The sequence below is a fragment of the Eutrigla gurnardus genome, assembly GCF_963514095.1.
Source record: "Eutrigla gurnardus genome assembly, chromosome: 14".
NCBI lineage: Eukaryota > Metazoa > Chordata > Actinopteri > Perciformes > Triglidae > Eutrigla > Eutrigla gurnardus.
The window spans coordinates 15,007,958-15,152,136 of record NC_139937.1 but is presented as its reverse complement, the minus strand read 5'-3'; the positions used below and the strand labels follow the sequence as shown (position 1 = coordinate 15,152,136).

Here is a 144,179-nt window from a genome sequence, read left to right as displayed (position 1 = left end):
AAGAGATGTTTGGGATCCGACATGCACGACCTATTTGTGGATTTACATTGATTAAAAAAAAAGAAGCAGCCGTGATATGTTTTCTTGTTAGCTCTGCTGTTTGCAGATTAATATTTCAGTTGGCTTCATTGTGCCAAGGCAATGAGCCCCTGGGTACAGATGGATAAAAGCAAATTTGAATGTCTTTTGTCCCATTCAATGAAGTTATCGCCCCAAACAATCAGGAAATAAGATTTTGTGATTTTGCGGTCGTATAAATGTGATTCTTGGTGCTGTTACATTGCCTCTAGACTGTTATTAGCCATAGATAAAATGTTTTTGTGAATTCTGGAAGTGATTAGGTCCAGGTTATGAACACGACTTGGATTGTGATATTACAGATGACATAATAATGGTAAACAAGTCATGATGCTGCGACATTGTTGCACCAAGCACAGACACTACAAAGGAGCCATTGTTTGATAGAGGAGATCCTTTGATCATTTTATTTTTAGATATATTACGATTCCGATCTTCACACTCTTTGATAATTGTTAATTCATGCAATGTTCTCTTATTTCAAAGCTCCGTCAGACAATGAGCCACGCCACTGTCTCCTGGCGATCAGCTAGTAACTACGACGGGAGAAAATGAAAACAGAAGGGATTGCCTCACCCTAACACAAATGGCACCCTGAAGTCGGATGTCCAACTTGAAAAGTCGCACCTCACCCCAACCTCAAAGTCCAAGATGACTGCTCATCAACAGAAGCGAGTTGAAATAGACTGTTCATGCACTTGTTACATCTTACCGTGCCACCACCTGCTCCCTTGACCCGATTCCCTCCTCTCTTCTCCAAGACATCTCACACGACATCTTGCCATTCCTCACCACCCTGATCAACTCCTCCCTCACCTCAGGTGTCATTCCAGCAGATTTTAAGACTGCTACAGTGAAGCCTCTCCTTAAAAAACCCACCCTAGACGCTACTGATATCCAAAGCTACAGACCTGTATCTCTTCTATCATTCCTCTCTAAAACCTTGGAACGTGCCGCCTACAACCAACTGTCATCCTATCTCTCACAGAACAACCTCCTAGACCCTAATCAATCAGGATTCAGGACTGCTCACTCCACTGAGACGGCCCTCCTCACAGTGACCGAGTCCCTGCGAGACGCCAGAGCCTCGTCCCACTCCTCCGTTCTCATTCTCCTCGACCTATCTGCTGCATTCGACACAGTCAACCACCAAATCCTCCTCTCCACTCTGGCTGAACTTGGCATAACTGACTCTACTCTCCCCTGGTTTACATCATACCTGACAAATCACACCTTTCAGGTCGCATGGAATGGCTCTATGTCCAAACCCTGTTCTCTGGACATGGGTGTCCCTCAAGACTCAGTATTAGGACCGCTTCTGTTCTCACTATACACCAGATTACTAGGTTCTGTTATTACATCGCATGGATTCTCCTACCATTGCTACGCAGATGACACCCAGCTGTTCCTCTCTTTTCCCCCAACCTCTGACACTCACATTGCAACTCGCATCTCGGACTGTCTGGCTGACATCTCGGTCTGGACATCTGCACATCACCTCAAGCTTAACCTGAATAAAACCGAACTTACCGAATGAACGCATGGACCTGTCGGTCTCTGTCGAGGGCATCACAGTATTGCCGTCGTCAACTGCGAGGAACCTGGGTGTAATCCTCGATGACCAACTATCCTGCACCCCCAACATCACTGCTGTGGCCCGATCCTGCAGATTTCCCCTCTACAATATCCGCAGGATTCGGACCTTCCTCACAAAGGATGCAACGCAACTCCTGGTCCAAGCACTGGTCATCTCCCGCCTTGACTACTGCAACTCTCTCCTGGCCGGACTCCCGGCCTCTGCGATTAAACCATTGCAGCGTATCCAGAACGCTGCAGCACGCCTTATCTTCAATCTACCCAAATTCTCCCATGTGACCCCCCTCCTCCGTGACTTCCACTGGCTCCCTGTTGCAGCACGCATCCAATTCAAGACGATGGCACTGGCCTTCAGGGCCATCAATGGAACGGCACCCATCTACCTTCAAACACTGGTCAGACCTCATGCCCCGAAGCGAGCACTTCGCTCCTCTACTTCAGCTGGCCGGCTGGTACCACCATCGCTGAAATCAAACAAATGTTGCTCAGCAAAGTCCAGACTCTTCTCTGTTCTGGCGCCTCAGTGGTGGAATGAACTCCCGACTAATGTCAGGACAGCAGTCATTTGCCATTTTCCGAAAAAGGCTCAAGACTCACCTGTTCAGACTTCACCTCGACTCTACATAGCATGACCCACTAACACCCCCAAAAACAAAACAAAAAAACACTCTGATCATAGCACTGTTGCTCTTGAAGTACTACTTTACTCAGATGAGGACCTAACACTTGTTCTATTTTTAGCTCTTACTTTATCGGCAATGATACATTGTGGTTTCTTTGTTTCCTTCTTTTGACAAATGTACTTATTGTAAGTCGCTTTGGACAAAAGCGTCTGCTAAATGACCTAAATGTAAATGTAAATGTCTCATGAGATGTTTAAATTGGGTACAGAGGGCTTTGCACCTGCCCTGCAATGCTGCAGCATTCCTGACCTAAGATTCTTTAAAATTTAAATTCCTGTGCTTAATGCTAAATGAAAAGCTTCTCCTGGGGCTCAGTTGCTCAGTTGGTAGAGTTGGCGCCCCACGCACCGAGGCTAAGTCATTTTTTTTTTTAATCCATTTTTTAATCCATTTCTGCACATCGTCCCCTCGCTCTCCACCCTTTAAAAAAATGATATATTTTCATACAACTGCAGCTCTCTGAAAGTGCTGCGCAGGCACCAGAGCACAGTGCTGCGGCACACGGCTGTTCACTAAGTTTACCTTCATTAAATCCTGAAAACGACATCAGGCAGCTACAGTATCCCCACACAGGCTCATAACTCTATAGGGGACGTCTGGTTACGTGACTCGTCATCGCCTCCTTTCCAAGTTTCTTTTCTGCAAAAGCAGTGTCTCCTGTTTTCTGTCTTGAAACACATTGCAGTCCAAATTACTAAACCATAGGACCATAGAGGAGTGAAACATTCCTAAAATAATGTTGCAAAGGGGTTTCGCCAAATAAATTTCTTTGGTGTATTTTGTATATCTCTATTCTCTATCTATCATACTCCATCTGTCATAGGTTGGCTGGAGGTAAGAGAATATAAACAACACACCACTGATCTATATTCTCCTGCATGCAGCCCTTCTGTGCTGTACATACCTGAACCCAAACAGAATAAATAAACAAAATAAAACACTCCCTCCTTGATGACTATCTCCTTATGCCTGCCATCCATTATTCAAATGTTAAATTAAATGCATGTTTTTTCACCCTCGGGCCTGTTATTGAGCAGGGCCTTACACAAGCTGGCACAGGACCCCCCCCCCCGCAGCAGCTGTGAAAACTTGGTGCACACATGTCCAACGTCTATCTGTTGACATGTTGATATGGTTTTTGTATGCACATAATGCTGCTAACAAAGGCTAACCTGGTATTCCTAACTTTTCCGACTTGTTGTACTGGAACGTGGTCAGTTGGGTCGTGGCGTGATCCCCAGCTCGGATTTGTAACTTCCAAGGTCGAAGCAACACCACAGTCAGCACTCGTCAGCTCATTTTGTAGGCAAGGTGCCACCACACAGTCATTGCTAGAAAGGTGCGAGAGTGAGAAAACTGGAAAGAAAGGAAAATGGAGTGAAAACTAGAAATAATAAGTGTACGATGGTGATTTGGGGGGCTGGGCCCTGAAATCTCACTGGCCAGGCCCTGTGGCCACGCTGGTCTGATAGGTAGTTGGTCAAATTTAAACAACAAGAGAAATGCTTCAATCAATGTTGGCAGCTCACGTGATCCGCTGACTTCGGGCCAGCTTCATTTCCACCTATTATAGCAATGGTTGGAAAGAGGCTGTGTGAGAGCTGATTTCTGGTCAGTGGAGCAGACTGAGTTTTGTTATCTATTATATTTGCACAGTTTGAAGCAAAACGATGCCATATTCACATCTTTTTATCACCTGCCATTCATGTTGCATTAAAGATGTCCGGATGACCAATATCCGGTGGATTGAACAATCTTAAATTTATGAAGGTATCTCCAAGATTCACGTGGAGCCAATGTCGCAAAATAATTATTATGATGTCTACGAAATGAAAGTTTGCTCGACAAGAAATAAATGCACGTCCAAATTATAATCCAAACATTCATTGTCACAGTCCATCGCCTCTGTAATTGTCTCAATATTGACTTTGCAAAGATTTCCAAAATGTTTCAATCCATATTTGTTAGGTTTTAGCTTTCTAAAATGTCAGTGACATAACATTTAATTTACAGTCCTTTTTTATATGCTTTTGTTTTTTATGTTTCAAAAGGTTGAGAAGCCCTGATACGTAGTTATCTATCCCTCCCAGAATAGGCGCAAGCTTTGACATTTTGCAAAGCACAGATATGTGCCGGTCTCACACACGCCATACAAAAACGAAGGCAACTGCAAACAGGTAGCAAATACCATCGAGCAACAAAAGGAAAAAAGACAAACCAAACGTGAAAAGACCGACTAGAAGCAAACAAATCAACATGACGCAGGTGGGCAGATGCGAGGGGAGGCTGGAAGCAGTTGGGTGGTAGAAACAAAGGGAACAGCAGAAGGACGCAATTCAACATGTCATTTAACAAATTCAGACGACAGTGTTGCCTTGGAGCTGTCATTTTAAAGTCAGGTCAATTAAATGGGGAATAAAATTATATTTTCCTCATCATTGATGCATTATTTCATCCACCCACAACCCTCTGCTATTCATTAAACAGATTGTTAAGTTTTATGACCCTCCCCCACAGATTAAACGCAGCTAATCATGTTAAACATGGTAGTTTCAGTTAAGTGTTTTCTTTTTCCGTTACTATGTCGTGTCTCTGTCTTCAATTAAGAGCACCGTAGACCCCGGTGATGTGTGTTTAAATAATGACCTGAAGATCCTGCTGTTATATGAGCAGATGTTATGGGCTGATCCAAGATCTGGTATTTTGTCAGAAAATGATTCTAAAAAAAGCAGCAGGTTATATGTTCTAAAAGCAGAGCTGTCATACTGTTTCTATTCAAATTGCTTTATTTATTTTAGTTTTGTTTCACTCTAAAGCAGCTATATCATGTGTCAGTATGAATAATAAATCCGGATCGAAAAAGAAGTGATCTTTGAATCCTGTGACTCTCCAAACAAGAAATGTTAATACTGGTCCTTTAAGGGTCCCCCCTGTGCCTCAAGTCCATTCAAGCACCTGGCATTTCACATCCAGTGCTGTTCAACAGATTCCTGCTGTGTTATATATTTACTCATATCTCTATCTAAAGCTGACAAGTTCTCTTTGATATGATGTTTTGAGGAAAGTCTTGAAAGATTTTCAAGGATTTTAATCCTAAAAGCAGTTTTCCCCCGAATTCACACGAACAACACTGATCTGACTCTTTCAAAGCGTCTTTTGAACTTGTGCTCGATGTTCACACGGTTTAAATTGCCGTGCGACTCCATCAGAGTGTGAGGGTTTGCCAAACATTAATAAGGTTCTTCCATGCTGTGAATGATCATAAATAGGATATCAGTTATTTCTACCAGTACACATCTGGTCCCATGTTCTGTGAATTTAGGAAGAATATCATATGTTACTGATATGAATTGATAATAAACAGAAACCCAATGTGTAAACCGTTAGTACACTCTGAAAAGACTCACCTATACAGTCAATAAACAGAATATAATTGCTCCAACCGGGCATTAATTCTACATTCATCTTTGAATGCTTTAAGATATCGTCCGTGTCAATTCATACTGAACAAATTCAATTCCAGTTATGTTGATCTAATTCATATAGTCCTGCAATCATTGTGCAGCAGTTAAAATGTCTCAGCCACTCAAACGTAACCGGAAGGCAAACGCTATTTACCAGCAGCTCCCAGTGTGACTCTGTAATGGGATTTGGAGGATGGCAATCTGCTCAAACGAGATGGACTGCAGTCCAAACAGGCATAATAATGGGCATAATGGGCATAATTACGTTTATGTCTTGACTTTGCTTGGATGGTTTTGTTTTGACAGCACTGTGTTTGCGTTCCACTCCTTTTCCATCCAGGGTTTCATTCAGTATCTTAAGCAACTCTTAGCAGCAGCTCTGGTCCTGGAAACAGCTCGATGACGAGAAAAAATGCCTACATGCAAATGCACAAACTCTAATAGTCACCGGACATCCCTGTAGGTCCGCTTGTCCTAGCACTTGCCTGCAGGGGAGACATAAAGGACACTTTAAATACATCCTACATAAAAGACATTTCTATATGGATTACTCGCCCCATGTCACCTTGGGCTCTCGATGAAAGCGCTCTTTTTCTCCATGCATTCAAGGCGAATGAAGAATCTTAAATAGAGAAAGGCCACAGGGGCTGCCTTTAACAACAGCAAAAAAAACCCCCATCAAAACATCCGCTTACAAACTCTCACACAACTCATGCAGTATTACCCCAGCCTCTTCTATCCGGCCGTAATTCTCCTTCCCAAACACTAAGAGAAACTCTTTTCAAGAATTCAAGGTGACACATGGTGAGTAATCGATACACAAATGGTCATTATGTGGGGGAAGCCCTGCAGTCTAATCCCATCAGATCTCATCAGCTGAGGACTTTGAAAAGAGTGTTTTGAAAACAATCTTCAGTGCCTTTTTGTTTTCATTTCAGTCATACTGTGGTTTAAGGGAACATCATTTGAATGCTGTCTTTTGATGATCATCGCCGCTAGGCATAAGCCTGCAAGGGATCATGTGTTCGGTTGTGTGTGTGAATGTGTCAAAGGCCTAGTTTTCATTTGAACATTAGTGGGAACACATCATTTAAACCATCACACACTTAATTTCCTGCATTCTGGTCATTTTCGATTTACAGTATAAATTCAGGCGAATCAAACTTTGAAATGTTTTGTTCTCTTACTTTCAAATATCGATCCTCCTGTAGATCAACATCTATTATGTATTTAATGTAATCTGAGATGAGTCCACTTCTGTGACTTTCAACCAGTCACCCCATCAAATGTGCATGTGGCACCGATTCCATTCAATGATGAATATATCATTTTTTTATGAATTCATAAACCTTTATAATTTCTAAAACTGGACTTTAATAGCTCATCTGTGTTTCAGCACGATGTACATTTGAAACATATCCCCTTTATGTGTGTTCTCTGAGGAGTCTTAATATTTGCTGTTTGTGGAGTTATTGCTCTGCTGATATGGTGGTATTCCCTTCGGACTCTCGTGTGCGCTGCAGTATAGTAGCGGCTGCAGCTGCCGGTCCACTCAGCACTTCAATCAATCAAGCAATCAAACAAACAGCTAGGCTGTTGTGCGTTTATCTGTCTGTCCATCCACGGCTAATCTTGGCTGGCAACCGCAAGATTGCCGGTTCGATCCCCGGCTCCTCCTAGCTGAGTGCCTGGTGTCCCTGAGCAAGACACCTCACCCTAATTGCTCCTGACGAGCTGGCTGTCGCCCTGCGTGGTTGACTCTGCCGTCGGTGTGTGAATGTGTGAATGAATGGGTGAATGTCAGTCATTGTCACCTGAGAGCACCACTGACCCTGGACACTTTTAAAAAAGGCCTAAAAACTATTATTATTATTGTTGTAAAGCGCTTTGGACAAAAGCGCTATATAAATGAGGCCATTTACCATTTTTATTTTACCATTTAATCTCCCATACCACTCGACCCATCAGCCTCATATTTTTTCATATTGCATATCTTTAGAGCTAGAACCAACCAATCATGTATTGATACCCATCCATCAATCACGTATTTGTGTGTGTGTGTGTGTGTGTGTGTGTGTGTGTGTGTAGCTCCCTATTGTACTACCTTCTACGCCCACTTTCTATCAGTCCAATCAGATGCGAAAGATTTAAATATTCTGTTTCAGTGGGGGATCCTTACAGAAGCTAAAGACCAAGCCTTTAAAACCGTGGTCTGCAAACCAATGAGTGACGTCATGATGACTTTGCCCACTTCTTGTCTGCAGTCAGAACTAGAAATATGACACAGTCTCACTTTGACGTCTGTGATCCTTTGCAGCCTTGTTTGAAAGATGGCATCCACAATAGAGCAGCAGTGATCTGGACGGAGACACAGCAGGGATGAATCTGTCCAATGTATCCTCCTACCAAGAGGAGATGCTGCTGGGTAACTCCACCGTGGCTTACTCCTACTACCACCAGAACTACACCCTGCCCCCTGTGCTGCTGCCAGGCAAGAGCAGCACCTCCAAACCTGCAGCATGCGAGCAGGTCCACATCGCTGTAGAGGTATGACGTGTGCTGCTGAACACCCAAATGTTGTTTCGTTTCATTTCTTAAATGCAAAGTGAAGGGAACTCGATAGATATCACCACCGACCTTAGTTGATAACTAACGTTTAAATATGCAAATGAGGTATTATCTTACTTACATTTTTTATTGTGATATGTTTTGTAAATACATTTACATGGATACTAGAGGTGAATAGGGCAAAAATAATGTAATTAATAGAGTTAAGTAAGTTTAACCTGTTGATTCTACATTAAGACAATACATGTTTGTCGTACAAGTTTTCTGAAATGTTAGGTTTAGATATTCAAATGAGCTTTTTAATGCCTGCTAACTTTTTGTGAATTTGGGAGAAATCTTGGAAGAAAGAAAGAAAGAAAGAAAGAAAGAAAGAAAGAAAGAAAGAAAGAAAGAAAGAAAATATCTAAATTGTTTCTCAAAATTGAGCAGTGAATGAAAAAAAAATGATGGTTTCGATATCATTTTGTTTTTAAATTCTCAATTGTGCTACTATAATTATTTTTGTATCTATTCCACTGGCTCTTTTTTGGCATGAATAGATGAGCCCTCTCATATTGATTTTAATAGTAATAAAGTTCTGATGGATGTAAAACAGTGATGAGTTTTTAATCAGGAAAAAAAAACACCCAAACGAAAGCCTGACATTTTCCACAGTCTTATTTTTTTCTTTTTGTTAACAATCTTGTCCCCCTTTGGTGCCGTTACCCTTCTAATCTGTTCATCTTCCATTCTCCTCTGTTCCACTGTGTTCTGCTGTCCTCAGATCTTTCTGATCCTGGGTATCATCTCCCTGCTGGAGAACATCCTGGTCATAACAGCCATAATAAAGAACAAGAACCTCCACTCACCCATGTACTTCTTCGTCTGCAGGTAAATGGTTTGTCTGTTGAACAATAAAATAAAATGTTAGAATGTAATAGACTCAAAGCGATCCTAAAGGAGTGACCTTTCTACACTTGTTCATGTCATCCTATTACATGCAACCTCATAAAATGCTTTAAATGATAACCTACGGTAGGTTTGGATATTTTTCAAGTTTTCCCAGCAACGCAGGCGATCAGTGCGCCTGCCCAAGCACCTGTGGTTTTTAGACAGAAAAGTTTGATTAGATTTAGGAAAAGATTGTGGTTTCAGTTCAAATAAATGACGGAAGTGGCATAATTTCATTATGGAGGTTAAATGACAAATAAGTCTCTATTGTTAAATGGGTGCACAATATGATCGGGCATTTTTCATTGGAGCTCAACTTTAACGCTCTTCTGCATCACCTGTTCTGGCTCAGGAATACATGGATTATGTGAGAATTAATTTCATGGGTTATATAGACGAATTATAGTGCGTTACATTTGTAGATAAAGCTACGAAGAGTGATGAGAACAGAGAGAGAGATGTAAGAACAACATTAAGTCAGGCACATTTGCAAGATAAAGAATATTAGGTAATAATGTAGATGTCTCCTTCAGGCCTTTGATCATTTCAATTTATATTGTGTTTTTGTGGCTTTCCTGCACATTTCTGTGGGAGACTGAATTATAACATCACATATTTAAATGATAATTTAACCATAAAATTCTGTGACGGAAATGTGGGTTTATTTATAAAAGTGGAGATAATTTTATCGGGAGCCTGACAGAACCTCACTGCTCAAACCATCATATCTGTCACCACTTATTCGTCTCACTGATAAAAATATCACAGTATGCAGTGCCGAAAGAAAGAAAAATAATTCCGGAAACTGTTACGAACCACAAATGAAAAAATTGCGTGTGGGGAGGCGGAGTTTCTGAGACTTGTTTTGGCTTTATAATCTCCCTGTCACAGGAATAATATTATGTAGTTAATGGAAAAAAAACAATGATTTACTGTTTTCTCCACTTTGAGATTGCTCTGCAAACATGGATTCGATCGGGTGTCACAAGTCAAACATTTGATGACTAACCCATGAAATGAACTGCACCTCCGTTTTGACATTATGACCAATTATTCTGAGCTTTCATGTAGCTGTTATTCTTTGGCAGCTCTGGCAGAGCTTTTCTGAAAGGTTTATCAACTCCTCAATGGAGAAAATTGAAAAATCAAAAGAACAAAAGCCACTATAGGGACACTTACTTGTGACTTTGCTTGGGTCAGACAGTCATGACTAAAGACCTTCACCAAAGCTAAAGAGTATCAGCTGACATGCCAGCAGCATGTTCAGAGACAGAGCAGACATTCAGGTCCCTTAATTGATAGGATAACAAAGGTGCCGCTTGCTTTCATGAGGTTTATCTACAGTGAATGACAGGAGAGAGAATGTGACATCGCTGTCTGTGTCGGTGTCACCAACACTAAGGAACTGAAACACAAGACCATCCATCAACAGTGAGAGCCAGTTGAGATCAAGAGCTTCAAGTGTCAATAAACTCTTATAGCTTTGATCATCACACATGCCGACATCCTCACGGCGCTTTCCTCCATTCGGAGACTCGGGAAACGTTTCTGATTTTTCATTTTTTAATAACAGAAGAATAAGAAATGTAGATAGATAGATAGATAGATAGATAGATAGATAGATAGATAGATAGATAGATAGATAGATACCCTTTTAACCCTTTAACATCACATCTCTGGTCATGTTGTGCACCTATTTTCCTAAAATAAAATATGACGCATGCTTACATAAGCTAGTACAAATGTCACCCAAAAAAATATCACTACAGCCATCGTGACATTTGTGAGTTCATCTATTGAACGAACAATGCTGTTTCAGATCGGTTCAGATTTTATCTTTATTTTGCTCAAAACATTATACAATTATGTAAAATACAAAAAATAAATAAATCAATAACATTTTTCAACTTCGAGGAGGGACAGGTGGAAGCTATGCTTATCATTACATTATCACTTATAATTTACATGTAATTTAAATTTACATAAAGCTCTGTGTGACATAGTCATTATCCAAGTTTTGAATATGAGCTATATATCCAACACAAAATAATAACAAAACTAAAAGCAAAAACGAAACATACCTCTAGATCACTTTAAATCTCCAACTCCATTCCTTTATATTTGTCCATAAATAACTGTTTATAACTGCGTTTGAATGTTTTTATGTTTACACTGCGTTTCAAAGCCACCTCAAGGCCGTTCCAAAGAGCCACCCCCCCCAACGGAGATGCACGTGGTCTTTTGAGTCGTACGTACTAAAGGTCATTTTAATATCAGCTCCCCTCTCAACCTATAACCCCCCTCTCTACTAGAGGACTTCCAGTTTTAAATCTGACCAAATCCTTGAATTTCAACGTTAGAGAATTTAAAAACAGATTATAGGTAACCAGCATGATGAACTACCCTTATAGCTCGTTTCTGCAAATTGTCTAATTGTTGGTTGCTTTTTTAAAATGTTCCTCCAGACTTCAACACAATATGATAGATATGGTACAATGAGTGTGTAGGACAAGGTGAAAAGTGATTTCTGATTCAGAATGTGCTTCGTTTTACTCGTTTAATATTCCAGTGCTTCTTGCTATAAGACAACACTGATGATATCTGTCTGGTGATGAATGGCATTTAACTACATTCAGTCGACTTAGAAAACAAGTTACCTGAATCTTTGCTGCCACAAAGTATGGTTATGTTTAGCCAGAGAATACCAAAGTGACCAAAGACTTGCAATATAATTGGGCTTCGAGATTTTTCAAGCAATTCATTTAAGCACTTTCTGGATTTCCAGCTCTGCTTGAAAATGTCATCATTCACACTGCTTTTTCTACCGGTAATACATTTTCTCCTTTAATTGTTGGTTGTTGGGGGGGGGGGGGGGGGGGTGGGGGGGGGTTCCTGGATTCATGGGTGGAACAGAAAGAAAAACATACAGATTTGTGAACGTCTACACATACGACCGGAGCTTAACTTCACTTTGGTTTGGTTGTTGCAGTCTGGCGGTAGCGGACATGCTGGTGAGTGTCTCCAACGCCTGGGAGACCATCATCATTTACCTCCTCAACAACAGACAGCTGGTGGTGGAGGATCACTTCATCCGGCAGATGGACAATGTGTTTGACTCCATGATCTGCATCTCGGTCGTAGCGTCAATGTGCAGCCTGCTGGCCATCGCTGTGGACAGGTAATGATGGAGGGAGGCAGTGTTGTAGTTAAGACCACCTAAACAGAGACCGAGGTCGAAATGATTTAAACATTCACTACTCCCTACTCAAAAGTCAGGGAGTTCTAGAGGACTCTGTAGAGGGCTTTGTAGAGGACTCTGTAGAGGGCTTTGTAGAGGACTCTGTAAAGGGCTTTATAGAGAGCTCATCGGCAAAATGAAAGAACACTTTCAGACACTCAGGTAATTTTCCATAGCAAATACTGACATAATTCAATGTGGAAAATACTTTTTCTAAGCTATTTGGTTGAGTTGCCTCTTATCAAAACGTTGTGAGTGAATTTATGTTCCTCATAAACAGTGATACCTAAATGTCTAGGCCTTTTATTGTGAAAGGTAAGAACGTCAGGAGCGGTACACACTGCCGTTGTCATTATGGAGGCACAGATACAAGCATGTTTATCTCTGTCCTGAAATCCAGGTATGAGAAGCAACCCAGTCATATGGGGAGGCATATATTTTAACGTGCCATGAGAACACATATTTGGCTTTTGCTTTTAGTTTGAGGCAACAAAACCACTGACTTCCGTTGAGGAAAAACATCATGGTTGGGCTTAAAATAACTACATCAATTAGGTAAAACATGGTGATAAACAACATAAAATAAGTATGGGAAAAAAAGTCTTGAACACTGGTCTCCTGAGTGTACTTCCTGTGTTTGTTTGACCCATCCACATCATAGTTATGTGGATGCATTTACATTACAGTCAGTATGTACTACAAATGACAAGCGAAAAGCAAGAAAGGCTTCCTAAATTACCAAAAAAGTGTCTGAGAAGATTTGGCTGATTTTCTCAAAATAGTCAGTGTGAATATTGATTTTGCTCTGTTTGTCCTGAAACAAGGCACAGGGTTTTAGTTCAGCTCATTAATACTGGCACCAGAAAACAAGTTTCATAAGGTTTTCAAAGAAGAGAGTCTCTGCAGTATAATCAGCAAACAACCGCAGCATGTATCTCTATCATTCATCAAAATATTCATTGAGTGGAATTTCTCGGAGACTCAACACTTTCTCTTTACTTTCCGCCCAATTAATAACTGTGTAATGCCCTTTTGATTCTGGTGTCTGGAACTTTAGTTTCCTCATCATGGTTAGTACTCAGCCTTTGAATACATTTGTAACAATGTCTTCTATGGCTCTGGAGGAGCTTTGACAAGTCTGGGAAAATAACTCTGGGAATGTCATAGTGATGTCATGAAGGCTAATATTCAGTAAAATAAGTTCATGATAAGTCAGCCAGTGAGGTAGGAGGGGATCTGGTTGTGGAGGGCTTTGTGCATGAGTAGGAGTTTGAAGTGAATGCATAGTGTGACAGGGAGCCAGTGGATGATCTAGAGGACAGGGGTTATGTGGTCATGGTGAGGAGGTAAGAGGCATAGTTCTGAATGTACAGGATGAACGGGAGAGGACCAAGCACTGAACCCTGGGGGACACCTTGGGACAGGGGAGGAGCAGTTTTCTATTATGTTGATGAACTGATGTCTGTTGGTGCGATATGACCTTATGCCATATGCCTTGCCTTGTCTAACCAGGAGAGGGCAGAACCTGTGATGTTGAGGCTGGATTCAAGGCGGAAGCGAAGGAGGTTGTGGTTGTGGAGGATAAGGATTTCGAAATTACCCGAATTTTAGGAGAGGAGGTGGTTGTGGGTGACTAGTTGGAGGGCTGCTTCTGTGCTGTGCTGTTACTGGGAAACAGATTAAAATGTCTCAAACAGGTCGTTGGAGGTGAGGTGGGTTTTAAATTGGGTGGCAACAACTCGTGAGTATTTTGTACAGAAAGGGAAGGTTGGAGATGGGCCTGAAGTTTGTAATTAAGTTCGGATTTCTTGATATTGAGGATGACATCGGCCAGATTGAATTTGTGTAGAGGGATCAGAGCCAGAGCTGAAGGAAGAGTTGATGATTGCAGTAATGAGCAGGGAGATGGCAGGGAGACACTTCTTTATGAGATTAGCCAGGATGGGATCCAGAACACAGGTAGAGGCTTGCATCTCTATTATGAAGTTGGCCAGCTCCACAGGGAGGAAGCATTTAGCAGAAAGTCTCCATCATTATATTTATTGCACTAAGACTTGGCTGTTCACCAGGAATTGGTGGCGTAATGAAAGATCCTATTTCCACGATTCACTGCTTTTGGGGGATAAAAGTCAGATTGTAGAACCTGCCCTCGGTTTCTATAATTCCTTCCTATAATTCCTCGCAGAAATTAATATACAGTATGTATCTACAGGTACGTCACGATCTTCTATGCACTGAGATACCACAACATCATGACAGTGAGGAGAGCCGGCTGCATCATCGGTGGAATCTGGACCTTCTGCACAGGCTGCGGCATCGTCTTCATCATCTATTCAGACACCACCCCAGTCATCATCTGCCTGGTTTCCATGTTCTTTGCCATGCTGCTCATCATGGCCTCCCTCTACAGCCACATGTTCATGCTGGCGCGTTCACACGTCAAGCGCATCGCCGCCCTGCCCGGCTACAACTCCATCCACCAGCGGGCCAGCATGAAGGGGGCCATCACGCTCACCATCCTGCTGGGGATCTTCATCGTCTGCTGGGCCCCCTTCTTCCTCCACCTGATCCTGATGATCTCGTGCCCGCGGAACCTCTACTGCGTGTGCTTCATGTCCCACTTCAACATGTACCTCATCCTCATCATGTGCAACTCTGTGATCGATCCGCTGATCTACGCCTTCAGGAGCCAGGAGATGAGGAAGACGTTTAAGGAGATCATCTGCTGTTACAGCTTGAGAAACGCCTGCAACAACATCTGCGCTCTGACGGGTAAGTACTGAGGGACACTGACGGAGAGGACCGCTGGCAGCATCTGAAGAATGTGACACTGGAGCAAAACCATAAGAGACTCTATCCGAATACACCTTTTCAGAACAGTTTCATTGAACTTTTCAGCCACTACAGTGCACAGGGAAGCACATTTTTTGTCTTCTGTACAGCATGAAGTGGAAAGGGGAGTCTCGCAATATGTAGGAAAGTTAAGCTACTGTATTCGCCATGCGCACAAAGTGGCTAGTTTACTAGGTACGTTATTTGAACCCAGTCAGGAGCATTTTAAAGCCGTCCCTGAACACAGTTTGTGTCCTGCTTCTTCATTTTTACATATTATTATTATTTTATCCCTCCACTTTGACCTTGTATTTTAAAATCAGTGAGCTCATTTTATACGTTGTTTATTGTATATTTTTATTTTCACCTCCAACGTTAGTAAATCATAAATGCTATTGTGTAAAACCTGTACAAACTTGCTTACTACACATGTTGGCTACCCTGCCGACCTGTTCACACTCTCAACTCAACCAAAGTGCTCCTATCTGACACCGATGCACTGAGGCTCTAATGCAAGCCCATGAGAGTCCTATTTAGGTTCGGTCAAAAGAACAAATGGCCGCTGTTTCCTGTGTGAAACCAAGTCAATTTTTAGCTATTTTACCATAGTTTTGTTATGTAAATTCCCTACATAACTAACGGCAGTTGTGTAGCAAACATAGTCCATATAACAAACTCAAACTTTTGTCGCTTGAGTCAACCTGCGTTGAAAGTTTATTTTGAAAAGAAAGCATGTAAATACTTGCCACCACCCATCTGCTCTTGTCTGATGAAGGGGAAGCCTCTGGGTCCGTACTGGGCTCTATTTCTGAGGTTCCAGTGAAGCCAGCGGATATCTGCAATGCAGTTAAAAGAGTGTGACCAGATTGTTTCACACAAGTAGCCAGTTTACAAGCTCATTTTAAGCCAACAAAAACCAAATCGTCACCAGAAGACAGTCTGTGGGTTCCAAGATTGCAGCAGATTTCAGACAATGCGATGTGCTTCTTTAACAACCAAAAACTGTTCAAACATGACCATTACAACTCTGACTACAAATGCAAACCAAAAAGCTTCACATGGCAAAATCATCCTATCGTCACAACAGGGTTTTTCTAACCATTTTTTGTGCCATACGGCACATTGACATTGAAAAAAATCTGCCAAGGACTTACAAAATATTGTTGGTTTGGAAGAAGAAATTGATGCAGATTTTATGGCTGTGACAGACGTAATGGTGTGTGTTGATCAGACACACTCCCAGACAGGAATGAAGTTAGTGCAGTCTACTGATGATTTGATGAGCAATGACAAGTTGAACAGTCTGAAATGATTATGAGTTGATGAAAGAAAGAAATACAATAATATAACGCTGCTCCGCGAAATGCTATTCCAATCAATATCAAATCAAATCTAAATCATAAGCATAAATCCAATACTAGGATACAATGACAAAAAATAAAAAACAATGACACCTGCGATGAGAGCGGTTCTCTGCTACAAAGGATAAAAGGAACAAAGGGGGCATAGTCTTGCCATGTAGGGGCTGTAGTGTGGGTGGAGTTTGATGATGTCACTGAGGTAGCCATCCAAGTCAGGGATTTTTTACACTTATAGTTATACTCACCCAGTGTGAAAGCAGTCGAAAAGTGCAAACACAGCATCGGTATTTGAGGAGTTCGGAGTGAGAATGTATGGCTATATGCGAATGATTGGGGAACTTTTGAGGGTAATCTAGTAGTGAGTTGCCTCAAGTGATGTCACTTGAGTCAGTGTTGACTGGCTGAAAATCTCATCCCCTGATTAATTTTAATTAGTCGGCGCAGAGGGATCTGAAAAAAAAAAAAGCGCAAGTTAATCAGATTAAAAAAACATTCTTACATGTCATTTTTAGAATACAATAAAAAAAATGACTTTCTCATATAATACAGAAGAAGCAGCAGCTTGTTAAACACCATAAACAAACAAGAAGCACACAGACAATCTCATGTTAAAAAAAGAGAGGATGGGGAGCACAGAGGTTTTAAAACCAATATGTACATATATTTTTAGTGATTCACTGTTGAACTGATCATTTTCATCATTATGTGTTCACACCTCTACCAACCGAAGAAGCCACACAGCTGTTTCCATGACCTGTGTGGGTGGGGGAGGGCTGGCTGCTGCTGAACTTGATTGGCATCACTTTGCCAACGTTCTACCACTGCGGCCCTTACTTCCATCACGGGTGTACAGTCACTCTCCTGTCTGTAACCTTAAATCTTAGATGTTTATTATAGCTGCTTTTCTCTCTTCTGTGAATGTGTGACCATCTCTTCATAGTGCATTCATGCCCTGTAATAATGTTAAGATGCCATGCGTTTACACTTGAAATGTAAAAGTGATTGTATGTGTAGCTTCTAAGTGCTCTCTGTAAGTGTGTTAGTGGCACCTACCTCCCACCTGGGAAGCTTGACAGAATCAATCACAAAGCTATTAACTATAAAACCATTTTTTTTCTCTTGTTGTAACCACTTTCATTTCTTGGTGGCAGAAGAAACCATTTGATTCCAAGTGTTGCATTGTAATATTTATTACAAAAAAAAGCAGTAGTTGTAGTATTTGTATCTTAACATAATGACATTTTATGCATATAAATATAGTGAGAAAAGAGCTTTCTTTGGACCGCACATGTAGAAAACCAGTTTGCTGTTGTAATCGCCTTACTGCAGTTCCCATCGATGCTTATTGTGAGCATGTTGCGATCACAAGAAGAGCATATGGATCACACACACTCTCATTCACACATGAAAAAGAGCTTTTGATAACAACCAATGATATACTTGGAAAATGGAAAATCGCTGTTTTCCTCCTATAAATAAAGAGATATGAGAAAAACATACATTTTCCATTTTCATCACTGTACTTTCAACTCCAACATGACATATCTGTGAAATTATGCAAAGTGATTCACTGTTATTGTTAATTATAAATACTCAGTGCTCGTGCCCACAGAAACGGCAAAAGAAACGCTGAATATGATGTGACGCTGGAGAGAGGTGAAGCTCACATTGCATGCATTGCAGTCCAATGTTTATGTACAGCGACATCATGTCAACAGCTGCAGGGACATATTTCATATTAGCTAATGGTAACATTGTAGCAAGCAAAATATAAATGTGAGCTTCAATTGAAACAACAGATGTCCATGTTGGTCATGTTGCTTCAAGTTATTTATTTTATTTATATGCTTCTAAATAAAAGCAAAAGGTAAAGTGAGCTTTTTTTTTCATCATACAGCTGTGGGGATTTGTGGTCCTGTAAATGTCTGTAAATGGTAAGTCTCAAGATTATGAATGATGATCCATGTGAGATAAAAATAAAATTATATTATATGTATATTAAATGTCCTTTGAATAAAATAGATTCTGGGAAATTTTCCCATGTGAATGTGATGCAGACGGTTCATTTTAAACAAGATTTGAAGAGACTGAAGCTTTGTGTGAATTGAGATTGCATCCAGGTCCCGAGAGAAAAGGTCAATCCGGGAGGAATGGATGGTTATAGTCAGCAAGACAGAGAGGAAAATAGTGAGATAACCATTATCCAAAGAAAAACGACTTACAGAGAAAGACTGAGGGGTATAGTTATGGCTAGAAAGGATCCATCTTGGCAGGCAGCCTTGCAGTTGAAAGTCCATCCATCCATCCATTTTCTTCCGCTTATCCAGTACCGGGTCGCGGGGGCAGCTGCCTGAGCAGGGACGCCCAGACTTCCCTCTCCCCGGACACTTCCCCTAGCTCCTCCGGGAGGACCCCAAGGCGTTCCCAGGCCAGCCGGGTGACATAGTCACTCCAGCGTGTCCTGGGTCTTCCTCGGGGTCTCCTCCCGGTGGGGCATGCCTGGAACACCTCCCGAGGGAGGCGTCCAGGGGGCATCTGATGCAGATGCCCGAGCCACCTCAACTGGCTCCTCTCGATGTGGAGGAGCAGCGGCTCTACTCCGAGCTCCCCCCGTGTGACGGAGCTCCTCACCCTATCTCTAAGGGAGCGCCCCGCCACCCTGCGGAGGAAGCTCATTTCGGCCGCTTGTATCCGGGATCTTATTCTTTCGGTCATGACCCAAAGTTCATGACCATAGGTGAGGGTAGGAACGTAGATTGACCGGTAAACCGAGAGCTTCGCCTTTCGGCTTAGCTCTCTCTTTACCACGACGGACCGATACAGCGACCGCATTACTGCAGCCGCTGCACCGATCCGCCTGTCAATCTCGCGTTCCATCCTTCCCTCACTCGTTAACAAGACCCCAAGATACTTAAACTCCTCCACTTGAGGCAGGAACTCCCCCCCGACCTGGAGGGAGCAAGCCACCTTTTTCCGGTCGAGAACCATGGCCTCAGATTTGGAGGTGCTAATCCTCATCCCGGCTGCTTCACACTCGGCTGCAAACCGCCCCAGGACATGCTGGAGGTCCTGGCTCGAAGGAGCCAACAAGACCACATCGTCCGCAAAAAGCAGGGATGAAATCCAGTGGCTCCCGAACCAGATCCCCTCCGGCCCACGGCTGCGCCTAGAAATCCTGTCCATAAAAATAATGAACAGGACCGGCAGTTGAAAGTGTAAACATGTTAATGTGAATGCAGTATGCAATTTGATTTCCATGTAGGTTATAATGAAGTCATGAATCAAGCGTTAAGGTTTACATTTTATTATCTGAATGTTACAATGACCTCATTTCTGTGTTGCCTCGTGTTTGGCATTTTAGCCATCTTGGATGTTTGCAACCAGTGAAAGGAAGAGACTATATTTGGAACAGCAGAGCGGCACCCTGAGCAGCAACCTCACTGCATGTGTTAAAACAGCTTACATTATTCGAGGTAAAATAACAGCTAAATGTTGAAGTAATCTTAGTAGTTAATTGCATTGGTTGGATAGTGATGGTATAGCGTCTGTAGTGGCGACCTATCAATCACAAGGTAGTCCCGCCATAAAGCATACCCTGCTTTATCATCTATTTTACTCAAAATGGGACCATGATTTATTAAATCAACACGTGCTCATTCAAATACAAAGGACACTAAATATAATGGCCTTGATTTGGCCGTCTTCAAATACAACGTGCAGGACCTACGGTGGCCCTTTAGGGCAAACGACAACGACATTAACAAAAACATGCTAAATAGAAAAACACGACATTAACAAAAACACGCTAAATAGAAAAACACGACATGAACAAAAACACAACAACATTAACGTTGTGTTTTTGTTCATTTTGTTGTGTTTTTGTTAATGACGTGTTTTTGTTCATGTGGTTGTGTTTTTGTTCATGTCGTGTTTTTGTTAATTCGTTGCCGTTTGCCCTTCAGGGCCACCATAGGATCCCCTTGACCACCACAGCTGCTCATTGGCAGTACAGGTCTGCGCATTGTTGACTCCCAGATGTAGATGCAACCCCATGAATATAAAGCAGTCTGCAGGTAAAGGGCAACTGGGGACTTTTAGTGGATAAATTGAAGGCTAAAGGTGTAAATAGAGTCTAGCCGGAACAAAGCAGCATCTTCCTGAAGGTGTGTCGGAGCTCAGCGCTACGGAAGGCGTAGATGGCCGGGTCGATGAGGGCGTGGCTCATCAGCAGGATCACATGCAGCTGGAACAGCGATCGGTAACACTCACAGTACGGGTTCATGGGGCACACCATGAGGAGGATGAGGTGGAGGAAGAACGGAGCCCAGCACACCACGAAAACCCCAAACAGGATGGTAAGAGTCAGAGCCCCTTTCATGCTGCTGCCCCACCATCGCCGACGCTGGCGCTTCCCACCCCCGCTGGTGGACAGAGTGGCGATCTTCCTCGCGTGGATACGCGCCAGCATGAACATGTAGACGTAGAGGAAGCAGATGGTTGCCAAGGAGACGACAAAGAAGACAACAAAGCAGATCATGATGAACTTGGACTCGAAGGACCTCACCATGAGCGCGGCCGACACCCCGCATGTGGTCCAGATGACGCCCAGGATGACCTTTGTGCGCCTCATTGTCATGACGTTGTGGTAGCGAAGAGCATGGAAGATGGTGATGTAACTGGAAGTGAAAACAAAAATAATTTCATCATCTGCTCATTTCAGCTACACTCGGATACTTTAACTGAAATCACATTCCCCGTTGATCCCGTTATGCAGACGGCGTGTTGTTAATGGTATTAAAGTTTAAGGATCAGACCCAAGTGACATTTGCAGGTATGTTAACGCTCTGTCTAATGATCTCCAGCTGAGCAGCCAATTAGCTATCTAGCCTGCCGAATAACGACAGCAGCGCAGTTTTCCTCACTGATTGTTTGTTTGTTTGGGTGCTCATTAAGTCAAGATGCAGGATAAGACGCGTGTTCCTGTTCAAGTTAAATAAGAACGGGACGCCACTTATTTGTCCCCAGAAGGGCAATTCATTTGCATCTTACCCCGTCCTCAGTCACACAAACAACAGCAACATTGTGTCAAAAACGCACACAAAGGGAGATTGGTGACATATGCTGCCATATCAAAGGCATAGCCTTCTGCATATGGAAATAAAACTAAAACAAAAAAAGTCATCGTTTAAAATAGCTACTGTAAATTTAGCAGCCTGATGGCTATGTCGATTTGGTGGATCGTATCCCGGTTCAAGTCAAAATACTGGCAAGATACTGGATGCGTGTGAATGTGTGTGAATGAGGGCATGCACATACCATGTATATATAGACACACACACACACTTACCATGTTTAAAGGTGCTATATGCAAGATTGGAAGCATTTTAAAATTGCTCTCAATGGCACATGGTAATTGCTGAGCCGGTGGCTTGCAGCTACCAGTGCTAACAGTGGTCAACAGTGAAAACTTGCTGACAGAGCTAGCAGTTTCTACTTGAGGGGGAAATAGAGGGTGGGCACAACGTCTCTATAACACCATTGGTCGGGACGATATTATCAGCTGTAACCGCCTATCAGTGCAGTGCAGAGTGACAGCTGTGAACTAGTCATGTAAACATGGAACAAGCTCGGATCAAAACAAACACACAGAGGGCAAGCGCCTTCATTCTCTGCTTTGGTAGACATAACTACACTATATCTTTACAAAGCAAACCATTGTATGGTGTTACATTAATTCTGTATATTGCACCTTTAAGAAAAAAATACTGTGATTACTTTATTTACTGGTATTGATGTTATCACAACAGCAAACACATCTAAAATAATTTGTCTTTGTTTTAAAGCCTTTGGTATACCCACCATGGTTCTGGTTTCCTTTAAATTTGTGATGAATTGAAAAATGCCTTTTTTTTTAACTCTTAGATCACATCCTCAGTCATATTGTCCAACTATTTAACAGTGTATGCAAAACCATTTGCAAAAGATACATTTCTTCGCATTTTTTATGTCAAAATCCTTCCATCCATTCTTCCCGTAGAACAAAATGTAATGCGTGATGCATAAACTACAGTAGTAGCAACCAATGTCATCTAATAAGATAAAGACCTCAACCTTTAGTCAAACTGAAACGTTTAGTGACAAGGCAGTGTGGAGCCACTGTAGCTCTGTATCATACTACAATATAAGTCTTTTTTGGCAGTCAAATGCAAAGGATTTCGCTTTAGTCCCTCTTTTAACAGCGGTGTAAGCTCAAATATTCACTTTCAATGGGGACCACTTACTTCCATCTCACTGGGACTTTAAGTCACAAAGGCACTTTTTTCCTTTCATGTAAAATAGAGCTAAATAGCTTTAAAGGGGATTAGGGGGCTGGAGTTGAATACATTTCATGGCATTACAGATTCAAAGTAATCCATCACACTGTCAAACGTAGGGTTTAGAAACACTGTAAACATCTAAACTCTTTCTATGTGCAAATCCAAGCCCTGCAAACGTACCGGTCCGCGGCAATCGCCAGGAAACTGAAAATGGAGCCCACGAACGACATGCACAGCAGGGAGTCCATCAAATCGTCCAGCTTCCTCTCAGAGTAGCCTTTCTTCTGCAGATGTCCCACGTTGGCAAACACAATCATCAGGTTCTCCCAGGTTTTGGTGAGACTGGCAATGGTGTTGAAGGCCGCCAGGCTGCAGATGAAGCAATACATGGGCGAGTGGAGGTTCCTGTTCCATATGACAGCCACCACAACCAACAGGTTCTCCGTCAGGCTCACCACACCGATGGTGAAGAAGAGAGGGAAGGGGACCTTCACGTCAGGGCAGTCCGACAGATTGGCCCTGGTCGTGTTCATGCTTAGCCAAGATGGTGTACTGTCTATGTAAACAAGGTGATTAAAATAAAGCTCTAATGTTGAGTTCTAAAGATGAAGACAACCATATGAGGAAAATCGATCCTGTGGAATCTTTAGTCTTATCTTCAATGTTGGAATAGACTAGACTGCAGCTGTATATTGTGTATAATGTTCACAGTATCTCAATTTTTCAATCTTGCCTTAATCCTCTACGACCGACAGGAGATTCAATCTGACCTGGTGGTGGTGGTGGTGATGGAGGAACTCTCACCTGATACAGTGTGACTACTTCCACTCGTAGTAGACAAGCAAGCAGGAATACATGGCAACAAGCTGCTAACTGCAGCCAATTTGTTCGTCTTCACAAAATGTTCTTTTGTACTGTACGTCTTATTTTCAGCTGGCATAAGGGGGCTAAGGGGGTTTTGAGACAGCTCAGTCATAATCTATAGTCATCTGCCAAATACATCCGCTTCTGTTTGGCTGTTTACATAAGGGCCATGCCTTCGATTTCTTTCTGCGGGTGACTTTTCAGATGGTGGGTTTGTCCACAGCTCGAAGAAAGACAGACAATTATTGCCAAAGAGAGATTGCAGTGTTGATAAATTGCTGGTCTTTTGAGCTGTGTCGATTGTTTCCTGTCTGCTTCCTCTTAGAGCCTGGTATGAATGTTTGCCTGATGCGTCACCTGTGGAAAGAAAAATCAAAAATGATTGAAGTTCATCATACTCCACAGGTACGGCCATCCTGCTTCTATTGACTGCGTTGCATAAACAACCTCCCTACTAGTGTTTCACACGCTGCATTCAGCATGAATCATGGAGCGTTTTGAGTTTGTCATTTGCGTGCCACCTGTTTTTTCTCCCCGAAGAGTAGTGCAACCTTTTTATTTGAGGTTTAACAGCTTATCTGAGTATCCTGCCCTTCAACTTGAACATGTTTTGTTCCACATTTATAATTGAACTGTGTTCCAGTTGTGAAATTCATTTGACAAGGGAACATGTTCTCATTATCATAATCATTACTAAAATGAGTTTAATTTTTTTTATCAAGCTGCTTTTTTCATTATAGTAATTATACCTAGCTTTTTGCCAACCCACCCCTCTTTTCTCATTAATCCCAAAGCAATCTCAATGTCAGCAGAATAATCGACGATGCTGCATTAAGTTCAATTAAAGAACCTGTAGGAGGTCCATTGTTTGCCTCCTTAGCATAAGAACCAAAACGGCTAATCAAAGAGGTAAGACTGAATGTCATCTGCAAGTCTACAGGTTTTTCTGTATTTTACTGAGTTCTCAATCAAAGCGAGACTAAAGAGCAACATGGACTGGACCGAATTGCTTCTTTGGACTAGCGTCACTTGACGACTGCTTTCCATTTAGTTCAGTTTCAGGGTCCTGTTGTTCTGGCTCCCTGTCGTAGATTTCACTCAAGGACAGAACCCAGAACCCGAAGGGGGCCGGCACCCTCCTCTGTGTCCGGACATGACTCAGATTGTTTTTGTTGCTCTTAAAAGGCTACGACACTGTGACACTGTACTCGGACAAATAGTGCTTTTAGCAGCTAATGTTTACCATGGTCACGTTTAGTGTGTAGGAACACAAACATGTGCCTGTTGGCAGTAAATGCAAAGACGAGCAATGGTTGATTGGAATATCTTTAAGTTAACAAGTATAACATTCAGCGCCTAGACTCCATGGGGAGGTTTGTGATCGGCCCTGAGCAGCAGCAGAATGAATCCCCCCTGTGGAGACCAGACACTGGTGGTGGAGGATGTTTCTGCTCAGACTAGGCTGATGAAATGATGAATCTGCCAAGACTCGGCGGAGATGGGAGGTTGACGGGCAACCTGAACATACTAAAGGCAGGGAGAGAATCTCATTTTAAAAAAAGGAGAGAAGCAAGACGATAGGCTAACAAAGTAGGTGTAATGCTGTGCTATGTGGATGGATGTGACCAGCTAACCAGAAAACCTGTTTTGACATTTGACAGCAAGGGAATTATGGGCGAGCATGCGTCAGAGGAGTGAATGGCAGTATATATTTGAAATAAACCACAGGCCTTAGCATGCAAATATAGTCTTCCTAACTGGAGTTACACTAGAGCTTCATTTTGGTCGAAGTTATTATTGTGTATCCTGGGGAAGTATGTCTGCACCAAAGTATATGGCAATCATTAAAATATTATAGAAAGACAGCTTTTGGTTAGTACATTATTGAAAATCACAAATAATAACAACCCAACAACACCAGCCTCAATAGACAGTTGAGAATGGATTTATCTTGTTGGTGTGAACAGTTCAGGGAATAATGTCATTGTGTTTGATGTCTCTCTCTCTCTCTCTCTCTCTCTCTCTCTCTCTCTCTCTCTCTCTCTCTCTCTCTCTCTCAGTTAACACAATAACTACACAACACCTGGTGAATGCAGATTGCATTGATGCTTCGTGATGTCTCGATCTTAGATTTAGTATTCTGGGAAAAGAGTGAAGTCTGCAGAAATACCTCAGTAGTATAGCAATACAAAAGCTGTGTTTGTGTGTGTATTTTAATAGATCTCTCCCTGGCAGAGGGTCAATATGTCTCTGTCAGCATACGGTCAAATTAACCTTTGAAGGAAAATTTGCAGGCCAAGCAGGTTATTGGTTAAGAGACCCCCAGCCGTCATTCAAGTGTTTTCACTGGCAAAACAACATTTTTCACGCACACACACACACACACACACACGGTGTGTAATATTGTATGTGCCGTGGGTTTTTATTGTTATTATGCAGTTCTGTCCCATCTTTAACATGCTGTCCTGTTGACGTGTCTTAACTGTGACCTGCCAAGGGACTGCAGATGAATGCTAGCCTTATGCTTACTCTGATGTGATGCACCAAATGGTAACATTGATGTTTAATATTGTACATGGTCCCTTAGAAATAAAATAAATAAATAGAAATATATATATATCCGGCCTGCTATTGCCTTGGGATCCCCCAGGAGGAGCTGGAAAATGTTGCTGAGGAGAGGGATGGAATACTTTGCTCACCTGCTGCTACTGTTACCTGACCCTGAATTAAAATGGATGAATGGCTGGATGAATATTTAATTTGGTAGCATTAAGATTTCCCTTTCAGAACTAAATCCAGCATGCAACAGCTCACACCAATAATACGTGTGCACAAAGGTGACTACCCAATTGGGTGACCACACAATTTTGGCCAGGTATTGCGTCTCCCATGATTGATAACGTAGGTTTACTTACTATTGATCAGGCATGAAAAAGAAAAGTATAAACCATCAATTTGTCAACTTAAACAAACCTTCATCAGCAGTTGTGTAAACACGTTCTTTCAACACAGGCTCCTCTCTCTCTGCCCGTCCCCTTCACTGTGTCAAAGACTTCACAGATCTTATCTGCACTCCCCTCCCTCGCAAATTAAACCTTTTCTGCATGTCTTCCCTTTTTTAATATGCCGATGATCAAACAGCTGGTTTTACAAGGCCTGACCTGGTTATTCGATTGGATATGCCTCATGATCATATGATCTATCATCGCACGCTGCGTAACGACAGATAAAGCCCTGTGACTTTAGTTTGAACAGCAGTGGTGCCAAACTGACTAATCTTTTGGTCTTTACAGCAGATTTGATCCCTAAATGTCATTATACGGAAAAGGTAAGACTGTAGAGTTCTGTGTTTGTATTTTGTTCCTATTTCCTCAAAATATATTCCAATTCGTATTAGTCCAAATTGTTAGAACCCATGCTTAAGTTGCCCATGACGATGGAAAGAACCATCACAATGAGCTCCCTTTGAAAGACGATCAAAGCGTATGAATCATCCAGAACTGAACAAAGTGGGAGAATGAACGGTAATGCATGAAGCTTTAGTTACATCTACAAAGGTTCAGTCCTGGTCACCTTTTTTTAGACAGTAGTAGATCCTAATGGGAGTTCTTTTCTACTTGTACTTTACTGGTAAAATGTTTCTCACAGATAGACTCCCCTAATGTAATATTGATTGGTTTTTTCTCCTCTTCAAAGACGGTCAGACATACTGATGCACTTACAGTAATTCACTCACTATGTACTCTATCCAACACATAGAGGAGTGTACCGGCTGAATCCTTGACAAGACATTGTAAATGTAAAAGCTGGAATCAAAGGAAACATGCCTTACTTGTTTGTCAGCTGCTGAAATAACCTGGTCCTGATTTAGAAGCCTTTTAAAGATGATTGGTCATTGCCATCATTTCTACAGAACATTTCAACAAAAGGCACTAATAGAGCTGAAGTGAAGGCTCATATGCAGTGGCGGGGGTTTATGTGGGAACGGCAGGCAACACTGTTGTTGTAGCCTTGAAAGTCTGCCTAACCAAGGCTGTGACGCATGTTATTTCGTCCATTTCTTCTTTTTCTCTTTTTTTTGTTACTATGTCCATTTATGATATGATCAAAAGGACTCTGACACTCTCCCCGTGTGTTTTTCTGTCTGCCATACATTCTGTTCAAGGCTGTAGTCTGGATTTTTAAAATACAGAGGTAAACAAATGTCAGACATGGGTATTGGAGTTCTTGCGACCTGTGAGAACACATGTCTGTGCACATGTATGTTTGATTACATGTTTAAAATCCAACCAAGATGTGGTGTCAATGGAAGGATCTTAAGTTTATTCTCAATGAATGAAATGAAATCTGCAGAGAAAAATACAGAGGACAAGACCTCAAAGTCGTCGATGGTAGACACGGCATGCTTCTGTTACATTTGATCTATTAAACACTGGTCGATGGTACAAGTCTTATCTACTTTTAATAGCAGTAAGAAAGGAAAAGCCAGGTATAAGCCTATTTGCTGTGCGAAAGCTCATCATAATCACAGGTTTTCACCTGGCGCTGACATAAAGTTTCATCTTCAAAACATTTTTTTAAATTTTCCAGTGGAAATTTAGCTCCAACATTGAACGCTTTTTGGTGCTGCAGAGCGACTAATTGTAAGTCTGTGATTTGCACGCAGTTTGTCAACAGCAAATCTTGTCAGGCATGTTATTCAACCAAGAAAAGAAGTTTTATATATTTTCTGCTTGTCGTAATAATAACACTATTTTTCTTTTTTTTTAATTAAAACTTTCACACTTGTGACAAAGCAGCAAGTGCTCGCATTTGATAAGAAACTAGCATTAAAAACTTCAATAATGATGAGTCAGAGCCCAGTGATGGAGCGTATCATCTATCACTGAACTCAGAAAGTGTATTTGATTCTATTCTTCTGTTTAGTTAATTTTGCATTATTGATTGAACAGCGAGCCTCCCCCTCTTTTCTCTGGTGTGCTGAGTGAAAAGCGTTACAGAGATTACTGCGACTGGATCACATGAGAGTCTTGTTTGTGAAACACATAGCAAAAAAACTTTAATTAGACATACACCCACATCTTCCCATGCTTCCTTTAACATGGCCAGAATTCACACAGCCTCAATATTCTCTGTGGAGTTCAGCAGATGTATGTTAGTGCATGCAAAGAAACTTTCACATGAATATCTCGACCCCCAGCCAGTCTGAGTGCACTCTATGGGAAATATTATTTGAATATTTACCCCCTGCCTCTACTCTCCACATCTTTTTTAGCTCCTCCTTGGCTTCTCATGTTCCTTCTTCCTGGTGTTGCTGTCTCTTGGGATAGCTACATCTATCACTACGGCTGTCTTCTGTTGTTTGTCCACCACCACCATGTCCGGTTGGTTCCCCACCACCAGTTCATCAGTCTGGATCTGGGAATCCCACAGGATCTTAGCTCGGTCATTCTCATCCCTATTTTTGGGGAGTCTTCCCTTTTTGAAAGACGCCTCTAGAGGCCAACTCAAAGCCAACATCAAGTGTGGCATACCAAGGAAATGCTCTGTCCCCGCTGCACAGGCCTGAACCCCCTCAGCCAGATCATCACCAACAGTGGCTACGGATAACGGTTCTGAAGAGGAGTTACCATCAGCCATGTCATTCAGACCAGATAAGTGTGGTCAGATGGTATCCAAGGGAGACAAGATGATTTATCAGAAGGTAACATGCAGATCCAGGAAAAATACCTTGGAGTCCCACAAGGCAAATAGCAACACAGAGTAAGGCAAGTCCTGAAAAGTCAGCTGAATGGAAAGAACAAGATCAGAGCCATCAACACATACACAGTCTGGCAGTCATCAGATACCCCGCTGGTATAATAACCTGGCCACAGGAAGAGATAGAAGTCACTGATATCAAGACAAGAAGCTCCTCACCATGCATGGAGGGTTTCAACCCAACTCCACTCTGAGATTGTATAAGCGGCAGGAGGGAGCCCGAGGACTAGTGAGCATCAGAGCCACCATCCAGGATGAAACAACCAAGAGTGATTACCTGCTAAGTGAATAAACCAAGACAGCATAAACCCGAGGAAGAGGTGAAAAAGCACAGGTTTTACTGGTAATATTAATAATGGCTCTGTTGTTTTCAAGTGTCCCAGTAAGCCACGACTAGCATGCATAACATCCCAAAACTAAAGCAGCTAAATGGAATTCAGCCTATTTAATTTGATTATTTACACCACATGGTTTTTCCCGGTGTGTGAAAATGTCTTCTGTGGGAAAAAAAGCCTGATAAAACCAATATAACTGATATATAACCAACAGATGAATAAGCAATGATGAGTGGGTTATTATTTGCAGTGTTTTTGACAAAAATCTAATTTGTTGTTGATATCTTTCATTTTCATTGTGTGAAAAAAAGCCATGAAACCTATTTAGCTCACAATGGGACATTAAACTGTTCACTGAAACAAACGGATTGCTTTACCATTGCTGCTCAGCAAGGCCCATGTGAGAGGCTGAGGGAGACGGAAGGAGTATCTTGAAAGAGATGAAACAAATCTGAGGAGAATATTTAGGAATTTCACTCTGTAAGGCATTCCTTTTCGAATTCAATAAATTGGATCACCGTGCAAATATCATAGTTGAACTACCAGGAAGCCACTGCAACATGTAGTAAAACTACTGGTTTAGTTATAGTTTCAGTTCAATTTCAATTCCAGTCAATGAATGTGTGTTCAGTCTGAAATCACAGCAACATAAGAATGAATCAATGTAGGCTGCTGTACAGTATATTTGCCCAAAGCCTATAAGAGCAATGAGTCACACAGTCATACAGAAAGTCTGCATGACACTGCTCTCTAGTGGTGACTGAGGTGTTTGGGTCATAATTATTATTATTTTTTACTTTAATGATGTATTGAATCATTATTTGTAAACAACACATTGCAACTGCTGAAGTATAAATCCTTGGTCTGAGCAGAACAACATGAATGATAAGACATTTAAGAATGGAACAGATATCAAAGGGGAAATAAATAGTAATGCTGTTACAACATTGTTCTAACAGTAAAGACAGTCATGTTCTATTACAGTAATAAGTTCTGACTTAAGGTTAATATTTTACAGGTCTTTTTAGAACAATGCACAGAAGCTTTAGATCAGTGTAATTGTAAATCCATAAAACCGGCCAGGTTTTATGGAAAAGTTCCCTTCCTTATGAAACTCCAACATAAATCATGAAGGACAAAATCCACAGTCTTTGTTTTGTGCAACTCAGCCAAAGCTCATATGAGGATTCGGCTTTTGACTTATCAAACCCAAAGGAGTGTGTGTGTGTTCAGTAGTGTGCAAAGGGATAGAAACATAAAGAGGGAAGATTGTGCTAAGTGGACTAAGGTTTTCCACCATACATGATATGTGAATGAGGTGTAATAGATAGGAGAAATGGCATAGCTCTGCAACACACTGACCTGAAGGATCCAATAAACCCAGAAAATCATTACCACAGAAAATATGCTTCTGAATATGCTTAATTCTCATTAAAATATACTTGGTATGCTGGGATAGTCTGAGCAAATTGATCTGCCATTCAAATTAGTTTTTTGTTTCATTTGCATTTTCTGATTATCGTGGTGCTGCATTTGATTAGTTACCTTTCCCTGTTGGTAATCTGTTGGTAATCTCACCATGGGCCATGATAGAGTTTGCCAAATGCTTTTTAATAAAGGCTGTCATAGGAAGCCTCATAACATCCTAAATTCTATTAGAAATGTTCTACAAATACATTCTGACATTTGATATAACATACTGATATGATACAACGTACGCACCTGGAGTTATCTTTAAAATAGTTTGACGATAAACAGATAAATGTGGAAATAGGTGTGTCTGGACGTGTCCTCTGACGTGAAAAAAAGGCTGGAAACCTTTCCGACGAGCCCATTGGCTCGACTCCCTGCGTCATGACGTCATGTTGGTGAAGGGGCGGGGTCAGGGTGTGCAGTCGAGGCAGGGAGCTACCGAGCAGCAGCATCCGAGAACGCCAGCGAAGGATGCCCGTCTTTCAGGTGAGATTCAGCGGGCCAGAATGCTAATTAATACGAAGTGAAGGCAGACAGACGTTCCCGAGCGTTTACCGTTTACAGCTGAAGGAAAGGACACTGACAGGGTTAGACTAAAACGTTAGTAAACGGTCACTCTGAAACATTAGCTAAGCAGCTAGCGTCGGACGTTAGCTAATGTGAAGTGTGTCGGCAGCTTTTAGATGCAGTCAGGTTTCCGCAACGATACCCTTATAGGCCAATAAACGGTCTGACCTAATAGAAAACCCGCCTTAGCTGGGTTTAACGCAATTTACCGTCACTATGATGTGATAAAAGTACCCTGACTGGTGAAAATGTAACGCTGCTTGTTTACGTACCGGTAGGAAAAAGACTGCATCGCCCACTGGGACAAGGTGAGCTGGAAACCAGTGAGAAGACAGCAATAAATACCCCCTTCTTTAACCTGGCATACGTGGTGATGTCTTTGGACGATATGGTATATCATAGCTAATCATATACACTATGAACATGTGTCTTGTAGGGCTAGTTGTTGTGTTGTGATGAGCCCAGACACCGGGGTCACATCCTTTCAGTGACCTCTCCTATAGACCTCTATATAGTGAGACCAGCAGTGTTTGTTTGGAATGGTATGAACATTTCATGTCAGGTTATCCTGGGGGAAATCATTGCAACTAATAATAATAATAATAATAATAATAATAATAATAATATAACATTATCCCAATAATGGAAATTCATCATGATCAATGTATTGTTTTATCGGGATCCTGTCATCCCATCCCTTCCACTTACTGTCCAGTGTTTTCACTTTACCTTTTTTGTCCTAATTTTGAGAGTTGCAGAGCTGTATGAAAGGTATTTTTTTTATACATATTGCAGTCGATATGAGGCAGTTTCGTTTGCCCATTGACACAGACGTGTTTTACTGTAGAATAGGGAAGTTCAGTTTCATGCAGAATACAGTATCTGGTTTTGTGTTCACACACAAATGTGCTGTGTCATATACTTAATTTCAGGTGTAGCATCACAACACATTTCCAATAGATCATAAGTGATGATTTAGAGGGATTATTTTTGTCAGTCTACACATTGTTTTTTAGACAGATGCATATTGTAACTTCCCTCTGACCTGCGACCCTCCTGCTCTTCTCCTCCAGTATGCGGTGACTGAGACTGAGGCCTGACGGCACAGTGGATCTGGTGGCAGCAGAGGCAAGCGTCCAGCTTAGATGAAGGATGAAGAGCCCGGTGCACAGATGCAGGGATGTGGAGCACGGGCGTGGGCAGGGCAGGACCAACTGCCTACAGGCCGAGCAGCGCATCCCCATCTCCAAGGACGTCATCACTTCCTCCTCGGCCTCCGCTATGTGGTTCATCAGGGACGTCTGTGGCATTGTGTGTGCCGTCATCACGTGGATGCTGGTGCTGTATGCCGAGTTCGTGGTGCTGTTCGTGATGCTGCTTCCCTCCAAGAATCTGACGTACAGCATTGTAAACGGGACCCTGTTCAACATTCTGGCCTTCCTTGCACTCGCATCACACCTCAGGGCCATGTGCACCGACCCTGTAAGTGGCACTTGTTTGGTGTTATTTTTAAACATAAATACAAAATTAGGTGACAGGCTGTCAGGCATTAAGGAGAGACCCAGATACACCCAGACAAAACCATTTTGAGATTTTGGGCTGTTTCGCTTCCATAACATGTCTTCTTTAAGACTAGTGGAGAGAAAACATCCAAAATACACAAATAGGTATTTATTTTATTTGTGTCTGTCACATAATTTCTAAAAACATGCTGAGAATGGATTTTTATCCATTTTTTATGGCTGTTGACGGTATAAATAAATTCCTTTTTAGGTTTTTTTTTACAGCATATATTATACACAATATGACGGGGATGTGATCTAAAAGGGTAAAAATATGAATTTTAAAATTGTAATAATATGCAGAATTGTTGGGATATTTAAACATAAATAATATTTCCGAACTTGTGAGTAATCAACCGGAGAAGTTTCATTGTGGTATTTATTATTTTTACTCTATTCATCTGGGATGTCATGCAGACAAGTTTGGTTCAAGTTTTATATAGACTTGATTAATGGAGCTGAACTTTCATAAATGTATGAAATTACATTTGGCCTCTCCTTACTTACTTCATTAGGATTAATGAGCTACAAATTACACTGAAGTCATCTGCTGTGTGGTCGTGTTTCTTGCTAGGGGGCGGTGCCAAAAGGGAATGCCACTAAGGAATACATAGAAAGCCTTCAGCTGAAACCAGGACAAGTGGTCTACAAATGTCCCAAGTGCTGCAGCATCAAGCCTGACCGAGCACACCACTGCAGGTAGGGCAAAAAGGGCATTCACAATCCCAATCCCATGCTTCTAGCTGCAGTGTTTTGGTGCAGTGAAATCTGACAACATTAATTGTGACTTTTGGCAGTTGTTATAGCGTACGTTTTTTCTCAATCTCTCACAGTGTTTGCAAACGCTGCATACGCAAGATGGACCACCACTGCCCCTGGGTCAATAACTGTGTTGGGGAGAACAACCAAAAGTACTTTGTGCTTTTCACAGTAAGTTCACTGCAGGAAGAAAGTTGCCATCAGTTCCAGCCTTTAATAACAAGACGTTGCTGTTGTAAATGCTGTGTAGATGCAGATTAGAGGGATTTATCAGAACACTTTGTGTGCAGTTCTTGTCTGTGATGAACGATCTTTTATTTTGTCCTTTTTTTGTTTACCTAGATGTACATTGCACTCATCTCTCTCCACTCTCTGCTCATGGTGGTCTTCCATTTCCTCTACTGCTTTGAAGATGATTGGACAAGTGAGTGTTTTCTTTAATCCTATGTGGCTCTCAAATCCCCTCATTCATTAAAAGAAAAGCCTTCGGTCAGAAACTCCAAACTGGAGTTTCTAAACTGACAAAAGTCCTTTGAAATGTTTGCGATTATAAATAGCATTTTATATGCTATTGAAACACAGCTGCATTCATGCATGTGGTCAGCACATTAGCATACTGAACTTTCTACCTGAACTGCACACGAGCTGACTGAATAGTGACGAGGAACGTTTGGATCTTGTATCCTTCGTGCAGGTTCCTCCTCACGGTAAACCCACATTATCCAAACTCCTCAAAGTTCTTCATTTTCTAATGTTTGCTGAAATAGTTGTTAAATATGGAAACAAAACCTACAAATCGTACAGTGGTGCCCCAGACTTGCATTCGCCATCTATTACGCTTTGCAACATGTCCACTAAAAGTGCTTCTTTTTGGCACAGATAGATTGTTGTTGTTAAAAGTGTCTGTTTAAAGGACCAATCAGAGAAATAAGATGTATTTATTTACCTTTTGCTGTTCTTCATTGTGTCCAAGTCTCGTTGTGAAATCAGCACCAGGTCCCACTCTTGACCGCATTCCTCCTCTGTTGGCCTCATAGCACCCAAAGGAACACCACCAGTCTCCTGAGCTTTGTGGCCTTGCAGCAGCTGGTTTGCCCTCTTCTGCCTGTTGGCCCTCCTCTCTCTCTGTCCTCGTCCGCTCTTCAATTTGTCTTCTTCAATATACTCAAATACATATGGGCAGCTATCTAATCCACATTGTGGAAATCATCTTTATATCCAGCCCTAAGTAACCCATTCTGTACTCCGTTTCTGCCGCTCTCTTCCTGCAACATGAGAAAAGATGAGACTCTTTCCATAACAGTTACTCAGACACAAACATGGTAAAATAAGGGCCACCTCTTGACTTTTTCTAGAAGTTTCCCATTGAATATTTACTTAAACTATAGTTACACTTTTCCCTTCCCGTCAATGGTCACACTTAAACCTCCTGATCCCGGATCACTCACTACTTTCCCTTTCACTGAAGCAGCATCAGCAGGTGACAATAGGACAGACCTGTTGATAGAATTGCTTCAATGCTTTACATCCTCACTGTAATGTGCAGTAGTTCCCTTTACTGTAGTGCGTAGCAGTTCCTCACATGGTCCTCTCTTTTTTGCCCCTTCACATCTCCTCCTCCTCCTCCTCCTACTCTATGTCCCTCCTCCATCCCCCAGAGTGCAGTTCCTTCTCTCCACCAGCAACAGTCATCCTCCTCATACTCCTGTGCTTTGAGGGTCTCCTCTTCCTCATCTTCACCTCTGTGATGTTCGGCACCCAAGTCCACTCCATCTGTACCGACGAGACCGTAAGTGATCCATTTAGTGACCCAAAGCCCTCCTTCCTCTTATCTCACGACTTCCTTCTGCTCTTCTCCCTGCTTCAAACTATTAGCAGCCATGTGACACCTCTCATCCTCCAGCCTGATGTAGAATAAGGGGCAGCACATGTCCTGCAAGTCTCATCTTTGACTGAAAAGGAAGTAGCTGCCAAAAAGAAACTTAAATATGAAGTGCTTTAAAGGGAAATGTGTGGTGTCTGTGACCACGCATCTTTTTCTGTCAGACATCAAGGATTAATTGTGCAAATCGACCACTGATGTCGTTGTAAACGTCATACTTTCTTGCACTGACGCGCGTAGTAGCAGCAGTAACCGATAATCCTTTCATACAGGACACTGACCTGTGAACTCTGCTGAACACATTCATACAAGACCGCCTTCAGAGGTTAATCTCTGGCTGTCACTGTTGGCAAACACTTCAGACAGCAGTATAGAAATATCCATAACTCCATACACCAAGCAGAATTACACTGAATCATTACCAAATGTAGTTTAATGTCCGTTGCTATGCAAGCTCTCTGTCTCTCATATGGTTAAATGACGTTTACACATCAGTGTCAGGTAGACATGTCAGGTCTGCAACATTTTAAACTCCTGAACCTGCTGTCACTTGCCAAATTGATGGTCTTAATGCTAAATTGAAACCAAACAATAATAATTTAATCTGAATATTAATGGATTTATCAGTTAACACAAACAGATCTCAGTTGAGAAACAAAGTGCTTACTTTTTTCTTTTCTTTTTTTTTTTAGTCAAACTTTTGGATATTTGAATATAATGTGATTTACAATGTGCAAACATATTGATCGGGCCATTAATATCTACCAAAATTCAGAATTGTGTGTGTGATCTAACATTGTGTCCACGGGCAGGTGGCAGTCGTCTTGAAAGTCAGTATTTCGTGCCAAAATGTAACTTACTTACTTTTAACTTGGCAAAACGGTAACAATCTGCTCATGGAATCAATCTGGGTTTCCACTTTTCGCCTCAGCTGCAGAAGCTGAGTAAAACCACTGAATTATGTACTTGAAAGATGTAAAAGTAATTTGAAAGAAAGGTAAAATTGTCCATGTATCAGTGGAAGAAGGAATCAGTACCCTCTCTATGGTGCCATCCTAAAACCAGTCATCGTATTTGGAGCTCACCAAACCAAACTGCCTTTCCTGCTTTGACCTTCTTTTTGTCTGCAACTCTAGGTCAGATATCATCTGAGAGAAATGTGATCACTTAATCAAAAGGTTTGACATGTAGGGAACACATCGCGGTAAAGGCAACGGGACACAAGCAGCTCCAATATAAACATATATATGGGTTTGTGGCCCGGTTTACTTTAGTCTTTTTTTAATCTATATATATTTAGTGGGCTTAAAACAATCAGTATTTGGAATTTGCTTTGTGAATACTGACTGGGTCACAAAAGCACACCAACTGAAGTTTGGTTGTCTCTCATTTTCAGGGCATAGAGCAGTTGAAAAAGGAAGAGAGAAGATGGGCTAAAAAAACTAAGTGGATGAACATGAGGGCGGTATTTGGACACCCTTTCTCCTTATTGTGGTTTAGTCCCTTCTCCACCCCCGACCACGGGAAGGCTGAGACCTACCAGTATGTGGTCTGAGAGCTCAGCGCGTTGAACGAGGCGGCCCGGGTCTAAACCAAAGTGGGGAACCCTGTTCAGCCCCATAGAGCTCAGCTATGGCAGTCTGTCGCTCCCAATGCTGAACACGATTTACGCCGTGTCTCCCACACTAGCCATGGACGGCTTTCCATCTGCTTTTTTTGTTTTGCCATCTTAAGTGCGCTCTACGTTTTTTATTTTTCTGTTGCCTTGAGTGAGTTGAGTTGCAGAGAAAAAGAAAGCACTTTCAGTTTGCGAGTCTTGTTTGAAAACACTGTGATAAATCTGTATTTCTTTTTTTTTTCCTGAGCCGTTTCTTTTTCTGTTGTATCAGAAGCCTTTTCTTACACTGTTTTTACTCTGGTCACATCAATTCCAAAAAACATCTTCATCCCGTCTGGCCATGCTGTTTTTTTTTTTTTGTTGTTGTTGAAACTGCCACACCAAAACAATGAAAGAGAACTGAATTGTGTAAAGGGCTGCCTCTAATGATTACTATCATTATCACTAAATCTGACATCTATAAATCTGTAAAATCACATGTCGCCCCGTGTGTGTAAAGGCCTTTAGGCCAAAGCACACACAGGAACCGTTTGCTATATTATATTAAATACACCCAGTTGGAGAAAAAAAGTTATTTTTCTCATAAAAATCAAGAAGTTGTTTCACCCATTATCACAAAAAGAGATTAACTTATTCCACATTTTCTCCCGATATCTCAACTCAGGGCAACTGCCAATACCCATTCCCAACGTAATACCAGTGCTTTGTTTGCACCCCTTCGTAGAGCCAGTGTTTATAGTAAATCCCGAGATCTAATCGAGCCCTAATGGTGTTGACAACGCGTTTAAACCGAGGCCATAAAAGTCCTACTGCAGTTTAATTCTCTTTTTTAATTACTTTAATACCCACATGTTGTCCAAGTGTAGAACAGTCTCCCTGATTCCTCTCTGATACATGCCTGACCTGATGCAAAGCCTTTGTTAGAGGGCTGAGCTCCAAAACAAACCAGGAGGTTTTCTTACTGTTCCACCAAAAAGAATCGAGCCAGGATCAAATTACCAGCTTGTGGTTAGCTTGGCTGAAACATTCCTGAAATGCTCAACAAGGAAATTAAATTGTTTCAGTGAGTGCAAATGTCAACCTCATCTCGTCTGTCAGCAGCAAATCATGGTTGTGAGAATGTTGTCGGGAGAGTTAACAGGCTGTCAACAACCACATTCTCCCTTTTTTGAGGAAAAGCCTCCCACCGTAACACTAACGCTGTGTGTGTGTGTGTGTGCTTGTACATCTATCTTTGTCATCTATCCCTCTCAATTTGAGTTTTAAGAGGATGAGGACATTGAGGACATTTTGGTCCGTCCTTCAAAGCTTGTTCAGGTTAGAATTAGAATAGAAAAGCCGCGACGAAGGCCGACTGTAACATCAGAAAGGTTTCTACATGTCATGGAAAGTATGGCCAGTGTTCAAGTACCGCTGCTGAAATTTCACACAATGCGTCGCTCTTCTATGCTCTGTTCTCATGTTTCAATTGAAGTGACGTATTTTTATTTTTAAATAAGTGGTGAATCAAATGCCGATTCCGAAAAGTGACTGCTAATAAATATTCGGAAAATCAATTGATATATATGTAAAGAAACTGTAAAGTGTTAAATTTCAGAACTGAATTTGGTCAGAGATTCAACATGCTCAATCGATTGAAAATACGCTGACAAGGGCCAACTCACTGACTTTCAGGTTACGGGTCGGGGCCTTTAGGGTTCGGTTCGGGGCCTTTAGGGTACGGGTCGGGGCCTTTAGGGTTCGGTTCGGGGCCTTTAGGGTTCGGGACGGGGCCTTTAGGGTACGGGTCGGGGCCTTTAGGGTTCGGTTCGGTGCCTTTAGGTTACGGGTCGGGGCCTTTAGGGTTCGGTTCGGTGCCTTCAGGTTACGGGTCGGGGCCTTTAGGGTTCGGTTCGGTGCCTTCAGGTTACGGGTCGGTGCCTTTAGGGTATGGGTCGGGCCTTTAGGGTACGGGTCGGGGCCTTTAGGTTACGGGTCGGGGCCTTTAGGGTTCGGTTCGGTGCCTTTAGGTTACGGGTCGGGGCCTTTAGGGTTCAGTTCGGTGCCTTTAGGTTACGGGTCGGGGCCTTTAGGGTTCGGTTCGGTGCCTTCAGGTTACGGGTCGGGGCCTTTAGGGTTCGGGTCGGGGTTAGGTTGTGATGGCTAAGGTAAAGGGTATGTGTTTCGTCAGTGTCCTCACAAAGACAGAAGTACAGTGATGTGTGTGGGTGTGTGTGTGTGTGTGGGTGTGCTTGCATGAAGACTTGCCAGTGAAACCCTCCCGTGCACTTTGGTGTGTAGATGTTGTGAGCGTGTGCTAAATTCAATTAAACCCAGATTATTTGGGAATTCCTGGAGTTGAAATTCCTCAAAAAAGGACTCTGGCTTGGCCTAAAAGTGAAAATGAAACCTGTGTGGAATCAAAGGGAAGCACCATCAAATGTATAACTGCATTCATGCAGCAGCAAGATATTTTGTTGTTTCTCTGCACTATTTCAGCCTCGTTCAAAGCATTTAACAAAAGTATTAACTTTCATCTTTCACATTTACACAAGTACTCAAGATGCTAATTCGCACTTTGTATATATCATGTAAGATTTTCTCCTGTGTGAACTGATTATTCTTCTATTCTTTGTTTACATGCTATTTTATGTATCCTTTGTTATCTGAATGCATGGTACAGGTGAAGGTTAGTTTAGTCATGTGTGTGACACACTGCTAGTGAGTGATGACGACGGAGATGATTTGTTTTTTACGGAAATTTAAATTCTTTCTAAATTATCTGAATATATTTCAGCACATGCGCAGAGAATAAATACTTCTCGGTTGCAATGCAATAACCTGTTTGCTTGCCTTTTTTTTAACATTGATTTCTCTGTGGGTGTGGAGGGGCTACTGTGTGTTTCCCCCTCTCAATCTGTTGTGTTTCAGTAAGAAACTGTTTCTGCTCTCCCTGCATACGGTCCTCTCACTCCCCACATTGTTGAGTTTCCACCGTGTCCTCGTCTTCCATCCTATTTCGACCCTCCCGACTGTAACCTGCCTCTCCCCCCGTGCCTTGTTCTATCCACACTCATGCATTTGCTTTGGTTGAGAACTCATTCTGCCGAAGGCTTTCTGAAGCAGACAACTCTTTGTAATCTTGAGAAGAGGTAAGCTCGCAACGGAGGTCACGTTAGCCGTCTCATCAAGCTTAACACATCGCAAGCATGCCGATTTCAATTTGTAGGCAAAAGTGCGTTTTTTTAATTTTTTTTATTTTGCTGTTTCAGATTCAACCAAACATTATGAATGAATGAGTGAGTTCTGTGTGTAACAGGATGCATGCACCATATTTACCGTTTACTTGTTTGCTTCTTCCGCAGGGGGTTTATTCTTTTATTTTTAAAGTGCATGTTAAGTCATTTTGTTCGGTGTTTGTTCATTTTGGGCGTGTTTCTTCGAGAACAAATGAATCAGACTGGATATAAAAGCATTTAGCCGATGGACTCAAATGTATTATATCACATTACATTGAAAAAGTCCTCCTGTCGGTGGCCGTGAAGAGATTAGTTTACACTGTAAAAGATGGAGGACAGAATCCGGAGCTTAGCCGAGGTTAATGTTAGGCTTCAGGTGTCTGACTCAGACAAACCAATCAATCAAATGAGGACTAACTGATCTGTTCAAATTCATTCAGATGCAAACCAAATAGCCTCATCGTTAAATACACTGCAGAATTCACATCGTCGTTGAGTGACAAGCTATGCTAAGCTAATGCTGCAACACATAACTTCTCCTATGGTGTTGGAACTATCTATTTAGGATGCGTTCCACCAAATGCCACATTTGAGGGTAACAGCATGCATTAGATCAGAGTATCGGCCATTTCATTCTGCTTATCGGTGCAAATCGATTCTCTTAATAAGGCTTACACAGATTTTCAGCGTCGGCACAGCTGTTTTATTATCTCTGAACACTGTGGAGAATGTCTGCCTAATAACATTTGAACCGTTTGATGACATTAATACTGTGAAAACCCTTCCTGTAACACAAGGAAAGGATTACTTCATGGCAAATATGTACAGGAGGACTGAATACAGCAACCGATAACTGATAAATGCCCTCATACATACAGAAACTTAGCGTTTAAGTAAATAATCTATGTTCCTGATGTCTATTCCGGATGTCTGATTCATGTCTGAGAAGCAGGACCAAAGAGCTGCATCATTGTGTGTTGTCATCACCTTTGTGTCACAGTTGTGTTCGGTAGTGCATGTAGAAAAAGACAGTCCTTCTTTGGCTCCGGCTCCGTTCACCTCAGAGCCTCACTGTTGTGTCTTCCCCAGGGAATCGAGCGTCTGAAGGGAGAGACGGGGAAGTGGGGGAAGGTGCCGTGTTGGGAGGCCATGCAGACGGCGTTCGGCGGCCCGTTCTCCCTGTCCTGGTGCAGCCCCTTCGCGGGGCTGAGCTGCGAGAAGGGCCCTCCGGACCACGACCCCATCCCACAGGGGAAGATCATCGAGGAGGACGTGATTGAGATACCACTCAACTAGCGCCACCTGCAGTCAGGAAGATAATTTCTCTCAGTCTGGCAGCACATCTCCACAAGCCAATTAAGGGGACTTCATCAGTGCTTCCTAAACAGCGATGGATAGCTGGAACTTTAACATATCTATTTTTTTTTATATCTCCAACTTATATATGTGAAAATATAACATGTCCACTTTCTCTCCCAGTGTAAACGACGGGGGCAGTGAACTTACCAAACTACTTATCTGAGTCCTTTTCTGAATATTCTACCATTGCACTCATGACAGGAAGGAGTCACCTTCACTTCTGGTTCTTGACTTGAGGTGAGAAGATGATGGATTCTACAGGGTCGGTGAACACCACTTATAGTAGCATTCGGATTTCAACCACTTTGCTGTCTCCGATGCCTTTTTGAGGATTTTTATTCCCTTTGTGCCTTATCCGTCTTGACGAGCAGTTAACGTGTGGGGAGAAACTCTGTGTGATATGTTGATAATCAGCTCCTATGTCCAGTTCTAGAGTCTGGAGTTGATATTTTTATCCGTATCGCTCGACGGTCATTGTCTTTGTGTGGAAGAGATGATTGTTTAATTGAGCAGGTTTCGGGTTAAGGGCTTTTAAAAGGGTGCTGAATACCGTGGGACCATAACTTTATTTTTTATCCTGTTCACATTATTTTTAACAATGTTTTGTCATGTCGGTTTTATATTTTAATTCTGAAATAAATGGCAATATTTCATGTATCTGTATATTACAAACAGTATCATTTGTAAGATTTGTTTCGCTGTTTATCATCAAAGAAACAGCATGGAAGGGGTGGAAATTATTTTTTCCCCCCCAAACTTACATGACATACAGAAGTATTTACAATAAAACTGATAGCTTCACTGTTGCTTGTTTAAATCAATACAACAGCAGAAATGGTTTCAGTAGTTAAAATAACATGGTGATCTTATCTTCACCTGTGGCGTCGGCCTTCTGTGCGTTAACTGGGCAGAAACGGGAAAACGACTCACAATTTCACCTCCTCCAGAGGCTGACATTTTTCATTTGTCTTCTTCGTTGTTTGAGGTAAGGCGTGAGGTGTTGGGGAGGCACAGCTGACCGGATGGAGGCGAAGACGTGAGGAGAGGTGGACCTGGAACAACTCAATCACTGTCTGCACACAGCTGGAATCTGCAACAGTCAAATATATATACATACTGTAGACTCCTTCCTTGCATTCAGAGCACAAATGCAAATCTTTTTTCTAACTTTAATTAGAATAATTCCATACATTACAATTTGAAGAGGAATATTGCTTTTGCATTCCTTGAAACGACATACAGATTCAAATTCAAAACGTATAAAAATTCAAAACATACAATTGGTATGCTCTCCTCAAAGCCAACAGACTTCATTGGAAAAACAAAGCAATTTTCTCTCACCGAGTGTAAAACACACTTAATTCAAACTTGACAGAAGCACAATAAAAATCATCTCGGGTCCCTCTTTCCAATATTCCAATGATCACCAACTCGTTTGGTCAAAATTAACTCATTATTCAGCACAGAAAAGAAAAGGCTGCTTTCAGACTCCATTGAAAAACAGCATTTTAATCTTGGGGATTGTGACTTAATTCAAACTGACAGAAACAATAAAAAACTCATCACAGCCTAGTCTGTCTAGTTTCCAACAGCCACCAAGTCTGGTTTGGTCCCAATCCAGTCTCATCTTTTATCATGTTCGATATGAAAAAATGCTATTAATATCTCACCTAACAAGTCTTGTCACTGTGCGATGGAGCAATTTGTTCAAACACACATTTCCAAATCGAGTGTGGAGGATTAGCACGTGTCCTTGAAAATCCTCAGAATCAAAGGACTCGGTAAAACTTGAAGGATCCTGGACATTGGAACCGTCCTTCAGTGGGATTTCATGACGTTCTGACATCCTTGAAATTCTGCCATTCCTTTTCTTTGAGAAACACCCAGAGATCCGAGTCCCAAAGCTGCACACCGAACAGAACAACAGGCATCATCTCATGACGTGTAGCAATGGTCCAGCGTGTTATTGTCCCTGATGGGATGCTGCCTGTATTTATATAGTTCTTCACTGAAGTTTACTCCATTACAGTCCTGGAGAACAATGAGCAGGAGCCTGGATTTGCTTGTTACACAGTATTGATCTGGTCAGCTCAGGCCTGAGGTGGGATGAAATCACTCACCAGAATTAATGAGGAGAAGTCAAGTGATGAATGAGTTTGAACTGCATGTTTTCGTCGACCCTGTGACGTCTGTATGTACATTAATGTACGACTTGGTCTGCTGTTAAATTACACCAACGTCCAGAGTTACTTTCTGTAATAAGTAATTCCGTTCTGCGTCTGAGTGACTCTTTCACAGCTTGTTGTGGCTGAAGAGATGTGGCTGCATCCTTGTGAGGAGTCACAGCTACATTATTGGTCCTTCTTGCCCTCGTCCTGCATGAGTGTCCGAGGTGTGGATCCATGGAGCACCATCAGTCCACACAGAGTGAGAGAGATCCCCACCCACCATAGAGCTGCATGACTCTCTCCAAAGATCAGCCTCCCTAGGACAGCCTGGGCGCACAAACGAGAAAGACTCAACACACAGTACGTGTAAATGCTTTCAGACGTTTTGATGCCAAGTTGCATTTTCAAAGCAAACCGATGAAAGGTGAAGAGCCGACAACGCTTACCGAGGAGATGAAATTGGATGCAGTGGTAGTGACCGTAGCCCTGGCCGAAGAGGAGGAGTGTCGGAGAGCCTTGGAGAAGAAGGTCCACATGACAGCGTTGCAGGCGAACAGCAGGCCTCCACACAGCAACCGCAGGGGGATGTGGAGCTGCAAACACGACAAAGCAGCAGACTTAACATATATGTAAAGTTTAAGTTCACGCTTTAGTTTCTGTTACAGGCAAATATAGTTCTTCAAAAGAGCAGGACCTCCCCTGTGAAGGCCTCGTTCCACAGACTGTATCCAAGAAGTGGACGTAGACATCGTGACGTCACCCGTTGGTTATTGGACTACGGTTTTGAAGCCTCAAAATCGTTATTTTGGCAGTCGTCATCTTGGAATTTTTGCAACCACTGAACAAAAGTGACTATATTTGGACTATGGAGGGGCGACGGGTGGAACTGGCCCTACTGCATCTGGTTTCTGGTGTGAAGCTGTTAGCTGCATAATTCAAGTGGAACTTTACAGCAAAGTCATCTTAGTAGCTAATTGCATTGGTAGCTGTCAATCACAAGGTAGCCCCGCCCTAAAGCATACCCTGCTTTATGGTCTATTTGACTCTAAATAGACATCGCTTATTAAATCATGCTGTATTGAAGAACTTACATTAGACATTGAGAACAAAAACTCATGTTTTCTGAAATAATAAATCAAGAGAGAAGTAGGGTCATTCTCTCAAAGACTTCGATACAATCAGACTTCTTTTTGCAACCAGAGGAGTCGCCCCCTGATGGCCAGTAGAGGAAAGTTTAAGGCACTTCCACGTTGGCTTCACACAGAACCGGAGGTTGCCGTCTGCCTGGTTCACGAAGACCACGGGAGTTTTCTTTATAAAGTCCAGTATGTCGAAAGTGTGTTATGACTGCTGCGTGCGTCCATTTAAATGTAATTACGTGCAGTTCGTCTCACCCAGTCACAGGCGGAAGTTCGTGTTTCGGTCCAGCCGCTGAGCCCCGACTCGCACATCTCTGTCAGGTAGTCCGCACCGAGGGACAGCTTGGCTGACAACGAGGCGGCGGCGCCCAAAAAGCCCGCCAACAACGCGTAAACAGACCCTGAAATCATACTCAACACATCACCCGGACAAGTGTCCGTAGTACCGACAGCAGCGTCAACGTGTAAAGCTGCAAATATGCACCGAGGTAGAGATTTTCAAAATAAAATCCGACTAAAAGCCGTCAGCTTACAAAACATATATATATATATATATATATATATATATACATATAATACTATGAGAACCATATATTTCAGGTAGTAAGGGTCATTTTATGCGCTGTCCTCTGAAAATATCCCCTTCGACGCAGCTGCATCTATCATAACATTGACGTCACCCGAGTGTCCAACTGGTTATTACCGTGTCAAAATACATTTAATCTATATCAGTGCTCCAAATTACTCCCATGTTATAATTCTTCAGGCGTTCCCTGATGGTTGACAAACAATTATCACAGGGATATTTTAATTTGAAGACAACTTCCGATCACATTTTCGCCAGCTTTGCTTCTACTCTTCACACGTCGACCAATTGCAGTCGCGCCTGAGTCACGTGGTCTCCGCAGCGGCACATCTTAATGACGTACGTTTATGTTTTGGTGAAACCGTGTGCTTGTCGAAACATCTCTTTTCGGCCTACGTTTGGTTTGTGTGTCACTTCTTTGTCATGAACAAAAACAAGGCCAGCGGCGTGTCGTGGGTGAAACCGGCGGAGCCGTCCTTCCTGAAGAAGTTTAAAAGTGACGTCGGTTACAAAGAAGGACCGAATGTTGACACTAAGGTACGCGGTGGTTTAGCTAGCCGTGTTAAGGGTTAAGCTAACAGCGCAGATCCCGGATAACGTTACGGTTCGCTCAATTGAGTGAAATCCTATCGGTGGTTATTTGTTTTTACCAGCGTCTCGTTACATGTATTGGGTTTCAGCGACAGTCTGCCGGTTAAATAATTCACTGTCGTCGTAACGAGACATTCATTCAATCTACGTCCATCCTCCCATTCATCCTGTGCGCTCATACGGCCTCTTTGTGATTTCTACCCCCCCTCTCAGCGTCAGTTGATGCCGACCCTGGATGATGACAGCGGGAGCGACCGAGAGGACGAGCTGCCCCAAGTCGTGGTCCTAAAAGGAGGAGACCTGAGCGCGGACGACGCGAAGAAGCTCAAGGGCGAAACGCGTAAAGGCGCCGCAGAGAAAGGTCAGTGAGACTGAATGAACCGCCATTGTTACATGAGGAGGCCCCTTTGTTTTACTAGACGTGCACAATGGTGCGGTCCAGTTAAATGCTTTTGAGCCACTGCTGTTAGGCTCGATCAGATCATATATAAACTTAAATTTAAATTGTGTGGCATCTAAAAAAAAAACCCCACTGCTGTTGCACACACTTTGCAACAAAAAAAAGTGTACCTTAATGAATCAGCTGTCCGTCTTATCCACAGACGACGAGCCTCCTCCTGATGGTAAAATCCTGTTCAAGAAACCAGCCAAGCGCTCCTCCTCAGACAAATTCCAGGGCATCACTGCCAGCTCCAGCAAAAAGAAGAAGAGCGATGGAGGAGGCGAGCAGCAGCAGCAGCAGCCGGAGGAGGAGGAGAAGAAGGAGGTGAAGTCTGGGAAGACGGTAAAAAAAAATAACAGCCTTCTGTCATTTGGAGGGGATGAAGACGAAGAGGAGGACTAAATGCTACTGGTGAAATGTGATACCGTCACAAACCCCTGTGACAGAAAGGAATGGCGGTGACATTTGAATATAAAAGGTAAAATATTTCATAATGTTGACAAATAGCAACAGGGGTAAATTAACAGACACTGTATTCTAAACATGGCGTCTGGGTTTCATCAGTGTGCAGCCTGTCCATTCAGCAGTTCTTTTTCTTCTTCTTTTTTAAGGACAGTGCCTGTATTTTTGCATGTCTGAGCCCACCGTCTACAAGAAGTCTATTACTGACAGCTGTTCTATTCATTTTAGTACACTGTAAAAAAAAAAAAGTTCCATTACTGGTGAACAAGAGCACAGGGATTATTTCCAACTCCACTTGGTACATTCAAAGACAGTCAGACATCCTCACATCGATGTTCTGCGAGGGCTGACTGATTTGCTGAAACTAGCTAATTGGGATTTTTTTCTCCCTCCGACAAATAATTAATAATTGTGACTTAAATTGCAAATCCTTTCTTTAGGTCGGTCTGCATGCCGGTGTTTGTGTTCTACGTAATATATATCAAGTTCCATGTATTCTCACAAATGTATCTAAATTCTACATCGGTATATGGAAAATGCATTTTATATAAAAATTACTTGTACATTTAACATTACTGGAGAAATAAACCTTAAATTTAAACAATGAAGCATTCGGACCAGCAGGATATCCTAAACAAAACATGCAGGGATGTCCGATAAGTGCTCTTGAATGCACCAACGGTGAGTTTTTTTAGAAATATAGCTTCAGTACGAGACAACGCTAATTCCTCTTTGCCAAAAAGGTTGCTTACCTACCTCAAACAAATTTCAAGTCTGCAAATTGTGAGTGATAAAAGCCAATTAGGACGCTTTTTTTAGACATAATAAATTCTACTATTAAAGTTGACATGAAGTAAATAGTACTAAAATGAATAGAACCCATATAAAAACCTTTGGTCAACAGAAGTTAAGGCAATTTGTAGTTAATGGACTAAAAAAATGGAACAAGCACCGGTGTGATTCTATGTGTATGTCCTTTTTCATCAAACATCTGGCAAGAGATCAGCAGCAGCAGTTCATGAAACAGAGTTAAAAAAAACAAGACAGACAGGCGGAAGCTGTGCTTTTGCCTTTTCAAGGTGCTCCTGAGAACAGTCGGTTGGCACTCAGTTCAAACTATGCAATTTAATCTGATAAATGCAAATCAAGCAACACCAGGTACAAAGACTTGGAGCTTGATTATTGGTGATTTGATTATTAGATTTTTTGGGGGGATAAATTCTACACTGACCAGTCGTTAGTCACCCGGGCGACTGCAGCCGTTTGCAATAATCTCCTTTACTGAAAGGGAAATTAAAACAAATTCTTTTTTTAAATAACTTAAATGGATTATTCTTGATATTCTTTCTTACTTTCAGGAACAATAAAGCAATCTTTTCCATAAAAAAAAAAAAATAATCTGTTCCGACCAGTAATGGGGTCATTAGCTCCCGGTGACTCGACTCTGCTACAGACTCCACCTCCTGATATATGGAGTCAGAACACCTGTACAGGTGCTTGTCATGTGAAGGTGAAACGCCTGCCTCATCCACATTAAGATCCTCAACTCCTGTTTATTTGTGTCCCTTTGTGGTGTCATCAGACCTGCAAGTAGAGTGGAAGCGCTCATTGTAGAATTTTTAATACATTCAATGGTGTATTGAATGTATGAATTCTAGCTTCGACAAAGGAGCTCTTAACAGTTAATGTAGAAACCATGCATTCTTGTCAATGCAATTGTATGATTTTGTTTGTTTTTTTTAAATGTGGATTTGTTTTTATTGTGTGCATTTTTAAAGAATGGTCGTGGCTGTAACATTTGAAATATAAAACATTAAATCAGCTGTACAACATGCCGTGTCATTGTTTTCAGTGTGCGGGTCACAGTGGCACAGATGAAGATGACTCAGCACTATTAATATCCTGAGAGCCAAATAGACTGACGGCCCAACGAGTTCAAACCAACTCCACCTATAGCGCGTTAACTCATTTATTCTATTCTCAGGTGAATGGCACCATCATTACTGATTGGTCATCAGTTTAGTACCCTAGATCTAGGCTCGCTGTTTAACCGATTCAATCTTAATGCTATGCTAAGCTAAGCTTCAGATTTACCACAGGGCTGGATATGGCCAAAAGCTATCAGGATATAGCACGTTTTCTGCTAATTCAATGAATAGCCTCTATTAAATAAGCACATGGTTTAGTATGCTCTCGAATTAAGTAATTGACAAAATGAAAAGTAACATGTACTTTAACATTTCATTAAGAACTTTAGTGCAACATAAATCTGATTTCCTGCAGACCTTTCAGGAACATCAACATCCTTAAAGCTGTGTATTGGTATAAAACGAACTGTGTCCGAAAGATGCATTTTAAATATACAGTAAGCTACAAGTAATAAAACCAGCAGTGTTGAACAGTTGTGTTATTTCAACCTCTTTATTCAAAAAGGCATGTTTCATTCTCACACCTGCATCCAGATCATTACAATTGATGGAAGAAACCTCGACTTAGAAAATCAAAACTGGACAACATCCTCACGTTTCCTGATAGGACACTGCCCTCGCTTCAGTCATCGCAGCCTCCATCGTCCATGTAATAAATACACTCGCCCCTGCTGAGCTCTGGAAATCATACAATTTTTTTTTGTTATTTTATTATTTTTTATTTTTTCTGTTAAGGCCAATGCTATCCTCTTCCACCTGGGTTTGCTTAAGTAGGCGTTCTGACAAAACCTCACAACAGAATCAAATCAGCTCAAGCAGAATGGATTCGTTTCTCAGATTAGCTTCAAGAAACAAGAATAACCGAGGGGTTAAATTATAGGGAACGTTTGTCTCACAGAGGGGAACACACTTCACTCTCAAATCAAAACAGAAGTTGTAAGCCATGTCATGCCGCTGGTCGTTTAGCTTAGACATGAAAAAAAATAAAAAAATCAGCCAATTAGAAAGAAGCATTAGAGTGTAATGTTGTTTGAAGCCTCCTGCTGACAGAGCCAATGTTTTTGTAAACTCATGAGGGAATAAGCAGCAGTGGGAGCTGAGCGTGTTCGACGCCGTTAGTCTAGCTGTGCAGGGAGAAGCAGTCTGGGATCTACAGAGAGCAGTGGAAGAGATCAACGGGAATCAACATCCGAGTCCAAGACATTCTGACGGGAGGAAACTCACACTTCTACAATTCAGCTGGAAGAGTGCCTTTTAAATGCTCCTGGCCACCGCCAGCTGAACGGGTTCATAAATCTGAGCAACACTTCAAATGGGTTTTTAATGATCGCACTGGCAGATGTGGTTGAAAGCCCGTTAGCGTACGCTCCTAGCAACAAAAAGAGAGTGCTTTCAGGTGGTGGGTTTGCAGTTACACGGTCGTCACGGCGACACTCGATCTCACTCGGTCGAACTGACCTTCAGGCAAAGCAGGCGGCTTGGCGACCGTGGTGCCAGAGGGATCATTAAAAAGGAAACACCTTTCTAACAGACTGCACACACACACATATGCATTTCGCTGCTTCAACATTTCTCAACATGGAGCTGAAGAAAGAAACGTCCTGGTGGACATGTCCTATTCTCTGCAGCTTTACAGACAGAGGGACTCTGCTGGACTGTATGAGCAACATGTTCATTCATCCACTGAGAAAGCGTAGACCTGGGTTCATGGCCTGGAGTCCCCGAAGCATGTAAGACAAAGATATGTTCCGATGTTGCGCTAACCGGGTTGTAACTCAACACTGATGATCTCTCTACGCCCGGCTCTGTTCAGAGTTCAGTGCGGGTCAACATAATGCAGATTAACACTCGCACAACTTGAATGATTATTCTGTTTTTTTGCACAGCTCGAGTCTTTCTGTCAGTTTAGATAATATTCCATTCGTCTTAGTCGTTGCTGAGATCTGGGAGCGCGGTGACATCATCGCAACAACAAAGTGTGAAGGGCGAGAAACACGAGCGCTGGGCCGATCTGAGAGTCGTGAAACGGCTTTCCGAAGCCTGATTAATGGTTCATTAGCAGTTTGGGTTGGCGAGATTACACATCGTTAAGAGGAAGCCTGTGTTACACGGAGGATCTGTTGAAACAAGCATTATGGGAACTGTAGGATATTAATTGAAAACCGGCTGCTCGTGTTTCTTGGTCAGTCTGTCGCTGCGTTCTTAGTTCTCAGGAATGACCTTGCGGAGCAAAACGTCACTATTATTGATAGAAACTATGAGAAAAGGCCCAAGTTGTAATAAAGGATGGCGTGCAGTCTAAGATAAAATGGCCCGTCAGTGCAGCAGAATGAGGTCGTGTGAAGAGCGATGGCTTTTCCTCGTTGGCACGTGTGTATATGCACACTCCTGTTAATAACGGAGAATTTAAAGGAACTGGAACACGTAAAAAAAACAACAAAAAAACAACACAAGACTAGTGAGGTTACGTTCAAACACCTAGACTTTCCAAAAGCAACCGGGCACAAGCTCTGAAAGGTGCTGGGTGAAACTGGAGGAGCAGGGTGGTACATCTGGTTTCTCTCCTTTTCCATTCCATTTAATATCTATGAAGAACTGAACAAACTGCATCGAGGGGAACCGTTGCCTCAGTTTGAGCAGGTCTTGGGTCTCAGCGCTGGATGGGGGACGTCTGTAGACTCTACAGGGGGTTGTTTCTAGCTGAATGATGCGATGCATAGAGCAGTCCCGAACCGAGTCCCTGCATTAAGGACAGCTAATCTCTTGCTTGCTCCGTCTCCCATCGCATTCAAGTAAAAAAAAAAAGTAAAGAAAAAGCGGGTCAAAGGTCACAGTTCCTCGGGTTAAAAACCAGTGTGGTGTGGATCTCGGACTAGCCAACGTCTCCCATTCTCCGCCTCCTTGACCCCGCTCATCAGGTCAAAAGGTCAGCTGGGGTTCAACACATTCTCTCCGGCGATGGTAACGTTTCCAGCCTGGACCTCCAGGTGAGGGATGATGGGGGGTTCTGGAGAACCTCTGGTGTTCCGTATTCAAATTAGTTGGTGGATTTACTGTTGCTGCTTGTTTTTTGTTGAAAGTTTTGTGTTTAAGATCTCTCTCCTCTCCGGTCCACAGTGTGCCCTCTGTCGGTGGTGGACGCTCTATAAAGACTTCTTGGTCAGTTTCTTGCCCTTCTTGAGGGAAAGCTTGTTCTTGACGTATCCACGCTTCCTCTTGGCTGTCTGCAGAGGGGGAAATTAATAAATAACACATATTTAAAATCACTCTTCAGTTTCAGAATGCAAGTAAATGCTCTACATAACAAACAAACCTTTTCAATTAGATCGAAAGTAAAAGCCAATTTTTATCCAAAATTGTTGCATGTTTAAAAATCACATTTTCACAGAAACATTCATCCTTCATTAAAGATTTTTGGAAAAAGCCTTAGTCAAAAGCCTTTGGAGAGACATTTGACCAATCAGAGGCACCGTACATGTAAACATCATCAACCAAAATGGCCTCTGATGAGTTTCAGGACCAGAAAAACAGAACCACAGTCGTCGGTGCAGAGCTATAACAAAAGCTGTGTATCTCTTTTAAAAAATCCCTAAACTCCAATACAGAAAATACAACAGGAAGTTTTGCCAGGTTGGAAAAAAATCAAGTCCAAATCTCAGTGGGCTCAGTTACAGGATTGGAAACAAACCAACCGAACGGTTGTGTTGTGTTATTAACATTAAAAGCTCTCTTGGCCATGTTGCACTTTAAAGATCTTAACTTCAGTTTGTTCGTTTCTCGTCTTCAATCAAATAACACAGGTCTCGATATCAGATCAGGGGGTTAAAATAACTTGGAAAGCTGCTTCGGGGAGGGCAATCATTCCTGTGAATGATTTAGACGCCGTTTGTGTCTGTTGAGAGCTCGTTATCTTTTTGTTTACCACACGGTGCAAATTGCATGTAGTTATTCTGGCAGTATTTTTCAAATCAACTCTATTTCAGTGTTCTCAACTGTAAAAGGGCAGCTTTGATCATCACAGAGCTGCAGTCAACAATTTCACTTCTCCGTCACCCTTATCATGAATTAAGCTGCTTGACCTGCTTGGATCAGCTCAAACAAACACCGCTGCTGTTAGACCAGACACAGTCCAGTGGCTGAGGACGATCCCGGCTTACCTTTTTGGAGGTGTACTTCTGCTTAGTGGCGTCAGTGCCTCGCATCTTGTGCTCTACACGGTCTCTGTTCTCCAGCTTTTTGACCTTATAAATCCTGACCAACCAGTGCTCGGAGGTGAAGGCCTCCTCCAGGTGCTTCAGCTTTATGTCCTTGTTACCGATCTCAGCGTTGCGTGTCCGGTCAAAGCCTGGCGGCGTCCGGAAGTCCAACTTAACACAGACAAAGACAAGATGAAGGTGTTTGTCTAAATCTTATTTGTGCATTTGAAATGACTTTGTCGAGGTCAGAGTAGCAACACAGTGTAAGGCCCGTTGTGCCGAATGATCATTGACGACGACATACCTGCATTTCTCCGAAGCGGTAGTAGGACATTTTGTACATAAGGCAGTTGAGTAGGGTCGGGGAGCCAGCTTTGTCCACTCTGAACTCTCCCTGCGGGGTAAAGTAGTCACTCTCCTGCGTTGAGAAGCAGATGGAGGGAGAAAGAAGTGAATTCGCACGCTCTTTGAGCCACGATTTTCATTTGAATTTGCAACCAAACAACTTGGCAGATGTGGTTACAGATCCTTGATTTACCCAGCAGTCCCCTCCCTCGGAGAGCACATCAAACATTTATACGGATTCCACTTAGCAGTCATTCACCATCTCGGCGATAAATATTTAACGACTGCAGTACGTTCATCTTCTTTTAGGTTTCTCCTGGTAGAAACCACTAAAGTGACTTGAGAAGCAGCACGTGTGATGCCTCTACTCACCCTGATGTCCCTGGGGTGCTCCCCCTCTGCAATGCGCACCATCCACAGGAACTTGTTGATGTCGTCGCCCGAGTAGCCGATCACCCCTCCGAAGATGATCAGGACATAGTCGACGTCCAGCGACCTCATGATTTCATAGGCTGCGGTCTCATTGGATGACATGGCTTTGCCCACCTGTAGGAACACAAAGACACGGCAGTTTTACAAATCACTTCTGTTCAACAGAACTGGCATGAATGTTGAAAGATCAGTGGTGACTCCTCAGTGTGAACACCGCCGAACCATGGCTTTGGCGTAGCTTTGTCAAGTCTGAGAAAATAAACTTGATGATGTCATGAAATGTAAAATAAATGAATAAATCCATTTTTGTATCCTGTATTTATTTATTTTTTTTAATCTGGCTTTATCATGATGGTCACACATGACGATATTTATCCTGAGAATAGAAATTCACCACGATCAACTTATTATTTAATCTTATATCGTCCCTAAAGTGTACACTATCATGTTTTTGAGATCCCACTTGCACTAGTGTGCAGTGTAGTGTAGCGACACAACATTATCTCCACTTGGTGGTGCAATACACAAACAAAAAAATCACTCAATGAAAAATAAAAAACATGTAACCACGGAAGATGTAAACAAGCTTATAACTACCATCATGGGTTTGCTTGGGGATCTTTGCCAAGTGATATTTAAAATGGGTATAATCAATATTCTTACAGTATCAATCATATAAAATCAATGTGATCTTGTGAAAGATGTCTCTCTTTGTGATGATGAACCTGGAATTATCAGCTGTCTGACCCACAACTTTAAAGTTTGGGTTTATCCTCACTGCAAACCCTCTGTTCACTACCTGCTCAGCATCCGACAGCAGGAAAAGAAAAGCCGGTGAACAAAGAGGATCATTTAGCAGCTAAAGATAAAAGATATTTCCCTCCACAGTCGGGACCAAAAACGAGAGAGAATATTGGACCAACATTCATCAGGTGGACACAAAACCGACTGGGAATGATCGTGTTGCTCCTTAACTGCTGGAACAACTTAAAAAGTGATGGCATGTCAGTTTTGTGTTGCCAACTTTTGTCTGTGTTCCCCGGAGGGCAAAGAACAACAATTTTGAAACCAATATGTTTCAGCATTTGTGTTTTGACTTTAAAAAACGCTTGTAGTCTCCTTCGCCCAAGCTCAACATCCCTCAAGAGCCACAGCAGACCTCATGCAAGTGTTTTCCCGGGCTGTGTAGTTTCCCTTTCATTAAAGGCTGTTTTGTTTAAATTTGTTGCCAGGAAACAGAGATGAAATGCACTTAAAGGTACGGCAGATCTCACCAGCGCTATGTGACTGTTGTTCCACGTGTTGTTGTCGACTAGCGTGGTTCTGTTCGCCATGCCTGCTATCTGGTAGCCGTAGTCCCACCACGACATCACTCTGGCGTGCTCGTCTGTGTTCTGCCTCAGCCAGTAGTAGGCCTCCCTGAAGTCATCCAGGATGTTACGGGACCTGGTGGAGAAGTGTCGATAGCTCAGATGGTGGTTACATTTTGGTCTATTATGCTACAGTACTCTGTGTGACGTTGAGGAGTCAGTCTGGATAAGCTGTGAGGGGAAGGTTTGCAGTATTAACATCTACAGCATGAACAAAATCCTTTAAACCAACAACAACAGAACTTCACGGTGAGCTTTAAACAGTAAAATAACAAGGGAATAAGATGCAGAACTATCTGTTAGGACGGAGGAGAAGCTCATAGTACTGAAATAATTTGTCCAAAAAGTGATGACAGCGATGGGAGCATGGTTTCTGTTAAAGAAACATAACACTGTCATTTTTCATGGCTGTGTGAGAGCTTCAGACAAAACACCAATGTAGTAGAGTGGAGGCAGAGATACAGTTAAAACCTGAATGGCTACAAGTGTGAGAGGGGGAAGGGTTGGGGTTTGGGTGAGCTGAGCTGCTGTCAGTGGTTACCTCACGTAGCCTAAATGTTGCCTCACTGGTTCGTTGTGAAAGACCTGTAAACCAGAATGGAGGGGTGTGGACGTGTCTCACCCGTCATTGTTGTATGATGCCAGTACCACACTGGGGCTGGAGTAGGCGTTGCTGGTGACCCAGGTGCAGTGGACAGCGAACATCATGAGCAGCATCAACATCAACATGGTGACGATGGACTTGATGTTGGGACCCAGGCCCTCCTCGGCCTTCTCCTGCTCCGACACGTGTTTGCGCACCTTTCCGGCCTGCAGGGGGCAGCACAGCACACAGCGCCACCATTTATAAAGGTTAGCGAAACTCTGATAAGACGGGGGCTCTGGAAAAGCAAGCCGAGGATAATCATTTTCCCCCATTGAGAGGATATTTTTTTATGGTGGGCATTCAAACAGCGCCTTTCAGGAGACCTGTGATTATTATCGGGTTGGTAATGCATCATTTTCCATGGTTGACTTGTAAGAAAGCAGCAAACGGATGACTAAAACATTGGAGGGCAGTGGTTTGGTTTCACTGAGGAAGGAGGAGAGAGATGATGCTTTTAATCACAGCCAAACACACATTTTTAAATTCCATTCTTTTGTATATTAAGATCCTTCCAACAAGTGCTGATCAGATTGGATCAGAAAATAATTGAAAATGTATTATTTGTAATCTATTTTTTCTATCTTGTGGCCTGCTGGTTAGATATTGTACATCGATGAGAATAGGGACAAAAAGTCTGACAAGATTTAATCACAGAAGACGTAACTGTAAATAGACCATCGAAGCTAGATATTATAATAAAACGGATAATATACAAGATAAATGGGTGTATATTAAGGTGAGGCCTGAACAGATAATGCATTCGACTCATAGCAGTACTAATTGATTTTTGGCCTCTTGGGGGCAGTTAAATGCAACATTGACATTAGTGCATTTCTATATTAGAGCTTCTGCGCTGACTTCAGCTGCTGCTAGAAACCAGGCCGGTAAGAGAGCTTTGAGAGTGAATCACAACCGTACAGCTGCAGTCAATAAAACCAAAACAATATGCTGAAAGATGCTAAAAACGCTCAATAGAGCTGAAGGGAATTATATGGAAATACTGGTAAGTAAATCTTGGTTATGTTATATATTGTTTATGTAGTTAAATTATTTTTGTATTAATAAATGTGGCAATAGTGCTTTTACATTACAAAGTAAAAGGTTGTACTGGCTTTAGAATAATGACACCAGCAGCATTCACATTGGTTTTCTATAAGCCTCGCGGTTCTATCTGCCTCCGGGTTCGATCTCCTGGGAAAATGATGTTATGATTTACGCCACAAAGGAAGTGCGTCAAACACTGCGCAACAGGAAGAGGGCACTATCCCCAGGTAGGACACGTCGGAAAAGTGGAACAACCAACTGGAAAGAAATTACCCACAAGGCCCTTCAACATCGTGTCTTCCACCTTTACATGGACATCATTTCAGAGAGACAACAACCACGGAGATTTGGTAGTTGCATCTACGTCCAACCACAGGACATTCTGATGAGCACTCACCTTGTCATAGAGGTTTCCAGCGTTCTTCCTGTCGTCCTCGTCGCTGCTGTCCTCTGCGGGCGGGCTCTGCCTCTTCATGTCATCTCCCAGGTAGTGCTCGAAGACGCTGGAGAAGGCCACCGCCGACAGCATGCACACCACCGGAGTCAGCGTCAGCATCAAGCGCACCATCACGCCGGCGAAGTAAACAGCGCTGATGGCGTACAAGGCCACTGCAGTGAGAAGAGCAGAGCGTGATCAGGATTCTTGATTTAATTTGAAATGTAACTTGATTTTCTGTCATTTAAAGCTGTCGAGCCATCTTGCAGGTACACTGCGTCCCTCCTGAGACTCATGCCTTTCCCATGTGCCGATGCTACAGCACTGCTTCGGGTGCTCACCAGCAGGTGGAAACAAGGTCAAAACAGAGAACGTTACCGCTGAGGGAAAAGTCTCAAAACACCAACTCAAATGTGTTTGTGTGCATCAATGGAGTGTTTTCAGCGGAGATGAAAGAGCCACGGTGAAATGATTAGGAGGCAACAGGCAGAGAGCAAGGGAGAGAAAAAGCTGACTGATAAAGTGAAGCACAAAAAAAGTGGGTAAACAAGAAAGCATTACAAAGCAGAGGGGGGGGGGGGGGGGGGGGGGGGGGAGAGCCTCCATTCAGAGAGGAGAGGACTTTATGTTGGCAAGTATTATTATTAGGTGTATTTATTTGCATATTGGCTAATAAGTAACAAGGAAATGCAGAACAGAAATGTCAAAGAAATGTTTTGAAAAGGCATTTTTGGTTGGCATAATGGTTGGGAGAAGCTTTTCTGTAGCTTGCATTGAGAAGACCGAACAAAGAGCAGCGGAAAATGAAGCATACATATAAATCAAGAATTCCAATATGTGATTTCCAAGGCCCAGAAAAGTTCCATTAATATGTGTGAACATGAACAACTACTTCTCAAAACATTTTTCTTTTTAAGGTCACAGTGACTTTGACCTTTAGACACCAACATCTAATCAGTTCTTACTGGAGTCCTGGTGGATGTTTGTGCCAAATTTTAATACATTGACGGCCGGCACAAACAAAGCTTTTACAAGCTGCATCTTTATATGCTATTCTTCTTTTCTCAACTTAAACACTGTCTCAATTTACAAACAAAGCACATTCATGAAAAGGTCAGACAAAACTACTGAGATAGTGTGTGAACAGAAAAGGAAATGGGAGAGAGTGTAAGAACACAAGGGTATGTCTGGGTGACATCTATGGAGATAAAGAAACACAAACAGACAAATGCCCACACACCACTGCTTCAGCTCACTGCTGCGGAGGCAACACATAAATATATCTACGACAGATGCTGCTGACAAATACATTACGAACAAATACGTCCTACATATGTAGCTGCTCCAGCTCTCTAGTCTGTCACTGGAGTAATTTGATTACACTTGTTGTAGAGATGTTTCCATTTAACAGGGAGATGACTTGATTTTACACAGCGCTACAGTTCCAGTCAATTTGCCCGTTCTGACTTCCAAGCAGTACTTTGCAGACCGAGCACTAAATTTGAAAGAAAAAGTATTTATTCCACTCTTCTTCTTACCAAAGACACGCTCATCGTTGATGTTCTTAATGCAGAACCAGAGGCCTGCTGGGAAGGTGCAGACGAGGATGTGGAGGTCGAAGAAGAAGGACACCCAGGTGGTGGGCTGGTGCTCAGACACCGATGCTATAATGGGAATGTGGATCTTGGCATAGCTGTGGGTAATATGACACACAGAACGAACGTCAGACCCCACAGAAACAGCGTAGTAAGGCAAAGGAAGAGATAAACGGTCCTAATAAAGGCAGCTTTAAAGTGTCCCCTTTGTTTAAGATGCAAACATTGGTTCATTGCATTTTAATTTCCACTCCACTCACTCTAAAATGAACAACTCTTTTTTGACCGTGTGAGATCTCTATTCAGATCCGGAGAGAATCAAGGTTGGCTGATGTCAGTAATCTCGGGTCTCATGATGACCTCATTACTTTTACTGCACTGCAGCAAAACTTAACTTCCTTTAAAAACAAACAGTCCGACACACAAACATACATGCACTAAATAAGAGGCTTTTTCTGATGCTGCAGTCTGGCAGTTTGCTGTGAGCCAAGATCTGGGATGGCAGAAAGGGAGGTTTTTTTAGGATGTATTATATTTTTATGATGGGGCTGAGTGACGGGCTGACTGACTCACTCTTTGACCATGAAAACATTTTGGCAGAGTGAACTCCTCTTGGTATACTAATCAAATAGTCATCAGCAGTGCTGTGAGGTACCTCATCCAGTGCAGGAGTCCAACTGTGATGACTTACCCAGTATCCCAGAGGGAGTAGAAGCGCCCGCTCCATGGAGCGATGTACCCTGAAGGTGAAACACAAACCACATGAACTCAGTCACAATAAACATACAAGTCCACCGGAGAAAACACGTGTCTAACCCACGGTTAGTCGTCTGTGTACTACGCCACGCGTCAGCAGAACGCTTAATTGGTTCACCACATTCCACCTGCACGCATCGACCATATGATCATCCTCTAACCTACGCATGCAGACACGAGGAGCTGGAATGAGATCTCTGCCGGCTGTCCACTCAGCTCGGCAGCGATAAATGAGAACACAAACTAATCACCACTAGCAGGGGGTCCTCACATACACACATAATAGATGTGTGATGTCAGCGGAGGGGTGATTCCAACCACGACTAGCACATCGTAGGAGAAAAACCCCTCTGGAATGGATTAATACGGTGATGTTCATACAGACAGCAAATCCCATAAAGGACCAAAAGCAAGAACAAACAGTAACAAGAAGTTTGTGCATCAACATATCGTCTTCCTCCGCGCAAAAGAGCAACAACGTTGTCCACAAACTAATAAAAAACATCACTGTTGCACCGGCTGGAGTGTTTATTACCATGCAAACACACACGGTGGTTTATTTTAATACCACATACATCGTGCATCCTGCAGCCACAAATACTCAGCAGGACACCAAATGTGGATTAATCCCCTGCTGAAAATAGTCCCCGGCACATGTTTTCATTATCCCTTGGACATCGTTTGATAGAAAGTACAGCGCCCAGATGTTTGTGGAAACGGCCGGTGCATTGCTGATTATAGCTCATCTGTATAACAGGCCTATTATCTCTAAATAGGTTACGCTCCATCATGAAAATAGCCATTACCGATTATTGGGAATGTTTTAATGTCTGTTTTAAAAAACCCTCACAGGGCCCCTTCAGGGCACTGTGGACTGACTACAGCATGTCTAAATCCTCTACTCTACTTTTAAACTGTTTGTGGTTTTATTCATATTTGTGGTAATATATGGAAACGAACACTGCCGGACAGAAATGTGGTTTGCTTCATTTTCAAGTTTAAATTAGTCGTTTGCATAGAAACAACCTTATAAAAGACGACGTGAACCAACCTGTGTATGTCAGATAGATGACAGAGAGGAAAACCACTCCAGCAGCCAGAGAGACTCCCAGGAAGAACAGAGTCTGGAACTCCTGCCGGGTCAGTCTGTCCTTCAGGTACTGCAGGAAGGCGTAGACCTGAAGCAGCACAAACACACCTGCACAGAGTATGAATAAGATTTGGGGTTAACATTTGAAATAAACTTGTTCAACGAGTAAATATAGTAGATCATTGTTTATTGAATTTATTGTTCTCATTAAGAAATTAGGACGCTACAATTTAAGGCATGGCATCCTCTTTCCCAACACTTCACTGGAGAGTTTCAGCCCTGTGCATGTCTGAATGATTTAAAGCTTCCCTGCAGGTAATATCCTAGTCTGCACTTTGACTTTATTTCCACTGCACCCTCATTGTCTTCCACACTGGCACTGCCAAGCTGCTGTGGGCCCCGACATAATGAGAATCGTCTCAGGTGAACGGCCCGAGATTAACTCATCATTATGACAAACTCTGCTCCGAGGGCTCAGGCAAGATTGCATTTATGCATCACATTTCCGAGCAGCTATCTATGATCTCAATTTCACATTAAACAAATATATATAAACGTTGATACTTATAAGGACAGGTTCACATTTATATATAGTATATATCTTAATTAATGCACACTGAAAGGGTCATTGGTCACTGTACTTGTTCCTCCGGTCCATACTAATGGCCAGAGAGCTTCCTGAATCAGGTTCTATGTATGAGAGGAGGACTAATATACTTCCATTCTGAAGTTCAACTGAGGCAAAGCTTGGGCAGGCTGAGGGAGTCGAATCAAGTGGGTAAGTTGAGGCAGTGTTTTTGTATGAAAAGACGTCTTTGTGGCTCCAAGAACGCTGTTCTTGACTCATGACTAAACTGCTTTGAGAAGGGATCCTTGTGTAGACAGGAGGGACATTTACACTAAACAATTACGATTCTTTTAATCTGCTGTGCGAGGGTTATACAGGTTGAATGGCGTTATTGTAGTGAATGTTATTGGTTACTGACCTGCTGCAGCCATGTGCTCACTGGTCCTGATTGGCTGAAAGCCCACAAAGGGGATCTGCATGGACAAGACCAGGCCGATGATGTAGAAGGTGCTGTAGGCTGGAGGGAGAAGCAACCAGTTAAGACCAGTTCAAGACAAGAGTCCACGACGACGACACTCACCACGCCGCCGAAGTGCAACAAAACCACCACCGGCAAAAAAGCTATCAAGAGTAATTTATTAATGTAACTGCACTGAACAACAAACACTGGAGGACACTTGGAAGGAAATTCCCTCGAGACCAAAAGATCACAGAGCGTTTGTTAGTTTGCAAAAACAATTTAAATAATAAAAGGAAGAGCTTGGGTGGAGGCATTATTTTGTCATTGCAACACAAAGCCATTCAACTGTCAAGGATATACCGATTGATCAGCTTTGATGAACTTGAGCCTTCACTGTGTGAAAACAGAAGTATCTGATCGGGTTATCAGCAGACACTCAATAAGAAATGACCCAGATCATCCAATCGTAATTACCTACTTACACATGAGCACATTCAAAGGACTCCATTCATTCACCAACCTCCATCAATAACTAACTTTCACTCGTACTTAAACTTACTCTGACAGTAAACGTGCACATTGTAGAAGAGAAAGCCTTCTTAAAGTCTGTGTAGTATTGTGTGCATAAAAGTCTGATATATCGCCTTCCTCTGTGCCATTTAAAACACATCAACGAGCCACGCTGTTCACTGGCTAATATCTTCCTTCACTATATTGAGCATGCAAAGTCTGTTAAGGTCTATATTCCCCAGTCACTACTGTAGCTATTTGTGGAAATGTCATTTTTAAACAACTTGATAATGTCAGCAATTTGATAAATTCTACAAAAGATTCATTAAGGGAGAGATCAATGGTGCATAGAAACCGGCAGTGTAAGTGATTCTAGGACCCCCCCCCTCCACTTACACAACCTCACAAAGTCCTTGATGCGGTACACAAGAAAGAAAATGCCTTTTGAGCCTAAATCATGACTGACAGTCTAAGAGCGATTAAACTTCAGAGTTCAAACGATTTACACACTTGGGAGTCAGCGGCACAACCAGACAACAGGCTCGCTGTGAAACCTGAAAACTCTTTCAAACAAGCCCTCGGGGGTCAAAAACGCTGAAAGACAGCTCCAATAACAAAAGTCTCCAAACCAGCTCTGCTAGCCAAACACTGCTGATGCACGGCCGACTATAGAGCGGCGCTAGTTCTCTTGAACAAGCCTGAGAAATGTAGACATTCAGAATTTGCATATTTCTATATTTTAATTAGCTGGATGACTTGGCTGTCTACATGTGTGGTTATACACTGGATAACTTCCAGCAGTCTGTAGGTCTGCAATGCTTCATTAAAGGGGACATATTATGCACAGTTTTAGGTTCACTCAGGTTGAATTTGGGGTTTTTACCAGAACATGAAGAAACATTATTTTTTCTCCCATCTGTTTCAATATACCTGCATTCACCTTCTGTCTGAAACGCTCTGTTTTAGCGCCTCCATAATAACCTCCCTCCTGAATAAGCCCAGTTCGCTCAGACCGGCTTCTGAGAAAAATATATCTCACCTTTGCCAAGATAAGCCGTGTTCCAAATCGCATACTTTCTTTTAGTGCATATTGCAGCAGCACAGTATGTACTGATGCACGCAGTCGGAATTAAATTGCCACATACTGCCTCCTCATCACATTGCACCTTGAACGCTGACCCTCCTGCTCACGCATCCGCTGCACGGACGTTTGGAATAGTCAGAACAGCATGCTGGCTTTCATACTGCAAACAGGGATGGGATGCAGGAGTACGTCTGGCATACTGGATTTGACATACTATGTATCAGGTCATAATAAATCCTTTACTGGCAAATTTAATAGTTTGGGCGCTCCAGATACCCAAATGTATGAACACAAGCACGGAACAATGAGATGTGAGGGTTTTTTTTATGATACGTCCTCTTTAAATCAACAAGAATAATGACTGAGAGGTTATCACAGCTCGTTCAACTATGGAGACATTCTGGGATAAGACGAAGCAGAAATAAGAAGTGCAAGGTTGCTCTTCGCTCTGAAGGCCCAAACGCATTGACAACGGTAAATTGATGTTCCTGTGGCGCACTGCAGGCTTCAGATTGGAAATGTCAACGATAGAGAACCAGCAGGATTTAATAGACGCTATTTAGGCAACGTTTTTTAATGCAACAGATATCCCTTTAACAGCTACTTTGAAATTATTGATATGAATAAAAGTTTATCAGATAATGTGAAATTGGTGCTAGACGGAACACGGCTCACTCTGTTGGAGTTATTAGGATGACAAAAAAACTCTTGCTTTGTACGATGGTGTGACAGAGTGATGCTTCTCTTGCCTCATAAACCATCTTTGGTTGAGTAGAGATACTGTCATGCAAAGAGCATAAAAGCTGGTCAGAAAGTTATAAAGTAGTGACCTACTGCTGCCATCGAAGGCAACAATTGTATTATTATTATTGATTACATATGTTTTGTTTTTTTCTCCGTTACATATTGATCTCTGGGGAAAATTCTATCCTATGGCAGTTTGTGTCTGGGCATAGAGTCAAACTCCCTCCACCGCTTGATTATTAGTGGTATTACAAAAAAAGATGTACGTTTTGTTGTGAAAAAAGCCGCTTTTCTGGAGCAACACATACTTTCAACTGATTTTGCATCTCATTGCCTTGACAAGTCTGGAGGGAACAAAAGGGGGAAAAATATTTAGCTGAAATATTCTACAATCAAATCATACCTGCGGCCTTTAGACGTGATTTATGAAGCCCCACACGCCAGACTGTTATTTACATTTTAATCAGCCGATCCAAGGTTGTTCTGTTTCTGACTTCATCCCCTTCTCCCTCCACAGACGATGACAACATTATTAGGAATGCCAGAGCGAGGAAAATGGAAAAAGATTACTGCTGACCCGACCCGTGTCACACACTGCTCTGTAAAAACAGGCTCCGGCTTTCCTCGCCAGCCCGGACCTGCCAATTTATATACGCCTGTGCAATCTTATGTGATCACATACAATTAGACCTGCAATAGATCTGAGCTTGGAAACCTGTAATATTCAGCTTTTATTGACATTGTGTCGGATAGATTTTGATTTAACTCTATAATTACTTCTGGTGGTACACTGCATCAACCTGACAAGTGTTTCTCATGACGTCAATGAAAACCGAAGGTAGGATTTTCTGCAGGGCTGTTGTATTGTTATTATATTAGATAATCTAACAACTACCAATGGAACTACAGAACTTTAACTGTAATTAAATGCACATGGGCATTATGCTATTACTAGTGCCGTGCCTGTTGAAATTGAAGACGAGTGTATTATAATACTCTCGTGTTCATGAAAGCAAACAAAAAAACCCACCAGGGACAGACTTCACCAGCAAGTCAGGCGACTTCCTGGGCCCCAAACAGCTATAGATTTATAATCATGTTTATATGAAATATACTGAATTATGTTGCGTGTTTACTCATTGGAACCAGAAAAGGCCCCCAAAGCACTAATATGCAACTCAACAGTATACTACTTACTGTGTACTTCGGATAAACACATCATAGTACTACATTTACCTGACGGAGATTAAAATTTAATTTAAATGTGATGATTATTACTCACTAAGCTCTCCTGCATTATATTAGAATCGAAAGCTCCACTTATAAATAGACGCAAGAGCATTGTGCTGATGATGCCTCTCTTTCGCTCTTAAACATTTGGATGCAGAATTTTCACTTTGTGGTATTCATAGTTTAACTAAAAGTTAGTTTTACCTCAGAAAGAAAGTTTCCAGTACTGTTGATAAAAGCTGCTAATTTGGCACTTCATAAAGTTTTAATATGTTTTTGTGCAAAAAAAAAATAATTCACAATATGTGGTCAGTGTATCCCAAAAACGCCCGTTTGAAAATATGCTTGCGATCCCTTTTTGATGTTGGGATGTGGGAGTCGCGATGGGGTGCCTTGAAACCGTCCTGGCCGTCGCTTTGCATACTTCAGTGCACCCATGGTGTGAACAGTCTGCTCGAAATATTAAGTGTGATTCTACCAGCACAGCCAGCTGGGCCCGGCTTAGAGAGTTGTTTTCCCGGTGGCGACATTATTAGTGTAAAATTAGTATGGCAGAGATGTGCACAACGTAAGCTACAATGAGTGCTCCTATATTTCTCTTCGGCCAAACGCTTTTGCTCATTGACTCCAGGGAAATTAAGAGAGTTTGGTGGTAATGTTTTCCAAAATCCACCTTTAGCGGGCTATATCCTGCTAGATTATCAGTACATTTGGACTAGAAACAAAGTGTTACCTTGTGTGTGGCCACTTTTTCTTCTCACAAAAAAAAGAAGAAGAAAAAGAAGTGAATCTGCCTAAAACCTGGCTTAATATATATCTGGTAATTTCTGCAATTTAAGCAGTTATATCGAGATGTCTGTTGGAACTGCAAACTGAACACTGATATGTTGGTCCTAAACAGACCATCAAGTCTAATCTAATCATTTAGAGCTGCTCCTGGCAACCAGGCAGCTCCATTCTGTAATGGATGAGCTCAACGTCGCCCTGTTAAAGTGTCCCAGCAGGCGGCACGTGGCACCTGCAATCTAGATGCTGAGAGATGTGATGGCCTTGAACTGGTACTGGGAACCAGCAGAGGCATCCATCAGACTCCTTTTTATTTTATTAAATTAAATTTCAGTTTTTTTATTATGGTATTTGTGCTTTATTAAACAGGGAAGATGGAGCGAGAGAGGGCTGGAACGTGACAGATGATCACAGACTGGACTCCGAATCACAGAACCAGGTATGCGTCACAGAACACGGCGAGCTATTCCAACTTTGAGCTAACTCAATTACCTTGCTGCTGTAGGCTGAATGCACTGCACTGGTCATCAGAGAGAGGCAGACACAGGAGGTGAGGGGGGAGGGGGAGAGGATGAAGGAGGACGACGGGGAGAGTGAGCTTGATGCTAAATTATTCATTTTGCCAATAATCCTATTTGAGGACACAGAATGCACCAGTCACTGCATCTCTTCCCCCATCGTCTCTCCTCTTAGTCTTTCTCGTCTGCACTTGTCCTCTTTGACTCAAATTTCACTGCTTCCTTGCCCGGATGTGTGCGTTTTAGTACGTCTTGATGTATCATCATATCCACATGATTATGAGCTGGTACGGTATGTGTGGGTTATTGATTTGGATCTGAAACAATGGTGTGGTGTTGCAGCATCAGTAGAGAGCCGCGAGCCTTGGGTCAGGCCTTAATTCCTGATCAGTGAGGGGTTCAGAGTATGAGACGAGGCGAGCTCTTTGAAGGGAAGGCGGCTTTAATCTTTTTCTTTTTTGTTCCTGCCTGCGTTTCCACTTTCCATCTCCCGTTCTTCAATCACGTATCTTTTCTTTTCTCCTCTGGTGGATTTGTGTAAAACCTGATTATCTCTCTCATTACAGACAAAACAGCAGCTGATAGTAGATGCTATTCATTATCAAGGAATAACAAGCTACTCTGTCACTCCGCCACATCAATGCACATGGCTTTGAGTTGTTTGAAAGTAGAGGAAATATGCGTGCGTGTGTGTGTGTGTGTGTGTGTGTGTGTGTGTGTGTGTGTGTGAGAAGCTGCTGCCCTTTATGTTATCCATTTATCCTGAATGTGCTACACGGGAATGTCAAATGAGCATGATTGTAACCCCCATCAAGTCATCAGATTTAATTCATGTCGACATGAATAGTATTCGTGTGTGTGTGTGTGTGTGTGTGTGTGTGTGTGTGTGTGTGTGTGTGTGCTGCGTCTCACCTATGTAGATTCTCTTACTGAAGCGCTGCATGAGAAGCAGGACGAATACATGAAGAGGAATAAGGTTGATGATGAACACGTAGCCGCCCCACGCTGACACCTGTGAAACAAACACATTTTATTATTCATTTGAATCATTAATAACTGCACACAGATGTATGACACACAAATACCTATTTTTATGTACACGGTTAGTTTACTGCTTCCTGTCATAATGGGATTTTGATCTCTGCTAAATATGTGCGGCGCTCTGAGCTGCATTAGAGAATCAGTATCGTGTCCGGCCCATGAGTCCCCGCAGGCTGGGAACTGAAGGGTGGCTGTGTTTCCTCTCTTATTCACAACACGCACGCACTTCCATAATGAGACGGGGAACAACAAGAGGGAGGGTGCAAAGCTGCACAGCCCACCTGAGAGCTATGAAATCATTATGAGCTGCAGAGTTAAGACTGCTATTGAGATTATGTTACAAACACACACGCGCGCCTGCACATATTCAGAACAACAGACACATGCACCTCTTTCCAAGCTTTGTGCTCATTGTCTCTCAGTGTCACGTAATGCCGGAGCAGCTGCCAGAGGAAAGGCGTCACAGCTTATAACGTGGGACCATCAAGTGATTCAGTCTGAATGACAGGCGACTAGGAAAGATTTTCCCAAAAGATTGTTTTTTTGCCTGATGAAAATGGTTTTGAGTGAAGTGAGGCAAATTGGATGTACATCCACAAAATGCTCGATGTTAACCATCCGCGAGGCGCACGGTGATCTTTTTTTGGATGCTTCTGTGTTTCACATTCAGAGTTTAGGACTTGTTATTATTGACATTAGCATTAAGATTATTCTTAAAGTGTCAGATTAGGACATGATGGTTGTTGTATACATTGCCCCTCAAATAAATACAATCAGCAATATTGTTCTAATTTTAAGAACCCTTTATGCAAGTGATATAATAAGGATAATATAATAGCGTAATAATGTAAATACACCCCTGCTTTTTATTCTGGTTTCATGTTGGCTGAAATGTACATGACATTCTTATGTAAACAAGCACACATGTAAACACAACAATACATTTTTTTTAAAGATCATGTCCATAAATGGTACGATAAGCCCGTTTCGTGTGTTCTCACCATGTAGAAGTAGGACAGACAGCATCCGATGGTCCAAAAGACAGATCCCGTCTTCACCGACTTCACCTAGAGTTTACATAGAAGAGCATTAACTAACACACAGACAAACACACACAAAGTCCAATCTACATCAACTGCTTCCATTAAGCTGAGCTTTTCCATTCCATTTTTCCTTGAGGATTTGCCAATTCCCCGACACGACTGTGTGAATTATTCATCATGTTTCCCTCTTTAATGACCTGCACAAAGCAGGGCACAGTGTCCTACACATCCTTTACCTTCAGCACAGTATACAAGGGCAGCTAACGAGGGCTTAACGAGGCCAACGGGCCCTGACTCAACAAATGCACGGATGGGAGCTGTTGTTATTGGCTGAGTGAAAATGGATAAATGCTGAGCCAATGAGACGTGGTGGATGGAAGGAGGCAAGCGATTTGAGGTCGAGTTAGTGGGAATTAAAGGGGGGAGAGAAAGAAACGGGTGAGGCACTCACTGGAGACTAATATTTAAGTTATTCTGTCCAAGCTGATTTATACACAGGGTGATTTATCACCAAACCAGAGTATAGAAACTCAATGTTAATCTTAATCAGGTTATGTTATTCCCAATCTCTCCACGCCGCCAATATTAACAATACCACTGGGGCTTCATAACTAGATTCCTTCTTTAAATATCGGCCGGCATGCATGAAATGTCGTAATTGATCATGTTCACTAAGAATAACATTAGCTCACAGAGCCACATGTAGAAACCACTAAGGACCAGCAGGCGGACTTAATGTGTAGAAGCCGATAGAAGGTAACATCTGTGGTTAAAGGGAAAGGAAATTCACACACTATGTCTGTGATCACAAACAACATGCAGTGTTCTACGGACTGTAATGTGTTTCACGGATGCTGTTTTGTGACAAATAGAATGTTTATATGTTAAAATAAAATGTATCTGCAAGTTGCATTTCCTGCTCCTAACATTAGGAACCATCTGAAATTACACTAATAGACGACGATAGCTTTACATAGAGGTTTAACTTGTTACTTTTAGGGCTATATATGTTTTAATTGGGAAAAAAGATTAGCTGTACTGTGATCGGGGGATTGGGATCGTCCTCCCCCATATAAAACACTGACTAGTTCAGTGACTTTTTCACGTTATTCCCAAGCTTCTGACAGAGCGGCCATCTGAAGCAGCACAGCGAGCTGTTATAAATAGCTGCGTGCCGGAGGGTCAGGACTAAAGACTAATAAAGTATGTATAGGTGTACCCAGAGGTAGTAGGTGAACTGCAGGGCAAAGATGGCGATGCCTTCGTTGTCGAAGGACCCAGCCACGGAGCGGGAGATGTAGCCGGGGACGATGGCGATGAAGCAGGCCGCCAGCAGCCCCGCCCCCTGGTTCCACAGCTCCTTGGTGAGCAGGAAGGTGGAGATGGACGTCAGTCCACTGAACACCGGAGCCAGGAACACGCACACGTCCCGGATGTGGACGGTGATGTGCAGCAGGTTGAGCACATAGTGGATGAGGCCCGCCGTGACCATCAGGCCTGGGTACACCTGGGGGAAGATGGGAAACAGATCGGAAGGTAAGTGCAAGTGTGGAACCTCTCCCCATAATATGCATTTTCTGCGCTGAGAAGAGAATTAATTTTGATAAAGAGTTCTGTAAAACTGAAAATGCTGCATTCGCATCTTTCCACTGCTGCGACTGCCATCATTAAAAGTTTGAAAGAGCAATTCAACGATTGCATTACGAGCTTATTGCTAGCTTACAGGTGCTGGCATTTAGCAGCCTGTGTCATTACCTCGACAAGAAAAGGCCTGATGATGGCAATTGTTGAATCTCCTGCATCCAAACAATCTGTTAACTGGTTATTTGAGAAAAGCCTATTCGAGTTTTCGTTTTTTTTTTAATATATATTGAGGATGACACCAATGCCGAGCAAAGAGAAAAGGAAACTTCACCTATTGTTTGCCATTGAGTACTTCTTGTTAACATTTTTGCTGACTCCAAAAAATAAATAAATAAACTGAATAAAATACTGTTGGAATTATATTGTATATATAAATGCATACAAATGATTCCTGCTGCTGTTTAAACCTAACTATTATGTGCTGACTCTACCTATCTGCTACAGTATTCACTTCCAGGCTCACTTAAGGTGGACTGAACTTTAAGGTGGACCAATTGTCATTTTCCTCCTAGTTTTGCACACAGTAACATTGTATCGCGATGAAATGTGTGACTTACATCCCTACTTCAAAGTCAGAATAACGTGCTAAAAACTGCAGTTAAAGTGAATTCCCCCACAATAAGTGCACTCTGGGGAACAGATAAGCCCACAATAGCTCTCCCGTCATCAAGCCATATAGAGAGATCACACAGAGGGGTTTTCAGATATGAGTTGTAGTGTAATGACGTGTTAAAAGTGACCCTGGTCTGTCTGTCCTTTGGCTATTATGAAGACAAATCTACTTTATGTCTCCAGACCAACTCTCTGTCTCCCCCCTGGAGCCGTTCAACCGTCCAGCTAAGCTGACTGAGTGTGTAAGACGTGTAGCCGACAGTCGCTTTAAGAAGATGAGTGATGATCCATCACCGTGATGGGCCTCGAGAAATGGGGACGAAGAAAGGATGGGGCTGAGGCAGAAGATGCTACACATGTCCAATACCCCCCCCCCCCCCCACACGCACACACAAACAGTAGAATCACTCACCGTGCCCCCTACTATCCTCCCCAGAGGGTACCAGGCTCTTTCATCAAACCAGTTGAGGAACTCATAGAAGCCATTGGTGGTGAGATGATGAGTCGACCTGTAGTTGAACCTGCAACAGAGGAAGAAGAGAGTGGGGCGTCAGACAGGGCACACCTACCCAACTGGCAACTTTACACCACATTGGTGTCTAATTAAGAGGTCAACATAAATCATTCCACATTCACTTCATGCAAATGTGTACAAATGCCGCACTTATAGGTTGCAAACAGATCTGTGTGTAAATTCAGAACATTTTTCTGCATCATTTTGTGCCATTTCAGCAACATTTCTTGAAATTACATCATCTGCTAAGTAATCCATTGATTCAGCAGACAGGTGGCCTGCAAGATGCAGAGAATACAGCGCAGGGAAATGTTTGACGATATCCATGGAGGATAGATCCTCTCTGGTAATGCATCTCATACTAATTCAAGTAACACAAGGTAACCAGAATGCAGCCTGCAAGTTCACAGCATGCCTTCAGCCCTTAAATAAGAAACTAAAATATATTTTTCCATCAGGGTAAATTGCAGCGCTGTCCTAAACACACATTAGTAAAAAGTACAAACACCGTGCACCAACTGAGCAGGTTGAGGAAACGCCAACATCAAACCAGCTTCGACTTTCTGCATTTAACTGAACGAACAACAAAAGCATCTTTAAAGTCTGAGCTATGAGCGAGGTTGAAAGTTATGACACACCAAAGTCACAGCACGAAAAAATGTCACATAGACTGATGAAATAATATCACCAAGATGAATTGTAGAATAACTTCTACCACAAGCTGAAAAGACTGAGGCTGAATGTCCAGCAGGCATGAAGAGATACAGAGGAGATGTGGTTTTAGGAATGTAAATGGAGAATTCAATCATATTTTCTCATTTAAGTAAAAACTAGTGAAAACAATTTGAGTTAGTATGTTCTCAAATTACCAGCGGCTGGTAAATGACTGCCGAGGAGGACAACAAGGGCCTCCGAGCTGAATTAGTTCAGCTTAAGGCAGAACTCCAGCAGAAGACCCTGGACCAGGAGCTGGAGAAGGAGGCCATGGAAGATCAGGTCTCTGACAGCCAGGAGCTGGTCACTAAACTCCAGACTGCCGAGGAGGACAACCAGGTCATCCCAACTGAGCTCCACCTCGGACAAGTTCAGTCACCAGCAGACGTCCAGGTTGTGAATAGTGGTGCTCTTCAGGGAGCTGAGGAGCTGCACCAGACCTCACCCGACCAGCTAAAAACAATCAAAGCCTCACACCGGAGCTCCTCCCAGTCACAGAGGAGCTCCTGGTCGAAGGTCTGGAGCATAGTCTTCCCCAAGAAGAAGAAATCCCTCTTCAAGAGGTTCAGACACAGCATCGGTCTGCGAAAGAAGCGTTGAACCGGTGATATGTCCCCAGGAGGGGAGAAACAAAAAAAAAAAAAAAAAGGCGGCACAGTGAATTGTACTGTATCGCGTGTGTTTTTCTCCGGGAGCTCCAGACCCCCCCCTATAACAAACCAATTTTGCCCCAAATTATATATAAATATCCAGGTGCTCAGGTTTCCCACAACTACTGTAATAACAAACCAAAAAAACTCTGTGTGAAATATTAACATAAAAACAAATACAATTCTAGGAGAAATACGTAATCTCCTTTGGGTTGGAATTTAAAACATGGCACATCTATCAGCCAACTGCTGCCAGAGGTGTGAAGGGGAGATCATAGAGGGAAGGGGGGCAGATCCCAACAACACACTGCTTCCACCACCAGCATTTGGAGTCTCCAAATGGCCATTTGCAACTCCGTCCGGATATTTCCCTACAAAAAAAATGCTAAACACTAATTTTTGGTGTTTTTTATCTACTTTGTACCAGTATTTGGTCAGGCATGTGTCATAGGGGTTCAAGAACAGTACGTTTTCAACCTTTTCTTCAAAAATAGGACAGCCATGCAACTGGTTATTAAACCTTTCCCAGCCCTTGTCTCCCCCTTGGGATCCAGCCCATTAAAACACAGGGACACTCTTTCAATGTGCAGACCCAGCAGATAGTCTAAGTAGCATTTCTTGAGCCAGACAAGGACGCGGAATTGTCCTTATCCCCAACTGCCAATCCAATACTTTCATAGTTCAGTGGTGGCTGCTGAATGCGTCTGTCCTACCAGTATCCATTATATGAATCATGTTTTGTTACTTTTAGTCACTATTTAACTGGCAAATTTGAGGTTGTTGATGTTTAGATAACGGCGAACCAATGACTCAGCTCATGTTTTTTCTTTCAGCATTCCAGATAAGATCTGATCACAGACTCAATAGATGCAAATAAATAAATGTTCCTCAAAAAATGTTTCCAAGCAGGCATCTGAGGCAGTTTACGCTCCTTCACGGGCCCAGCCTTTGTCTCCAGGCCGTGCCGTTAACCACCACAGGGCTCGTGATGTGTTCACTGACCATATGTTCTGGCCCCTAGTCCTTTTCTAAATGGAAATGAGCTTTCGGGGAATTCTTTTGTGTGCATCACTGATTTATGTACTGGTACTGTAATCCAAAGAATAAGTATCAGAGCTCAAGTTTCAATTTCTTGCTCCGTGGCCCTTGATCAAAGTCTGCAACTTCACAACTAAAAGACTGTTGGACTCCAGATGGGAGCGAGCGGCTGTGTTCTCAAAAGGTCAGATGGCTGTGGTAACTAAAAAATATTCTGTTAAAGAGGCGTTACAATGGCTGTTTGTAGAGTAGAGGGAGGAACCAACAGATCAATAGATGAGCTCTGTTCCAATTATATTAAATCAATGATGAGTATTGGCCCGAAGAAGCTTGATCAAAGCATCCGTATGGGGTAAGTAATTAAGTGAGGTGTTCGGAGCAGCATACTCAGCCAGTGACTACTGCTGAGGAAGATAAACTTGTAAAACAAATATATGATGCCTGTATTCAATGAAGAGTCAATGAAGACGGCCATTTGTTCCAATCCACAGAGAGAAAGTTAGTGTTTCTCTTCCCGAGCCTCAAATCCAGTGCAAAGCTTCCATTAGCGACAGCTTTCTGGGTTAAATATGATTACGTCTCGGGAAGCAAAGCACTGCCGCATTCTTAGTCATCTGTCATTAGATAAATCAAAGTCTGTAATTAAATCAGAGAGAGCCGAAAGCTTTACTGCACAAAGGTAAATCTATTCAACCACAGGGCCCACACTTTCTCACTTTAATGCATTTGCTGCCCCCAGAGGGCGCACACTCAAGCAGTGAATGAAAATAAAAATGCAAGCATCATTTGGACTAATCACCTTGGCATCTACACTTGCAGCAGCCAGTCACCACATATAGAAAATCATTCATAGTGCGCCGAATATACCCGCGCTGAATTTAAATACGTTCATAAATTCCTCTGGTCGAATCTGCCATTTTACCTCAACTGTTATGCCTTTTTTGGCAGTTGCGCTTTGGTGATTTTAAATTGCTGCAGTGCAGTGGTGATGTTCAAGTGAAAAGAAAGTTGGGGGGAAAAAACCCACACATTATTTATGCATATATTTTCAGTACAGGTTAAGAGTCAGTCCACTTTGCAATAAAAGTACTCTTTCTATATGCTCATGTCTTCGGTCTGAAAGTCAGATTTGGGAGTTACCACCCTGCTTTATCTGAAAACAGGCCCGTTGCCAACAGTTTCTCTTCCCTGTGTGCAAACTGACAATTGCTCCGCTGCATCTTTATCACATGGCAGATGGCCAAAGAGCAGCCAAACCGAGGGCTGAGTCACCCTTTAATGACCCGTGCTACTATCTGTTCCAAGGACGGGAAAGGCAGCGGCAGCCTCTGCAGGGTGATCGTGCTCCCTGCTGGTTTCAGATGGTGTTTATGGGAGCACCGGCGCAGGAGGACGGATGAACACACAGCTCTGAGATGATGACAGGAAGTGGCATCAAAGAGACTAAAGCACAGCTGCACACTTCCATCTCACACACAGCTAAGCAACACTATGAACACAGGGGATGATATGCACACACACAAAAGAAATGCATGCAAACAATATTTACTCAAAAATGGCCCAAAAGCATCCTGAACAGGCCTACAATGAATGTATATAGCATACAATCACAATACAATAAATACAACAAAAATATGTTCGCTTCTTTTGATTTCTTATAGTGTCCTCTCACTCATATAATTATCAATAAATGAATTAGCCTGCACCATTATTGGTGAATGCCATTTATTTTATTACATTCTACATATTTATCCATAGTGAGACTAATGACTGTGGTACACACAGCACTTGAATTGTGATTTGAAGAGTTGCAATAAAAATGCAGGGATACATAATTTCTCACAGCTTCTGTGACACCGAGTTAGCTCTGTCTGACATGCTACAGTGCTAGATTGACTGCTAGATAGAGATAGCAAGACAGAGAGAGAGAGACAGATAGCAAGAGAGAGAGAGAGAGAGAGAGAGAGAGAGAGAGAGAGAGGGGGGGGGGGGGGGGGGATGTGTGTAACAATGCGTAAGAAACCAGCAGTTATGTTATAGCAGTTTATCCATCGGTAAATAATTTTTTTTCAATGCCTCAGCATCAAAGCAAAGTTCCCACACCTTGCTCACTTAAGGTGGGCTGAACCTTAAGGTGGTACAGCTCTTAAGTGAAAAGCCGCTCCTCTTAGTTTTCCACTATTTTTTTAAAAGTTGCACATCACAACATTTGTTTGGTCCAAAATCGAGGCAAGCAAAATGACCACCAATGGAATTTTAAAATAGTGTGGGGGAAAAAAAGGGTGATATCTCTCAGCTAGCTACATATATACACACAAACAATAACAACCCGAGATGTATTACACCTACTGCTACAAGCTGCGTCTGAGGAGGACCATTCAGCCAAGTAGCTCAGTGTGAGGTCAAAATGAGAGACGAACAGAGATGGGTGAGGAAGCATCGGTCAAAGTTTGTATTATTGCTGAGAGGAAGATTGAGCTGGCACATGCAGCAATGGTTTCATACCATCACTGGAGGCAGGAGTCAAAAGGGCAGCAGGCCAAAATATCGGGAGCCTCATACTGCCAACTGCATGTATGAGGTTTGTGGACCGGGGTCAGAGGCTCAGGGAAAAATAGACAGAAACTATTTTTTTCTTCACCTATCTGGCTTTTGTTGGCTTGTAAACAGCCACGTCGTGTAACTGGGCAGAGCCCTCTGAATGCTTTATTAGATGGGAGCAGCCGACATGAAAGAAAAGACGCTCTCTTCTCCTGCGTCTACACCCGTCCATAACTCCTAACAACAATCCCCTCAATCACCATCATGTCTCAACTCCACTCGCCCCATTTTAAGTAAAAGCTCAAAGACATCTGTGTTACCTCTTCTGTGTGAACCGTTGCTCTGTTCTTGGCTGAGATGTGAGCGACGGAGAGAGGAAAAAGTGAGCAGATAGGAGATGAGTAAAAAAACAAAACAATGTCCCAAGGAGCAAGTTACTTTTTGACGCAGTTGTATTCCCTGATAGCGATTTCAAGAGAACTTAGTATCAATAATTGTGGAATATTACTGTTATTGGCACCGACTTTTAAACTTCTGGTATTGTGAAATCCCTTAAAAGGAATGGTTCAATATCAAAATCGTTATGGCTTAGTAGAAGTGATTTTGGCCAGAACGGGGGGGGGCTGAGACAGGGCAAAGAAAAGAAGCATAAAAACGCCTCACAGACAACAAATGGAAATGTAATTAAAAAAAAAAAAAAAAAAAAGTGTAATCTGGCTGTGCTGCTTATTAAAAAGTATAACTTACAACAGTGTTCACACCTGTGTTTCATTAAAGGAGCAACAACAGTTAGTAAATGTAACCCAGGAGCAAAACTGGTTCTCATGATCTTAATTAAAGCCATAGAAAATGTTGGCTGGGGGAAGAGAGGAGCGATAGAGAGAGAGAGGGGGTGATCTGAGCAGAACAAGCTCACAAGGAGGTGAGGAAGCAGAGGCTCATCTCATTTTCATGTGATGCCCGAGTCCCTCGCAGACAGTGCCAAGCAAACCCTTGTGTTGTCAGATTTAGGCAATAGACAAAACGTACTACTTACTAGAATACTACAGATACTCGCATGTACTATATGTGTGCAATCACTGAAAAAAAATGTTGTTTTTTTTATGATGTGCCACGTGCCAGATTTAGTTTGGTTTGGTAGAAAATAGATAGTGTGTAGAAATCAGAGCCAGGGAGTGACAACTGAGCCGATTTAGAGCCCAGGGGAGGAGGGATAACTTACACAGAAACAATTATATAAATCTGGTGGCGTCTCATCAAAATCCAACAAATCCTACATTGCGGTAAGCAGGAGCAGGTGAGGAGACATAACCAGTACGACTGCTCTTGAGTCTGACTGGCTGATTAAAGAAAAACAACACCTACGGGTGAGTATAGGCACCAACCAACAATTCCACAACTCCCCTGCAACGTTCCCTCGCTTTCCAAAAGTCAAATAAATCAGATCAAACAATTTCCAAACTAAATTACCCTCAAACCCTTCTGCACAGAGGAGGCTGCGGACCAGATGAGAACATTTGCACAGACAGTGGTAACACTCATTCATTCTCTAAATCACATACAACAGGCGACGGGAGGTAGCAGCAGGGGGCGAAAGGGTTGGAAAAGTGGCCAGAAACAGAAGCAAATTTGGTTTTAGTTTTACTGCAGGGCCTGCTCTGATGAAAACCTGCTTTGGATATGTGGGGAGCCAGAAAAGAGGATCTAGTGTCATGGATTCTTTATATCCACATACGGGAAAACCAACAAAAGATGGAGGAGCGGGGCTTATTGCAGATAGGTTACAATTTCACCTCTAGCACCAACGGAAAAACAGTGAAGCTGGTGCATAATGATTTTTTTCACAAGAGCAACCAGTTCTTTGTTTTCAAATGGTCCTCTCTTTTTTTTCTTAAACCAAGCCCACTTCAAAAATCCTATTCAAAAAGTAATTTGAGTTAGTAGCCTATTTCATGGTCCAATTCTCCGCACTTCAAGTCCATATCAGAAACTGATGAGAAACAGAAGAACACCTTTAAAAAGGAGCTTGCCGGCGCGGCCACCGTTCTCCCCTCATCTCATCATGTTAATCTCATTCCTAATCTTGTCCTCTGTTCCAGTTTTGCTTGGTTTTGTATCAGAGCTGTAATCTCCTTGGAGATGAGCAGAGTCCAGTCCGGTTTTTCATTTTTAAATTAAATTGCAGACATCAACAGAACAGATCGACAGAAAAGTCAACCATTTTAATGATCACTCAAAATCTGCATTTGTCACAAGCTCATTATTCAAATAACTGAGGCAACAGAGAGTTCACCATGTTATCTGAAGGTATAGTGAGAATTAAAATAGCCTATATAATAAACTCACAGCATCCCACAAAAGTGGTGTACAACTGATCACTATCTGAGTGTTATATACCATCATGCATTGAGCTGAAGGAAAATGACGAGAGAAGAGAGAGCAACGTGATTAAGATAAATCTATGAAAATAATATATTTAATGCGAGTAGAGAAGTGCATCCCAACACAGACGGTCACAAAGTACTCTGAATTGATTCATTAATTTGAGGAAATATGCTGATTGCCCCATATTGACAACAGAATCCTATATCGCCTTTCACAATAAAAGTCCTAGACAGATACGTAGCATCACTGCTTACAAGGGGAACTTTAATTGCAACAAAATAGTTGAAAATGTGTGTTTTTTATTGTGAGACAGCAGAAAACTATATACTATATACTACAGTCCCTCTATAGTTTGGAGGAGAGAATGAGTGAGGGATTTCGGACACAACTAATGATGTGGACACAGACTGTGGTGCAGAGCTGATGGAAAAGTATTCAAAAACCCTCCCAAACAGACCTAAATCTTTTATTCCGAGGTGGAGATAGGGCCTGCCAAGTAGCCCAAAGGAGCAGCAGAGCCCCCGTTGTGTTTGGCTGCTCTCCCTCCACAATTCGCACTATATTTGTGCATTCGTCTCTTTCAGATATCTCAGCAGGTGGTGCTGCCTCTGTTTCTCAACAGAGATGCTGTGCTGCTTCACACTCACACACCGGGGAGAATATATTCTCCTTGAAAATCAATATGATGGAGATAAACATATTGGAAAAATCAACACAGTTATACACAGTATATATGTGTGTGTGTGTGTGTGTGTGTGTGTGTGTGTGTGTGTGTGTGTGTGTGTGTGTGTGTGTGTGTCTGTGTGTGTGTGTCTGTGTGTGTGTGTGTGTGTGTGCACCTTAGCATCCCAGAAGGGCTTACTGTACCTTGCTGCCTGGTTACCTTGGAGACCTGGACACGTGTCTAAAAAAGACTACCCCCTGGATAGGAGACACTATCAATTGCACTGCATTAAGGAAATGTGTCTTCTTGGAGCTTCAGTCTGAGGGGAAAAGGTGAAGCGCAGATTTGGAGCAGCTGAAATTTCAGCACTGTATCGATTTCACACTTTTTGACCTTTAAGTTTGAGGGATGTCCAGTTTTGGCGCGGGCGCTAAACTGTTTTTCTTTTCGAGGAATATTAGATGTGCATTTTGTCGTCGCATGGAGAATTGCAAGTCATGGACTACAGCATTTACATAACTGCTATGCCTTAATGAAAGCTGAGTCAACAGGGTTGGTTTGAGCTCTTTTTCAGCGGCGCCGGTTGGTCAGTCAGAAGCACTCACAGCCTAACAACAACACTGTCTCAGCCCATTGCAGTCATGATGATGATTTAATGAGGAGTTGCTCTGCTTCTCCAACCAGCTGCTCAACACTTCTTCGTGCCTTAGGAGAGTATCAAAGGAGACGAGACACACCAGCTCTGCAAACTATCATTTCTCACACACACAGAGAGAGAGAGAGAGAGAGAGAGAGAGAGAGAGAGAGAGAGAGAGAGAGAGAGAGAGAGAGAATCATGGGCTATTCACACAGCCTCTGGGGAAAGGAATAAAAACGTATGTAGCACACCGTGTGCAGGGCACCTTTTGTTTCTGACATTTTGTTCTTGTACCTCATTTTGGTAAATGGCTACATTTCTAAAATGCTTTCATCCAAAGTGCTTTACAAGTTTTTTGCCACTCATTCACCTTCATCATTAGCTGGCAGATTTCAAGTTTCTACCGCCCACCGACTCAAGGACCGTCCCCCTGAGCTGCCGCACACTTTTCCGGCCAAGTAGTCTCCTGGTGGCGGGGAGGGCCAAACAAAAATATCAGGTTGTTGTTTTCTAATTTCTGCCACTTTGGATTTACTTCAATCAGCCATCTATTAAACCATACAAGGACTGTACAGCCCAGTACAAAAAAGCAATGTTTGGGTCACAGTGTGTACCGAAAAGATGTCTCATACCGAACTGAAGGGCCTGTACTGAATGTTTCTGAATGTATATGCACCATCGCCTGCCTATTGCACACACTAGCTTCCTCTTAAAGTTCTCTATTCTGTTGTTGCTTGGGGGCAGAAATCCGCCTTCTGCACACTGTGTCTGGCAGTTCTCAGAGTTCAATGGCTGTTTTTCTCCATTATTAAGAGTCAACACAAAGTCTTGGTGCTGAACAAAATGTCCAGCTTCCACCACGGCTGACAGGAGGAGGAAAAACTAACCAGCCACAGCAGAAAACTGACCTCCATTTAGCTGGTGACTCGGTGCATTTATTCACCTGTATGTCAGAGCAGGTTATTAAATGCTTCGTACATCACTCGGTACAAAAAAAAAAGCCTCCACATAAGGAAACATATTATAAGCTTACATCTTACACAATTCTAATTACTTAAACGTCCTCGCTATGGACATTAATCCGTCACCAGCTCTCCTCATTTCAATATTGTGTGCCTCCTCGCCCCCTCTGGCTTGTGACCTACAAATAGATCTCAGCACTCCATCTTGAAGGACGTCCCGATTCCTAAAATGCATCTCGAGAGGAAGGAAGCTTGCCGGAGGATTTATAAGTCAACACCTGTGACATATAAAAGAAGCGTGGCAGCTGATACAGCCTGTGTGCATGTCACTTAATGCACGAAACTTAAAATTCACAGCTCAGAGGCAAGGATGTCTCACTTAGTTAAATGCCTGTTGCCTGAACTCCTCTCTCCTAGCGTCTCTTCCTAGACGCTGACCCATCTCCCGTGGGCGGGACTAAGAGGCGAGGAAATAAATCAAATGAAGTCCTGGAGTTCACATGTACAGTACAGCAGCACAGTGAAAAATGTAATCACTAAATTAAATCAGCAAAAAAACAACACATTCAGAGGTTACTCTTTATATTCCAATGTGTTCAAAACGCCCTTCTCCTTGCAGCGATTTCCCAAGTCATATGACTTTGATCGATGTTTTCATACAAATGTCAGTAAAAGATTCACATTACAAAATTTCACTTGCTAAACAAAATCATACTGGCAATTTTGTGATCCATAAAAATCGGATACATGCCCAGATTGTGTTTGTCAAATGTTCTGCTCTGGTAGCGGGCCAGCTTTGAGCTGTTTGAAGTGTCTGCTTTGGTCTTTCATATTTTCCACAGAGACGTGATGAGTCTACTTCCTCTCATATCGCTGCAGCCTTGGCCCCGAGGACTGCTGCTTTGTGACTACCGTGTCCTCTGCAATAGCACCATAATGAGGTTTTTCATTTTTTAGGGAAGACAGCAGGTCTGTCTGTGTGTTTGTGTGCTGTGGGCGATTAAATGCAGACAATGAAACTTGGTTGGCTTGTTTACTGTATTACTGATGTGACCAATCATTCCTTTGAGAATAATATGCTTTCTCTTTGACTTTGACTGTGACCATTAACACCTGACAGCACAAGCAAGACCACGCATTCACCCTCTCTTGAGAGCTATAGTGGTGGAAATGGCTGCTGCTGTATCCTCATACTGAAGGCCAGCCGTTGACACACATGCAAGGCTTCTCATCAAATTGCAAATCACAGAGCCGTTGCCAATATGGAGCAATGGAGCACGTAGAAGTGGAGAAATTGCAGTTTGTCATTTAAAGGCTGGGAGCTTTGTTTCTTGAATTAGAGGTCACAAGCCGATCTGTGATCGGAAGCTGCCTGTATGACAGAGGAGGCAATATGTTTCCATGAGTCTGGCTTCTGGGGCAAGCCTGTCCTATTTGTCGCTTGGCTCTCAGGCTGACAGAGAAATTCACAGCCGGCTCTTGACAAAGCTTCTCCATCAACTGGGGCTCAATGAAACACTTTTACATTGCTTCCAAAAAAGCAGGTAAATTTATCCTGGACTGGAATAAAAAAAAAAAAAAGACAGGGATTCTGGACGTTAAGATCTTAACCCCGTCTTAATACGACGTGGTCCAAGCACATGAGAAAATTAGGTGTGTTTATAGTTATCTCAAACCTCAACACTGAGGTAGAGTGAAAAGCTGACTGTCAGAGAGGGGGAGGGGTGTTTGATATGGTAATCACACATGACACATGAAATGTGATGAGAAATGTGATAGAAGCAGCTGTGTCAAAAAAATATATATAAAAGGAGAGCTCAAGAGAGAAGTTCAAACCTGCTTACTTTCTCATGCAGGTAAAGGGCCAATCGCGGTCTGAAGTGGGTGTGAATGTCAATTAGTCCGTTTTGGAAAGTTACTGATATTTTTAGACCAAGGGGGTTTATGAACGCCTTGTACAACAGCTGGATACTCGCGAGAAAATCTTGTCAGGCTTCAAGTTATGCCTTTTTTTCCTGACCAGCAGTGGTAAAGGAGCCTGTAAACGGCTCCTTAAGAGAAGAGCGTAGTTGCTGGAATAGAATCAGCTGTATCAAAACCGGAAGAAGAGCAAAATGGCGCAGAAGGCCTTTCCTGATGGGAAAGATCCTTTCACTCTTTCACAAGTTTCATTGGTCCATCCAAACACCTGCTATGACATTTTTGCAAGTTCCTGCCCTTTTCCACTGATGGCTACAGAGAAGAAGCCATCAATAGAAAACTGTCAAGTTAGGTTTCCGAAGCTATTGTACCATTCGACAAGCACTAATGATGAGGCATACTGGCATAGATTTTTAGAGATATTTCACCACAATACTGTTTTAACTGATTTATGAAGGATTTTAAAGGGCAAGTCCACATTAAGTCTTATTTTTGACAGGTAACACTGGTGGTTGAAATGATATTTAGAGACAGTGGTGAAAAAAAAAACTGCTATCACAAAACAAAAAGTATTTATACCCACTGATATGACTCACTTTTTCTGCTGATCTGATCCATTACTCAAAACTGTAATACAATCCGTGTTTTTATCGCACACATCCATTGTGGGTCATGCTTTCTGGAAAGAGACATTGCTGTTGAGTTTTTCCACATCTATATTTTAGCCGCGTTGAGCACCACAAGCTGACCATATAGTCCCATTATATTGGAGAAAAGGCAGACACATCTCTATGCTCGATATCTCCAACGAACAGTAACTAATGAAGAGTACAGGGAAGAGGGAAACATTTATTTGGGATTTGAACTCTCCCTGAAAGATTTCATGAGGTGACTTTGCTGCAGAATATCTAAGTGGAATACTTCTAGTGGATACAGACAGGCTAAAAGACTTGAGATATTACTGATCTCCTATAGGCGTTCGGGGCACCAGCCAGGATTCAGCAGCATCCAATCACCAAGACAGACTTGTCTCCTCTAATCACTTTATCAGAGAAATAAGACAACCACTGCCATCTCCTTCAAAAACATCCTTATTTCTTCACTTTGCCATTCATGTCACAGCCAAGCTAGCAATGTTAGTGCCTGTCACTCTGCTGGGAGCCAAGTCATGTGGCAGGAAAAACAAGGAAAACCTGAAAGAAAAAAGGAGCAGACGGAAATACAGGCCGAGAGACAGGAAGATGAGAGAGAGTAAACACAAGAGAGTAAAAAAAAGAGTGAAGGGATGGGCTGGGTTACATCAAACAGGAATATTGCGCAAGAGCAACACTCTGGGCTAATCTAACCGGCAGCAACCTACTGGCAGGAAGCAGGAAGGAAGGATATAGAATGAGTGAAGCATGCACATAAGAAGTGGACCTAGTCAACGTGACATTGATTTGTGGACTGCGGATTTGAAAACTAGAAAAAAAAATTTTAGGCAACCCAAACTGTTACAATTAATTTACATACAAAAACACACCGTGAAAAGGGTTAAAGGGTTCAAAAATACACAACTCCCAGACTGGACAACACTGAGTTATTGACAAGGTAGCAACGCCCTAAAGTGTTCCCTGCATTATCATCTATTTGAAGCTAAAAGGGGACTATAATCTACTAACATCATGCTGTATTGAAGAAGACTTAAAAGTAGTGATTGAGACCATATTAACAAAGTTAATCGAGACTTCTCTACAATCCGACTTATTTTTGCTTCTAGAGGAGTCGCCCCCTGATGGCCAGTAGAACAAATACAAGTTTATGGTACTTTAATATCGGCTTAACACTTTTCAGACTTGAATGTTGCTGCCTGGCAAAGCCCAGTGAAGCAGAGAGGTTAAGTCACATTTATCGATTCAATTCTCCCACTTCATTACCGTCTTGTGCAGCGTGTTGCAATGTTAGGTAACAAAAGGCAAACAACCTCCTTTGTCTTTTTTTTCGTCAGTCATCAAACTGGGACAAAGAGTGTTTAATCCTGATAAATATTCAACAGTGACAGCCACAGAGACTCTGTTGTCACATTAAAACAATAATCAGCCTTGAAAAGAAGGCGAGGCCTTTGTTTGTACATTCAATCAGGGTAACAACATTTCTTTGCAAGGGAAGTAAACTGTGTAGTCACTTACTTTAATTGCCCATTTATGTGGCTCTTAAGTGAGAACAGTGGGGAGTAATATCAAGGATACACAGCAGAGGAGTGGGGAAGGAAATCATTGCTGTCCTCTACCGTTTTCTCACCTTTATCTATGTTGCTGTTCTGTTCTGTTTCAGGTTGACTGAACTTGCCCTTTTCCATTGTCACCGTTATTCCATTAACACTCTGGGAAATCCCTCTTAGCCCATGATGAGAAAATTGTCTGTTGTGACCAAACTACAGTGTTCTTTCCACACTTACTACAACGGAAATATAAGGGTGTAAGATATTGTAACATAATCACAGCAGCTGGGAATTCCTCTAACCACAGCACAAAGACCAGCAAAACGCATCTACTGCACTGCAACAGACATGCAGAAAAAGGTTTCAAGTTGTCATGTTTCTAAGTGCTTGGACATTCCTTATTGATAAACCAACTTCCGCACTGAACCATAGAGCAAATCTAAGATTGAGGGGTTACCTCCAATGTAAAAGTACAAAAAGCTTTATTTATAAATCACCCATCTTCCATATCTATATGTAGGAATATATAGGAGCATTGGAACTTCCAACACAGCTTATGAAAGTTCAGCTGTAAGGCTGGTGTCACCATTTCAATTTGTTCCAAATAAAATATAGACAATGACAAACTGTTTGACCAAAATGAGCCCTTGATGGCCAAAATATTGATATTAAAATGAAGACATAGTTAGCCAAAAATGGACTTCCTGCATCTTAATGCATTTTCATATAAATCTTGATATGATTAAATCTGAACTCTTTTTTTTTTTTAGAGAATAGGTAGAGATAGAGGAGGGACTCCTTCCAGACTATGATTAAGCTGCATCCGTTTACTAGTTTCACTACAAAGATTAACATCACTCTTTATCTCTTACAGATAACAAATAGCCAGAAATGCTTGCAGATGACTTTCTTCAATGTCATGGGATGATCTGCAAGTGCAGCACAATTTCTTTAAACTGATTCTGTTGGAATTGGTTGGAGCTAAATCAGACACGCCGTCTGATTTCAGGCCCAGCCCTTGAAAAATTTGGCAGCGAGCTTGTCAGCTTCTCTTCACTGACTGAACAATAGGTGCTGGTGATGATACATGGGCAGATGTGGGAGATGGAGACATGTGATGGTGCCGGGGAAATGGGGAAATGAATACAGATGCGTCAAAAATGTTATCAATTATCTATTTCTGAGCAAATGGACAGTGAAAATAAGCTGTTGAGAGCTGGTAGAAATGATGCTGTCCGTGTAGACGACATAAGTGCAAGCACTTCAGCCAACAAAAGGACCAGCGAAGTGAACCGAAGCTGTCAGACTGAAGAATCACATCAACAGGGTAGCATCTGGAATGAAAGCTCTCATCAAATTCAATGCAAATTATAATAGAAGTCTTTGTTAAACCGTGATCACGGAGCAGCTTCTCTCTGTGCTACTTTTTCCTGCCACCTTTCTCATTAAATCATGATCAATTACACTTATCAAAAAGCCCATGTGACAATGTTGTTGTTGCACAGGCGTTGTGGGGTGGATTTTTCCGGCAGTGGCATTAAGCACTAATGGGTGATAAGAGACAGACTCATCTGTCATGGTACATGTGATTTTAAGTGAAATACACTTTAGAAATGGTTTATGGATAAAATAACCATAAACGGTGTCTGTTTGGGACTAATCCTGCAAATCAGCATAAAAGACAGACATACTGCACATTTTCATAAAACTCAACACATTAACTTCTGATGAATGTGCATCATCTTCACAACACGATAACTACGTCATGGACTTATTAATATTTCTGACCTTATGGACATATACAAAGGCATGACCTCAATCATTGTAACGACTTATCGTACGATTAATTGACATGACCTGAATATAATAATATTTTAGCCAACATAATGCCAAAATACAATGCTGGATCATTAGAGGATCTGGGCATTGTGCAGACATTGCAAACCTTCATTCACAGAGCCCGAGAGGCCATTCAATTTATTGTTGTGATTTTCATTATTAGTGTTATTAATTTAGAATATTTTAATTTTTTTTTTTAAACTTGCAAAGCATTTTCCCCACACATCTAGGGTAGGTTGAGCAAATATTAATATTGAGTGAAGCTAATTAAGTTAATATACAGATAACACTACATGCATTATATGAAAAAATAAATAAATAAATAATCAGGCAATAAAAATCAGGCAAAGGATTTCGCAAAAAATATAAATATAAATATGTCTGAAATGTTTGCATGAAGAGGGAATTTGCAAGGAAAGCAGTGCATCTAGTCAGTGTCTCTATAATGTGATTAAAAAAGACTGCATAAATGAATGCGTTAGTAGTATAGAGGCACGCTGCCAGGAGTAGCAGTCAAAAAGCATGATGAAAATCAAAGCAGAAAAATGCCTTACTCAAAAAGAAGAACTCATTATTTTCACTACCTTTTAAGTTTCACATTCAAATAATCTAAAGAGTAAAGAGTTAAAAAAAAAAAAAAAAAAAAAGCTAAAATCGTTCAAGAGAGTATTTTCTCCATGTCATGTCTGACTGTAGATGCCAAATGGAGCTTCGCTACAAAGCAACTGTTTGTAATAAATTATGTTTTTAGATAGATAGAAAAATCCCACACCTCACAAATCATGAAAAAACTCAAATGACAGCTTGTTAACGTTCAAAAACAGCCTCAGCCATAAGAAAGTAGTACCGATGCGGAGACATTAAAACGTACACTGAAGGCTCCTATTCACTGTGCAATTTTGGGTTGTCCCAGACAAAGGTTGAGCCTGAAATTTTCGGGCATTAATCCAAAATGGTGGTCTTAAATCTCACTGTGGGACTTGTCCACTGACAGACAATTTAGAGCTTTGGTGACCAAAGACAGCCTGCATCGAATAACCTGACTGTTTGACAGGGTAATTTGCACAGCTGCTGCTGCCATCACCCATGTCCACAAACCAACCGAACGGCACACTGAATGAAGGTGAACAGCAGGAACCCACCGATCCTAATATTCCCTCAATATCGACACCAATACCCCAACTCAGGATGTTTGCTGATGCCAATGACTGACACCTCAGGCTGGGTAGCGGTTGAAGATTTAAGATACCAATTCTGATACCTTGCATTCGATATAGCTACCACAACAATACTAGACGCACCCTTTACACTCTGGTGCATCTAGTGCAAGCGATGCGAATAAACACAAAGATCCTGCTGTCAAACCCACACAGGTTTGTTGTTGACACTAATCACTGGGAAACCAAATGATGCCACACTGGTGACTTCGGGAGAGCAGGAGGATTTTCCAGTTCTGTTGTTTCTCTGTCATCCGACTCTGGCAGTGGCCATGGTGTCACAGAGTGCAGCTGCAGGCTATGTTGTATTTCAAGTTTGTTTTTTCACTATTCCTTTGGACATGCTCATGACACCTTTAGTCTATAGTATGCGCCAACCTCCAAAAATGTGAAATCATACACTTCACATAATCCAACTCAATATTCTTCCATTACACCCTCTCTCTCATACATGCCCACGTATTTAATTCCCAACAACTCCAGTTGCAGGCTTCCTATCAGAAACTTGAGAAAGTCCCCTTTAAGCCACAGAAGGCTACGGTTGGCTGAGCAGCACTCTCCGGTGTCCCTTTAAAAACAGAAGAAGAGTCTCCAGTGCTGTGGAAATAAAGTATCCTGGAAGCCATGGAAACCGTTTGCTTGTCCAAGGAAGTCAGTTGGATCCACGCGGCTGATAACCAGAAGAGTTAAAAAAATAATCTGGAGAGGCTCAGATCACAAGACTAGGGTTGATGGACACAGCCAATCAGAATAGGACTATAACTCAGAAATGAAGACTATTTTCCAGCTGCATCTCACAAGTCACATGGCTTTTTCATGTCCTTTGCTTTATTGATGAACAGTATTCTGATTGTGAAAATACAGGACCTTGGTAGCCAAGTTGTTACAGCGCATGCAACATTAGTGCATTCCAGGTTCAATTGCAACTGTGGGACCTTTTTTAGCACGTCATAGCTTTCTCTCTCTCCCCGTTTCCACTCTATCATTATAAATAATGGCAAAAATGCCCCAAATGTATGATGCAACTGTCAAGAGGTATGGCAGCTATTATGTGTGAGCTGAAGAAGATGGCTTGCTCTGACCTTACAAGGTCGTGAAGCTTGCCTCCACACGGAGCAGCTACGGTCATAGGGTCTTTGATGCCGGCATGGTCAGACCAACGCACCGCCACACACTTAGCCAATTCCCGGAGAGACGTAAAGAGAAGCCAATTAGCTGCAGACAGGGGAAAGCACAGCGAAGCAGGAGGGAGCTCCAAGAGGTGAGAGTGGTGGGGTGAATGGTAAACAAGTGAGCTGACATTCAGAGGGGTGTGTGTGCGTGCGTGTGTGCGTGTGTGTGTGTGTGTGTGTGTGTGTGTGTGTGTGTGTGCCAGACCAGCTAAATGTTGGGCGCACTGGTGCGACCAAGGAAAATATTGAGTCACACTTGACTAATTTTTGGTCGCGTGTGCACTCTGGAGCCCTGTCATATATCAGAAAGCAGTGATGGAAGAGGAACTGTCAGGCTAACGTTGTGAGATAAAGCAGAGGCCACGGTGCCAACAACAGCCAGCTCAGTTCAAGTTGTGCAAAGTGCAACTAGTGCAACGTTCACACATACACAGATCTATCACTGTGATAACGGCATCTACTTCCCCTTACTGGACTCTCACGCTCTAACTGGTGGAGAGATATTAACGGAGAAAAACTAAAAAACAAATGACATTTTACCTTAATGACTCAAAGCCATAGAGGTCAGTCCCTGAATGTGACCCAGTTGGACATATGAAGAAGCCTGTCATCTTCCCATTAAACAAATGGACATGAGTAAAATGGTGTGATTAAAGGTTAAACTAGTGCCAAGCTATTTCACCATACCATCTGAATGGTAGCTTACAATGACTCATCTCCATTCAACGAGTGGCATAATGAAACACTAGAATTATGTAAACTGAATAAAGGGGATCTTTTATATGTACGTGGTGGGAAGGATCCGTTCATCCATCGTCTACCGTTTATCTTGTATTCAGGGTCGCGGGGGGGCTGGATCCGATCCCGCCTGACATTGGGCGAAGGCAGGGTACACCCTGGACAGGACGCCAGTCTATCAGGGCCGACATGTAGAGACAGACAACCATTCACACTCACATTCACACCTACAGGCAGAGTCATCAATGAACCTATCCCCATCCTGCATGTCTTTGGACTGTAGGAGGAAGCCGGAGAACCCAGAGAGAACCCACGCTGACACAGGGAGAACATAATCTACCATAAGTAGAGTCAACAAACAGCTGGGACTGAGAGTCTTCTCATAATAGTGTTAGGGCAGTGCAGGCTAGCTGTTCAGATAACCCCACAAACATTTTACATTATCATATCATGTTATTTCCATGCATGAAGTGAGGCAACATCATTCCCATATAATGGAGAGCAAGAATTACTGGATGTAGCAGCAGTGATGACAGTAATGAGCTCAACTCTGTGGTTGGCATCGTATTACTGCAGTAATGCAGCAACAGGCCCAGCCCCTACTGTCAACAATTGACCATTTAAAGCTTCATAAAGAAAGATTTATAATAGGACAGTGAATATGACTGACTTTCATTGGACAGGGGCTACTATTTTTGGGCCAGTGTGTAACAGAGCAAATACAAAAAATCACCATCAACAATTGGAAAAATTACAGTCTGGCAGCAAATAAACTGACCTGCGCAGAGTGTAAGTTCCAAACTACACAAGGTCGCAGCCATGCAGCTGGTCTGTGGAGCGTCAGCCTGCCGGTGTGTTAGCCAGGCAGCCTATCTGTCCCTTCATCTCCGTGCCTGTTGGCCCGGCAGCCAGCAGGACAGAACGTTTGCTCGCCCGCCCAGCGAAAGCCCTGGTGTTTGGCAGAGTCACTGCCACTAAAGGGTCAGGTTTCAGGTGGTCTGTCAACAGAGCCGGCCAGAGGCACAAACTGCTATGACCCCTGTGACCGAGCAGAGTGCAGCACTGGAGGCACCTAACAGGAGGCAGCAGGACTGCACTTGCTCTCATGAATCATCAGATATAGCCTTGCACTGCACTGCTGACCTGGATGCAATTTTTTGTTTTACACAGCGTGTCTAAGGGCACTTTCTAACCGTCAACTACAGCTGGGAATTAAAAAAAAAACTAAAATGATGAGGTCAACAACAGAGGAAGGATTGAGACGATTAAGCAGAAATACATGTGAAAAGGATCAGATCTAAAGAGGCAGTCAGTGTAAATGAAGCCAGCGGGGCTAAATGTGGGAGCTACTTTACTATTCTGTTTCAAGCAGGCACTTTTCTTTTCTCCTCCCAAGTCTGCCTCTCTCCCTTCGTTTTAACCCCTCAGACGCACCTTTTCCCTCTCAAGAAAGGGACGAGGAACAAACACGGCCTCTGCCTATTACAGAACACAAAACCTCATGCTCCCATTCTCTGAGTGCCTTGTAATGTGGAACAACTGATGATGACCCATTCTGCAGCCCGGGCGCAATAACGCCACACACATCATCAACCCCTTCCTTAATAAATAATGGGCCATTTTCTATTATCTTCCATTTGTGCATGTGAGAACAAAGAGAATAGTATCCTCACATTAGACAGGATCCATGGTAATCCCACTTACAATTCACTTTGCTGGCATCAAACATAATATTCACAAAGCCAAACATTGATATCCATATGTCTAAGTATTGATTTTAAAATGTTTTAGTACTATTGTTGTTACCAAGGTTGAGGTTTTGATTAATTGTGTTTGCTTTACTGTCTAAAGAAGAAGAAGTTACACATTTGAGCAGGCAGTCAATGCCAGCTTTTGATGTGACTTTTTCCAACATTGGAATCAATATTAATGTTTGGTCAGTAACAAAAAAATGTATTGAGGTTCAACATGCAGCCCTCGTTATGATCTGAGTGACTTACTTGAGTTGTGAAGCAGATATTAGATGAAGTTGATGACTGCTATTGCTTTAATTGGATCCCCCGATTCTAATGGTGTAACAGTTTCCCGTCTGCTTTAATATATCAACCATGTCATTCTTCATAAAAAATACTGGCCACCAAGTGACACTAATCATATTTAAATTTCCTACAAACCATTATTCATAGAGCTGCAGCCTCGAGGACAGGTGATGAAGATGACAGGTGGATCAGATGCCGTCTCCCTGCCAGACCTCTCTCTGAGGGAGGTCCAGCTCACTAGAAAGTGCCTCAGACAGGGACATAAGTACTAATGAAGATGTTTTTTTCTTCTTCATGATGATGTTCCCTTCATGAATCACACAGCCCGAACTGAAAGCATAACTATCTATGGGCCGGCTGCCTAATACCGGTCCCGATCCGCTTTGCTGTCAGATCTAATGGCTCGATCTATCACTTCTGAAGCAAAAGGATTATTAGCTAGCCACATCAAAAGGACACATCAGAGAGAGTTTGGTTTGTGAGGGAGAGAGAACAGACGGAGTAGTGGAGGAGTGAAACAACTGCGATCGTCTTTTAAAGATAAGCCACAGAATGACAGCAACCTTGCCAGTGAGGTCACGGGGCACAAGTGGGAACTGTCATCAAGCAGTGATCAGAAAAGTAAAATGTGATTCTTTCATCTAGCTGAATGCTCAACAACCTTGAGGTGTCTTTAGCGTGACCTCTGAAACATTAAGAGTCATTCCACGCATTCAAAAGGTGTCTGTTTGACAGAAAAACAGTGTGTTCAAACTGCAGCCTGTTGTAGGCCTACCGTAAAACAGATGGGCGAAGACGAGCTACTTCCCTTTCATGAAGGCAAACAGCAGGTGGTTCCCCTTCCACACATGAGGCGAGGCAGCCTAAAATATTGTGATCACTATTTGGAAACGGATTAAGTTTCATGTAAAAAAAAATATATATATATAAATGAATAAGCAAGAAATGCATGTGCATAATTAGTCAATTTTATGATACAATCAACGTGTTAACGACAAATATTGCCTGACCTTTAACATTGCATCATCAGACACACACACACACACACACACACACACACACACACACACACACACACACACACACACACACACACACACACACACACACACACACACACACACACACACACACACACACACACACACACCCCTAGTTTACATAATGCTGCTAGTCCGATAGCAAAAGGGAGTATGATAGAACAATGAAGCAGTGTATGAATAAATTTCACTCCTTGCCATGCCATGTTAGGCCTTCAGACAGCGACATGCAGAAAGTGCAGGAATCTCTCCAGCCAAAGCTTTCAAGCCTCCTCTTTTATTCAGCAGACAGACATGAAGCTGGCAGTTTAATCCACACTGCTGGTCTCAGAATAATCATTAAATGCTTTCGGTGATGCAATGCAGGCTTGGGCCAGGCAACGGTCCCTTGGACTACAAATAAAAAAAAAAAGATTGGACAATATCTGCCTGAAGTCAGGCTAGCAGAGACTTTGAAATCAAACACAGAAAAAACATGATGGCCGGTGCAATGAACAGCATTGAATGTTCAAAAGCATATGTATAGAGGGAGGGAAGACAACCGTGAATAAGTCTAAAATATGACTGTTTGGCTATGAATCCTAATGCTGCCCTGACCTGCAAGTCGAAAACTGTGGACGAGGTAACGTCAGCTAATCTATTAGCGTTGTTATGGATAGAACGATAAATAGCATCGGCCTGTATCAAATTAAAGTTATAATTAGTTTTAATTATGCATACAAGCAGCAGCTAATAAACTGTCCTCTTCTCATCTGTTGAAAGGATCTCACCCCAACTCAGGAACTCGGGAATCAAAATGATCTCAGTTTCCCAACTCGTGATTACGATTTGAGGGGTCATTCATGTGCCATCTCCAAGTCAGCAACTCGTATTTACCACGATTCCGACACCACGTGAAGGCAGCATTACACCTTATCTTGCAGCAAAGTCCGATGCACTGAATGTCTGAAACACTGTGAGGAAACCCAGCGGCATGTACCACAAGTACTGAAGGTGATCAAAACTTCCATGGCCATATGAACCTGAATATTCAGTATTGTCACAGAGAAGACAAATTATGGTTTCATACGCTTCAGCAGGACACGTGCAAATGTCACAGCAAACCCTAACAATAATGGGAAGGAATAAGGTCACTACTGACTGACACGCAGGACTATATTACACCCTGTAAGCAGTGCTGGTGCAACAAAACAAGAGCAGAGGGGATTTCTGGGTCAACAAAGGAGAAATCTGTGTCAGAAGGACTTCAGCAAGTTACCTCGCAGCCGCTTCTTTCCGGGTTCAACCCGCGTCGGGTTAAGCTGTCACCATTGTCCTCGTTTACTCTACTGTGATACACCCCCACACCCCTCCTTCTCCTCTGGCTGGTACAACGTTGCTCCTTCATAATGAACAACAATAGATAGGCAGGCATCACTTGGCACTAAAGAAGGTGAGCCCTAATGGTATGGTGCGTCTTTAATTACCATACTGGTTAGGAAAGACACATTGACACTCCAAGATACACAACACACAATGAGCAAATACAAGCTTTGTAACCGTTGGTCCAAGTTCCTCTCAGCCAAAGCAAAAAGCAAAGACCTCGTTTTTTAGTCAATTTAGGCGCGAGGCAAGTCTTTCTCTTGATATGCTTTAGAAGAAACGTCCCACAATGCAACCCGGCTTATCTATGGATTTGCAAGCAGCCTTGAGAAGCAATTCAAAAGGGCTCCGTGCGTGCGTGTGTGCGTGTGTGTGTGTGTGTGTGTGTGTGTGTGTGTTGGGGGGGGACTCACCAGGGGTCAAACTCGTGAATGATGCTCTCGAAGCGAATGACAGCGAAGAGTCTGGAGCTGAACCCGGCCAGCCAGGCCAGGAACAGGATGGTAAAAGACAGCAAGGACTGCCACCCAGCCGGCTGCGACAGGCCGCCGGACAGACCTACTCCTCCTGCCCCGGCGTTGCTCTCTCTCTCGGCCGCCGCCGCCGCCGTGGTGCTGCGCCCGTTCCCCGAGTACGACGCTCCGGAGTTCAGAGAGGATTTGTGTTTGTTATCGGAAACCGGGTGATGCTCCGCCATATTCTACGTCAGTCCCGTCGTGGCAAGCGAGCGAAGCGAGCTATCTGGTATCACACGGGAAAGAAAAGCCCCCCTTTTTCTTTTCGCTGCCACGCTCACCTCTTCCGAAACCTCTTGCACCACCTTCCCTACGCGGCCCGCACCCCCCGAAACACCGGCTGTGATCACAAACTTCCTAACCTCGCTTCCCACCGACCGCGAAACCAGCTAAATAATCCCGAGGAGTCACATAGCAGCACGGTTTTGCAGCATACTGGAAGTGTCACATGCGGCTCGAGCAGTTCCTCCTTCCTTCCTTGGAGCTGGATGAGGGGGGGCGGGAGCTGCGCGTGGAGCAGGAAGAGCTGTCAGCCTCTCACAGCGAGACAGGTACGGCCGACAGGGACACGACGCCGGGAGGAGGCCAATCCCGCGGTAGGCCGCGTTTGACAGACAACCGGACTGACCAATGAGAAGAGAGCCGCCTGACCGCTGAAGAACCGCTCCGGTGAAGACGCCTGGTGACGGACAGCGGGGAGAGCGTATGGCACGCGAACAGCACAGGGCCAATGAAACAAATTAATTTAACTGAAAATATTGAATATATTAACACAGCAGCTAGCATGACAGCACTCAGGAGCGGGAATTCATGCAAACTTTAGGCCCCGGTTGAAGCAAGTAGTTGCTTATTCACACCGGAAGTGTTGAGCTACAATTCCTAGTATGAAGATGAAGTCATTTGTGGAAACTTATTTCTGTGAAAAGCCATGTTTGATTCCACTTTCTGATGCCACAATTTAAGTGGCATGTATTGTTAAAGTGTATGTTCAATGTTATATTGCATACTAACAAATAAATCTATCATCATAATTCTATCATCATCAAGTATTTATTCTTAATTTTGACACAACTAAAATACTCTCAGTACAAAATGAGTTGTTACAACATAACAACCTCAAGTTAACTAATCATTAACACACTTGAAGTATACTGATGATTAGTCTGTCTGCAAGTACACTCAACTATTAAGATTTAAGTCACACAGTATATTTATTTTTCCATCAGGGTGATTATAACAAACCATTCACTAACATTTAACTGAACAATTATATTCATTAAATTGCTGTTCTAGTAATTTTGTGTTGCACTCGATTAAAGTTGGGATACTCACAACAGAAACGTAAAAAAAAGAAAGTCGTCAAATGTTTCATTAGAGCTTCTTTGTAGCTCAATATTTAAATCTGATTGAATCCATCAAATTCTTTATTCTGTTCTATCACTGTGCATGCTCTGAAAGAAGCAGGGCATCAGTGGCACAATGAGTCAAAAGATCTACTTTATTGACAGTGCAGGAAACATCTTCACTGGCTCATGAAACAAATCTGGATTCCTCCCGCAGTTTGAAGAATCCGAGACCATTATATTAGGTCTATATGGACACAAGCTGACAGAAAGAGAGGCTCTGCGAAAAAACCCATCCTCACAAAGAGAAAAGAGGAGCGGGATATGGGTTGAAAGAGCTGAGCTACTTTGGGAGGAGTTCCAGAGCTTGATAATTCATCAAGTATCTGCTGCAGCAAACAGGAGGCTGTCTGAACAAAAATGAAATGGGAGTCTGCAACGAGGTTCACCTCCATGCTGAGCACAGTCGGCCCTCTTGAGAGGAAGTTCTCAGAGCAGTGTACTTCAGTGTGCACGGCTAGTCATTGTTTAACTGAGACGGTGGATGTAATATAGTCTTTATCCATTTGAATGTCTTAGCCGTTGTAAATGATTCATCATTCCACTAACCTTTCATGATGTGCTCTTCCAAAATCGTTCATCCAGAACAGTGAGAAGAATGAGTAAATATCAATTTTCACATCTGTTTGGGGTTTCATTCCCCCACTTCTCTTAAAGTTTCACTTAACCTCACAGCTACCTTTGACATGATTGAGCTTGATATTTTAAGACTTGATTGAGTTGGCCTGTCAGGACTGGCTGTTGTCACTGGCTTTCTCACAAAAACCCTGAAAACCTGTTTTCTCAATCAGCTTTTTTACATTGAGTGTTCAGGTTCTCACATGACCACAATATTTCCTGCCAAAGTTTTTGTTGTTTCACGGGAAATATGTTCTTTTGTTTTTTTTTAAAGAGGGACAGTTAAAACAGACCTACATCCTGATGGGGCTGAGTTTTTGAATGTTACATTTTTAGTAAAAATACTAAATATGATTGCTTTACAGGTAATTGATGTTTAGAATTATAGAGAAGTACCTGAAAGAAACTTGTATGTTACAAAAGTAATAGAAAAATATATTCAGGGTTCCACAAGGGTCAATTCTTGGACGACTGCTTCTTAAATTATTTAAATTCCAGATTGGCAACACATTAGGAAGTATAATCAGCTGCACATTTCTCTCTCCTCTGAAAATCCTCTTAAACAGGCTGGTATTGTGTATTGATTTATTCATATTTATTATATTCACATTTGATTTGCATTTTTTTTTTTTTTTTTTTTTTTTTGAAAAGTTGAATAAAGACTTTTGTACTTAGGTTGTAAAAACCACAAAGAGGAAACGCTGAATTAACACTGAGAGTAACTGTCAGGAACCGATGAGTAATATCATGATCTTAACTTTAAAGGTGACGTCAGTAACCATGGCAGCCTTTGACATTATAGGGGCGTAACTGTGGTTTATATCTGTGCATGCAAGCTCTTTGTAAAACATGAGTTTCGTAGTAGTGAAATACATTGTAATTGCCTTGCCTCCATGTGTAAAAACACACGATGCCCACAAGCAAGGCACAGAAAGTGAGTTTTGTTGCTCATAATAACACTCTTGGAGCAGAGTACTACTTTTCTCGCATAAATTACTACACACAAGCATGCACGTGCAAAGAAACTGTGACATACTGCAGGGTTCACCTGCATCTTCCTGTATAACCTCATATACCAAACTTAGCTCTTTATGCAAGGTAACACAGTTAAATACAGTTTTACAGTAATATATAAGGAAGCATAGACTGAGAATGTGACAGTACGTTCACTCAGTTTGCATAATGTGGTATATTTACCTCATTAAAGATGAGTTTCATTCTTCACATCACATGTTTAATAGATCTTCTTGTCTTAAAAAAAATGCAGAGCTGAGCGTTAACCTAAAACAGCTTTATCTCTTGCCCATTAATACCAAAGCTGTTGAAACTAGGATCTGAGATTGAAGTCTCAGTTTCGTTATGAAAATCTGTTTAATGTCCCTGAGGATTTCCACCTACCTCTGCAGACTCTCGAGTATAATATCTTGATGTCCTATGATGTTCACTGTTTTAACAGTGACAGCGATTAGAGTAATTAATGTAGTGGTGGAAAGTGACCTTTGCAGTTAATGAGACAACTTCAGCCATTTCTCATTTCATTCATCTGTATCGTGCTCTCAGGATGCTGCAGAATCGGCAGATGTCTTAAACACATGACGGCGTTTGTGGTGAGCCGTGTTCCTGCTGCTAGTGCAGTGGTAAACCATTAATGTGTACTCCTAAGTGAAGGTGTGATAAAGCTTTCATCGTTTCAGTTGCATGAGATCACTGATCCTTTGGAGATGCTGTTTGAGTCAGATTTTAGCGCCCACACATCCTGTTCTGCTTCTCTGACAGCATCGTTAATATGCTAGTTAAAACAAGATGCATTGTGTTGGCTCGTGGCTTTCTTGGTTTAGTTCTTCTTGGCTGTACCGTGTGGCAGCTACAGAACTGCATCTCAGAGCTGATTGGTGGATCCATTCTCATTCCCTCTTACTCAAAACTATCCTCACTATCAGTTGGAAAAGACCCACTTGATCATGTTCCTTTCACTTTAGACCTTAAAATATACATTTGTCCATGGTTGCAGTTATTATTAAAGGGTCCATATCATTAAAAATGTTTTCTGTAATTATGCAGTATGAGAAAAAGTTAGTATTTTTGTACACGAATGCATGTAAATTTGTTTCAGTCGAAACCCCAAAAACAAGTATGAACCTGAAAATATGCATGATATGTCCCCTTTCAGCAAAAATGCTGACAAGAGTCACCATTTTCCATCATGATCTCCATTATCAAGCATGGTCTGACTGCACATTTCCTTGAGGAAACAAGGAATACATTTAAAAAGTAATTTATATAAAATATCACACATGTATCACGTGCACATGTACCATAACTCTGTAATGCAGTACCATTTTCAGCCACCTGATGGCAACCTGAACACTTTTTTTGTGTGTTCACTATGGCCAGAAGGCTATCTGAAAAGTGAATTGGCAAATAACGCTAAGGTAAACAATTTGTTTGTCGTGACTTCCTATCCTTGTTTTCTGTTTCTGTTTTAATGAGTACTTTTAAAAGATGCCCATGTATTGGGCTCCTGCAGTTTTACTCGATGGAACTATTTGGTTGATTTAGAGTCACACGGGGTGAGGGGGGACACTGTAAGTCATTTTGAAGGGGACAGACACAGACAGTGTAATAAATAAATTTGAATTACATTTATTCAACCATTATTTTGACAAGGGCGAATATAATGAGACCCAAAGTCTCCGTATGCTTTCATACTGAATAACAAAGTTTGAATGACTGTGGGGTTATTTCTGTTACTTTATATCGGGGTCAAAATGACCCTGGTTGGGTACACCATATAAATAAAACACAAATAATGTTGATGTAAATGAATTGTAACTTTCCTTGATTTTTTCCAGATGACATTAATGACACAGTTTTGAAAAGCAATAAGCATTTTGATCGGGACTACAGACAAACCAGAACGCTTCTGATACCAAAATCTGCACACGAATGCTGAATCTGTTGACAGAGATTATCCAGTCGCTAATCCTTGTATGTTAAATTTGTTGGTAGGTTAATCTGTTCATCAGCTGGATTTGTACACATGACGCTTGTGCTTTATTGTTCTTGTGAGTGAACATGTAAGGTCCCACCCACACACAGCAGCTGGCCAAAATGCAAATGTACACTGTGCAGTAAATAGACACTGAAAATAAAGGATTCATGGATGGGCAGCTTTGCTCAAATCCTCTGGTTTTGAGAGAATCATTTACTGTCTGTGTCAAGGTAAAACCATTGAGCAGATCATGCAAAGAGAATTTTATTGAGGCCTGATTCTTTCCTGTAGAGCATATGGGCTAAATTAACCTAGGCATCTGAACCAATCCTATCATCTACCCATCAACCCAATTATGCAAATTGCCTGCACATTTCTAAATGCTAAACTCAAGATAAACTAAATTTGAGGTAACATTATTATATGACTCACAGACTGGGTTTGAGGGCCTTTGCGATGAAGCTTGCCCACCATGGGCTCTGTCTGTGTGGTGAAGATATTAGTTGACAAAAGAAAGAAGCAGAATTGGATCTTTTTCTGCACAAAGTTGAGATAAGTATGAATTACAATTTGCCTCTCTGAGTGAGTGTTGCTTGGCAACAGTACAAAAATCAATCATAATAGTATGAATAATCCTCTATGTTGGTGCTATTGCAGAAATCTACAGTACATCTCCACAGACTTAAGGGAAGTAAATAATTATATCTTTGCCTCTTCTCTGACATCAGCGGCCCATTTCACCACCATCTATCATCGTAAAAATGCTTGAGTGAAATAGTTATATTTAACATTGTCTCAAGACCGTTAATCTGGACATTGGATGAAGCCATGGTTCAAAAATCTTTGAATGTTGGACAGGTCTTTGTATCACTCCATAAATCAGAAAATACTGCCCTAAAAAAAAAAGAAAGAAAAAGAAATCCCCCATGTTTTATGGAATAAATTAGGCCAAAAATGATATATGAACCAGCACCTCTGTACAAACCGTAACAATAAAGATACCCTATCCCCCTTAGGTGCAAAAACACAGTTGTTCAAAAATATCCATCAATTACATTGTCAGAACTATGGATTTAAAAAGTCTGGCTGGCTTCTTAAAGTGCACTATGAGAAACTGCTGGTAAGCCTCACATTCTTCCAGCATGACAACAACAATAAGAATGTTTTCTCTGTAAAGAGCATTTTAGAAGACAGAGTCCTCAAACGAACCTCGGACAATCAAACTTAAATCTGTTTTATTGATGTAGCCCAATATCACTTATGACACATTTTCCCCAAAGAGCTTTACGTCGTAACTCTCAAAGTGGGGTCTGTGGCGCTCTGTCATGAGGTTTGCAAAATAATTTGCTATAAATTATAAAATTGTGCTAAATCATTAAATATCTACAGATGGGGACCATTCAAGGCAAAAAAAACAAAAAAACAAGCATATTGTGTTCATTAATCGCAGCCACGTTAACTTTTGACCGATAGAGACTCTGATATGTTCATAACAGCAAGAAGTTTGTACAATCTTCTTTCCCATCAGAGGAAAATTGGAGGATATCTTGTAATTAAATTAAAAATGGTTGAATGGACAGAGATAATCGAAATAGTTATAAAAAAGGTTATAATTAGGGATGGGACAATACAGAACGTTATCGTGGCTCGCTATAAAGAATGCTCACAATGAGTCACTCGTGGTGTATTTCCATTAACAGGATAATCACGAATATCGTCACATGAATAATTTGAAATTAAAGTCAAACAATGTAATTCATTTTTAAAATATCCTACAATTTTAAATTGTGATATTATAACAATAAACATATTTGTTTTTCAACAAAATGTAATTTTAAGTGATTTCAGTATGTTTTAGCTAAATTTGAAGAGACTTATGATGATTATTGTTATTATCACATCATCCCATGCCTAGTCATAATACCCTATTGTGGTATTCAATAATATGCAGATGATGCATTTTTTGTTTATCACAGATCTTCCCAGATCCATAAATAGCTACAAACTGATTTGATTACAGTACATTTGGACTATTTCCATGAACTGCCCAATTCTTCCGCTGTTGGTATATTTTGTGATTCCTACTTTGTTACATTTGTGTTTGACTTTGGCTCTTTATCCTCTTGATATTAATCTCATTAATCCTTCCCCCCTGTGGATGAGTCAGTCTTCTGGCATTGTCTGTCCGGCTTTTGATGCATTAAAGCTAAAAGCTTCGAGTTTGACAAAGTTAATGGATGATGTTTTAGACCAAACTGGACACAAAAATATCCTGATTGTGTTCAGAATGACCAGGGTCATCCATTAGTCACCCAAACATTGGAGTTAGGAGAGGATGGGAGGAAAGCATGAATGGACAGATGGAGAGTTTTGCTTCTTTTTCACTTCTACTTCAGAATTCTGCTGAAGTAAGACGACACATTTGAGTGCCGTTTACTGCACATCGCATTTTCTGTAAATGAATCGGAGACAATGGGGAGAATTTTCTGTATGTTGATTTGAATGGAGTTTTAACCAACTTAAGGTGAGTTTAACAACTCTACACTACTACAAGTACAGTGCAGTAGTTATTTTGTCATGAATGATGCTGTATGGAGACTTGAGCTAAAATATAATAAATAGTATCTACAAAAAAAAAAGTCTATGATTATGGGGATGGATTTCAGTGATTAAGGAAGGTTTTTAATTGGTGAATGTGAACTCTTACAATAATCAGCTTTTTAGGTGTACAGCAACTTTAAAGGGGACATATCACAATTATTTTCAGGTGCATATAGTACCAAGATATAACTTTGGTTTCCTACTAGAACATGTTTATATGCTTTAATGTTCAAAAAAATATATTAATGCAGAAGAATATTCCTTCTGTTTGAACCACTCTGTTTTAGCGCCTGTCTCTTTAAGGCCCCCTCCCACAAAAGCCTGTGTGTCACACATTCACACTAGGCCCAGTTGATCCATAACGTGCCGAAGCACGATTGACATATAACAATTTTATTAAGTTGTTACTACTATTATATGTTAGCGAGATTTAGCAGATACAGAGCAACATTAGTATTTAGGGTTGTGTTTCTGGCCACCTGATGAATGTGAGTCCAATATTCACTCACCTTGTAGCTCATTAGTTGCTAAATTATCCGCTATTTTCACTAGCTAACCGCTAATGTTGGCTGCCTGCTGTTTGGTGCAAGAAATTAGATAATAAATAGTGTATCGGGTTTATTAGGGCGTGTTAATAAAAATACTTTAATACACAAATATAAGAAAAGTTACATACTAATTACCATTATATTCCATGATTTCAGGGTATTTCTTCAAATCTCCAATCAGACGCAGTACTGTAACTACAGTGGAGTTGTTCTGTTGAATACCAAACTACCACCATGCCGATCCTCGGGGGTGGCTTTGATGACCACTCCTTCAGTACGGAAGACAGTTACAGTCACGTCTTCACTGACACACCGACTGAGAAAGGCTTGTACTTTCAGCGTGTTGAGCTTCTCTGTGGGCCGGCGGCGTCCTGCCGGTACCTCGATCCATCCCAGCAGGCCCTGATCAACGTGGGGGGCATTCGATACGCCTTCCCCTGGAGCACCCTGGAGGATTTCCCCCAGAGCCGCCTAAGTCGCCTTCGCTTCTGCACCACCCTGAGAGAGATAGCAGAGTTTTGCGATGATTATGACGAGATGCGACATGAGTTCTTCTTCGACCGCGACCCTTTGGCCTTTCGGGCGATTGTCAACTTCCTTGCAAAAGGGAAATTGCGTTTGCTGCAAGAGGTCTGCAACGTGGCCTTGCACGGCGAGCTGCTGTACTGGGGCATCGACGTAGGACAGATGGAGCCCTGTTGCCGCCTCCGTGTTACCTGCTCCGTTGAGGGTGTGGCCGAGCACCATCGCAAGGAGGACGAGTGGCGGCAGAGAAGGATCGAGCTGAGGAATCCTGTGGCGGAGGGCAGCCTGTTCCACATGCTGGGTGAAGCGGTGGAGAACCCTCACTCAGGTGTAGCAGGGAAAGTGTTTGCCTTCCTGTCCGTCCTCATGGTGGTGGTCACTGTGTCCACCCTGTGCATGAGCAGCATGTCAGACCAACAACAGGAAGAAGCCATGGTATGTATGAAAATTTGATAACATTTCCTCAAAAGCGATTTTTGTCTTTTTCAATAAGAATTGATGGGCTAAGTGGATTACACTTGTTCTTGACAAATGTAATGGAAACTTGACGTACCATGGCAAGTTGATTGGGAGCTTCATTCATGTGAGTGGTGTTATTCATAAGATTTCCCACACATCGATGGAGTGCTTGTTGTGTGAGATGGGTAATGGTGATAGCAATGGAAAGGCTTAGTGCCAGGGAAAAGTCAAAACCAGGCAGGCAGGGGAGCTGAGGCAATCTTATCTGATAGCGGATCAGCATCGAGAACAGGAGTCCATTAGGCCGGCAGTAGCTCAGAGGGATAGTGGATAGTGGCAGCCTGGAATTTGAACAAAAGAGAACAAGGTTGAATGTTGAATTTTTTCCCACCATCTACCGGTAGTTTAAATTTCAAATGAATCGTGACGGCCCTAGCAGCAACCATGCTGATTGATGTCAACATTAAAGAATGCCCTGAAGAATGCATTCAAGAGCTATGCTGCCACCAAGTAAATTCGACAATCAATTGATTCAACTAGTTTTTCACAACAAGTGTACTGAATATTAAGTGTAAAAATGTATTGCATTTAAAAAGTTTGATTTTAGTCACCCATTTCTACGTTATTATTATTTTTAAATAGTTACTGCTTGAAAATTCATCACTGCACAGGGACATTTCCTCGACTGTGATGAAATAACCTTGATTTTATTTATATTGCCCAATATCACAAATTGCAAATGTGCCTCAAGGGACTCATAGTGTTCCCCACAGTATCTCTTAGTATCTGAAAGTATATTTTTGTGCCTCCTTACTGTCAATTGTACATTTATTATAATAGTATGGCCATAGTGTCGATTTCATTTTTATGGTAATTTTTCAATTTATGTTCTTGACTGCAGAACTTTGCTTTATTGTTTATTCTTTTTAATTATTGTGTTCACTGTACACCAAGGAAAATTGGTACTTGTCAATAAGTCACAAAAATGATTTAATTACTTACTAAAATTAGCAGAAATGAGAGTTATGGGGGTGGAAACATGCAAAACTACTACTTAAGCAATATAATTCTACCTTTCTACTGAAACTTCACCCCATTTGCATGCCTGTCAAACGTCCTCCGTGTCTCTGTCTTTCATTGTCTCCACAGGGTAAATGCTCCCAAAAGTGCCGCAACTTGTTTGTGGTGGAGTCCATTTGTGTAGCCTGGTTCTCCTTTGAGTTCTTGGTGCGATTCTTCCACGCAGAGAGCAAGCTGGAGTTTGCCCATGGACCTCTGAACATAATTGACGCTGCTGCCATCTTGCCCTACTACATGTCACTGTTTGTGGATCTCAGGGATCCGGCCGTTCAGGACATTGTGGCCGACGCAGGAAAGAGCGTTTTGGATAAACTGGGTCTGATCCTGCGTGTGATGAGAGCCCTGCGTATCCTGTATGTGATGAGGCTCGCCCGCCACTCTCTGGGCCTGCAGACCTTGGGGCTGACCATCCAGCGGAGCATGACAGACTTCGGCCTGCTGCTGCTCTTCGTGTGCGTTGCCGTGGCCCTCTTCTCCCCGCTGGCGCACCTGGCCGAGAGCGAGCTGGCTCCGAACGCCGCCAAGTCCCCCCAGCTCAGCTTCAGCAGCATCCCGGCGTCGTACTGGTGGTCCATCATCTCGGTGACCACGGTGGGGTACGGTGACATGGTGCCGCGTAGCATCCCCGGCCAGGTGGTGGCGCTGGTCACCATCTTGTTGGGGATCCTCATCCTGGCATTCCCCTCCACGTCTATCTTCCACACGTTCCACCGCACCTACATAGAGCTCAAGGAGGACCACGACATGCTGTGGAAGGAGGAGAGGGGGGCCGAGCTCGCCACAGTGGCTGAGGAAAGCATGAGGGAAAGAGACACGTTGCCCGATATCTGGCCAGAAAAAGATTTCCTACCAGGTCTCGATGATCCTTATTACCTATTCATGAAAGACATTACAGTGCTGGCTCAGAGCAAGTCTCCAGTGACTTGTTGAGTCCACATGGACTCCCCTGCCTGACCTCACTGACTGCTGAGTGGGAGAAAATTCCTGCAGCGACTTCAGAAAGGCCTCCTCGAAGAGTGGAGGCTGTTATAGCAGCATGCGAGGTTGTAGATAGTGATGATTTAGCTTCTTCAGTAAAATCTTGTAAACTGGATACTTGTATTTTGGGGTTGTACTAGAACATGCTTCAATGTTCAAAGAAGCCATTATTATTCATTATTCACATACTGTCAGTTGTAATATAGCTGTATTTACCCTCTGTCTGAAACGCTCCGTTTTATCACCTGTCTGTTTAAAACCTCTAGTCTGCTCTGATTGGTCAGTGTTTCTGGTCTTCTTCATCTGCTCTGTCACTGTCTTGCTTCACTGAAGCGAGATACTCACTAGCCTCTTTCACAATATTGACGTAAAGAAGATTTTTTTTTTTCACACTGAAACAAATCTACATACTTCTCATCTTCAAACTTCAAATCTTCATACTTCTCTCCCAGTGACATCACAACCGTGCGGACGTCCTGACAGCTTGTTTTAAAGGCACCATTTCTGAATACAGGTGTGCATTTTACCTGTGGATTGAGCTTATTGATACTTTTACAGTATTTATAAAGCATCTCGACATGCTTGATAATCCAAAAAAGACATGGAAATCTCACTTTCTACAATTTGGAACCTTTAAAGGGGACATATTATGTTCATTTTCTGGTTCAAAATTATATTTTGGGTTTCAACTAAAACACAAATACATGCTTTAATGTTCAAAAATCACATTATTATTCTCCTACTGTCTGTCTGAATATACCTGCATTATCCCTCTGTCTGAAACGTTCCGTTTTAGGGCGTGTCGCTTTAAGGCCCCCTCTTGAAAAAGCATTGAACTAGTTCCAGTGGTCATTTGACTAGTTCAAAAGAAAATGGTATTAGTACACATACAAATTGCCACTCTGACCACCCTGCTAAATTGTTTTGAATAGAAATGTAAGAAGTTAAGTTCTTCTTTCACATATATCATGTCACCATTGCAACTGTATTTTTTGATGTCTTACATAATGAATAGCTTAACTAACTACCGGTAACTAACTAACTAACTAACTAACTAACTAACTAACTAACTAACTAACTAACTAACTAACTAACTAACTAACTATAACAGCATATTAACACTGATGTCTTGGATTTAAGCCTCCTTATGAACAGTATTTATTGACTGAGACAAATTATTCAGTAGTTGAATCTGATTGTTGGCTGTGTTTTGTCCACTAGAGGGCAGACATGTTCTTTTTCTCAACAGAGCAGTCATGTGCTATGGGGAAACGATTGGCAGTCACTCAAAGACAGAGAACATATGTCTCCCTACAGACTGCAATACAATAATACCATGGTGATTACACCCTGAAGGGAACACATTGAAATCAAACTTGGATACACCCACAATGCCTTTGACTCCATGTGTTACATTTGCTGAACAAATGGAGCTGTAACGCATTAGACAGACAGGTGCATCACACCTGGATATAACCTGCAAAATAAACGGCAATAGTGGGAGGCTGACTGATCCAGACTGGTGGTAACGGCCTCTCGAAAATATACACAAAACACTCAGCAGCACTACTGAGGCCTATAAAAGAATGGAAGAGATGCCAGGAGTTAATTCTGGACACAGGATGTTTGCCCCTGAGGAGAGTCAGCGATGCCAGGAATACACCAACAAAGACGGCCATGTGGAGAGGCTTTTAGATGGAAAGAACAAGAGAGAGCCAGAGAGAAGGAGGGGGACCAGAGAGAGAGAGAGAGAGAGAGAGAGAGAGAGAGAGAGAGAGAGAGAGAGAGAGAGAGATCATGTGATGTGGTGCCCTCTGTTCCCTGAACCAGAGCTGGTTCTTGTACTCAGTAGGCCTGTCATTATATTTCTCTGGTATAATCTCTGGTCTGCAGAGGAATGTCTGCACCACACACACACACACACACACACACACACACACACACACACACACACACACACACACACACACTTTGTCTCACTACTACTCACTACTCTTGCCACTCCAAACACAATTCAACACACTCAATAAACGGTGTATCTGCTCAATTGATCGTTAGCACTCCACTTTGGAGCGTTGTACGAGCGACTGGAAATCCAATTTGGTGTCTCCAGCCTGGCTCTCCTGTGCGTGTTTAAAGGTCCAGATATTAAATAGGGCAGATGATCATTCACAATTATTATTAAAGCCTGCATGTCTGCTGTGAAAAACTGGACGTCTCTCGATTTCTTGCTCATAAACTCCAATAAAACTGAAATGCTGAACGCTGGTCCTGCACGATTAAACCAATGACCAGTAACTCGACAATATATAGTTGTCGAGAGTATTTTAGGAGTTGGAAGTGAGGCTGGGTTGAAATTAATAACTGCCCTTGGCGGGTTTTCTTTCTTCTTTATGTTAAATAACATTATGTAACGGATGAAACAATGCAGACCACGATAAAAAAAACTCACAAGTTGATAGTGGTTAAAATCCATTAGGATCATCGTTAAAATTGTCTTGAAAAAAAATGAAAATTTGACACCAAAATATTTATATATTCTTAAATGTATTTCTTTTTTTATGCATTTTGATTTTTGATCATCTTAAAGATTATTTGATGTTTCTCACTAAAAATTGTCTTTTTTTGATGCAATAAAAACATTTTTTTCTTCACAAAATGTTAAGTGTTTAGGGGTCATTTTAACAGTTTTACAAGGTCCGAGTGAGGATCCAAATGCAGCACACAGGTACGGTTGGTAATGACCTTTCGTACTTTCTTCAGCAGGTGGGTGAGCAGGCAGGTAAGAGGTCACTCGGATCAGAGGTCACTCGGATCAGATGTAGGCTTATATAGTGGCCTGATTGCTGATGCAGAGCACCTGTGGGCCCAGGTGAGCAGCATTGGCTGATGAGGAGGGGAGTGGCTTTGATGATTATCAGGAAAACATCATGAATCACCATTATTTTTTCCCAGTCAACATGGGACACGAACAGTGGTCTCCTGGGGGACAGTCTATTCTGGTGTTATTACAATAACTGATATTATCTAATGTTATTTTCATGATTTATTTCCCCTTAATTTTTACTTTAATTCTCATCACTTGAGAATTGAGAATTTGCATTGTGAATGAGGTGAGTGTAGATGACATTCAGCGTACAGTGAACAGAACACAGAGTGTTCTTCATAACCGGGCAAAGTTTTATTTCTTACCAGCGAACGATTCTGGCATCGTTTACAGTACGCGGATGACAGGTTGGGGTGGTGCACTTCCTCTGGTATTCCTACTGAGACCAATGAGGAGGACGAGAGGTAGAAAAGGCAGAAAACCAGTTGGAGTGAGATGAAGAGAAAGAGAAAGGAACGTTAAAAAAAAAGGAGGGAGGAGAGGCTGAAACAGGATAAAAATAATGAGGGAGAAGTGAAATGAGCTGAGGAATGAGCAGACTTGGATAAAACTAATGCAAGACAGATGAAGACAGAGCAACTGGACACTGCAGGAAACATAAAAGTAGGACTGGAGGTTCATAGTAGTTACAAGACCAAGACCGAGCCCAGAGACAACTTTAAAAAACGTCTTTGGTGAAAGTGCAGAGCGAAACCCAAGCTTACTTACATCCTCAACGCCGGAGTAACCGCTGCTTTCAAAGCAGTTTTCAGTGTGGTCACATGATTGATTGCATGAATACGCTCAGAGCAGGACTAGCCAATCAGACGCAATTCATATTCTGTTTGAAATGATTGTGCCTAGGAAAAAGGAAAATGTTAAACGGCATCATGTTGTATATTTATGTGCTTAGCTTTTCAGATTTGGATTTGAATGAGGAAGAAAATCCACATTTGTCAGCAGTTTTCATCCCGCTGCAAAAGGTTCGGTCCAATCACAACGCCGAGCAAGAACAGAATCTCAGTATACAGAAATATCTTTAATTCATAAAAGATTTACAATATTTTACAAATGACACATACTGTATTGTAAGGCAGGGTAAGAGAGATCGGCACACCCGTTGATATAGAAAGAAGACATACAAAACCGTTTTTTAAAAAATACATCTCTATGAAGTCTTTTAATCTCTGCATTCAAATATAAGTAGTAGGATTACGTTCCCTTTATTTTGATTTTGGTTTGATTTGTCTCTTATGTACAGTTATTGCCTCTATGTACATTGTGCTTGTTTATCAGGCAAACAAGGTTTAAGTATAGCTTGGTAAACACACCCACACACCCACACACACCCACACACACACATTCACACACGTTTACATTCCTCTGGATTCCTTGCTGGTGAGGATGGAGTCCGCAGCATCCTTAGTGTTAAGGCAACGTCTCTGCTGACACTTTGGCTCAAAGTCGGACACACAAAGACACTTTGGGGGGCACAAACTCCCCCGAACTCCGACACGTGAACAAAAATATACATAATGCACGAGTGCCACATGGTAAAGTGCACATCAAATATCTTTGGTTTGATAGTTATTGCCCTGTTTCATAAAGAGAAGTGACCTTGTTGCTCAGAGAGCAGCATGTTAATAAAAACACCGTCTCCATGCTTTGTTCAGCACATCTTTGGTTCCAGTTAACTTTTTGGCTTTTTTGGCTCCGTAGCTTTTTCAGCTGATTAAGGCGAGTTGTTACATCTGAGAAGTCACAAAGCGTCCCTCTTTTTCCTCGGCTAGAATACGATATGACACGTCCCGGGACGTCGGTAGCTCAACTCCCCGAACGTCACCGCCGACTCTCTGAGATCTCCGTCTTCAGTCTCGTCAAAGCAGAATAAGTGCCCCATCGTTGGAAAAAACCCCCCAAAAATCTCCCCTCTCACTTCTCATCGCTCACGGAGCAGTCCACGGCTATGACGTCCTGTATCTCTGTGATCTTCACCTCCTCGCCCGGGATCTCCACCTCTATGGGGATCTTCAGCTCGGCCGGGATCTTCTCCGCCGAGGAGCTGCGGCTGGACAGCTTGTCCATCTCGTCCTCCAGCTCGGAGATGCGCTCGGCGACACAGTGGGCGGTGAGTCGGGCCTCTGGGTCGTGGTCCCAGCATTCCATGATGGTGGCACAGATCACCGCCACGCCCTGCAGAGAGACAGGAGGGGAGCAGGGAGGTGAGACAGCGTGCTAGATGACACACCTGGAGCTGTTCGGGTGAAGTTATTTTAATGCAGTGTGGCCTTTTACACAGAACCACCTATATGTTCAGCATCTGTTTTCTTTAAAAATACATGATCCTCTATAATGATCCTCTATTTTGAGGTACTACATGCACAATATTTGCTGCGGAGCATGTGGCTGAGTTTGATGGAATTCATTTTGAAACACCACCGCACAGAGTCACCCAAATGTATAGCTACATGTTGCAAAATGAAACCATGAAAACGCAGGTTGTGCAACAAACTGGCAACCCATTGAGGGTGCGTGCGCTTTGAGCAACAGCTGTGTTGTGATGTGAATGCAATGGAAGGGGGGAGTGCTTGTGCAACATCTACTGGCTGGATGTTATCAATGTTGTAGCACCTTTAAAGGGTAACTTTGCTGTGTTTTAACCTACTTTCAGCTTTTTGCTGATTAATGTAGAATAAGGACAGTTAGTGTTCGTGTCTGTCTCACCTGATGCCTGAGCCAGGTGTCTTGGATCTCAGGCCTTCCTCTGTCTCTCAGCACGTTGTCCTTCATGCTCTCCACACAGGGGTGCTCTCGCACTTTGGAGCCGTACGCAGGCTCGTAGTCCTTCACCTCTGCAGACACAAACACAACCCATCAGATCAGGACTCCGCTTCATCAACCTGAGTCTCAGCTGCAGAAAATATCCTTCTCTTCACGTCATGTTCTCTTGTGTTTTGTGTTATTTGCAACGCTTCCTGGCAAGAACGTGAAGATTTGAGATGCCAAGTTCAACACAGATAGACAGTCACTTGGTTTGTGACACAGCGAGCGATTTAAGGTAAAAGGAGGAAGACGGAGTGGAACAGGTGGCCCGTCGAGTTAATGTGATTGGAAAGTGTAAAAGCATCCTGTTATGAGGTCATTCCACCCCAAACCACCAAGCTGTTAGTTTCAGCCAAGCTGCCAGCTTCGAGGGCAGGCACCAATAACGCTGACAGAAATAGCATTTCTTTTATGGTGTCTCCACAGGAGGGGAAAATGCTCCATCTTTTCTAGAAACAACGAATCAGCGTCCACCAACAAGCAATTAGTTGTATCCTCAGACCGTACACAACACCAAAATAACAATCTTTGCTTTGACTATTTCATGTCGAGGATGTAGAAAAAAAAGAGAGGGAGCGTAACGTCTGAAAACCATGAAAAATTAAAAGCAAAGTTCCCGGGATTGGGTCCAGACCTCATGAAACCGAACTCACAACAGCTGCAGTCTGTCTTCAGCCCCGAAGAGACGGCTCTCTGGGATCTCGCAGTTGCTGTGAAATTAGACACTGGTTGCTGCAAAGCCATCTTCGTTTACCCATCGGGGCCAGAGAATGATATGCAAATGTCGAGCAAATAATGTGAACATCGTGTTCTATGTACCCCACTCTTGTTCTTACATTGAAAACAATTCCGCGTCCTGTGTTTCACAACCTGTCAGACATCGAGTATTATTAACTTATGTGTGATGTCTTCACAGCATCTGCTTTTCTCTGGGCATGTTATGTTGAGGCGAAGCACTCAATAAAACACCTTCCATCCCGGGGGGATCTGGTGAGGACAAACTGCAGACCCTTTCTGGGTCTGGATCCAACTGACTTCTGGTGTGAAGCTGTTTACTTGCAATCAGACTTCTATTTGCAATCAGAGGAGTCGCCCCCTGATGGCCTGCAGAGAGTATGCAAGTTGAAGGCACTTCAACTTTGGCTTCAGTTATCGGAACCGGAGATTGTCGCCCGCATATTTTTATCTTTCAAATGTTCCTCCAATCAACTCGAAATTCCACGAGCTTCCTTACATAGTAAGTTAAATCAGGGTATGCTTAAGAGCGTGGCTAGCTTGTGATTGACAAATTGCTACCATGCCTTCGTTCAGCGTTCGGTTCTACTAGAAGACAAGCAGACATTTTTCCCGGTATGTGCATTTTCCCGGTACTTCTCCCGAGCACTTTTCTCGATGGCTGAACTGGCGGCTCGTTGCTTTAAAATCATTTGGATTCTAGATCGCCTCTGCGTCAGTCAGTGCTGAGAGCCTTCTGACTGCCCATAATCTGACTCAGCTTAAATTTAAATACATAGTTGTTTGTGCTAATGAGCAGAAAGGTGTGATGAACTCTAGGAAAAGCTGCAGGAGTTTTATTTAAGTCAAGGCCCTGTGGTCTCTGCCCCTGCGTCCTCAAATACAGGAAGTGGGAAGGTTGGAGTGGAACCCCCGGACAGGAAGTTGGAGGTCTGGGATCGGGGACTGTGTGCAGAGAAGCTGACTCTACAGGCCCACTCTTCCTGTTTTTGACATGTGGAACTTCCCTCTGTTTTTAGTATTTTAAAACGGGACCCAGCCGGGCCCGGCCGATTCCCCTGGAGGTTATTTATGCCAGCGCTGGTATTGTGCTCAGGTCTGCTGTTTAGATCTCCTGCTGCGGAGCTGGTATGAATACCACACATCTTCCTGGACTGGATACAGCTGAAACACGGAGCAAGTGGACGGCGAGTTGGCCTCAAGTAAGAAAGTTGATAACAAAATAAAAAAAATAAATAAAAAAAATTGGAGCGCTTTCTAAACATGTCATGCTCTGATGTTCGATTTGGCTCCCGCAGCCTTCACTTGCCCTCGTGTTTCTGAGCGCTATGTTGGAGACGCAGTCCAAGGTGCCTGCTTCCCTTCAGCAGCTCTGGACATTTGAAAGCTATGAGAAGAATTCCATCTTTGGTTTGAGAACATATTTCACAACCAGAGGCCCAGTCTCACTCTCCCCTCCACTGTCTGGGGCCCACGTTAAAGGCCTAGTATATCCAATCTAAGGGGCGGAAAGCGGTTTACAACAGTTTCCTTTTCAGATTATCTGTCTGAAACCTTTGTGGCCTGGAGGTTAGCAGAAACCTCTGTGGCTGGCAACGCCGTCTGGGATTTGGCTTCTAACGTGAGACCGATCCGACGAACTACGTGATAAAAAGCAGAAATGAACCTGCTTTTAACTAATGAACCACGCCGTCTCTTCAGAATAAAAATCTCTCCTCCATCCAAACCAAGCATCAGGAGATGGTTGTGGGTTGCATTTCTGTGGTAGGCTTTGTGGCCGGCACATATGGGTGCTGTGGGAGCTAAACGTCAGTGGTGCTCGTGGAGTTTCACCAGGCTTTTTGAGGCTAAAAGTAAGAGATGGGAACGGCTTCTCAGCAAACAGGTGACTCTAGTTCCATCTGCGGGCTTGAAAATGACGGTTGACTCCTGTGATTATTTGCTAATGACATGATATGTTGTGATGCTTTCACCGCTTGCTTGTAATGCATATGTTCCACCATACATATTGCTTTTTCTTTTCTTGTTCTTCTTTGGCAAACACATGGCAAAGAAATATTAGCCACTTAGCTAACATCGATATATATATGGTGATTATTGTAGTCTGTTCCTGTAAAAAGAAAAAAAAATGGCATGTTCTCATGGAGAATTTCGACATTTTGGGAAATAAATGTATTTGCTTTTTTGTGGAGCACAATGCTAGCCTAGCTTAGCATAAAGACTGGGAATAGGGAGAAACTGCTAGCTTGGCTCTCAACAAAGTTGAAAAATACTATTTATTTTGTTTTATTTTGTAAGACTACAGGAAGTCACTGTGTCTGGAAATAGATAGAGGATAGAGAGTAGCTGTCCCTTTGCTTTTCTGTTTGTGAACAACAAAGATAAACAACTCTTAAATCTATCAGTAACTTTTATTTTGTGTTGATTTTGGCGCTCCCTGTGGAACTAAACAGTAGTGTTTACACGTGTTTGACTGCAGCACGGTCTGCCGGTCTGTGGTGGTGGGGCCTGCTGGAGAAGAGAGGCTGGAGGAGGAGGAGCGACTGATGGCCAGCTCTCCACCTCCATCCCTAGCAGGTCGAAGGCACCAGCGAACCTGGACCTGGGTCTGTCTGCGGTGGACTCGTCGCTGCTTGAAGCCCCGCTAAAGGAGCTTCTGGTGAACCTGCATGATTTCTTCTCATTTCTCTGGAATCCAACCCGGTGGCACAGATGACCAGCATTAACATTAACTGTACAGCCAATCTCCTCGCTGATGGCCTGGCTTCCTTATGTAGGTCACATAGAGGCGTCGGCGTTTCATAACCGGTTAGGAGCTCCTCGTAGGAACTTCAATAAGCTTTCGAATGGTCGGCAAAGTTACCTTTGACAGAGCTAAGCCAGCTGTTTCCCCCTGCTTCCAGTCTTTACACTAAGCTAAGCTAATTGGCTTCAGCTCCAGACTTTACACACAGACATGAGATCGGTATCAAATGTCTCATCGTTCTCTTGGCAAGAGAGCGAATGAGCGTTTTTCTCCAAACATCAAAACCCTGAAATGTCTCGTGTCCCTCAGCCCCTCTCGCCCCATCAGGGTGTAGCGATCACCCCCTCACCAGCTGTTGCCTAAGGCTGTCTCCCTTCATGCACCACAAGCCTTTTGCTTGGCACGGTTCAAACTCTTCGCCCCGCTCCATTACCCTGCATAACCCTCCGCTCAGACAGAACATGCAGGCCCCGCCGCGCCCTGCAGGCTAATTCAGGATATGTAAATGAAATGCACAGAGACATCACACCGAGCATGTACTATAACTGACCACAACAACAACGCCGCTGCCGGGTAGTATTTCTATCCCCTGTCGTTGGGCTGGAGACAAGAGGACGGACACACCATCCCAGATTGAGACAAACAGGAGATACAGGGCCAGATGAGGCCGACTGTGCCGTGCCGCCCCTCTCTCGTCCTCGGTTTCTGTGTTTCTATGTCTGAAATAAACACGCAGACAAACACATGCATGTTGGAATGTGACTGTCTGGTTCTAAATGTCTCAGACTGTCTAGAAAAGCCCACTAGGCGGAGGGAAGGAGGTGGACCGGAGAGACTCCCTCTCTACTCCCAGGAGAGCAGAGGGAAGGAAACATCAACGAGTGTGTGTGTGTGTGTGTGTGTGTGTGTGTGTGTGTGTGTCCTTCTATCTATGTTTTTCCAAAGTCCGAAGGGTTGTTTAAGGGTTAGGGCCTGCTTTTAGATTTGAAAAGATAGGTTTGGATCTTTTATGGCAGGCTCACACACACCATGAAACAGTTTTGAGTCGCTACAATCATTCGGCCTCTCCACGCGAGGCTTGTGGCGGTAGTCAGGGTTACCGGTGTTTGGGCACACACCAATTACATAACTTTACCACCGTCCCCACTTAAAATAGAAATACAGCCCATTAAACCAACTCTAATTTGTAAAATACTAAGCATGTAATCAATACTTAGCTGGAGGACTAAACGTAACAAGGAACAAGACGACGGCGAATTTGCTGCCAAAGGCGAAAAGCAAAGGTGACGATTATTTTAGCTTTAAGCCCAATGCTATCTGATGAAATCTGCAGGTGGCAGCACCGTCCTTAATTAAGGTCCAGGGACATTTGGGCTCTAAAAGAAATTGTGAATCAATGAAATGTAATGTATGGACGGTATATACAACATCGTTCCAATTACCAAAAGTGTGAGCAATATATTATTTTGGGCAAAATTTTAAATTTGACGAGTAGAATAAAGTGATTTTTAAAAAATGGCTTTCGACACACATGATTAGTTCAAGGACCGTTGCAAATGTGAAAATCCCACAATAACTGTTTTTACCACTTCTGGCTATGATAAAATGTGTTATTCGACAATTAAAAAAAAAGAAAACATGCCTTTTAAACCCACCGGTGGGTATTGTGGTTCAGAGGGTGTTAAGCTTCACAAGCGTGAGCGCACACACACACACACACACACACACACACACACACACACACACACACACACACACACACACACACACACACACACACACACACAGACAGCTGAAACAGGTACAGTATCCATTCCTGCTCTCTCTCGCTCTGATTTCCTGCCCAAAGAAGGGCAACAGCAGAGTTCAGATTGTCTCCTTCACATATCAGACATTCCTAAGATTCCTGCTGCAGACCTGAAGCTGAGGTCGAGGTGCGGTCCGACAGACATGACCATCAGACTCTCCGTTGACACACAACCCCCCCCAGTCACTGCATAACAGGAAACAGTAGCCTGAACCTCCTGTCTGCGCTATGTAGGTCACACAGACGTGCAGTAGGCAGTCGGTGGATATGGACAAAAAAATTGCATTTAGTCTGTGAATGAAATAATAAACCAAACCCTCCATCCGAAGTTAGCTTCATAAGTAAATGCAAACTTTACAGCTATGAAGTGAAGCTCTGCTTTCTGGTCTATTTGACTCTAAATGGACCATCATTTACTAAATGAACATCATTGAAGAAGACTTCAACCTAGAGATTGAGACCATAAACTCATGTTTACAATGTTGACTGAGAAGAGAAGAAGAGAGAAGTTAAAGGCACTTCAGCATTTGCTTCACTTTTCAAAAGTAGAACAAAAGTATCAAAACATCTCTTTACAATACAAGTCTCCTCTCTCCAGTTCTGTGCTCCCTAACTTCTCAAACATGCATTTTTGCAAAAAAAACAAAAACAAAAAAAAAACAGGAAAGTGCTACTTGTATGGACGTGCCTGCGCAAGTGTGGTTTTTCATTCATCGTGGACGTCAGAAAAACGACGTTTTCTTCAAGAATTCAAGGTAAAACTGGGTCAGTGATTGATATAGAAATGGACATATGTAAAAAGTCTTGACGTGCCTTTAGGAATATTATTAAACTGCAGAATGGACAATGTAAATGTGAATTAGTAACAGAAGTAGAGGGCAAGCCGTCATGCATGTGACTTCACATGCTGCCTCCGCTGCTACATGTGAGGACCGATGAACTCCAACTCCATGACATCACTACCTGTTGAGTCATCTCAGTGGTCGTCACTGAGGATAGGACAGGATGTGTTTTGCTCCCTGCATGTATGCTTGTGTGTTACATGACATCACATATCCTGCGGCCTGAAACATTTAATAATGGAATAAGTGTGTTTGTACTGTGTGTGTGTGTGTGTGTGTGTGTGTGTGTGTGTGTGTGTGTGTGTGCAGGTACTGACCTCCGACGGCTTCACACCTTGACGTCATCTCCCAAAGCACAAGGGCCATGGAGTAAATGTCTGTCTGTTTGAAGGACTCTGTGTTCTCCAGATTGAGTCGGGCCTCCAGCACCTCCGGAGCCATGTATCGAGCCGTACCCACCTGCAGTACAGAGACACCAGGAGGGGTTAACGCACAGGCACACCCCAGGGTCGGGCACGTGCAAACACTTCAAACTTGTTTCCTATTAAGCCAAACGGCACACCGGATTGGTAAACAGACACAGACCACACTTGACTCAGCAGCTGCTCCGTCAAAACTCGGAGGAGCTTGTTCACTGAGATGAGAACAGCTGGTCCACCTTAAAGGTCAGTCCACCTTAAGTGAGCCTGAGCCAGAGTTGTCGCTAACTTAGAAGCATAGCATAGGAATACACTTGTTTCCATAATGAGGCAGACAGAAAGTAAGAGGAATTACTCAGCGCCCACACATGAAACACATTAAACGCGGTATCAGTCTGCAGGAGTGCCAACCTCTTCCATCGTCTGGCCTTTGAGTTGTTGCAAAGAATCAACCGTCGGGCTCAGTGACAGTAAACGTGACTCACCAACTGACTTTCATTCGTTGTTGGATGAGATCCGAGCCTACACTTGTTTGATGTGCGTGTCAGATTTCACACATCGACTACCGAGTACAGTTGAGCTGGAGAGGAAAGTTTCCATGTTGCTGTTTCAGTGTTTCTGTACAACGTGCATGAGTTCCTTGTAAAATATATACACATGAAAGGCTTATCTGCTGTTGGATGAGGAGTGGTTTTTAGCCGGGACGAAGAACATTTGAAGGCACCTCATGATTCCTTTTTTTTCCCCGAGCAGGCCCACTTAAATACACACCGAGGTTATGATTACAACCGAGCTGGAATTTCCAGTTGTGAGTGGAACACGATGTGACAGCCGCAGATACTCATTTGAATATTCAAATGGCTATAACAATAATTATAACGTGAATTATTGATGATGCAGCACCGTGTTTAACACCTGAAAGTCCTGCTAGTGAAAGAAAATTAGTACATTTAATCAAGTGGTGGACTTGAGTACTTTTTAGGGACTTGATTTGAGTATTTCCATTTTGTGCTACTTTGAAATTGCAATACGCTATATTACAATCTACATAGAGGCTTTGTCTCTGACCTGTCCACTGTTGGCGAGGTCGTCCACAGACAGAGTGCTGTCCAGGCGGAGAGCCAGGCCGAAGTCACACAGGCACAAGGTCATGTCGTTCTTCACCAGGATGTTGGAGCTCTTCAGGTCTCGATGGACTATGGGCACCTTTCAGTTCAGGAGAAAAACTATTAATTAAGTACATATACAAGTTTGTGCACACAAATTATGTATATAATGAGGCCTAAATCTAATCTGATCATCATAAGGACAGAACGATGTGATGTCTGCTGTTCCTTTCTGTCCCCTGTTTGACGATGATAATGGTTATTATGGACAGTGTGGACATTCAGTCTTACCTTCGGGCGTCCACAGACGAGGCGGTCACTGTGGAGGTGGGCGACGCCCCGGGCCAGAGACATGGCCAGCACCTGCAGCTCCTCCCAGCTGATCACATTACGCGTCAGGTGTTCCTGGAGGGCGGAGGGATTTAAAACAGGTTCATAGTGGAACTTATGAACGATGTTACATTCCACCGCTGGTGAATTGAAAATCACCAGCGAAAGTACATTTACTCAAGGACTGTTCAAGAAATATCTTACTTTTGATTGCACCACATTTATTGACAGCTTTCATTTCTGTAAAAATGAAGATTTTTCCAAACGCAAGATGTGAAAATGTACAAATACACAATATATATTATATTATTGTATTGTAATTATTGATGCTTTAATGCATTCCACCAGTCAATTATAAGATTGCATCCTACACGATTTATTAGTAATTTTGTTTTTGAAATTGTGCTCCAATTACATAGATTATCTGCCATCATGTTTGTTTGCTTTCTCCTAAACAAACTAACTAACCGGGCAAACGGAGCTGAATTCTTTTGAACCGAACCAAATGGGTCCAGTGACAAAAATGGACAACAATTTTTGCAATCTCACCTGTAGATTTCCTCTGTGGTGGAAGGCGGTGATGAGCCAGTACTGTTTCTCCACCTTCCTCTCCTCAGCTGTCAGGAAGTGGAGGACGTTCTCGTGTCGGAGGTCGGTGTTGGAGAAGATGTCCTTCTCATTCTTCCAGGAGGCGTACTCCTCATAGGGGAAGATCTTCACAGCGACCGTCTCAAACTGATCCGAGGTGGTCTGCTTCAGCTTAGCCTTGTACACCTGGGCGAAGCGACCCTTTCCCACCTGGAGACGGGATCAAAAGGCATGATTTGAGTTAGAATCTGAGTCCGGCGCCGAAAAGCTCCAGGAAAACAAACACTACGAGGTCTGTACCAGCAGATCCAGGTCTATGGGCAGCGGCTCCGTGTTGTGGTTCAGGTTGTTGGCGTGCGTCGAGCTGCTGTCGGACCGATCGTCGTCCATCATGATGGCGCAGGCGTCGCTGCAGTCCAGCCCGCCGGCTTTTGGCTTGCGCTTCTTCATGCTGCTCTCCCATTCCCGGTTTATGCGTTGGCGATAGGCTCGGTACCAGTAGCACATCCCCGCAAACACAACCCCCATCACCAGCAGGGGGAGCAGGCTCACCAGGATCACAGAGACCAAGGGATCGTCCGGAGTCGGGTCCACGACTGGAAAACAGGACAGAAGATGAGATGAAGTGCAGGGTTCTTCCTGCCCATCTGAAGCTCAGCTAAAGGCCTCACGAAACCGCCATTGGGGGATGAAGCACTGGTGGGGAACAAGAGTAGTCATCACTTTGGGACTGTGGGAAGACTGTTTCAATGTAAAAGCCTTCCACTGAAGACGACTGATTAGTAGCTCAGCAATAGCTTGGTTAGGTTGGTAAGGGGTTACCAGAGAAGTTAAATCTAGGTTTCAAAATTATTTTTGTTCTTTTTGTTGGCAAATTTAAAAAAAAGTTAGCAAGTTTGGTTTAATATCAACGCGCTTGGAGTGTCAGACATACACGTACAACATGTTTGAAATGCTGGATCTGGTATCTGTGAAAATCTAGTTTTGTCTTTATATGCTATATATACATTATAGACTGCAATTCTCCATTTTGGTGATTGTTTTAAAATCAATAGCCGGATCTTCCTCGGCACACGAGGTCTGAACAGACCGCATACTTTATCCGTTTATCCAGCTCTTCAATTTCTTTTTATGTGTCCCGTTGCTGTTGTAAACATTGGAGTGGGCTACTCCCATATAAATCGACTGACGTACATCGTCACCGTAACAACTAACAACAATCACCATGTGCCCAAACAGTTCAGTGTCCATTCTCCTTCTACTCCTCTGCTTCCTCCTCTATCCTTTCCATCTCTTTTCACTACTCTACGTTTAGCCCACCCAGTAAATCAAAATTCAGAACGGACTGTGACATTTTACAGCAATACCTTGGCGCAGTAACACTGAGGTAATGCGGTCACAGCTGTGTGTTAACGGTGCTTTACGACGCCGCTCTGCCAACAGCGGCCCGTTTTATAATACTCGGTTTGCGTTGGCAGTGACCTGATGGCTGAAATCAATTACGCTACTTGCTGCATTGTTTCCTGTGAAACCGTCACAGGAAACGGCAATTTGAATCCATAAAAACGAAAAGAAAAAAAAAAGACGATCCAGCAGTTGTTTGGAATCCAAACAGTGTCTTTATTCCAGAAACAAACCCACCACTTCCACAGAGAGAGAGCCGTGGTGGTGTAAAGACAGGTCTTTGAAGGACAAACCTAATGTGTGTTCTTTGGGTTCTGCATGCAGAAACAGCAGCACACTGCAATTTCCTCGCATCGCTCACACACAACGCCAGCGAGTCCAACACAGGGAAGTCATTCTTAAGGTCCCACTATGAAAACAAATGACATGTGTGCTGTAAATCACCTGCTTTCCAACTCAACAATAGTTGAAATATGAATTTTTTATATATATATACACATCTTGTCTGGATCTTTAGGTTTGCGTTGTAATCTCAGCAGGGAGACTTTCTACGCAGTCGGATGCCAACAGGGTGACCGGCCTTTACGGCTTCATGAGCTATATCATTAACTGCCTCCTCCAGCTCCGACTGCCAGCTCGGACAGGACGGCGGCCAACCCTCAGAAAACAGTCGAGGGCCTGTCTGCCTCGGCTTGGCCCGGTCCGACCTGGTCGGCTCGAGCTGGGCACCTTTTCAAAGAGCGTCTCACTCGGTCTCTCCGGGGAACAAGCTGCCACTTTGGCAGGCTGGACGAGCTCGGACTGAGGACTGACCAATGACTCGCGTCTATTCTGCATCCAGACTTTCCACGTGTTGCTTGTGACTCTGGTCTACAGAGCCCAACAAACGGATCCAAGGTTGTCAAACCAGTCAAAGGTAGAATTGAATACATCAATGAACGATACTGTCGTTCACTACTTCATCTTATGTTTAGCCTTGGCACACATCGTATCATTTTCCTCACCATATTTACCAGTTATCTCACACGAGTGGTGGAAAGTGCAACTTTATACCTCTAGTCCACTGCATCACACAGTGAAAATATTTTTGTTGTTGTGTTATTTTACTGCATTTATTTGATCACTCCACTCCATTACTTTGCAGGTGAAAAAAACATCAATAAATGAGCTCTAGTGCAGCCAGCTTTTACATCATGGGTCTTACCGCATCAATAAGAACAATCTTATATTATAATATTTAAACAACTTAATATCCAAATTGGATGCATATTGAGTACTTTTACTTTTATACTTTAAGTACATACTCTTGGTAATACTTATATACTTAACGACACATACATATTTTATTACTTGTTAAGATCTTTACGGGAGGATTTGGTATGATTGAAATTTCTCTTTAAAATAAATGATTTGAATCCATCGTGTACGCTGTGTGTGATAAGTGTTAAAATATTCAGTGGGATATCTTCATCATATGTGTGTGTGTGTGTGTGTGTGTGTGGGACTGTAAAGTAGTAAATCTAACTGAAATTGCTTTGGGCAAAGCCGCGGACACAATGAATCAAAAAAGAAGAAAAACAAACACTGAACACAGACTTTAAAGTCTGCTAGTGGAGTGTGTTGAGAAATAAGACCACCAGACAGTCAAACACTACTTCTCAAAGTCCACGTGTCTGTGCATGTGAGTCTGCTTAAAGATTTCTTTTTTTTAAGATTGCTTGGAGGTTTCTGAGGTTTAAGGGTTATTTCCTCGCCGTCTCTCTGCCATGATTAGAGTGTACGACTGTGTTCACTCGGCGTAGTAACACAACCAATCAGACGGTGCCAAGACAAACTGGTAATAGGACTCATGTTGCCTTTTCCAATCAGCATGCCAGAGTGTTTTCATGCAGCGAGTGTTCCTGGAGGTTTGACACATCATTCCAACTAATAGAGGGATCCTCGCCTCCGGCTTGCAATTACACGCATTATGTGTGTGTGTGTTACTGTGTGTGTGTTTCAGGATGTGAATTCTGGGATTTCAAACACTGCCATCTCTGACTCACACTCTAAAGGCTCTAACCGGTTGTTAATTACTTGGATCCTCACGCTGTTTTGCTGAATAGTAATAAAGTTGCGAGTTGGATATTAAAAGGGAACATTTTTCTCTCGGAAAAATGACAGAGCCAGACATGATTTCATGTTCGAAGCAGGTGATGGGCGGATAGATGGGAGCCATAATAAGCACAGAGGAGGTCCAAGCACACTTGAACGTGCCAGCTCGTCTGCCGACGCCAGTAAAACGATCCCCATGAGGCCTTGTTCACGTCGACTTGATCAAACATTCCCACTCAAAGCCGCGGTGGTGACTTCCTCGTGGGAAGGTTGCACATCAATCAGACGTTGCATCTTCTGATGCGAGTCCTTGCATCCCTTTAAATAAGTTGATGTAAAGATGATGTTGTCAACAGTGATATGGAGATGATAAGAGGAAGGATGATGTCACGTCTAGCTGCTTTATGATTTCATGTAAGACGCCATTATAGTTCCACGACTGACCTTGTGACGCTTTGATTTCTCTTAAAGCCAATCGTGACGGTTTTCACACTATTAGGACAGTAAAGGGCACGTATCGGATTCTTTACTTAAAATATGAGCATTTCAAGTTGTGAGCATCTGTATATAATACAAAATAATCAAACGAATGAATCATACTGAAGATAAATCAAGTGAGAAGTAGTCATTTTCTCCTAGACTTCTATACAATAAAATGTATATAGGGTTTTTGTAATTTCAATATAGGGCAAGTAAATTATTAATAATATATTTTTAGGTTTTTATATCACTCTGTAATGTACGTCGCCATGGTAGTTCAGCAGTAGACCTCCTGTGTTCTTCGAGGTAAAATCGCTGTTTTCCTCAAAGGAGTCTGGCATGGCTTAATTTCTCCATAGGAAAGGGTTTCAGACGGCAGCATAAAGCAGTGAGAATATTCTAAATAGCATACATTTAACTGGCATTGCTCTTTTTAGGTGGCATAGGTACATTTTTCTAGTTTTCTGCAGTTTTTAAAACTGTGGCCGTTTTATCGCTTCCTTCTTATCCACCAGACTCAATGGACAAAAACAGTAATTTTAACATGCAGAACACGGGAGTATATACATATAACCCCATTTCAAAAAACCATATATTTCCAAACTCAGCCAATGCAAGCATTCACATCATTCATAACCTAATCGATGAGCTGACTTTGGTTGCCTACATCACTGCTTTTTGCTGAGTGGGCGTTTCCATTTGGAGAAACCGTGAAAAGAACTCAGATGGAGTCTATCTTTAAATATTTACAGTTGTCAGTAGTTATACTCCAGTTCATGTTCGTCCAGCACACAAAAGTGCTCTTATGTTGTATTTATGTTTGCATGGGTCATAAGTCACTGCATGAAAAAAAGAAAAAAGTTGAAAGCAGTTTACCATCTTTTACTCTATATGTATATAAATAACCTGCCTTTATCCAGGCCGGTATCATATTATGGTGGAGCAGCGTGAAGGAATCCTGCCATGGGGAGGCTGGTGACACCGACTAAAAGTGAATATCACGCTCACTATTTACTTGTTATGGTAACAGCGCTGCCTTTACAACGCCGCTTAATAAACATGGCTTCCATCTCTCCTTCCACTTCCTCGTCCCGTCTCAGCGGTCCGTGTCCTGGCTGCTACTCTGTCTTGTTTCCCTTCATCTTGGAGTTGGCCCGCCTCTCTGTAAAGCCGTCTGCTATGTGACTGAATGGCCGGTGCATTCACTGACATCAGGCCAAGATTCCACAGTTTAGGAGGAACCGCAAAATATAGGAATTCAAAAAAGAGCACAGATCTTGGAAGACGCAAAAAGCCACTTTTTCCTTTATCGCTCTAAATCCATCCTCACCGCCTTCCTCTTTATCGGCCCCACAGAAATGTTAATCTAATTCATTCCCCTCCTTTTTTTAGTATTTTCATCCCTTCTTCCCTTTTCTTATCGTTAAAATAGAAACACCCCCCTCCCATGTCACGAGCAAGAATTCATTCATCATGATGGGATATCAAAATAACCCATGAAATGACTCGTATGCAACGATCAGGCGACTGTGCATTAAAAACCAGTTGAGGAATCCGTGTCTGAAACATGTGAGTTCTACCTTCGGGCTCATTCCTCACATAGCGTGCCTCCAAGCGTGTTAAACTAACTTCTGCAAGAGCACAGCTGTAAGTGCAGCACTAAAACAAATAGCATGTAACTATGACAAGGCAGTATTTACAATCGAAGCCTCCCTTCCCGCTGAAACGAGTCCACAGACTCCCAAAACACGTGCAACTGACACTGGAGCGGCGGCGCTAGTCTGCTTCAAATCATCTTAATTAAAAACAAGTGCTGTGTCATGGAGGGGGGGGGCAGGTCTCTCTGAGGGAGAGCACATGGATCCCATTCTACATCAAAATACTCACACTGATCGACAATAATGCTGATTGGCTGCGACAGACATGTTTTTTTGAAGAATACCTAAATTCTGTCCAGACTTTGTAGAGAAGTGATGTAGTTTATGTGGTCAATAGGTGACCATGCGCCAAATCCTCCCACCCGGCCCGCAGAATATTAATGAATACACTGCAATCGCTGCAGGTGCAGGCTGTTGAGCTCTCAAGATTTATGCCTACTACTTGCACAAGTGGAACAATAAATCTGAGAAAATATGAAATGATGATAACTTTTTTTAAATATTATTTGAAAGTCCAGACCCCCACAGCTGCTTGGAAAAAAAATCTTAACTCTTAGACAAAAGTATTTGATGACCCCTGATTGAGACAAACCAAGCTGCATTAATTACATTTTTGACCATTAGGGGGCAGTGCAACAAGCTGTAAACACATTCTAACATCCACTCTCCTTTTAGCGGCGTTTGTGTTGAATTATCGGACTTTTTAGTTGCTAAATGCTCCACGATGTTGGCCGACTCGTTGCTGACGTTGTCCCCGTGCTGCTCAGTGCTGGAGGTCGTGTACGGTGGCTTTGTGTCACTGACAGCTGCATGAGAACGGTGAGACACAACTGTGCGTTCCCCTTTGATAAACACCAGCTGTGGTCGTGGTCACACCTGGCATTAACGATCGTTATGGAGGATCTGATGGCAGGTGGACGGGTCAAAGGACGGCAGTTAACACCTGGAATAAGAATGCGTCCCAGTGTATTCAAATATTTCATTTACTGACTCTTGCCGAGCAAGTGAAGCAGTTAGCTAACCAGAAAGATGATTTAATTCACTGTGCTGCTCAAAGGCTACCGGCAGCAACGAGCAACTTTTAACGCGGATTGTTTTCTCGCATGTTACTTTAAGGGTTAGTTGATGTCATGAACCAATAAATGTGATTTGGAGACGATCGGTAGGCGGCCCTTAAATGTGGCCCAGGATACTTTCAAAGAATTGGCCATACGCGGTCCAATCTCAATGTGGTCTGAGCGATCAGATCTCAATGCGGCCTCAGTGGGTCTTGGGGCCGCGTCAATGACCCCGTCTGAACAGGGCCTCTGGTCTGCAATTCGATCACCTCGCCAGTGATAACAGGGCGCACATCTCCCTCTCTGAACCTCTGACAGATGGGCCCTTTTGGCATCACAATGTCCTCTCCCCTGTGGTGACACTTCGAGCACATATCTGGATGCACAAACACACTCGCACAAGAGAGACTCCACAAGTGCTCCTCTCACGCCATAAATCACATGCACACAAAACTCTATTACAGGCTCGTCATAAGAATGTAACGCTGGAGAAGAACAATGTGAGGCATTTGCGGAGGAATAGGCCAAGGCAGTGGTCCAATAAGCAAACAAGGACTTCCTGCAGCATGTGTCCTCAATGGGAGGAAGGAACCACAACCCTTACCCTCAGGGCTCTGTGTGTGTGTGTGTGTGTTTCAGTGAGAGATGCAGACTGACAGAAACAAAGATAGCTTATTCTTTACAGAAACTACTCATTTGTGAGAGCTACTGAACTTGCCACATTTTGAATGAAGCCTTCATGTCTTCAGTTCTTGGAGTTCCCTGTTCCAGCCCGTCTGTTCTGATACTCTGCAGAGCGCCGTTGTCTCATGCTTATCGATCGCTGTGGGAACACCGATCAGGGAGTGATAAATCCCTCCCGCTGACCTCATTCGCAGGTGTCACAGTACATAAGCTTTTGGTTGCAGAGCAGTTGGAAATTGCCATGCACTCAGCAGACACTTTATTAGGCAACCTAAGCAAGTGTTTGTCTTTGAAGCTGACTGATTAAACCAATGGATAAATACACTTTCATGGAAGAAAGTGGTAATGTTTATCAAAGAACTTCTGCAAAATTATTCTCATGACCCCAATAAAATATCCCACGGCCCACCTGCGGACCACAACCAAAATTGCTCTTTTTCCATCCTCGCTGAGTAATCTGCCTTAATGTAACATAGGAAGAGTATAAATTAGCCGCTTGTAGCAGCAGACTTGAGTCTACCTCACTGTCATCCAGTACAGAGGTGTTCTGTGTCTACAGGGCATGTTCCCCATGTGCTGGAGATGTTTCTGATTTGAGTTAAACACAGACAGGAAACCATATGTCTGAGCTCTCCAGCGTGACTGCTCTGCTCTACACCACACACACACACACACACACACACACACACACACGGACGGAGACAGACACCCGTTTTTCTTCGACCCAGTGCGAGAGCAGCAGCCAGCTGTATGTCTGCGACCACACTGAGGATTCCCCCGGCCGTACAGTGTTTACGTGTGATGCAAACACTGCCTTTTCACTTCCTGTTTGTGATGACGGTGCGCTATACAGTCATTCCGCACAACAGTAGCGACCACAACGAGACCTTAAAACACCCGACAGGGACTTCTGAAATGCATGAGAACAGCTTTACATGCCAAAATACACACAGTTTCCTTGTCGGTGGTTGGAGAGAAAGTCACAGATGAAGGAGGGAGGAGAGCGGCGACAAGACAACAGCGATGACGGGAATAATGATTTACTCATAAATGAAAGCAACCGCATAGACGGAATTGAGAGGCAAACACAAGCACGCTGGTTACTCATTTACAGTTGGAATATGAGGAAGGCTTGGAGTAGCGCTCTAATGAGCAAACGTTGGGAGCAGCACTTCTGAAAATGTGCAGCTGTCCGAACAGATAACCTGCTAACTTTACAGTTGGTGGACCAGACACCCTTTATCGGGGGTGCACACAACGTTAAAATGATTGCACTTCTTTAGCCAAGATTTAATGAATTTTGCAGTTAACATGATTTATCTGGCAGTCCAATCACATCAAATACATTCATAGCGGCTGTAAACAGACAAGCGTATTTTTAAAGGATAAGGGCTATTCTACATGGATATTATTGTCTCAAATCCCACGTTAAGGCCAAAACCAAGTATTGTGTTTGTTTTAAAAACAGTTTCAAACCAACTGGTGTGTGGACATCTATGTCTATGGTACTACTTTACTCAGATGAGGACCTAACACTTGTTCTATTTTTAGCTCTTACTTTGTCGGCAATGATACGTTGTGGTTTCTTTGTTTCCTTCTTTTGACAAATGTACTTATTGTAAGTCGCTTTGGACAAAAGCTTCTGCTAAATGACCTAAATGTAAATGTCTATGGTCCCAACTTGGCAGAACTCCAGGTTTTAAATTTACTATCTCAGCATTTGTAGTGTTGCCCCTAAAGGAATGAAAATAAAGATAATCCTTGGGCAATCAGAAGCACATAATGACAATGTATGAATCATGGTTGACTCCTACTGGCCCTGATTCTTTTCTAGCAATAGAAAATTACCATCATTATCGTTGAGTGCACTTTATTGATCTGGTCTTTTCATGGAATGTATTGGGGATTTAGGTAAAACCAGCCTCATCTTTTAAAGCAGCATTAATTCATTTGTTTTAGGCCACTTGGAGTTAGCAGACAATTAGAATGGAATAGAATGGTGATGTAAAAGGAACACAATGAGCTGAAAGGTGCTAAAATGCTCAGTAGAGCAGGAACTGCAGAGTTATCGTAAAATCTGTGGTTATAAGAAATCTATCCGTGCAGCTTTAAACTCAGGTGTTAGTTTCATTATGTACTCACTGGGGGAGAATAACAGTTTGTCGTTACACTCCTCCTCCTCGGTGCAGGAGCAGAAGTGAGCCATCCCACTGGTTGTGTTCTTCTCCTTCATCACACAGGTGGAGCTGTTGTAGTCCTCCAGCATGACACCATAGAGCGGCTTGGACGGGTCGTGACACAGAGTTTCGATGGAGAAGCCCGTCTCATTCTTCCTCCTGAGTCACGCAAAGAAGAGATGTATTAGTTCAACTACAGGCAATAATATTGTTTTTCATACACTGATATATTTTGAGATTGTAGACTATGTTGCTTCTTTCAGTCAAGTGGAGAAAACGTCCAAAAAACACATTTAGTTGTTTAGTTTACTACATTTTCTATTTGCATCCATAGATGTCGGCTAAATTCACCATTCATTCATTGGATAATGCCTTATTTTGCACATTAAAATATGTAATAAGTAAGTCATCAATTGAGAAAATATCATAGTGTTGTTAACTAGTTATTTTCAATACGTTTTTTTTTATTTTCTATGAATATTTTATGAAGTCATACAAAAAGAGAAATACAAAATCCCCTCTAAAACTTTACATTTATTACTTTTCAGGAAACTTGTAATGTATAAAAATAATTGTCTTAATGTCAGAAATCAGTGGCTGGAGTTTCATAATGATGTCTGTTAGTAAAATGTTTTACCCGCTTCACCTGTCGTGTCTCCATTCAGAGCAATGTGGCGAGTGAGTTAATTGCATCTCAGAGCTGAAGGCAGTTGTGAGCTCTCAGGTACTTACCAGATGGAGACACAGACCTCGTTGCTGTCCACACAGATGGATGTGATGGAGCAGTTGGACATGCAGGTCCCTGTACCACTACAGGAGGAGAGCTCCACATCACAGAACTTACAAAGCTGACTCATGGGGAGGAAAGGGGGCATACCTGCAGAACACACACAGAAGTATCCATCAGGTTGTGTTCTGTTTTCACACTGAAAATAGAGCCATGTTAAAGCCAGACATACACCTGATGCTTTGCATTTTTTTTGGAACATTACTTATCACCCATAAGGATGCACCGATTCAACTATCGGCCGATACGGAGTACCAATCTGATTCCAGTGTGTAATCAATACGCTGTATGCTGTGTGGAAGTGACCGTAATTGTTCTTTCACATGAAAGGCAACATCCGGCTTGACTTACACATTTCTCTCCTAACTAAGAGTGACATAGTCCACACAGGGCAGGCACTAAATGTTAGTTTTTTTATTTGATACATTTTGTTTTGCAAAATTAGAAAAGCAATGTTTGACTCGAGCCTGAAAGAATAATTCCAGTCGTCCTCCCAGACAGTTTATTAACACAACGCGGTATCACAGCGGTTCGCGGTGTCGTCCATTACCTAAAGCATAGGTATCGGTATCAGGACTGAAAAAGTCGAATTGATGCATCCCTACTGTAAGCTGCAGACTGTACATGACACAGTAGGTTTGGAACCACAGGAAAGCATCCATTGCCTGAATGCAACCAGGTCTGGACCTTAAACAACTGTCAACACAGACAACCACAACCAGGGACACACCCACAGAGCTGCACTGCGGGCGACCACCTCAAATGTGCTGGATGGGCCAAAGGAAACCATTGGGCCATACAAAAATAGGCCTCAGCCACACTTAACCACCAACACAGACAGCCACAGCTGAATCAATAGGCCGCCTGTGCCAAGCTACAGCGATCAAACCACTTCAGATACATAAACCCAAAACCTCACAGAATCAAAACGCTGCCTTCAAATACTCTGCGTAAAAAGGATTTCCTGACAGAAGAAATAAATCCATCTTCAAACTATTTTAAAAATGCATTCATGCACCAAAGACATGATGCGGAGGGTTTTCTGATCTGTTGTGAATGCTGCAGGTTTTCAGGAAGTAAGAGGTGAATTGTTTTCAAATTCATGGCCGATTACGAACTTGGAACTGGCAACGAACTGGTTCTTTTCATGATGAACAACTTTTACCTAAAATCAGCTTTCATGATTCATAATTATCCCTGATATACAGTTGCGTTGCTTGACATGGTTACCTTCAGTTGGAAGGTATTGCCTGAGGTACAGTTGATGGCGTGCTGCGTGTGCTGGCAGTGTAATCAGCACAATCTCACCCCTGTCATTCTTCTTAGCATGACTTGAGTCGCCCACGCCTCTGTGATTTCCCTCTGATCTGTGACCTGTTCAGACTTGCCTCTCCGACTCCGAGCCCCCTGACTTATGGCCTAGGAAAGGCTGTGTAAGAAACCCCGGTAAGTCTGAATGATACCGCGCTTAAATATGCCAGCAAAGAAGGTTTCTCCTTGTGGCTTCAGAGTTCACACAAGGCTGTGTTACAGGGTGGGTGGGAAGCTCTGCCTATAGTATACAGGTGTTGTGGTGCAGAAGGGTGGTTTTTGACTGGAAGACGCCCTCCTGCAGCTGGGAGGTCTGAGTTTAAGCCTCCGTGTCGCAGAGCGTCTGCGCCGGATCAGCTTCATTGAGCAGTACGCTGAATTCCACCCAGCTCTGCACCAAGTATATCTGCGTTTCCTACACTTCTGGTTGAAACGATCAGAAGCGAGTGGTTCTGGTTCAAGTCGTGCCCGGCGCCCGAGCTCGAAGCTGTTCCACTCGCTGCTTTAGCCCGAGGCAGTAATTCATGAGAGAGTCTTTTGGTCTTTCTGAAAAAAGTGAAATCACAGGCTTTTCTTTAAAAATACTACTACAGCAGTAGCTAATTTGAACCCTCTGTAATTTGGAACAGTTATTTTTTGACATTCAAAAAGCTCCCAGGTCAAATTGATTAAACCAGCATATTGCTGCATCATTGATTCACTCTCATCCATCATATCACTCACTTCTTTTCAACGTTTTAACTGCAGCTGTGCTCTCTAAGTAGCTTCTCAGCCCTCAGGGTAACTTTGGAAAGAACCCTACTGAGAAATAGAACATTTGTCTTTACCTTTTGCTTGATCCTGTCTGTTTCTTGTTGTGTCATGTCACCTTTTGCGGAACGGTGGACACGTGATTGAGAGTTACAGAGTGCCAAAATGCCAAAAAAAAAAAAGAGATCAAAAACCAAGATGGCAACAGCCAAAACCCAAGAATGCAAAATGCAGAACTCATGGTCCACAAACCAATGATGGGGACGAGGTACAAGGTAGCTTTATTATCCACGGAGGGCAATTTGCTTTACAGCCAGTAGTACTACACAAACAACAAAAACCACCAATAAATAAATTCAACAACAACATTTTCAGACACACCCACTCTCACACACTGCTGCTTGTCGCCATTCTTGCTTCACATCACCATAACAACGTCCACTTCTTATATACAGTCTATGACCAAATGCTAGTGTGCACATCATCAAACACAGTGAAGCTCAAACATTATGCAATAATTCAGTATATTCCTGTTTATAGGATTTGTGCTTAAAGAACTTATTCCGGCAATGAGATATTACATAAACATCAACATGTGTCTTCAACCTTAGCTGTGGTGTGGTTGAGGGATCGTTGGCACGATACAACTGGACATGACTTGTTAGAGCCACAGAGCCAGTGAACGAGCCAGTGGTTGTGAAGCATGAACGAATCCCCTGATGCCAATCAGGCAAGGCCAGCGCAGGTTCATGTCTCCGTTACTGGTTCCCATAGACTGAATCCGGCTGAGTCGCGCTGCAGTAAAGATGACCCCTTTGCAGAGAGAGGATGTCTGATATCAGCCCCGTTCTTACAAACAACAACAGCAGCCCTCGTACGTCTGGAAAACCAACACGTAGACAAAACAACTGCGTGCGGTGCAGTCTGCGCTATCGCTGAATCAATCGACCTGGCATCACGTCTGCACGGCCGAGCTGTGAAATCCGACCAGAGGTTTGACTCGCATGAATTCTCATTTCCCCTCCCTATCGCGTTGTCAGACTCTACACGTTCCCCTTTAAGACTACGCGGCTCCGGTGCACGTCTACATGGGTCGGACAGTTAATATACTTTCAAGACACATTCCGTCGCACAGAGTCTAGTTTGGTGCAGGACAGGGAGCGTGAAATAGCAGAGCGCTAACACCCACACACAACCTCAGAGACAAATAAAACCTGCTGATTTAGTGCAGCGGAGTGCCACAGAGGCTGAATGAGTAACGGGGGTAGAGTTGCACTGTGCAGCCAGTGAGCTCAGTAACTCTTTTATGGTGTTGATTAATCTTTATTGCGCTCCTGTGTTATACTGATTACACATTAAGAGCACATTTACGGTCAGCTTTTGTTTGTCTGTCTACTTTTGCTGGTTAAGGATTAACTCCGTTTAACCGTTTGAATCCAGAATCTGTGAAGTTTTAACTGTTTACGGTCCTTTAACTGTATTTACTGCCTTTGTTGGATGGTCCAACATTTCTAGGAATTTTATTCTATTTTGCTTTATTTTCATGTACGAGATGGGCAGAAAACTATTTATATGTTGTCCATCTGTTGAATTATTTATATACAGGATCCAGAGCATGTTTACCGGAGCGGAGAATTAAATTGCTCTCCCTCTGTATGTGTCCAAGCTTCTCTGATCTTTGTTTTTCTCTGTTGTTCCCCGCTAGCTGGCTGATTATTAGTGTAGCACCCACCTTCAAATTCCCCCGCAGTTAAACACTGTAAGCACTGTCAGTACCATTGTTATTGTACCATTAGCCCAGTTAGCTGCTAGCCACCGGCTCAACTGTTGCCATGTTAAATATGCAAACTGCTGTCATTCAAAAAAGTTTCAGTAAATGTGTACGATGTTTCGTTATGAGTCGGAGAAGAAGGGACGTTCATCTCTTCAAAGGGTTGCCAAGACAAAAGGAAAACACCAGTAAGTAAATGTCCCCATTTCTGGATTTGTGATAAAATAACAGTGCTGTTGATCTTCTATAGTTACAGGCTTCAGCTTTACGCCCTTTACTTTGAAGTCCCAGCAGATTGTGCTGGTGCGGAAAGTTAAAGCGTTACTGTGCATGAAGGTCTGTGGCGGTATGTGGGTCATTGTTCCAGCTGCTAAAACACTTTGACTTTCTCTTTTATTACTGCACTTTTTCCTGCTGCGAGTCCATGTGTAGGAATTATAGTATGAAAACACAAGTGACCTCAGTGTGTCACAGGAAAGTGTGGACTGCCATTAACTGTGCTTGTGATGGCTCCTGAAGGGGCTGTAATTGAAATGTGAGATTTCTTTGTGTTCCCATTACTGCAGAAGGGAAATCATGCTACTGTGACCTGCTTCCGTCTGGTCGTCAGACCTATGAATTACCTTGATAAATACCCATGATTCACTTTTTGGCACCAGACAAAGAGAATAAAAATGTCTACATTAAGATGAAGATGCATCATGTTAGGTTAAATATACCAATTAGGCAGTACTATTATTATTTATGTGTCAAAGATATGTAGGGTATATATTTTGAATTATATAAACAGAACACCAAAAAAGCACTTAAATGTAACTCTTCACTCTCTTTTTTGTAAATTAAACTGTTAGATTATACTTCTTATGATAATACATGAGTAGTACTTGACAAATTTTGAAGACTACCCTTCCCCCAAAAAGTAACCCCAGGTATTTATTGCGACCCCCACTATGTTTATTGGTAAGTGTTAATTAAGACGAGAGCAAAGGAGCAAGTCAGGCGACGCAGTGTAAATAGTGATGTAGTATAAATATGATGTAGTATAAATATCATCATCATCATCATCATCATCATCATCATCATCATCAACAAATCCAGCGTACTATTACATCATCTAAACAACAAAAAAATGGTGGTTTGTCCACCAAGGATGTGAGCTCACAGTGGACGGGAGGACAGACAGGAAACTCTAGTGCAGTTTATCATCCATATACTGTATATACTGGAAAGACTTCTTCAAACTGCTCCAATATGAACGGGGAAAAATCTGCACACCAGGCAGGCCTACTCTAGGTCAGTGTCACTCAAAGGCCCTGAAAACCCATTTTCTCAGTCAGCTTCTCACTATGATTGACAGGATCCCACATTCACACAAAATATTTGTTTAATGTATGTGCTTTTAATTAGCAATATTCAAAATGATGAGGGCAGATGTGGGGTTGTTCCAGTGTGAGAGGTGTACCCTTCAGTTTTTGTATGAGACACACCAGGCTTTTAACTACCTCTGGTGTAAAACCTATCCACGTCATTATTAGACAATCAGAGCAACTGGAGCAGTAGTAAAGAGAGAGAGAGAGTGCGTACAGTGGGTGGGTGGGAGTTAAAACAACACTCATGTCCCGTGTGAAACCACGTCAACGTTTACTTATTTTACTGTAGTTTTGTTACGCTGGTTTGCGCAGGAGAAAACACTGCAGACATTCATGATGCCATCCACACTTAGAGCGTGTGATCCCATTGTGAAGCTAAGGTTCCTCCATCTGAAATAGATGACACCTCTCTGGAGTGACGCAATGAAAATATCTCTGTGGAAACACGGATCCTTCTTGTATTTGGTCTGGTCGTGTCACTGAAACGAGGGGAGACAACTGGCAAGAGGCTGCGCGGGGCTACATAACTGCCACAGTAGGTGGCTCATCTCTCTCCCTCTGCTCCTGAAAGTTATCCTCCCACCTCCACAACTCCCTCTTAATCCACCTCTCTCCTGACTTGGCCCATAATCCTCTCATACCTCCTGTCTTTATCTCCCTCCCTCCCTCCCTTGACTTTCTCTGCTTCCCTCCATCCCTCCGCCTCCTTCCATCCTTCCTGTCTTTGACCCGGGAGTCAGCGAAGCGAGTCGAGAGGGGAGAGCGCAAGGGGAAGTCGACTAATATGGTAAAAATCAAAGGGAGACACTTCAGCGAGGTCAAAATATGACCCCCCTCTCTGCTCTGTATAAGTCCACTGAAGTCCGGGTAAACACAGTCGGACTTTGCAGGACTGATCAGTAACCCCAAGGGTTGTCACGAGAACGGTACTTCGGTTGAACATGGCGATGCTCATTCGTCTACAGTAGCGCAGGTACCACAGCAAGCAGGGATAATGGATCGCCCCGGGGATAGGCGTTAGATAATGATAACGCAACATTGTGGAGAACAGAATAGCAAACAGCCCACGAACACAAGACCTTTCTCTCAAATTCATCTGCATTTTCAGAAACGCACACGTACATGCGTCAGTGAATCACCCAAAACACAATACCTCTCTGTCTACAAGAACATATGTATCTGTTTCCCCATACCGCCTCGCATTTCAGCCATGATTTTTGATTGGCACCTTCAGAATAGCTCATGTCCGGCACTGTCTTGGCTCAGCGCGAGGATTGGGAAATGGACGAGTACAGACACGAAGATTCCCTGAAAAGGAAGGAAGAAGGAACCTTCCTGTGACAGCCCAGCGAGCGGATGGTTATCCACATCAATTGAAAGCAAACAAAGGAAGAAAATATAGAAACAACAGAGCCTGGCCCTGGTGTTTGGATAACCAAAATGTTGAAATGCTCGGGTACTGGGGGAGTGGTGAGGAGCTTCTCTGGACAAGTTAGACTAACAGGGAGCGTGTTCATGTGTATTGGCGGGCAGCATGGGGTTGTGTGGGTGGAAGTTTGTATGTATTCTTATGCCTGTGGGTGTTAGTGCGCATGCCTATTTGTGACACATACAATGCAGCAAGGACCACACAGTCCTTCTGGTATGCGGGATTTCCAGGTTCAAAATAGGCCACATGCACCACGGGAGGAGGGCAGGAACAAACAGCGGAGAGGGGGGGTAGAAGAAGAAGAAGAAGAAGAAGAAGAGGGGAGAAGGGAATGATGATGTGTGTGTGTTCACAGCCACAGAGGCAGAATTGTGCTTGTCGTTTTCATGCTGTGTTCAATCTACCCACCTGTCAAAAAAAGCGTGGGGGAGTTTCTGCGGTTGACTGCAAAGGGAGGTGTTCGGTATGACAGATGGAAAGTGGCCAAGGCTGTTAAATTGCCACTGTTAACACATTACAGTGTACAGGAGGGAAAGTGGGACTGTCTGCATCAGATAATGTCTCACTTGCATATTTAAACTTCAAATTTCAGAAAACTTGCAATACAAAAAAAATTTGTTTTGAAGTAAATAATCAACGGGGGGGAAGTTTTATGGTGATCAATATGAATTCAACTTTTTAGCCTATTAAGCTGTAGTATCTTCAAAATGTATTGCATTTTACGATGCATGAATTAAAAGGCCGTTTTCTCAGAATTGGGTTTTCTCAGACTCTGAGCCAGATATCTAACATCCACCCAACTTTCCAGTTTCATTCCTGTCTATATTCTGAAGGTTTCTACAGAGGGGTTTGTGCATAATATCATTCATAGTCTAATTTATAGAATATTTTATTCTTAAAAACATGGCCAAAATTGTTTTTTTATGACAGTTGACAGCATTTTCTGATTGATGCAGAGATATCCTTCTGTGAAAACCTCTGACTCTAATGTCAACAAAATGAAATGAGGAAGTTGAACCCGCCTTAATCCAATGTTCAGATTTTTGTAAATTAGCACAATATAAAAATACATTTTCAGAGACCTTGCATTACAAAAAAAAAGAATGGTCTGAATATAAGTGATCAATGGGAAGTTTCATGGTCCTGAAAACCCTCTTGCAGGAATTCAGCAACTACATTCAACACAAACTTGCACCGTGCAGCACACACTGTTCAAACCAAGATTTTAGTGGAAATCGCCCCCAAAAAATGACTAAGATACTCAATATTTGACATTTATATAAAATGATGCACAAGACAAAGTGCATAGTGGATGTTGTCATATGTGTTAAAAGTTGAGGAGAATATAAAATGTTGAAGGTCCAATCAATCACACAAATATCTTTATGTTGCACTTAATATCAAAATATATAAACAATGTTTAAAGAGTGTTGGAAAACTTTACTTTCAATTGATGCACCCGAAATTCCTGGCCAATAGATGATACATTTGACCTGCTTTAGAACCATAAAGTTCTCAAATCTGATCTGGTTTTATGGAGGGAAGATAACCTCTAACCGGTGTTCTGGTCTCATAGTGGAAATACATTTCTACTGTTCTCGTTGTGGGGAATCAGAGTAACACTGGTGCTGTTTCAAACGAGAGTCACAGCTAGTTAATGTAAGAGTAGAGCGTAGCTGCGCCGTGTGTCAGCCGCTCTGTGAGTCACCTGTTGCGCCTGGCTGTTCTCGTATCTGCCTAACGTGCAGGGGACCTTTTCCCAGACTCGAGTCCAGGTTCGCGAGGAGCGTCGCGAGCTCAAGACGTTTGTCAAAGTTTAGGACTCACCGGTAGTCCCGGGCTCCAGCAGCGCCGTGAGGAAAAAGAAAGGTAAAGCTCCCCGTAAAGATAAAGAGCAGCGCGCTCCCTCCATGTTTCTGAGTCCCTCCGTGTCCAGAGATTCTCCTTCACATGAAAGTAGACGAGAGTCCCGCGGAGGAATGAGTCTGACGCGTCCGCTGTGCTGCGCGCTCCACTCCGCTCAGCAGCTGGAGACTCACTGCTGAACCATCCACACACACGCACACACATACACACACGCACGCTGCTCTGACAGGAAGCTGAGGGAGGGACGGAGGACTCTCAGTGTGTGTGTGTGGGCGTGTATTACTGACGTTGTGGGGACATCTGTTTACACAGTCACATTGTGGGGACTCTTTCCTTGTGGGGACAAAAGTTTGTGAATGATGACATTTTGGGGGTGAAGGGTGGGTTTAAGGGTTTAGGTTTTGGTGTTAGGGTCAGCATCAGGTATGTAGCGGTTAAGGTTAGTGTACTTCTCCAGGAAATTAATTAATGTCAAGGTAACGTCCTGTGGAAACGGAACTGTGTGTTTAATTACATATCCAAATACTGGAAATCAGAACGGCAAACAGCTCTGAAAACATTGTCAAACTGTTCGGGCCATGACTGAAATACCACAGAGCTTCTAGAGATGTTTTGAAAGTGTAAACTTAAAGTGCTCAAAGTCAGCTGAGGAAATACATTAATAATAAATGTTAAAGTATATGAAAAATCTTTGTTGGAGTTCTCCTTTTTTTGTGCCTGGTCATCATTTTCTCTGACCTGGACTCATGATGCATGATGTATTTCTTGGAATCATCATGACTGAAATTATATAGCTCAATATAATTTGAATTACAGCTACAGTATGACACAAGTTGGGTTTTTTTTCTATATATAAAATTTACCAGTTTGATGGAGGTTACATATACTGCAGGGCTATTAATTTGTATAATATTTTACTGTACGTGTGGTCTTTTGTTGGTGTTGTTATTTCAAATGTTGAATGTGTTTTTTCTATAGTTATACAGGTTCAACTTTAATGGAAGTTTTGTAAAATAGCTACTATGAGGGACTTTCATTTTGTTTTGATTTTGGCGGTCCCTGTGGGCAACAGTGGTAGTGTTTCCCAGCACTAAAGTGCTTTTAGAAAACCTCTCATTTAATTGCAGCGGTTCTGACAGTCACTCCCTTGTACAGTCCTGGTTCCGGTTCTTCCGTGCCACCCTTCCCTCCGGGGGATCCTGGAGAACAGCTTGGACCTCCAGCAGCGTGCTGTCTGTGATGGCTCCCAACAGGGACTGGGGAGTGGCGAAGCAAAACTCTGCTCCTGGCGTGTAAATCTCCACCTCCCGCCCAAGCTCCGACTGCAGGCCGAAGGCGACAGTGAAGTCGGATCTGGATCTGTCTGTGGTGGGTTGGTCTCTGTCGGAGGCTGGACGGTGAGCTGATAGAGTTTCTGTTAAACCTGCATGATTTTGTATGATTTCATGCATGAATCTGAGCCAGTGGCAGATGACCCAAAGGTAGAAACAGACAACAATGTGTATTTGGGAAGTGGTTTTATTGCAGAGGTTCTGAGGTGACTGAGTGTTAGGGGGGTCCGGAGGGTTCTGAGACGGCAGCAGCAGGGGAGACCGGGTCTGGAGTGTAGAAGACTGATGAGTTGGAAGGCAAGTGAGTAGATTGGCAGCAAGTGGACAGGATCACAAGTGGATGGACTGGGTTTATATACTGGTTTTGATGAGGCTGATGGGATGCAGGGGCTTTCAATAGAGCGCCGATCTGGAGAGGAAGAGGGAGTAGCCACGCCCAAACAGAGACAGCAGGGAAATCAAGTGGGGGACAAAGACTAGGACAAAAAACTGACAACTGCCATAGTACCATGACAGTATGTCTAATCGTCATCATTATCTTCCAGCTGTAGAGCAGATGGGGTAACACTGAGATCACGGGTGTTTCCGGATGTAATAAAGTCCCAAATTAAGAGTTGAGTTGATTCCCAATCGCTAGAATGATGTATAGGATGTGTCAGTGTGTAGTCGTGAGTAGTTTCTTTAATGTTAATTCCAACTAGGCAACACACACACGCTTTTAAACACCTGCCAACTGATTATATTAAAACTCAGGAAACTTGCTGTACTCTTCATCAGAACAAGTTGTTCATGTTTGTCATGTCCCTGCTGTACATCCTCGTGTGAGGCGCCAGGGGAGTTTCACATAGTGGACAATTGGACACAGATGGGATCTACTTTTTGCTGCCATATTGGTTGAGAGAGTGATTAAAAAAATATTTCATTGTGATTCATGTGGCATCTGTTTTGTTTCTCTGGTCCAAGGAGACATATTAATATATATACAGAACACCATGTTTTTGGGGGGACTAGCTCTGGAACAAAACAATCAAGATGATTCATATATATACAATTACATTTCCACAGTTTTACATATTTGATATAATAAAGCCTTTTAAAAAAAAAATTGGATAATGACATCGAGATACGTAGGTGATTAGAGGTGTGCATCTAGACTCACCAGGAGGTGGCGGTACGCCAATTATTTCCCCCCTTGATCGGCGATGATGACCCGTCCTACTGCCCCCACTGGCTAGTACCCGTTGCCTTCGTTCATTAGGTCAGTTAGCCTTAGGCGTGTCGTGTTGGACGTGACCAGCATGTCGTCCGCAGCGGGCCGACTGCCACAACTTCAACTGAACTATTTCATCCCTGGAGCCAACACGGATGGAAAGCCAATTGGAAGCAAGATCGATCCAGACTGTATTTCACCAGTGTGACCAAGAGTGGGTTTGTGTTTGGGGTGTGTTTTTCCCCTGTGACTAAGACTGTATTTCCCCACTGTAAGACTTGATACTAACTTATAACTGCAGCGGTGACTAATGCGCCTATTTGGAAACGAGCTCCGCTGTGTATCTCACCGATGTTGTTTTTCAGGGGTGCATTTAGTGATTTGAGGTGTGGTCCAGCCCTCTCCTCTGAGGGAAGGCAATATGATGGTGACACAGCGCTGATTAAATGTATATTAATAATATTTGAGTTGGCTTAAATATTTCAATTTCACAGTTGAGGTGCTTCATGGCAAACACTGCTGGTCTGAGTGTTAATGATGATTTGGCTCTGTAGTAACATGTGATATGAAGTGATAATAAATGTGTGCCTCTCACATTTACCTTCTACAATCTGACTTTTTGCTCGTTCAGAAATGTAGTAAATAAGCTCCATTAAAAGAAAGAATAAATGTTCACCTCTCTAATATCCAAACCCTGGCTGCGGCACTTCTCTTGGTTCTATTTCTGTTTCTCTAACCATAATGGACTTGAATTACTGGCTGACAGCTGAAACTCTGTAACGTGGTTGAGGCTCTGGTGTTTGGTGTATCAATATGGGCATTAACGCTCAGTAGCATGACGTTTTAAAAAAAAGGGGCATTTGATGGATTGGTAACATTTTGCTTAGTTTGTAGGGTTTGACTGACAACACTGAAAAATGGAAAACACAGCACAAGTTTGAAGCAGAGCCGAACATAAACTGTTGACACCACTGATAAAAATGTATGAACTATCTCAAATTGATTGTGTTGGTTGTCTTGACTAAAGTAGATAATTTAAACATTGTTGGCCCATGACAAGTCAATTTTTCAGAGATTTTACAACACATAAAAGTCAGACAACATCTTGGCCTGAATTACATTCTCTCTCTCTCTCTCTCTCTCTCTCTCTCACACACACACACACACACACACACACACACACTCTCTCGCTCTCGTATGTTATGAGAACCTTATGTTTACAATGTTTACTGAGTAAATCAAGTAAATCAAGAGTT

General features: G+C 42.6%; 8 protein-coding genes across 12 annotated transcripts; 4 read left to right on the top strand and 4 right to left on the bottom strand.

The window, feature by feature from the left end:
- Window positions 1–8,147: 8,147 nt before the first annotated feature.
- On the top strand, window positions 8,148–15,385 carry LOC311024735 (melanocortin receptor 5-like). Its single transcript, XM_084027288.1, has 4 exons — window positions 8,148–8,368; window positions 9,153–9,259; window positions 12,309–12,497; window positions 14,770–15,385. Exons 1-4 carry the CDS (start codon window positions 8,201–8,203, stop codon window positions 15,338–15,340), a joined length of 1,035 nt encoding a protein of 344 aa, XP_083883414.1. The 5' UTR covers window positions 8,148–8,200; the 3' UTR covers window positions 15,341–15,385.
- A 5,490-nt stretch (window positions 15,386–20,875) lies between these two features.
- Window positions 20,876–23,600, bottom strand: mc2r (melanocortin 2 receptor; the record flags this gene model as incomplete). Its single annotated transcript, XM_084027292.1, has 2 exons — window positions 20,876–21,426; window positions 23,248–23,600. The coding sequence occupies 2 exons, from the start codon at window positions 23,598–23,600 to the stop codon at window positions 20,883–20,885; spliced, it is 897 nt and encodes a 298-aa protein (XP_083883418.1). The 3' UTR covers window positions 20,876–20,882.
- An 8,302-nt stretch (window positions 23,601–31,902) lies between these two features.
- On the top strand, window positions 31,903–43,121 carry zdhhc3a (zDHHC palmitoyltransferase 3a). 3 transcript variants are annotated; one of them, XM_084027289.1, is made up of 7 exons: window positions 31,903–31,985; window positions 33,140–33,548; window positions 34,203–34,327; window positions 34,462–34,558; window positions 34,730–34,811; window positions 36,046–36,176; window positions 42,195–43,121. In XM_084027289.1, the coding sequence occupies exons 2-7, from the start codon at window positions 33,219–33,221 to the stop codon at window positions 42,399–42,401; spliced, it is 972 nt and encodes a 323-aa protein (XP_083883415.1). In that variant the 5' UTR covers window positions 31,903–31,985; window positions 33,140–33,218; the 3' UTR covers window positions 42,402–43,121. The 3 variants fall into 3 exon arrangements, with proteins under 3 accessions (XP_083883415.1, XP_083883416.1, XP_083883417.1); XM_084027290.1 differs by lacking the exon at window positions 42,195–43,121 and adding an exon at window positions 37,666–39,578; XM_084027291.1 differs by lacking the exon at window positions 36,046–36,176.
- Window positions 43,122–43,420: 299 nt separating this feature from the next.
- tmem42a (transmembrane protein 42a) lies at window positions 43,421–46,230 on the bottom strand. Of its 3 annotated transcripts, none has more exons than XR_014598328.1 (4): window positions 46,027–46,230; window positions 45,079–45,225; window positions 44,581–44,959; window positions 43,421–43,547 (listed from the first exon to the last, which is right to left on the bottom strand). XR_014598328.1 is itself a non-coding variant. In XM_084027294.1 (3 exons), the coding sequence occupies exons 1-3, from the start codon at window positions 46,180–46,182 to the stop codon at window positions 44,816–44,818; spliced, it is 447 nt and encodes a 148-aa protein (XP_083883420.1). In that variant the 5' UTR covers window positions 46,183–46,230; the 3' UTR covers window positions 43,606–44,815. The 3 variants fall into 3 exon arrangements, 1 of the variants encoding a protein (XP_083883420.1); XR_014598329.1 differs by having other exon boundaries at window positions 43,427–43,554; window positions 44,135–44,959; XM_084027294.1 differs by lacking the exon at window positions 43,421–43,547 and having other exon boundaries at window positions 43,606–44,959.
- Window positions 46,231–46,686: 456 nt separating this feature from the next.
- Window positions 46,687–49,684, top strand: kiaa1143 (KIAA1143 ortholog). Its single transcript, XM_084027293.1, has 3 exons — window positions 46,687–46,894; window positions 47,162–47,309; window positions 47,551–49,684. The coding sequence occupies exons 1-3, from the start codon at window positions 46,781–46,783 to the stop codon at window positions 47,790–47,792; spliced, it is 504 nt and encodes a 167-aa protein (XP_083883419.1). The 5' UTR covers window positions 46,687–46,780; the 3' UTR covers window positions 47,793–49,684.
- Window positions 49,685–50,254: 570 nt separating this feature from the next.
- Window positions 50,255–96,582, bottom strand: LOC311024730 (dolichyl-diphosphooligosaccharide--protein glycosyltransferase subunit STT3B-like). Its single transcript, XM_084027282.1, has 16 exons — window positions 95,976–96,582; window positions 72,343–72,451; window positions 70,894–71,181; window positions 69,633–69,698; window positions 68,503–68,602; window positions 62,677–62,775; window positions 61,652–61,798; window positions 60,536–60,584; window positions 59,788–59,942; window positions 58,211–58,422; window positions 56,746–56,933; window positions 56,028–56,199; window positions 54,694–54,867; window positions 54,281–54,394; window positions 53,938–54,147; window positions 50,255–53,004 (listed from the first exon to the last, which is right to left on the bottom strand). The coding sequence occupies exons 1-16, from the start codon at window positions 96,257–96,259 to the stop codon at window positions 52,924–52,926; spliced, it is 2,448 nt and encodes an 815-aa protein (XP_083883408.1). The 5' UTR covers window positions 96,260–96,582; the 3' UTR covers window positions 50,255–52,923.
- Window positions 96,583–104,473: 7,891 nt separating this feature from the next.
- LOC311024734 (voltage-gated potassium channel regulatory subunit KCNG4-like) lies at window positions 104,474–107,535 on the top strand (the record flags this gene model as incomplete). The annotated part of the gene is made up of 2 exons (XM_084027287.1): window positions 104,474–105,199; window positions 106,373–107,535. 2 exons carry the CDS (start codon window positions 104,474–104,476, stop codon window positions 107,231–107,233), a joined length of 1,587 nt encoding a protein of 528 aa, XP_083883413.1. The 3' UTR covers window positions 107,234–107,535.
- Window positions 107,536–111,165: 3,630 nt separating this feature from the next.
- Window positions 111,166–140,541, bottom strand: tgfbr2b (transforming growth factor beta receptor 2b). Its single transcript, XM_084027286.1, has 10 exons — window positions 140,344–140,541; window positions 131,831–131,975; window positions 131,064–131,257; window positions 121,844–122,139; window positions 121,505–121,753; window positions 120,917–121,030; window positions 120,588–120,725; window positions 119,418–119,559; window positions 112,872–112,999; window positions 111,166–112,340 (listed from the first exon to the last, which is right to left on the bottom strand). The coding sequence occupies exons 1-10, from the start codon at window positions 140,426–140,428 to the stop codon at window positions 112,080–112,082; spliced, it is 1,752 nt and encodes a 583-aa protein (XP_083883412.1). The 5' UTR covers window positions 140,429–140,541; the 3' UTR covers window positions 111,166–112,079.
- Between the last annotated feature and the right edge of the window lie 3,638 nt (window positions 140,542–144,179).

Coding starts and splice junctions, on each gene's coding strand:
- LOC311024730 (XM_084027282.1), bottom strand. CDS start 96,259: ATGGCGGAGCATCACCCGGTTTCCGATAACAAACACAAATCCTCTCTG. Junction 72,452..95,975: donor ATTCACGAGTTTGACCCCTG/GTGAGTCCCCCC, acceptor CCTCTGTTGCAG/GTTCAACTACAGGTCGACTC. Junction 54,395..54,693: donor AGCACCCCAGGGACATCAGG/GTGAGTAGAGGC, acceptor TTCTCAACGCAG/GAGAGTGACTACTTTACCCC.
- tmem42a (XM_084027294.1), bottom strand. CDS start 46,182: ATGATTTCAGGGTCTGTTTACGCGTTGTTGGCGGGCTTTTTGGGCGCC. Junction 45,226..46,026: donor GAACTTCCGCCTGTGACTGG/GTGAGACGAACT, acceptor TCGTGTTTGCAG/CTCCACATCCCCCTGCGGTT. Junction 44,960..45,078: donor CATCCAATTTCATCTCCTCG/GTAAGCGTTGTC, acceptor TTGTGCGCCCAG/GCTGTCCTAGGGAGGCTGAT.
- LOC311024735 (XM_084027288.1), top strand. CDS start 8,201: ATGAATCTGTCCAATGTATCCTCCTACCAAGAGGAGATGCTGCTGGGT. Junction 9,260..12,308: donor ATGTACTTCTTCGTCTGCAG/GTAAATGGTTTG, acceptor TGGTTGTTGCAG/TCTGGCGGTAGCGGACATGC. Junction 12,498..14,769: donor CTGGCCATCGCTGTGGACAG/GTAATGATGGAG, acceptor ATGTATCTACAG/GTACGTCACGATCTTCTATG.
- kiaa1143 (XM_084027293.1), top strand. CDS start 46,781: ATGAACAAAAACAAGGCCAGCGGCGTGTCGTGGGTGAAACCGGCGGAG. Junction 46,895..47,161: donor GACCGAATGTTGACACTAAG/GTACGCGGTGGT, acceptor CCCCCCTCTCAG/CGTCAGTTGATGCCGACCCT. Junction 47,310..47,550: donor TAAAGGCGCCGCAGAGAAAG/GTCAGTGAGACT, acceptor TCTTATCCACAG/ACGACGAGCCTCCTCCTGAT.
- zdhhc3a (XM_084027289.1), top strand. CDS start 33,219: ATGAAGAGCCCGGTGCACAGATGCAGGGATGTGGAGCACGGGCGTGGG. Junction 34,328..34,461: donor GACCGAGCACACCACTGCAG/GTAGGGCAAAAA, acceptor AATCTCTCACAG/TGTTTGCAAACGCTGCATAC. Junction 34,559..34,729: donor AGTACTTTGTGCTTTTCACA/GTAAGTTCACTG, acceptor TTGTTTACCTAG/ATGTACATTGCACTCATCTC.
- tgfbr2b (XM_084027286.1), bottom strand. CDS start 140,428: ATGGAGGGAGCGCGCTGCTCTTTATCTTTACGGGGAGCTTTACCTTTC. Junction 131,976..140,343: donor GCTGGAGCCCGGGACTACCG/GTGAGTCCTAAA, acceptor TGTGTTCTGCAG/GTATGCCCCCTTTCCTCCCC. Junction 121,754..121,843: donor CCATAGACCTGGATCTGCTG/GTACAGACCTCG, acceptor TCCCGTCTCCAG/GTGGGAAAGGGTCGCTTCGC.